The following is a 144,179-nucleotide window of genomic DNA, read 5'->3' as shown; positions in this document are numbered from 1 at the left end:
CAACATAGTGGTCATGTCCAAAAACATAAGCCACTTTCTTCACCTTGAGCTGATTGCTTCTCTGTCAGAAGGTAGGAAAAAAAAATGTTCCCTCATTGGTTCCCTGGAATCATAATCATAGCACTGGTAAGAGTTAAGTCTTACAAAATTGCTTTTCTTTATAATGTTGTTGTCCCTATAAAAATTATTCTCCTGCTTCAGCTCACTCCACTCTGCACCAATTTATATCACTGAGGATTCTCTGAAACTGTCTCTTAATCATTTCATTTCTAGGGTTTTCTTTACTTTTGTGTTTGCATTTCAAAGTTCCTACTCAGGTCTGGTGTTTTCATTAGAAATGATAGTCTTCTATCCCATTAAAGATCCTTTTTCTGCTTGTTGGATTATACTCAGTTTTTTCAGGGTTAATTATGCTTGGTTGTAAGCCAATACCTCTTATCTTTTTAAATATTATATTCCAAGTGAAGATAGGATTCAATATAGCCACTATACCTTTATCCCAGCCATTGATTAAAAACAACATAAGCTCATTATGGCTAGGGACTTTTTTTAAAACTTTGGTCTTTGTATTCTTAGGACCCTAGATTTAGAGCCAGATGGGATCTCGCAGGATGTCTAGTCCAACATTTTTACTTTTTTAACAAGGTGCTGAGGCCCAAAGGTTTAAGTGACTTACAATCATAAAGGTAGCAGAGCCATGATTTGAATAAAGGGCTTCTGATATCAGAGACAGTGTCCTTTCTGCTATGCTATCAACATAGGTGATCAAGAGGTACTTGTTGAATAACTGAATGTTAAATAATACAATCACTGATCCTTGGGATATTCCCCTGAAGACCTCCTGCCAAGTTGACATAGACCTAATTGAGTACTCAGTAATAAAAATGACAACAACAATAACTAGAATTTGTATAGCATTTTAAGGTTTGCAAAGCACTTTACAAATATCTCATTTGAGCCTCACAACCACCCTGGGAGGTAGGTGCTGTTATTATCCTCATTTTACAGATGAGGAAACTGAGGCAGGTAGTAGTTAAGAGACTTGCCTATGTTTACACACTGAATTTCTGAGACTGGATCTGAAGTCAGATTTTCCTGACTCCAGGTCTGGTGCTTTGTATGCTGCCTTACCTAGCTGCCTTTTGAGGCTGGTTATCCAAACAGTTACAAATGTATCAAATTGTATTGTCATCTAGCCCAAATCTCTCCATTTCCATAAGAATGTCATGAAAAATTTGTCAAAAGCTTTACTACCATTTAGGTTAACTGTGTTTGTGGCATTCTGCTTATTCATCAGCTAAATAATTTTTTAAAAGGATATATGGTTAGGCTGCCATGACTTGATTTTGATGAATACTTACTCACTTTTGATGATTAATATTTTCTTTTCTAGATGTTTACTATCTTACTAATGATGCATTCTATAATTTTAAAGGACAATAATTGACTTTCTTCAGTCCTCTGGTTCTTTTCCTATTATCCTTAATCTGTCAAATATCACCTTTTAGGTTTTTATTATTTAAAAAAAAATTTATTAACATTCATTATCTCTTTCTCCTATTGTCCTCTCATTTGAACAAAAAAAAAGGGAAAAAACCTCTTGTCCAACAAAACAAATCTCCATATCTCCATGTGCAAAAATGTATGTCTCATACTGCATTTTAAGTCCATTGCTTCTCTGGTAGGAGGTGGGGAACGATTCCTATTCAGTCTACTGGACTCCTAGTTTATTACATGTATCAGAATTCTAAAGGCTTTCAAATTTTTCTCTCTATAATATTGTTAAATGGTATAAATTGTTCTAGTTCTGCTCTCTTTGCTCTGCATCTTTTAAGTTTCCTCTGAAACTGTCCACTTTGTCATTTCTTATAGCACAATGAAAACAACAATAGTGATAGCTACTAGCATCCCATAACAAAAAAAAAATTACATTCCAAGATCTCCTTTCATTTGAGTAATAGTTGCCAGGTCTTGTGTTATCTTGACTGTGGATCCTTGGAACTTGTGTTACTTGTTTCTTATATATTCACAGTATTTTTTTCTTTGCTGTTAGAGCTCTTGATTTTGGCTATCACATCCTTAAGACTTTACTTTTATTTTTCTTTAGGAGGTGATTAATGTATCCTTTCTATCTTCACTTTGCCCCTTAATTCTAATATATCTGGGCAGGTTTCTTTTATGATTCCTTAAAATATAGTGTATGTGCATAGTTTAAAAATCATGGTTTTTAGGGAGTCCAATGATTCTCAAATTATCTTTCTTTGACATAGTTTCCAGGTTAGCTACTTTTATATCAGACACCTTAGATTTTCTTCCATTTTTTCAATCTTTTGATTTTTTAATAATATTTCTTATTGCCAAATGGAGTCATTGATTTCTGTTTTGTCTATACTATTTTTCAGGGAGTCTGAAAACCTTAGTTGGGAAAGATTTACCACTTTTTCCTCTAAGCTATTTATTCGTCTTATAATTCTTTCTTCCAAAGCTTTTATTTCATTTTTACTTTTTGCTTCTTTTGTAGTAAGTATTCCTATAGCCCTTGTGGAAAAACACATTTTTTTTCCTTTGAGTTTCTGCTTGGCATTGTTTCAGAGTTAATCCCTGCTTCTTTTAGAAAATATCTAGATTTACAATAGCTTTTTATGGTGATTGACTTCTTTTTCCGTTCATTCGTGCCTTCATATTTAGTTCTTGAATTAGGCTTTGTACTGGGGCCAGCTCTTTTCTCTGCTAGGCTTTTGAACTATGGGGTCACTGTTGGTCTTTAAGCAACCTGAGGCTTTCTGAGGAATTGCTCCATTCTTGTTGCTTTCAGACAGAAATCTCTGCATACCACACATTTCTCTGGCCTTCTTTCCTCAGGAAACTCATCATTGGGAAATCTCATTATGCTGCAAGATTGAATCTGCCTGATATTTACATCTCATAGGTACTCCCTTGTCCCTTTGATTGAACCCTGCGTATGGAGGTCAGGGCCATGGGCTCCTGGGCCTCTATTTAAAGTTGGGGCACACACAGCTTTTCTCCCCATTTCTCACCAACTGTGTCGCTCTTGGACTTTTTTGTAATTCTTTATCATACCACTAAGCCAGACAGAAATGTTCTTTCCCCTCAACTTCCATCCCTGATTTTCAGCTTCCTTTTGTGTGTTTTCCTTATTAAATTGTCAACTCTTTGAAGGCAGGGACTGCCTTCAAAGTTTTTATTTGTATTCGTATACCCAGCACTTAGCACAGCGCCAGATACATGAGGCACATAATACATGTATTGACTGACTGACTTAACCTTCTCCACTTGAGCTGGGAAGCTATGAACTTTGCAGGCATCAACTTTAATGGCAGCCCCCCTTTCCATGGCAAGAGTGGGGAATCTGTGGCCTCGAGGCTGCATGTGGCCCTCTAGGTCCTTAAGTGCAGCCCTTTGACTGAATCCAAACTTCACAGAACAAATTCCCTAAATAAAAAGATTTGTTCTGTAAAACTTGGACTCAGTCAAAAGGCCCCACCCAAGGACCTAGGAAGCCATATGTGGCCTTGAGGCTGCAGGTTCCCTACCCCAGGTCCTTGGGATTTTGGGTGACTTTTTCCTTAGGTAAAGAAACTCACTTACTATTAATTTAATCATTGGATTTCTTGATCATTATTCCGTCTGCTGCCAATTTCAAGTTTTTAATGGAGAAGGATATCAGGGAGGGAGGCAGCCATCTTGGTTCCTGATCCCTTGCTAAATGAGAATCCCATATTTTTAGCACTAATATTAAGTTAATCATTCATCTGTTCAGTAAGCATTTATTAAACATTTACTGTTTGCTAGGTTCTGTGTTGAATTCTAGTAATACAAAGAGAAAAACGTACAAATCTCTGTACTCAAGCCAGAAATAACATAGGGTAGTACAGTGGAGGTGAGGGGTGAGAAAGAAGCTAAGTAGGGAGGTAGAGGACCTGAGTTCAGATCCTGGCTCAGGCACTTACTCCTTGTGTAACCGTAGATAAAATACTCAGTCTCTTTAGGCCTCAGTTTCCTTGTCTGCAAAATGAAAAAGTTGGACTAGGTGACTTTCAGGACCCCTTCTGGCTCTAAATCTGATCCCCTGATCCCCTATAGACAGGCCAATACAAATATGTAGATAGGCCAATACAAATATATATGTGCTAAATAAAAAGTAATATTGAGGAGGTCATTAGTAACTAGGAAGATTACTTGGGGTTGACATTTGAGCTGAATAATGAAGCTAAGGTTTCCAAGAGACAGAAATGAAAAAGGAAAACATTCCAGGCATGCGGTACTACAGTCTGTGCAAAGGTGGAGAGGTGGGAGACAGAATTTTAAATAAGGGAAGAGCAAGAAGATCATTTTGGGGGCAGCTAGGTGGCATAGTGGATAGACCACTGGCCCTGATATCAGGAGGACCTGAGTTCAAATCTGACCTCAGACCAAACACTTGACACTTACTAGCTGTGTGACCCTGGGCAAGTCACTTAACCCCAATTGCCGAAAAAAGAAAAGAAGAAGATATTTTGGCTGGAAGATAAAGTATTTGAGGGGTCATACTATACTGCTGTGAATCTTAGAACACCATGATTTCTGAAGAATCAGAATTGCAAGTGAGTCAGTGGGCAACGAAAAGATGCATAGTGGAAGTAGGCAGACTGAAATATATTTGCAAAGAAAAATGGTGTGCAAGAAGTGATATAAAAGACATTGCCAAGGATGTGTCAATGGAAAAGGATTTGATCTGCCCATATAGAAAGAGAAGAAGAAGAATCAATAGAAAACCTGAGGTCTGTTTTGGCATCCACAAAATATTAAGAGTATAATTTTGTTACTACTATAAAAGTGAATGTTGAAAACGAAAAATATATAAATAATTTTTTTTAAATTAAAAAAAACCATTTTCCAGAGCTAGCAAAGGGAAGTGGTCTGCAAATAAAATTAATATGTAGAGGTATAAAATGGAAAGTTTTAAAGTATATTATCTTCAACCTTCAAAAATGACAAAAATAAAATCCTTCAAGTCACTTGAAGGAGGAAAATGGTCATGTATCAAAAAACATTAGTCAGAGCCTCATCAAATTTTTCTCCAAAAAAAAAAAAGAAAAAGGTGAAAGAAAACATATGGAATTTAAAACATGTCCCCCATTACTAGGATCCACAAGAACAATAGATTTTTATTTTTCAATTATTCTGCTAGTTTAAGAGGCATCAGTACTTTGATGTCCACATTCTCCCCATCAGTGCAAATTCGAATATATCCGTGCCTTTTCATCCTGTGTGATTCTGGACCATTTTCTCCCATATGTGCGTGCCATAGAGTATTTAGCCAATGTGCTGAAGTTCTTCCTTTAGGTCTTTTTTTACATTCTATGAGCACCAGTTCAGTACTTGGGCATCTACCTATTTCCCTCATTCTCTCTACACAAGCATCTAAGCTTCTTTCTCATAATTTTCATTATGATGCTCATTTTCCCATTTCTTTTCCCTACCTCTTAAGTGAACACTTTCAAAAACTACCTTGCTTTCAAAGCACCGTTTGGATAAGCATTCAATCAAAAACCATAGCGCATAAGCCCATACCAATGGTTTTTTTTTTTACCAGACCAATTAGGAGGCAACTAATCTAAAGCAAAAATAATTTAATTCCAAAGTACAAGAAAATAAATTATAAGAAAAACTGCCCTGATATACATAAAGATATTCTTTCCCAAAGATGCCCATACCACTGGTGGAAGAGAGAATGTGCCTGAGGAACATATATGGTCAGGAAACAAATGGAAAAGGTTGCATGCATAGTAACATGAATGGTCAGGTGACACATATGGGAGAGATCATACACATTGGGTTGTGTATAAAAAATTGAAGCCAGTCTCAGAGTCAGAAAAACCTGGATTAAAATCCAGATTTTAACACATGCCACTTGCATGACCCTGGGCACTTAACCTCTCAATGCCCGAAGCAAATCTCTACTATAAATTACAGAATAGTTGCTGATCTGCATTGGTTGCAGGCATTTGTTCATTAGCAGTTCCCTACAACATTGAAATTACTGGTCTAGATTGAAAGAAGGGAGTGGGGGAGATGGTTGTTCATAGCAGGTATTTAATATGTATTTGTTGATTAATTTATTCATTGAATTTGACCAAAGCTATCATTTGGAACACAATGAAGACTCACTGGAATCAGAGGGAGATAGAAGTAGAGAACAGAGAAGGTCACAAGAAAGTATTAAGAAGCAATACCACCTAGAAAAGCAGAAGTTGATCTATCAATAAAAATAAAAATACTTATGAAGTGCTTGCAGCATTTAAAAATAAAGTAACACGTGGAATTTATTATCTCCTTTAAAAAAGCAAACAATATAAAATGGAGATCAATGGTTCCATATACAACCTTTTTTATGTGTTTTGCTGTGTATGTAGAAATGGCTCCTTTTTAGTGTTTAAGGTCAGAATAAAAATTATATTTAAGAATGAAGCAACCAGTTATGTTAACCAGTTATGAACCTATTCCAAACAGTGAACCTTGGATGGAGAATAGAAAGATTCTTCTCTAAGACCCTTTGCAGAACTGGTGTTGTCATCTTCCTTACTAAAAAAAGGAAAATGATCTCAATAAAACATAGATATCCCAGATAATTTAGCTCATTATTTCCTTGGTTGAGATATTGTCTTAAAAATAAAACAAGTTGGGACCATGTTCTTCTCTGCATAGTGTAAGCCTTGATATCAAGTGTTTTTATGGACAAAAATTAACCACTTCAACTTTTCCCATTAAGATTGGCAGCAAAACAATCTGAATTGTTTTTGTCAATAATTTGGGTTGTACTAATTGGAAATTTTCACCTATAGTTTACTCCCCTATCCAATATTTTTAGTCTAAGAGGAATCAAACTCAGGATTTACTTTCTTTTTTTTAATTAAAATTTTTTTTTCGATCAGCAAACATCTGCCTTCACTCCCCGCAATTGAGAATGAAGGAAAAACAAAACCCCTGTTTTTGACAAAAACAGTCAAGTTTTTGACTACAAAATAGTCAAGCAAAACGAATTCCTATATTGGCCATCTCCAAAAGAAAAAAATATATGTATGAGTATACACACACAATATATGTATGTATGCATGTATGTATATATATGTATATGCATACACACATATATACACTCGTGTATGTATATGTATGTATATAATGCATATATGTATATATTGCATTATTGTGTTATTTATACATAATACATTTCTAAATACATATATTAGAAATATGTTATAAATTATTGTATTTTATAGTTACACATTGTAATATGAGTTCACATATGTGTGTCTGTGTATGTCTCATTTTACACTCTGAGTCTTTCACCTCTCTATCAGAAGATGAGTAGCATATTTCATCATTAGCACTCTGGAATCATGGTTAGTCATTACGCTGATGAGGAGTTCCTAAGTTTTCCAAAGTTGTTTATTTTTGCCCTATTGTTGTCATTGTGTAAATTTTTCTCTTGTTTCTGTTCACTTCATTCTGCATCAGTGCATTCAGGTCTTCCCAGATTTCTTTAAAACTATCTTCTTAATTTTTTACACATAATAATAGTTTATCACATTTATATACCACAATTTGTTCAGCCATTCCCTAATTGATGGGCACTCCCTCAGATTCTAATTCTTTGTAACCTCAAAAAATGCTACAAATATTTTTATATATCCTTAGTTAGGTTTAATTTTTCTTAGGATTAATCCTTCCTTTACTCTACCTTCCCTCTAATTGTCCCTTCTCCCCCTTCCCTCCTAATTCCCTTGTTGAGTGATACATATTTCTGTTTCCAATTCTATGGATATACTCTTCACGTTAACTAGATGAGTGTGAAATTCAAATTTTAGTCACTCCCTCACCCTTTCCTCTTTGTACAGATTTCTCCTTGTACCCTCTAATTATGTGAAATGTTTTTTCCTAACTTTCGTTTCTCTTTCTCCTCCCAAGTATGTTCTTCTTTCTCTCCCTTTCCATTCTTCTTTTAAAGTCTTCACGACATAACAGGACCACTCCAATCCCTTCTGTCTAATTATACTCCTTTCCATTGCTCCCTCATGATGATAGAGTTCAGAGTGGACATAGGTATCATCTCCTCATCTTAGAATGTAAGCAGTTTTTCCTTTATTTAGTTCTTTATCATTGTTCATTTGTGTTCACCTTTTTGTGTTCTCTGAACTCCTAAGTTTAAACTGCAAATTTTCTACTTAGCTCTGATCTTTTGATCAAGGATACTTGAAATCTTCTATTTCACTAAAGGTAATTTATACTCTAGTAGGATTTTACTCAATTTTTTTCTAGCAAGTAATTCTTATGCATAAGCCTATAACCTTTGCCTTCCGGAATATTGCATTCCAGGCTCTCCCCTCCTTTTCAGTGCTGGCTGCTAAATAATGTGTCATTCGAGCAGTAGCTCCTCAGAGAATGAATTTTTTTTTTAACTTCTGGTGGCATTTTTTTCTTTGACCTGAAAGCTGTGGTTATAATAGGAATTTTCATTTTAGCGTTTCTTTAAAGAAAGAACTAGCAAGTCTTTTCTATTTCCACTTTGTCCCCTGAGTCTAAGAGGTCTGGGCAGTTTTCTTTTAAGATTTCTTGAAATATGATGTCTAGGCTCTTTTTGTTGTTTATGACTTTCAAGTAGGCTAATAATTCCTACATTTTTTTCTCCTCTGTTTTTTAAAGTCAGTTGATTTTACTATGAGATAGTTTAGATTTTCTGCTATTTTTTTTCATTCCTTGACTTTGTTTTAATATTTCTTGTAATCTCATGGAGTCATTAGCTTCTATTTGGCCCATTCTAACTTTCAGGAAGTCTGTTACTTTGGCAGAGTTTTGTACTTCTTGTGCTAAGCTTAATTCCTTTTCTAATTCTTTCTTCCATAGCTCTCATTTCTTTTTCAATTTTTTTCTCTAGCACCTTCTTCGCATTGATAAAAACATTTTTATTTCTTTTGTTTATTTGTTTAACAACTCTGATTCATCTCTTCCAGGAATTCTGGTTCAATACGTGCCTAAGCTTTTTTTTTTTTGGAGGCTTTGCTTCTAGATATTTTGGAGTCATTCTCTTCTTCTGGTTTCTGTCTTGCCCCTGTCATCACAATAGCTTTTTATGGTGGGATTATTTTTATTTGTATGCTCATTCTTCCATCCTACTTTCTGATTTTATGCTAGGTACAGGCTCTGTGCACTTCTGAAGGAAAGGTCTGGGCTCATCTGGTTGCTATTTTCTTGAGGTATTAAGTATTGCATTATTTCAGGCTCTCAGGGACAGCTCAGGCTGGGTACCTACAAACTTTCAGTGCTTTCAAAGTGGTCAAATCCAAGGTTAAGTCTGATCACTGGCCCCCTGGTCTGAGCTCTGAAAGTTTCTGACCTTTGTTTGAGTCTGACTAACTGCTCCCATGACTACTACTGAACTCAGTTTTTATTTTTGCTGTTCGTCTTTCATACTTGAAGAAAACCAATAATTTCACAATGTTGGGGTCAAATTATAGTGTGTTCCACTGTGGCTGATCGGTCCAATATGGTTTTGGAAGGCTCTATGACAAGCTGGGCACAACTCAGACATTATCAGGTTCAGAGTGAAAGAATTGCAAGCTCCACTTTGGGCTCATATTTCTGCCCTGGTTATTTCTCTGCAGCCTTCAAATTGGAGTAGAAGCTGGAATGAGATTCTCACTCCACTCCTGCTGTCTGAACCACAATACTTCTGCTTGCTTCTAAACTGCTTCATTGAGGGGAACTAGGTGGTGCAGTGGATAGAGCACTGGCCCTCAAGTCAGGAGGACCTGAGCTCAAATCCAGCCTCAGACCAAACACTTGACACTTACTAGCTGTGTGACCCTGGGCAAGTCACTTAACCCCAATTGCCTAAAAAATAAATTAAAAAATAAACTATCTCATTGTTTGATACACAGGCAAGGCCCCTAGACCTTTCCTCACCCTCAGAGCAGGTTTCCTCCTCAGTTCACACTGAATCTATTACCCAGAACTGGGCAGTGGGTGACAAAAGCAGCCAATTGGAACCTGCTCCTGAAGCAGTTCTGATGTCCCACATGGGTCTAGAACCTCATCTTGCCCTGAAGCATGGCCCTTAGTCCTCTTTCAGTCCTTGGGTCCTGGAATGCTCTACTCAGTACATTCTTGATGACCAGACCCTGTTCCCAGCATCCATAAATCTGTCTTTCTCTACCCATCTCAGCTGGAAAAATGATTCACTGTGACTTTTTCTAGGATTTTATGATTAAGATTCAGCCTGGTGTATATTCTATATTTGGAGGAGTTTTGGTAGAGGGAAGGGGAGGAGTGATGGTGAGCTTGCTTTACTTCTTCCTTCTGTAGTACCATTTTGGTTTTTCCTAGGATTTGCTTTCCTAGGGTTTGCTACTTGTAACATTTAAGTCAAGTCGACATCACAACAATGTAAATAGATTCAACATAGAGGCAACAGAATTCTGGTCAATTACAAAGATTCTAGTCCTTTTTTAATTTGTAAAGACTGTCCCTTTCCTTCTCCTCTTTTTCCCCTTTCCCTTTCTCTTCCCAGCCTCTCTCTTCCCCAAAATTATGTGAACCTAAGGAACTCTGGTTAGCCTGTACAGTTCCTAGGTAATACTCACACCCAATTTCCTTGGCAATGATACTGAAGATGGGTATGGCTAGATTATATTGGAAAGTGTCCATTGTATCAAGATATCAATAATTTGATTTTTTTAAGGAATATTTTCCCCTAAAGTGAATACTTTTAGATATTGATCAACTTGAAACTCAGTGAATGACAGAATAGATAATTAAAAGTAACTTTTGTTGTAATAAGTTTAAAAATTATCAGGAAAATTACCAAAACAAAACTGCCATATTGCTATTGTCTTCTGTTAGGAATCATCCATATCCTAGCCATTACTTCTAAGATTCTTTATGAAACCTTCTTCACCTTCATATTATGTGAATACTCAGTGGGACTTTTTTTTTTGCACATTTAGAGTAGACGACTTAATTATCATGAATTTTATCTTCAATTTTGCTTTTCACATTTTTAAAAAAACTGTCTGGTAGGTGACAGCTTTAAAGAGCAATCAAATACAAGCCAACTATTATCTGCTGACAGAATGTTTTCCAAAAGCACCATTTCTTGTAAAGGTCAGACAGGGACACTTATTACATATAATCTTATGATAATGGAGAATAAAAGGAAAATCAAACATTTCTCTCTCTTTCCAAGTTCAAAACATTTGTAGAAATAATCCTCTCACGAGCCATCACTGACATGTTTCTGAAGGACAGATAAGACAAAGTGAAACAGCAATAATAACTTACAAGTGGGTAGCACTTTATTCCTTTCCGATACATCATTTTATTAAATCTTCATAACAATACTATGGGGTTGACAGGGCAAGCATGATTGTTTCCATTTTAACTTAAGCTTAAAGTTGATAAAACTTGCCAAAGTCCCCAAACACATTTTGTAATGGGAAAGTCACTGAAAAAAATCCAAGTCTCATAATTCCCAGTCCACTGATCTTTTCATATTGCCTCCAAATATTCAATCAGTCAATCAACAAACATTTATTAAGTACTTACTGTGTTCCAGGTCTTGTGCTAGGCACTGAAGATTCAAAGACATGAACTAAACATACACTAAGTCTATGCAAATGTAAAAAACTATGTGTAAAAATATGTTAGGAAAAGAGAGAATATATTTCAAAGTAGCAGATGCTATAATTTATCCATGCCCCAATTCAACTCAACAAATATTTATTCAGTGTCTGATAGTTGAAAAGCACTGTTGTAAGTGGTGCAGATTCAAAGATAAAAACCGACAGAGTGCTTGAGCATTAAGTCTATTTTTAAACTTTAACTTCTTGCTCACCAAGAACAAGGCCTCAATCTTGGACATCTCTCTGACTTAGGGTTAGAAATCCTTTATACCTCTCATTCAGTTTCCAATGGCTAAACTATATCTACTCAAAATAACTTTTAAAAAAGTTTTTGGGTTTTTTTTTTTGGCAAGGGAATCAGGGTTAAGTGACTTACCCAGGGTCACACAACTATTAAGTGCCAAGTGTCTGAGACCAGATTTGAACTCAGAGCCTTTTGACTCCAGGGCTGGTACCTTATCCACTGCACCACCTAGCTGCCCCTACTCAGGATAACTTTAAGGATTATCCTTTCAGGAGATCACCAAGTCCTGAACAAGAATTCCCTTTGCAATGTACTGGTCAAATGGTTACTCAGCCTGTTCTTAAAGCTCTCCTGTGAAAAAGGATCCATTTCCACTTTGGGGAGGATTCGCCCTACTCTGTGCCAAAATCTTTGTCTTTGCAACTTCCACCCATTCTCCCTAATTCTACCTTCTCAGGCAAGTGGAACAAGTTTGATCCCTTCACAGCCTTTTAAATGTCTAAAGGAAGCTATCATATCTCTCTAAGTTTTCTATTGTCCAGGCTTAACACCCTCAGTTCCTTCAACTCATTCTTTCTGAGTCCCTAACTCTCCCAGGCTAGAATTTCAATGATAACTCATGTGCTTGATTCCACTGCTGCTTAACATGGGAACTTTGACTTGCTCCATTTCTGACCTGGGCTCTTTCACCCTTCCTTAAATAATCTGGTGTACCCCTGTCCCTCTCTAGGGGCTCACCATATTGGTGCTAGACTCAGTGACAACTGATTAGCCTAGTGAACTCCAGGTCAGAACTCCTGAGCTCAAGAGATCTGCCAGCCTCAGCATCCTCCACAGCGGAGATTACAGGGGTGTGCCACCATTCCTGGTTTAACGTATTCATTTATAGCATGAATTCCAGGCCCTCCTCTGGCTACTCATCAGTTAATCAATTTCCTTCTTAAGATGTGTCACCTAGGCCTGAATATAATACTGCTTCTGTGGTTTAACCAACACAGAGTAATGTGGGATTATCCCCTCTCTAGCTGTCAGCAGTGTAGCTCTCATTGTACCCTAAAATTACGTGAACTTGGCTACCGTATCACATTGCTATCTCACCTTAAGCTTACTGTCCACTAAGACACCTAGATATTTTTCAGATGAACTGCTGCTGTCTCACTACATCCCTCCCATCTTTTCCCTGTGAAGTGGATTTCAGAGATCCGAGTTAAGATTTCACATTTATCTCTACTAAATTTTATCTTACTTAATTTTGAGGGGGAAAAATTATGGCCTGACATCATGTCTGGAGAAAAGCTATCAGCTTCTAATTATAAAGAAGAATTGTTGCCTTTGAACAAGCCCTTTCTAGAACGAATATAGAGGATCTCTTGAAAAGATGAGAACTACTCTTCCTTTACACCTAGTTAATTAACAATCCAAATGAGATAGAAGAGTGGGTGACCAGAAAGTACTTGTGCTCCACTGTGTTAAGGATGCAGTCATGCTTTCAATGTTGTTGACAAGTCAAAGGACCCTGATAACAAGAGGAAAGAAGATAATTTTCTGGAAAGCAAGGATACCCTTGGCAGGCAGAAGGCAGTGACTCATATTTTCATGACACAGCAAAAACAACTATAATGAAACATTACTTAAATGCCTGCTACCTTCATGATGATGCGCTAGGTCACGGACTCATTCTGTCACCATAGATGTAGAGCTGGAAGGGACTTCATAGGTCATTTATCCAACCCCTTCATTTTACAGGTGAGGAAACTGAGGCCCAAGAATGTCAAGGGACTTGCCAGGTTAACTCACCTGCCCAAAGTGACAGTATTTTTACCTAGATCCTCTGACTCCAAATTCAATGCTTTTCCCATTGTATTTCTCTGCTTCCTAATCTTTTCATCACAGTCTTGTTACCTAAGCTCAGACAAAATGGCTTCTCAGGCACTGAAAAGTATCAGCGAGAAACACAGCCTCTCGGGGTCACAGATATCACAACTCTCCTGATATCATGCGCTAAGGGAAGGTATATGAAAGGTCTCACATTTGGGGCATGCACAGGGTCTCATGGGTCCCCACTGCTTCACTATGCCTGCAAACCTCCTTCAGCTTCCCTTTAAATCTGTCTTCAAATTCAGATACCCTACAATCCACAGGGGGAAAAAAGCTACATGTTCCCCCAAGCATACACACATATATGCAACCTTCCCTCTGTCTGCTTCACTTAATGATGCTGACTGTAGCCACCCAGGAGAATAGGTAGAGGAAATAAGCCAGGTTTTCAGCAGCCATCCTCAGTAGCTATAGCACTGTCAAGGCATCTTCCAAGAGTAGAAACCTGGGTGCTGTGCACAGCAGGAATTCTCTTCTGCCCCTGCACCCAGTTATACTAATTTCTCCCTTCTCTGCTGACATCAGTTCCAATGTCTGTCTCTACAGCTCCATCTACTGTACAGCACATCATAATAACTGATAATCAGAATGACAACCTTGAGTCATTAACAAAAGTTTAAATCATGTTTAGTGTATTCTAACAAGAGAAGGCAACCTATACACAGTCTGCTAGAAATATTTCTATTACAAACTGGCTAAAATGGGGATGTTCTGATACTCAACCATCAGGGAATTCACCATTCCTGAATCTTGGAATCAGAAGGGATTGTGAAGGTCTTCTTATACTCCGTAGAGATGGAAGCATAGTGGAAGTAACACCTGATTTTGCATCAGAGGATCTGGGTTTGAATCCTAACTTTGCAACTTACCACCTGTGGGGTCTTGGGCAAGTTATAACCTATCTGAGTCTCAATTTTCTCATCTGTAAAATGGGCATAAAAATATCTATAGTATTTACCTCATAGCATTTTTATGGGGATCAAATGAAGTTACATATATAAAGTGTTCTGCCAACCTTAAAGTACATTACTGTTGACTTTTGTGATGATGATGATGATGATGATGATGATGTTACTTAACCACTCAGGGCCTCAATTTTCTTATTTGTAAAAGTGAGACGGTAGAGCTAGATGAATGCTATGCACCTTCTAGCTCTAAATCCTACCATCCTGTAGCACACCTTCTGGGGCGACTCTCCTATCTGGGAATTCAAACTCACAGCTTGGGGTTTCCAGAGGATATTTAACAACTAATACTCTCAGGATTCTAAGAGTAGGTAACCTTGAGGGTCTGTACTTCTGGTACTATAGTTCCGGAGCTCCCACCTCTGTACGCCCCATTAACAATCAGACGGTTGACTCCATTAGCCATCAAAAATGGGATTTATGGAGAAAATATAGCAAAATCATTGGTATAAAGCATTCCTTCAAATACGGAACACATGCTCCCCTTATACACACAAGCTCCTGGGAAGAGAGGACTCAAACTTGGAAAAAACAAGTAGTGAGACACATGGGGGCTGAAGGGTACCTTGTAGCTCCTGGCACTGGGAATCCTTTTCTCCCTTTACAGATTCTTAACTAAGTTCTTATTACCTATAGCTTTCTGATGGGTAGGCATCCCAGCTGGGCTCTTTTAAGGCCCATGCCTCTTTTGAGTCCATCGGAGGCATTTCTTAATGTGTTCTGAGGGGTCCCACTCCTTGAAGCTATCTTCCCTCTGATAACTATTGTTCATTCTACATATTTCCTTGGTATATTTCTGCTCTCAGTTCAGTTCAGATGTCATGGCTACTCCAGTGGACTGAGATGCCATTTAGCTCTGAGAACAGAGCTCTGAAGATCTGCAGGATCTCCCACAGTGTTGCCTGGGCATTTCTATCTCAGAATATTTATTCAACTAAGATCAGAATAGAACAAATACAAGAGAGAAGTGGCCCTCACCTGGGGAAGGGCTTACCTGAAGAACATGTGCTCAAGGCTGCCATTTGGCCAGGTGGGAGCATAGGCAGGCACCCTTCTCCTTACCTGGCTCTCAGGAGGAAATTCAAGAGAGTCTTTCCATTTGAAAGCTAAAAGGGAGTGAGGGAAAAAGAAAGCAATGGCAGGGGAGGGTTTGGGGGGGGAGAGAAAGAGAGAGTGAGTGAGAGAGAAATAAGTGGGCTACTCTTTCTGAGTTCCTCCTCAGCAACCACTGGATCATCAGTTCTACCAATTCTGTAGCTAATTAGAGAATTCTGCATTATATGATATGAACCACTGAGTCATCATGACTAGAAATAAACTCATCCCAAGCTTCCATGTCATCAATAGGACTAGAACCAAGTAGAAAATATCCATGCATGTTCAAAGGACTAGTCCCTCATTGGACAGTCCCCTAATTACAGCCAATAAAGGACTCCCCTCCCCCCACCCATAACATTCCTGATAGATGGTCATTTGAATTTTCTGTGAACAGTTTATTGTCAAGTTCCCAAATCCAGTAAGATGAAATTTAGTAAGAGTACATTTAATAAGGCAAATGCTTCAAATAGATAAGCTTTTCAAGTACACAATGGGAGAAGGTTCCTGTTGACTTAATGCTATCCTTGGTGATATTAGGAGAAGCAATGTTCAGAACATAGGAAGTGATAGTACCGCTATACTCTTGTTCTGGTCAGCTCATAGCAACAATGTTCTGTTCTGTTCTTTGTGCCACATTTTGGAAAGGACATTGACAAGCTGAAAATCATTCATAGGATAGTGGGGAGACTCAAGACTATGCTATACAAATATTAATTAAAAGGACCAAATATGTGTCTAGGCTTAGAGAAGAAAATCATCTGGCAGGTGTCAAGGAAATGAAAGCTGTCTTCAAGTACTTGTGTGGTCTGACTGTCTTATTATGTCAAATTTTATGAAAGACATTCATGAGCTGTAGAATGTCCAGCAAAGGACAACCAAGATGGTGAAGGGTGTTGATTTCATATCATGTGAGGATCAATTGAAGAAAATGAGGAAATTTAGCCTGGAGAAGAGAAGACTTGCTGGTAGAGTTGGAGAACAACATAATTGTCTTCTAACCTCCAATCTCTGCTACCCCTAAAGCATTCTCTGCCTAGCTGCCAAACTGATATTCCCAAAACACAAATCTGATCAAGTCACCCTGTCCTCAAAAAACTTCAATGGGCTTCCTATTGCCTCCAGGATGGTCATAAATTCCTCAGCAGGACACTTAAAGCTTTCCAAGATATGCCTCTCATGTACCTTTCCAGTCTTCTTTTGTATTCCTACCCTTCCCATATTCCCTATTCCAGTCAAACTGACCTATTTATTCTCCTCTTCTGTCTGTGTGCCTCGGCATAAAAGTTTCCTTTTGCCTGAAATTCATTCTCTCCTTATTTCTGCTCTATAGAATCTCTTTAACCCAGGCTCCACTTCCTACATAAAACTTTTCCTTATCCCCTTGTTATTAGCATCCTTAAAATAACTTTTATAATCAACTTAAGGTCAAGGGTTATTTTTTTCTTTCCATCCTTAGCACCTAGCATGATTCCTGGTCCATAAATAATTGACTGTCACGGGCAAGAGGCATTAAGCTTGTTCTGCATGGTGAATAGAGAACAGGACTTAGAGTCATAAAGACATTTGTTCAATCATATCTCATACATTCATTAGCAGTGTGACCCTGGGCAAGTCACTTAAACTCTCTGACACTTATCTTCCTCATGTGTAAACTGGGAATAATAACAGTCCCCATCTGAGAGGATTGTTGTGAAAGTCATATAAGATACTATATGTAAAACTCTTTGTAGAACAACAAAGTGTTGCATAAATCTGAACTAGTGCTATAAAAAATAATGAGCTCGTTGATTGTAGAAAAGCACGGATAGACTTGCACAAAATAATGAAGAGCAAAATTAGCAGAACCAAGAGAACATTGTATATGGTAACAGCAATATTGTTTTTTTAATACTTTATTGTTTTATTTATTATTTTAGTGACTAAGTCATTTTGGCTATTATAAATACCCAAATTAGCCACAAAGGTCCTATGAAGGAAGAATGCTATCTGCATCTAGAAAAACAACTGATAAAGTATGTATAGAATAATTTTACTTTTATGTATCTATGTGTGTGTGTGTGTGTATCTTTGTGTCTGTATATGTGTGCATGCATGTATATATGTGTTTATATATGCATATATATAACTGTATTTTACCACATAATCATCACCAATGCTTAATGACTACACTTTTGTTTTGTTTTGTTTTCAGTCCATAACTTGGTTTGTAACCTTTCATTGCATAATCGTCTCATGACATACTTCTGTTCCTCATGCTGCTCAAAAGGTAGAGTAGCAACGTATTCACCAGTGGCATATGGATACGAATTTATCTCTTGCGCATTGCGAGTTGTGAGCCTAGCATTCTCAGTGCATATGCATTGTCAGCATTCCATTTAATGTATATTCATGAGTATTCCATGCATCCTAATCTTGCACCAAAGACAGTTGAATAATAAATGATTTTTAAGTAATACTGGCACAATTTTTAAAAGCTTTACATAATTGCCACACCCCACTTTTCTGCAAAAATTAGCACAAAATCTGTGATGATTATGTGGTGAAATACGATGTATACAATGCACATACGCACACACATACTTATTTTGTCTAATAGTAGACATCTGGAGGGGAGAAAAAAGGAAAAAAAGAAAGTTACACGATAATTTTATTATATATTTAAAAGGAATAGAAAGTTTTATATAATAGATTTGCAGTTTTATGTGTCATTATCTTTTTTTATTCTACTATGTTATGGAAATGCTTGTGTTATTTCATAAATAAAAAATAAATCTGAATTATTATTATTATTATTATTATTCTGCTTGGCCCTAGAGGGTAGAACCAGGAGCAATGATTAGAGGCTGCAAAGAGTTATATGTTTAGGCTTGTTGTCCAAAATCGTTCCTAACCATTAGAGCTACCCCTAAAAGTAAGAGGGCTGCCTTTGGAGGCAGTAGGGAGGTCCTAAAAGCTGGATAGACAGCTACTTGTGGAAGTGGTGGGGTGAGAGAGAATCTTTATTTAGGTATGGATGGGACTAGATGGACTCTATAATCCATTCAAATCAGAGATTCTGTGAGGGAACACCTCCCCTCCCTGGAGCTCTTTAGGAAGAAGCCAGGTGGCAATTTTGGGGGGATGTTATAGAGGGGGATTCTTGGCCTGATACAAGTTGGACCTGATGGTTTCTGGTGCACCTTCCATCTCTGAGATTCAGAGGTTCTGCGGTTTAAAGATATATGAGGAGAGTGCTCTTTAAACTTTAAAGAACCACATAAATACTTTAATATAAGCATTCCCTCCATTGATGCGCATCACAACTCATCCATGCCTCTGAATCTTGTCCAACTCTGTCCATAAACCCTTAATGGGTGGGGGTGAGAGGGAAAGTCCACCCAGTGTCCTAGGAGCCTTTCCCAATGTTTCTTAAGATTATGCGCTTCTCTCTTGCTCTTATTACATTGTTGGGTGACCTCTTGTGTCATATTTCTCTTTAATTATATATTTCATACTTCTCATTGTGTACTGTTTGTCACTGATAATATGCTGCAGTCTTATTACATCTGTGATCCATATATCCATTGCCCTTTGAGTGACTAGCAATCTTGATTTCTTCAAGATAGTGATTATTTCATGATTTAGAGCCATATGATATCATTAAAAGAGTATTGTTAAAAAGATAGTTTCGTTTCTTTGTATCAAGGAGAAACATGGTACTTACCCTCATTTTTCAATTTTAATAGGTTTGCAGGTCACAAGGCCATGGGTTTATGGATTTAGAGCTGGAAAGGACCTAAGAGGTCATTGAGTCTAACCCTCTCATTTCACAGATAAGGACAATGAAGGCCAGAGAGGTTAAGAGACTTGCCCAAGGTTGCACAGCTGGTAAGTATCTTGAGGTAGGAAATGGACCCATGTCTTCCTGCTTCCAAGTCAGTTCTCTTACCTTCTGCACCATGAATTAAAAAGGAACTTGAGAAGTCATCTGGTTCATTCTTTACCTTCCCAAAGGTGAAACCAACTCTCTTCCTCATTCAGACGGATATGCATTTGGTTAATCCAGACTATGATATATTATTAGGTAGACAGCCCACTGATATGGTTCATCACTACATTTATCTTGGACAACTTTATGAGCTGTCAATCCAACTTCAATGTCATGATAGATAGATATTTGGGTTTGGATGATAGATATTCTTCAACCACTTGGTTTTTCCTATATGGATAGTCAGACCAAATTATTTTCACAAAAATATAGAATCTCACTTAGGAGGATTTGCAGCTTTGTGGAATTTGCTTTAATCAGCACAATGCTGTCTATAACAGGAGTAGGCAGATACAAATATAACTGTAATGACAATTATAATGCTATATACATAGGACATTCATAGAGTATGGATTGGATGTGCCAGAATCATCCTGGGGAATATTTCCATTGGTCTCGTCCCTTTCACTCAGACACACCCAATCAGATACTCTGTGACTGGCTATGGCTATACAAAAAATATGGGCTATTACTAATTATACAGATTTACCTCATCTGGACCCCAAAATTTCCCCAAATGGAATACAGAACTGGATTTTTTCTTGACTCAATTAGGTCATAGGATCATTGAATCAAAGAGTTATAATTAGAAGATGCCTTTTTTATACCACATTTATACCACATTTTATACCTTATTAATTTTTTTGTGAGTCAGTTGGGGTTAAGTGACTTGCCCAGAGTCACACAGCTGGTGAGTAGTGTGTGTCTGAGGCCAGATTTGAACTCAGGTCCTTCTGAATCCAGGGCCAGTGCTCTATCCACTGTACCACCTGGCTGCCCCTATACCACATTAATTTGCAAATAAATTTCTGCCCCTTCCTCTACCCAGCAGTGCTTTCCTTATAACAAAGATTTTAAAAAGAACAAGAATATAAGCTGTTAAGCAAAATCAATTAAAACACCAATGACATCTGACTGTATATGCAGTATTCTGTACCCATCTCCTCTCACCTTTGCACTGAAGGGAGGGAAATGCATTTTCTCCACTTTTCTCCAGGTCCAGATCTAAGTTCAAACTCTATCATAATGCAGTATTTAGTTTAGTTTTATTGCTTTTGCTAGCTACAATGTAGTCTTTGCATATATTATTTTCCTGGTTCTGTTTACTTCATTCTATATCAGTTCCTATAAATCTTCCCAGGAACATGAATTCTTCATATTTGTTGTACTACAGGAATAATCCATTACATATTGTGCCACAATTCTTATAATGCAGTCAAATTCCATCACATGTACGTGCTACTCCCCAATGGATGGGCACCTACTCTATTTCTAGTTCTTTGCTACCACTAAGTGCAGCCATATATCTTATGATACCTTTCTTTGTAGATGAGAAAACTGAGGTAGAAAAGAAGTTATTTGACTCATCTAAGTTTCTGATTTCCTTAGGGCATATGCCTAGCCATGGGGTCTCAGGGTAAAACAGAATGGGAATTTAGTCACTTTTAAAGTGAAATTCCAAATTGGTTCCCAAATACCAATCTCCTAATTTTGCAAATGAGGAAAACTGAAGCCTTTATGGGTTAAGGACAAGCCCAAAGTCACCTAGCTAGTAAGTGTCAAAGGCAATGCCTGAAGTTCAGTCCTCTGCCTCCAAATCAGTGCTTTTCCCCACTACAAATAGTGCACAGAGGGCATGAGCTTGACAACTTCTTCAGCTGTTTGTTTCATTCCAATGCTATGATTCCAAAAAACGAAGAACACCTGCAAACCTCCTAGATGAATAGTCAATAAGGAAACTGTTTGCTTATGCATGAATTTCCAAATCATTCTGGGAGCTCAAATAAAGATGCCAAATCCAATATTCAAGAACTGCGTGAGCATTTTTTACATGCATGGGGAAATCTATAAACCTTTGAATGGGTTAGACAGGTCTTGTCGATACATATTTTGCGCCTGACATAGATTTGATTCGAATAGTAGTTTTAAAAATAAGCATTGTTTGGCATAATCCTATATGCATTACTAGCGACAGAAAGAAGTATTCATTTGATTTTTTTTTCTTCCTCAACAAAGTACAATCCCTCCTGAATGAAAATAATTCACACAAAACACAGGAGATGTGACTGAATTGTCTGGGATTTGCAGCACCCATCATCATCTTGGGTATTAGAAGGCTTGTCACATTTTAGATTTTCCACTGAGACATGTCACAAACAGAAAAGCCGCTTGGAAAAGACCTTTTGCTTTGGGGAAGAATGTGTCCTCCACAGCTCAGCGCTGAAGCCCTGTTATATAGACATGCCAGTTGTGTTTATATTCACAGTTGTTAAAATAAGTATAATAGCTAATTTGGACAGAAATTCATGGGAAAGATGGAGGAGAAATAGTTTCATTTCATTGTCACACAGATATTGCCCAGGCCATTTGGACCCTACAATTTCAGATAAACATGGTTTATTTCAGACAAATAGAAGAAGCTATTTTTAAAAAAAATTCAATACTAATGCCAAATGCTAAGTGACCCAGGTTAATAATTCTGTAGTCAGAATAGAGAAGTAGGAAGAGAAGGAAGGAAAAAAAAACAAGATTCCATACCTTAGAAGTATAGAAATGGTGCATCCTCTTTTTTCCTCATACCTCCTTTTGTATTCTTTATTTGTTCCTTCTTTCATTTTGTATCTTGCTCTTCCTAACCACTTTGGTCACAACTTTGAATTAGCATCTTATGGAGTTTGGGCTATATGTTTATGAGGCATGGATACATATTATAACAAATGTCCACCTTTTCGGAAGAGATGGAAATGATTTTAAGACCTGTAATCACAGCCTGCTTCTTCACAATGAAAAAAAGAAATTAAGTGGAAAAGCTTGGTTTCAGAACACTTGTTAAGGCCGGCCTCTGTCAGCTACTAGTTGTGTGTCCTTGGATAAATCAAATAATAACTTTTTTCTACCTCACTTTCCTCATCTGCAAAATGGTGATATGACCGGCTTCATCTACCTATTACTTAAAGTCAGAAGATTTGGGTTCAAACTTGAGCTGTGATTATTGTTGTTGAGTCGTTCAGTTGTGTCTAACTCTTCGTGAACCCATTTTTGTTTTTGTTTTTGTTTTGTTTGTTTGTTTGTTTGTTTTGGCAAAGATATTGGAATGATTTGCCATTTCCTTCTCCAGCTCATTTTACAGATGAGGAACTAAAGCAAACAGGATTAAGTGACTTGCACAAGGTCACACAGCTAGTATGTGTCTAAGTCCAAATTTGAACTCAGGTCCTCCTGACTCCAGGGCTGGCACTCTTATCTACTGCAACACCTAGCTGCTTCTCCAGCTGCGGTACTTAACTAGCACTGTGACAGTAAGCAAATCATTTAATTTTTCTGGGCCTCAGTTTCCACATCTATAAAATGGGGATAATGATAAATTACTTTCCTCACAGGGTTGTTAAGAAGAAAGCATTTTGTTAGCCTCAAAGTACTACAGAAACAGAAATTATAGGAATTACATCAGATGATATACATAATAATTAACTGTAGATCAGAAGTGTCAAACTCCTGGCCCTTGGGCTGCCTACAAAACTCCCCAGTGTAGTTGAACCAGATTAAAATGTAAATAGGAAGTGGTTAACAAAATAAATAAAAATACAACAGAGATAATGTTAATTTGTGCTTTTCTAAGTCAACTTGGGGCTGATGGCAATCCATTTCTATTTGAGTTTGACACCATGACTGTAGATCACTCTATAAATGTTAAGGATTATTTCTGGAAACTATAATAGGCATAGAAACTTCAGTTATGATAATGATGATCATTCTCATCACATGCAGACAGTAAGAAAAAACCTCTAAGAAAGTGGCAAAGAATTAACTTCATCTCCAACTCAAATGTTTCCTGTTAAACAGCATAGGACCAATCACAGATCCCAGGGGGTACTCCTCTGGTTATCTGAATCATTAACAATTACTCTTTTGAGTCTGGTCATCTAGCCAGGTCTGAATCTATCTTCTCACTTTGTCTTCTCCACAAGAACGGTATGAACTACTTTATCAAGAGCTTTGTTCAAATCTAAGTAAACCATATCCAGAGCATTCTCCTCATCTACTAGTTGAATAATCCTGTCAAAAAAGGAAAAGAGATTGGTCTGGCATGACCTATTTTTGATGTGGCCGTGATGGGAAGGAGGAGAGGGAGAGGGGATAAGTCTTTATTAAGCACCTACTCTGTGCTAGGCACTGGGCTAAGAAAGTAAACTGCCCAAGGCCTTACAGCTAGTGAGTGTCCAACGTCAAATTTCAACTCAGATCATCCTGACTCAAGGCCTAGCACTCTGTGCACTATGAGGCCACCTTGTTGCCCCTACGTAATGGGTTTTGTAACCGCTGCTGCCCTTTCTATATGTTTGTCAAATATCTCCAAATGATTCACTCTCAGATTCTCAGGAATTGAAGTCAAGCCTATAGTTTATGAACTCTCTCCTTTCCCCTTTTTTGAAAACTAAGGCCACATTTGACCTCCATTCTTATTGTACCTCTGCCATTTTCCATGTTTTTTCAAATATCATAGACAAGGTATTACTCAGTAATCACATCTGCCGTTTCTTTCAGAATCTTGAGGATATGGTTTATCTGGATCAGGTATCTTGAATTTATTAAAGGAAGCTAGGTACCTTATTGTTTATCTTAGTACCAATGCTGTTAGTTATTTTTATTCTTTTACACTGTTAAGGGCATCCTCCTTTCCAGTGAAAACAAACAAATAACAATTGAAGAGCCTTGTCTTCTCTCTATTGTAGATGTTATCATCATCCCATCTACCCCAAGCAAAGGTCCTATCCTTTCTTTGATCCTCCTTTTATCTCTTATATAGCTTCTTTTTTTTTTAAGCCTTTTGTTGTCCTTATCTCCCCTTATTAGCACCTGCTCATTTTGAGCTTTAGCATTTCTGACACTATTTTTGCAGGATTGTACCTTTGTATTGTTACCTGGCCCTGCTTCTATTTTCTGCACATTTCTTTTCAAAATCTAAGCTGGTTGTTAAGTTCCCTACACATCAATATTGGTCTCTTCGGACAAACCCCATGTTTCCTCATTGTTTCCCTTTGTGTCTTCAGAATTTCATTCTTGAGCATCTCCCATCCCTCTTGAGCATTATAATTCATGGAATCCTAACCTGTCTTTCCTTTGAAATCTGCTCTCCTAGGGAGTATATCCAATTATACCCAAATTTTCTCTCCTCCATCAAAAAGTCCAGGATAAAGTGGCCAATTCCACCTAAGCTTTTCCTATCATTTCCAACCCAGTAACCAGGATATAAAATTTCCCTTTGTTCATTCTTTCACCTTTGGAAGAATGAAATTATCACAAAGGCAAGAGAAAGCAATATTGATTGCTTTGCTTCATAGAGAGTTCTGGGCATTTCTTTAGATAATTGGTCTTGGGTCATTCCTAGATCATGCTTCTGTGCCAAGCTTGTGATGCTTCCCAAATTCTTCATCTATTTCTTTTTTGCTTCCAAATGCTATGTATTTTACTCCCATGACAACATTTTGCAGATGTTATACAGAAGAGTGTTGAATGTGGAGCCGAGGATTTGGGTCAGAATCCTGGATTTACCGAAGTACCGCAAAGCTTTGGACAAGTTACATTGTTCCTCCAGGTCATCTACAAAATGAAGGCATTGATCTATATTGACTTTAAGACCCTGCCTAGTTCTCAATCTATGATCCCATGATGTATAATGCCTGAGTAAGGCTAACTGGGGGGGCGGAGCCAAGATGGTGGAGTGAAAGAGTGACTTGCTTGAGCTCTCCCCCAAGCCCCTCCAAATACTCATAAAAAATGGCTCTAAACAAATTCTGAAGCAGCAGAACCCACAAAAAGACAGAGTGAAACAAATTTCCAGCCCAAGACAACCTGGATGATTGATCAGAAAGGTATATCACGCTGGGCTGGGAGCACAGCGCAGCGTGGGCAGGGCGCAGCAAACCTGGATGGAGCAGGCCTCAGAGGACTGAATCACGGGCAGCTGTGGAGGTTTCCAGACTCCTCAATCCATGAATGCTAAAGACAACTTAGAAGGTCAGTGGGAAAAGTCTGTTTCTATCGTGCTCAGAGAGGAAGGCGGGGTTTCAGATCCATTCCCCAAGAGCGTGGCCCTGGGGAGGGCAGCTGCTTCCCGAGCTTCCGGACCACAGACTGAGGGGGAATCCAGTGGCTGATCAGAGAGGGACTGCAGGGATCTCTTTGCCAGTACTGAGGCAGGAATCTCTTGCTTTGCCCGCGTGTAGATTTGGGTCACAGTTCTGGGCAGCGGTCCTGGGGTGAGAAGGAGCATTGGCGTGGTGGAGCTTGTAGTGGCTGTGGAGATAAACCCCTCCTCACAGTTACAGGACAGAAAGGAGTACTTGTGGTCATAGGCCAAGAAAGGAGTAAACACCTTGCCCCTTGTCATACCACCTTGGAAGAACTGAAAATTTACAGGTCCCTACAAGTATCTCTGAAAACAGCTGTACAAACCCCTGAAGCTTGGGACAGTACACTCTCCACATTGGAAGCAGACTCTTACCTTAACAAAGAGTTTAAAACTCAAGTAATTGGCTGGGATCATGAGCAAGCAGCACAAAAAGAGTCAGACTGTATTATCTTACTTTGGTGAAAAAGAAGATCAAAATATACAACCAGAAGAAGACAAAGTCAAAGCTCCTACATCCAAAGCCTCCAAGAAAAATATGAATCAGTCCCAGGCCTTGGAAGACCTCAAAAGGGATTTTGAGAAGCAAGTAAGAGAAGTAGAGGAAAAACTGGGGAAGAGAAATGAGAGTGATGCAAGAAAATCATGAAAAACAAATCAACAGCTTGCTGAAGGAGACTTCAAAAAAATACTGAAGAAAATAACACATTAAAAAATAGCCTAACCCAAATGGCAAAAGAGGTCCAAAAAGCCAACGGGGAGAAGAAGGCCCTAAAAAGCAAAATTGGCCAAATGGAAAAGGAAGTCCAGAAGATTACTGAAGAAAATACTTCCTTAAAAATTAGGATTGAGCAACTGAGTAAGGCTAAGTAATTGCTCAATGTCACATTGCTTGTGACAATGTCACATAGCTGTTACATAGCAGAGACAGGATTAAAATAGATTCAAATCCAGTCTCTGCACTGGCTTTGAATGAATTTGAAGACAAGTTTGAGGTTCAACTCTGCCAATTAATCTCTGTGTAACTATTACTCTATAGCACTTCATCTTCTGGGCTCAGTTTTCTAATCTACAAAAAGAGGACCCCTCTTTCATATTTAATATGCCAAAATATAGCAATAATGGAATCCAGAATGAAGGAGGCAGTCATTCCACTGTTCACAGCTCTAGTCAGACCATATCTGGAATATTATACTCAGTTTTGGGCCCCACATTTTAGGACGTGTGTTGATAAGCTTGCCTAGGTCTTGAGGAAAATGACTATATTGGTTAGTAGATTTATAAACTATGTCATGCTAAGAATGAATGGGAAAATCAGGAGGCTCACTCTGGAAAAGAGAAATCTTAAAGACTGCTTACCTTTTTCAAATATTTGAAGGTTTGTCATGCAGAAGAGGGTCCCAGACTTGGTTTTTTTGGGCCAGAAAACAGACCCAGGGGCCAATGGGTAGAACTGAAAACTACTTAATGATTAGAGGTATGAAAAAGAATGGGTTGGCAACTTGACATATAATAAGTTTTATGTCACTGAGTTTTTCAGTTGAACCACTTATCAGGAATACTAAGAAGGGAATTCATGCTTTGAGGTGGTTTAACTTTAATTTTTTTGGAGGCAAGTGGGGTTAAGTGACTTGTTTAGGGTCACACAGCTAGTAAGTGTCTGGGGCAGGATTTGAACTCAGGTCCTCCTGTCTCCAGGGCTCATGCTCTATCCGCTATGCCTCCTACCTGCCCCTTGTAATAAGGATAATTAAGCAGTCAAGGAGCTCTGGATATCAAGGTTCAATGGAGCTGCAAGTGTGAAAAAGGAATCAGTTGAGACAAACATTTGCTTACTTCAGCATCTTACTTAGGGCCAGTCTTGGATCTATCTTACTACAGCTGAAGGAGAAATAATAGAGAAATAATTTCAGAACATCGACAGAGAAGAATTTGAGGGGGAGGGAAATGGGGAAACCATTAAGATACTCTTGGGTTGAGTTGGAGGGATGTCTGTTTCTCTGACTGACTGTATGATTGCAAGACACCTGGGTCCGAGAGCCCCCTCCACCCCTAGTAAGCCAGATTTCCATTCTAGACAGTGACAAGTAACCAGTTTGCTTATATATTGGAATTAATCTTGCATTGCTCATGCTGTACTGACCAGATGCTTTGGCAACACACTGTCTCACAAAACTTTAAGGATTTTCCAACAGAAATAAATAAAAGGAAGCGAACAGAGGAAAAGAAAATATTCAACAGCTACTCATTGCTGACACTCCTAAAACTTTCAGGATGGAGCTTTCATAGGACTTATGGATGAGCTTTTGGGGGGGGGCAGGAAGGGGCGGAAATCAGCCCTGACTTCTTCCAGCAATAAACCAGACTGAGGTCTCACTCAAACCATAGTGTTTGGAACGTGAGAATTCAAATGTATGCCTTCTGCCTAAAGCAAGTCCATTTTCTAAGACTCCTTCCCTTAGGCCTGGGTGATTGTTCAGAAGACTGTTATTCTAGATCAGAGGTTCTTAGCCTTTTTGTATGTGTGACTTGGATCCTTCGGACCTTTTCTTAGAATAATGTGTGTGTTGGGTTTTTTTTTTAATATTTGAAGAAAATGTTAAATTTCAAGTAGAGGTTAATAATAATTATATACACACATGCATATACATATACATATAAGTTTCCCATTTAAGTCCATAGTCCCCATGAAATCTATGCATGGACATTTGAGGGGGAGTCCTAAGTTAAGAACCCCCATTCTAGATGGATACCTGTAATGAACCAGTGCTTCATTAAGCACACATGGGCAGATGGGGTTTTAAAAATGAGCCTGAAAATTCTTCCCTATCTCAAAACTTCTTTGTGGACATACCTATCTAGGCAATGAAAAAAGGGTTTGGGTTTTTTTTTTTTTTGGTGTACTTAACCCCCAGATCTCTTTTAATTTGATAATACAATCTACTCTAGAACAACAGACCAAGAATGGTATGGCTTAGTACATAGGAATTAAACTCAAATAAAAACAATCCCTATGGCCTGCCTATTGACTTAGAAAATAACAAATTAATATTACCTATGTTATATCATATTTTTATTAACTTTGTTAAATATTTTTCTATTACATTTTAGTCTGATTTGGATGACACAGTGAAGATTTTTGAATTTGGCACTACTGATCTAGGATATACATTCTTAACCTCAGTCTATGAACTTTTCAAAAATAAGTTTAATATAATTGGTTTCTGTTGTAATCCTGTGTATTTTACCTCATGCATTTAAAAGCTTTATTCTAAGAGAAGTTTATAGGTTTCGCCAGACTTTGGTGGTGTTCAGCTAGGGCTGCTCATCCACCTTTGGTGTCCCCCTGACACTCAACTCTCATCTATAGGTCCAAGAAACTGTAGCAAGTGCAGTGACCACCCTCCAGTAAAACAGTCTCAGCAGATGAGCTAAACCAAATTAAGAGTAACCAACATGCCTCAAAACCATTAAGGAATTAGGGGGATGTCTACCCCAAGCATGTGAAAACTCCCCCCAGCACAATGGGCATATGAGAACAATTTGTGCCAATGGCCATGAAGGCAGCTGAAGCAGGTTCCATGGAATACTTAGAGCTTGGTCAGTCATCAAAGTCACCAAGGTCATCCACTGCATCCTGGGCCATCACTAGTCTTCCTGACTTTTGTCTTGCCACTGGACTTTGATGATTCTGGAAGAGAGAGTAAGACTGATGACTTTGGCCAACTCATTTACAGCCAATTCATATACAAGTCAAGACATCGCCTGTGATGTCATTGGTCCTTTTTGAAAATGAAGGAGAGGAAGCTAGGTGGTACAGTGGATAGAGCACCAGCCCTGGAGTCCAGAGGACCTGAGTTCAAATCGAGCCTTGGACACATAACACTCACTAGCTGTGTGACTCTGGGGCAAGTCACTTAACCCCCAAATGCCTCACCAAAAAAAAAAGGAAAAAAAAGAAAACGAAGGACAAACAAAATGTGACCAAGGAACATACAGGGCTGGAACAACTCCTCAAGCCAAAATTGTTGTTCTCCCCATACCATAAAAGATTATATGATTTGATTATTTTATGTGTCTCCTGAATAGGAGATTCACGCCCTTTTGGAGATAGGCCAATATTATCATGCTTGGACTCAAAAGAGAATATACTATTATCATTCATTTGAAGGTCTTGTGTGTTAACACATGTACATTTGATACTGTTTTATGCATATTTTGTGAACTTCTGTACTGTGTACATGTGTTCATTGATGAGTTCCTTAATAGTAAGGATTCTTTTTCCTCTTCTAATTCTTTCTCTTCTTCCTTCTTATTTTCCCCTACCCACCCCCATCTATTTCAGTACTTATTAAATTGTTAAATGTAATGATCTTGTTGACAGAATATAATAGAAAATTTGCTGTTTATATTAGCTAAGAGCTTTCAACTTGGGACTTCTGTTAACCTGATTGCTCATCTGTAAAATAAGATAAGGTGGGACAACATGATCTCTAAGGGCTCTTTCTAGTTCTAAAACTTATTGACATGATTTCTCTGTTTGGCTTTTACTATCCTTCACGATCTGGTCCCTTCCTACCTTTCCAGTATTCTTATGCTTGTTCCTCATACACAACACTCCATCTAATTTCTCCTCCGTGCCTTTTTACTGGCTGATCCACATGCCTGGAGTGCTCCCCCTCTTCATCTTTGCCTCCTGGTTTCCCTGGGTCCTTGAACACCCAGCTCAAATCCCATTTCTGCAAGAAATCTTTCCCCTTAATGCTAGATCAAGAACAAAGGAACCACCACCATCACCATCACCACCACCACCACCACCACCACCATCACCATCACCACCACCAACAACAACTTTTTCTCTGAGATTACCCTCAGTTTACCCTGTATATATTTTATGTGTACATAGTTTTTTTGCATATTGTCTCCCTCACTAGAATGTGAGCTTTTTCAGGACAGGGACCTTGTTTTTGCCTTTCTTTATATTCCCAGCTCTTAGTAGAGTGCCTTAGTAGAGCACAGGAAAGGCAATTCATAAATACTTGATTAACTGACTGATGACCCAAACTCAAGTCTTATGACCAAAATAATAGTGTTCTTTTCATTTTGCTTCCTTATGATGAAACATAAAGAATTAAAATTCCATGGAGAAGCTAGAGAGAAAATCAAGGATATTCCTACTTTGATTTTAGGGTCTTCATTTTTTGGTTTTTTATTAACCTCAAATATTACCCCCTAATTTCACATGTAATACTCACATTCCACTTTTAATTGTCTGTACATGTCCTACCCTTAAGCTTATAAGTAGTATAATGATTTTATAATAAATTAAAAATAATTATATTATGAATTTAATAATAATAATCTAATAAGCACCAACAATTAAAGAAACAAAATGAAGAAAAACTCCTTCCCAAATTAGAAAATTTAAACTACTTACATTTTGATCAAAGAAAAGCTAACAATTTGTAACATTTGCTCTTTTAGGTTTATTGATGATATTTTTTTCTATAGTTAGAGTCAATATTTCTGTTTTTTTTCTAGTTCTCACTTTATATTTCTATATTTAGTGTCCATTTCTATATTTATTTTTTCTTTACAGTGGTCATTTTTAATGGCACCATAATATTTCATTATAAGAATATATCCCCAGTCATTCAACACTGAGGTTATTTCCAATTTCACTGTCTTCCAGTCTTATCTCATACTGTTCTTCTTCATGTATTATGTGTTACAGGCAAAGTGAATTACTTTCTTCCAGTGTTCTGGCTCTACTTCCATCTGTCTCTATTTCTTTGTTTATTTGATTCCGCATTCCTGGAATGGACTATCTCATCCTTGTCTATGGAAGTCAGATGTTTGCCGATTGATTGATTGATTCCTTCAAGGAGTAACTCAGAAGCTGCTTCCTTCAAAACAAATCTTTCCCTTTATTTCTTCCTTCCTGACTCCTCCCATCTCCCCCCCTCCCAGGAAAGCAATCTCTCCCTCTACACATTTGTCATAACTCTTTGCATTTGTTTCTCTGTTTCCCTGAATGGTCAGCATTGGGATCTCTTCCTTCTTCTCCTCCCTCTCTTTTTTGCATGATTGAATTTGGGGTCTGGGAAGGCCTCTGGCAGACAAAGAGGGTCATGGGGGAAGACAATCAAGTAGGGTTTTCCTATGAGGAAAATTTCCTCCAATAATTCATATTGTAATCCATACATTCTGTCCACCCTATGAAACTCTTGTCCCTGCCCTTCCATGAATTTGCCACAGGTGGTCCATTTTATGTATTAAGAAGCATCCCAGACTTTATTTTTTTCCCCTTTATTATGAACTTATATCATCAACAAACACAAACATTTCAATATATAAAAGATTAAAAGGGAGGATCATATATAAAATTATGAACTTCTGTTATATAATCTGTTGTAGAAATATGTATGTTTAGAAGAGAAGGCAGACCAGGGGAAGGGGTATTCAGAATGCATGCCATCTTGGGGTGGGGGGAGGGGTGAGAAATTTGGAACTCAAAAACTTGTGGAAGTGAATATTGAAAACTAAAAATAAATAAATTTATGTTAAAAAATTTTTAAAAAAAACAAAAGAAATACGTATGTTAAAGTATCAAGGTAGCAATAAAATTGTCCCCTTCTGAACTTCTTTCTAATTTCTTTTGGGTATTTTAAATGCTTTATTAGTTTTCTTCTTCTTCTTCTTCTTCTTCTTCTTCTTCTTCTTCTTCTTCTTCTTCTTCCTCTTCTTCTTCCTCCTCCTCCTCCTTTTCTTTTTTTTTGGCATTTCTATCATTACTCCATTAACTACCCTTTCTTCCCACTCCCTCCCAACCCAACATGGAGGCCTTCCTTTGTAACAAATAAGGATAGTTAGGCAAAACAAATCCATGAACTGGTAATATCTCATTGTTCTTCATGTCTATGCCATTATCTCTTTGCCAAGACGTAGGAAGCAAGTTTAGTCTCATCCTTAGTCTTCGGAAGTCATGATTGGACACCACATTGATCATAGTTCTGAAGTTTAGAGATCTTCTCTTGCTCTACACTTGACAGAGGCCAGTTGTTCTTCCCAACTTTGAATTCCTTAGCATCATTTCTATTTCCTAGATAAACATATATGGGACTGTGATGCTAAAGACAAAAAATGGTGGCTCTATTGTCTTCAATGGTGAAAAGCATTTATTATAAAAAAATCTTTGCAGGTATTTCCCATGTGTTGTAATGTGGGCCTAACTCAGGCTGGTCCTCTGGTACTGTAAGTCCAATATTTGAACCAGAGAATCATAGGTACAACAGTTAACAAATGCATGTTTACTTATCCTTAACACAAAAAAAGATACTCAACAAAGATACAGCACTTAGCTTGGGTAGACACCAACGTTCTGGTATCCAGACTGAAACACATCTGTTGAGTAGGGTGTGGTGACTTGGGCAGCTTTAGGACATCTGCCTGATCTTAAGGGTCTGTTTCCATGTGGGTGGACCTCTTTTATCCCCTTGTCCAGAAAATCACTCAGTTTGGCCTGAGACCAGGAAGAAGCTACAGGCCAATCAAGACTTTGTGATTCCTCCATTGCCTTTAAAATAAAAAAAAGAACCAGCTTAACTTCCATGGAGTGTGGGGGGGTGGGGGGGCAAGAGGGAGGGATTATATTTCATAACATCTTTCATCTCTTTGTTGTCCTCCTTCAAATTTCATCCTTAAATGTCTGGGATGACTTTGCAAAAGTCTTTAAAATGATTTTCTGCTCCACTGATTCTTGCTGTTTTAGACGCAATATTGCTCATATCTTAAGATTTTAGCTTATATCCTTAACTAGTACTGCTCTAGGCTTCCATATCTATGTCTCTGGAAAATAAGTCAAGTATTGGTGACTAAGACAGTTTTCAGGATCTTTCAGCCTCCTCATTATAGCAATCAATTAACATGGGTTAAATTTCTATAAGAAGTTACTACAATTGTCAATGCCTTTTCCTCTACCCAGTTTCCATTTTTTGGTATCATCAGTTTTTTATAGTAGGTCAGATTGGAATTGTCTTAATTGAATGCCATATCTTTTTCTTACTTTTTTCTTAGTTTTTTTAAATTAATTTTTATCTTTGTTCTACCAAGTCAGTGACCTAACTGATCATAGTCAATTGACTCAGGAACGATTCCCACACCATAATAAGCTATGTTAAATATAATAGATTTCACTTTTTGTATATCATTTGGTATTTATCAGGTCTAATGTCTTGTAATTTGTTTTCTCAAAGTATTCTTGATGTCTAGGTGTAAGATTTTGTATGTAGTCTGCACGTCTTTTACCACTTTACTTTTTGCTTATAATACTTATTTACTTATTTGCTTACAATACTCTAAAGGCCCATTTTCCAACATATTTTTTGCTACCCTTACCCAGTCTCACTTTTGCATTGAAGTCACTGAGTATCAAACTATATACTGGTTTAATTCAAATGGTCTTGCCAAGTTCTACACAGGATTTCTCTTCTTTTTCATCGGCAACAGTAAACTGCAATTATTTTTATGGTTATTTCTTTACAGATACTAAGCCTTGCAGTATAAAATGATAAGATGCCCCAAGAAATGGTGTTTACTGTTGCTTCTACACACACCATAAAACCAACCATGTCAGTATTTTTATTTACCTCTGTAAGGAGAACCTCTGAGCCCTCCTTCTGTTGGGTGTGACTTCTTTCTGACTTCAGTTTCTTTTATAGTGAAAATGTCACTATTAATATAATTCAGTTCCCCCCATAGTACAGTATATCTATTTGGTCATGAAACCAGGATCTTACATTTAAAATAGTAACCTCTAAGTTGATGTTTATAGATGACATAAAACCTAAGTGGTTCTTACCAGTCCTGTAAAATAATGGCTACTCTTTGTTTGGTAGGCCAAGTGACTCATAATTTATTAAAACAGCTGGGAAACAATCATAATTTTCAGAGAATGTCTCTATGGTGGGTCAAAGTGCTAAAAATTTTAATGAGCATAATTAAAAGAACAGGTAAATATCATAATTAGGAACAGTGTTGATGGGTAATATCTTCCTCAGCATAAAAAAATGGGACAATGTATGTTCACTACAGAAAAATGTAGTAGCTGAAACAAGGGAGAAAAACAGGTTTATGTGCTCTTTCATTTCAAGCCCAGTGGAGAATAGTTTACCAAAATGGAGGCATTTAAGCTAAACTGGATTCTAATGCACTTTCTAAAGCAGAAGCAGGGCCATAGAGGATTGAGAGCCATTTTGTATTTTTCTTTGTTTCATAGTTTATGACAGCTAAATAATTCATCGCAAAGTAATCAGCCTATTGGTGATAATCTTCTCTATATTTAGGTAGGCTGGTCTTTGGAAAGAAGATACAGTCTGGGACTGGGATGCTGCTTTGAGCCTTCTCAGTATATTTAGAATTTGTGCTGTAATGCATATCTTCAAAAAACTAGAGTAACCTATACACATGATAAGGAATCAGAGTTGGACTTATGGAGATTCATTTCATGTCTATCAAACTGAATTACTACATAAATGTGTCATTACTAACAACAATAATAAATTCATTTTATCCCAAACTATTATTTATCTTTGTTTGACTTATATTTTCAAAGCAGGGTGCTGAGGTTCTGTATAGAAATTAATTCTTGTTTTTCTTCCTGCAAAATTGAAGTTTTTCTTTATGCATTTAACTGACATTAGCAAGTACTTATATGTTCCAGATTAATATGTTCTCATTTTTAATGGTACTTTTAACTAAGAGATAATTCCCTTGTTTATCTCCTTTACTGCTTTTTGATTTGAACTTGAATCTGTCAAATACCATAAATGCACCTTTAGATCTTTTTTTTTTACTAGCTGTAGCATGATCAATTTTAGTTCATCTTTTCACCATATCTTTCTGTAAATCATTTTGCATTTTATGTGTATCTTGTGCAAAACATATTATTGACTTTGGTTTGTTAATCCATCCTACAACTATTTTTCCTCTCAACGGGACACTTAATCCACTCATGTTCAATGTCACCATTATTGAACTTGAATAACTTTCTACTTTATTAAATTATTGACTTCTACAAAAAGGAATATAGATTCTTACTTTACTATTTCTATTCTTAAGCCAAACTAAACAAAAAGAAGAGCATCAAACAAAATTCTCATGTTTTTTGCTCTTTATTTATGTTTACAACTTAGCCCTTCCTTTCTCTCTTTTGCAAAGAAAGAGGCTTCTTCTTGGGATAGCCATCACTTGCTATTGCTTTTAATTATTTCTGCCTTTTTCTCACTCCTTCCTTCCCCCCACCCCAACTTGCCCTCTTTTTTTGCAAGCCCAGATATACTAATGAGAGTCAGTACGGTCTCATAAAGCATGCTGGATTTTGAGTCAGTGGAAATCTGGGTTCAAAAAATGTCACTGTCATTTATTAATTGTGTGATCTTTCTTGTCTCTGTGTCTCTGTTTTCTTTAAAACTAGAATAAAGATACCTTTAATGCTAACCTCACAAGACATTTTTAAGGATCAAATGAGATAATGTATATAAAGCAATGATTTGCTTGAGCTCTCCCCCAAACCTCTCCAAATACCTGTAAAAAATGGCTCTAAACAAATTCTAGAGCAGCAGAACCACAAAAAAAAAAGATAGAGTGAAACAAATTTCCAGCCCAAACAACCTGGATAGTTGATTGGAAAGGTCTATCGCACCAGGCTGGGAGAGGAACCCTGTTCAGCATGGGTGTGCAGGCAAAGACCAGGCCTCAGAGAACCTGGAGCAGGCCTTAGGGGACTGAATCACAGGCAGCTGTGGTAGTTTCCAGACTTCTCAACCCACAAAAGCCAAAGACAACTTAGAAGGTCAGTAGGAAAGGTTTGTGACCACAGTGAGAAAGAAGCTCAGTCCCAGCCCCAGTCCTGGCGCGGCCCTGGGGTGGCAGCTGCTTCCTGAGCTTCCAGCCCACAGACTGAGGGGGGAATTGAGCAACTGATCAGAGGGTGATTGCAGAGATCTCTTTGCTGATGCTGAGGCAGGAGTCTCTTGCTTTGCCCTTGCTTGGATCTGGGTCACAGCTCTGGGCTGTGGTCCTGAGGCAAGGAGGAGCCCTGGTGTGGTGGAGCTTGTAGTGGTCATAGAGAGAAAATCCTCCTCACAGTTCCAAGGCAAAAAAGAGTGCTTGTGGTCACTCATAGACCAGAGTACAGGCCAGGAAAGGAGTAAACACTTTGCCTCTGATCATACCACCTTGGAAGAACTGCAAATTTACAAGTCCCTAGAAATATCTCTGAAAAAAAGCTACACAAAACCGCTGAAGGTTGGGGCAGTATACTCTCCACACTAAAAGCAGAGCCCTACCTTAACAAAAAGTTTAAAAATCAAGTAATTGGCTGGGAACATGAACAAATAGTACAAAAAAAGTCAGACCATAGAATCTTTCTTTGGTGACAATGATGATCAAAACATATAACCAGAAGACAACAAGCTCCTACATCCAAAGCCTCCAAGAAAAATATGAATCAGTCCAGGCCATGGAAGAGCTCAAAAAGGATTTTGAGAAGCAAGTAAGAGAAGTAGAGGAAAAACTGGGAAGAGAAATGAGAGTGATGCAAGAAAATCATGAAAAACAAGTCAACAACTTGCTAAAGGAAACCCAAAAAAATACTGAAGAAAATAACACCTTAAAAAGTAGCCTAGCCCAAATGGAAAAAGAAGTCTAAAAAGCCAATGAAGAGTGCCAAAAGAAGAATTGGCCAAATGGAAAAGTAAGTCCAAAATCTCACTGAAGAAAATACTTCCTTAAAAATTAGAATGGAGCAATTGGAAGCTAATACCTTTATGCAAACTCAAGATATTGTAAAACAAATCCAAAAGAATGAAAAAATAGAAGACAATGTGAAATATCTCATTGGAAAAACAACTGACCTAGAAAAGAGATCCAGGAGAGATAATTTTAAAATTATTGGACTTCTGAAAGCCATGATCAAAAAAAGAGCCTAGACATCATCTTTCAAGAAATAATCAAGGAAAACTGCCCTGATATTCTAGAATGAGAGGGTGAAATAGAAATGGAAAGAATCTACTAACCATCTCCTGAAAGAGATCCCCAAAGGAAAACTCTTAGGAACATTGTTGCCAAATTCGAGAGTTCCCAGGTCAAGGAGAAAATATTGCAAGCATCCAGAAAGAAACAATTCAAGTATTGTGGAAACACAATCAGGATAACACAGGATTTAACCTCTTTTACATCAAGAAACTGGAGGGCTTGGAATATGATATTCTGGAGGGCAGAGGAGATAGGATTACAGCCAAGAATCACCTCCCCAGCAAAACTGATATAATCCTTCAGGGGAAAAAAATGGCATTCAGTGAAATAGAGGACTTTTAAGCATCCTTGATGAAAAGACCAGAGCTGAATAGAAAATTCAACTTTCAAATACAAGACTCAAGAGAAGCATGAAGAGGTAAACAGGAAAGAGAAATCAGAAGGGACTTATTAAGGTTGAACTGTTTACATTCATGTATGAGAAAATGATATTTGTAACTCATCAGACCTTTGTCGGTATTAGGTTAGTTGGAAGGAAAAAATTATATGGATAGATAGATACATAGATAGAGGGCACAGGGTGAGTTGAAGATGAAGGGATGATATCTGGAGAATAAAATTAAGGGGTGAGAGAGGATTATACTGGGAGAAGGAGAAAGGGAAAGGTAGAATGGGGTAAATCATCTCAAATGAAACAGACAAGAAAAGGCTTTTACAGTGGAGGGGAAATGGGGGAAGGTAAGAGAGAATGAATTAATCTTATTCTCACTGAATTTAGCTTAAGGAAGAAATACCATACATACTCAATTGGGTATGAAAATCTATCTTACCTTACAGGAAAATTGGGGGGAAGGGGATAAGGGGGAGGGATAATAGAAGGGAGGGCAGATTGGGGGAGGAGGTAATCAGAAGAAACACTTCTGAGGAGAGGCAGGGTCGAAAGAGAGAATAGAATAAATGGGGGGCAGGACAGGATGAAGGGAAATATAGTTAGTTTTTCACAACATGACTACTATAGAAGTGTTTTGCATGACTACACATGTATAACCATACAAGTTGCTTGCCTTCTCAATGAGGGTAGGTGAGGAGGGAGGAAGGGAGAAGATCTGGAACCCAAAATTTTAAAAACAAATGTTAAAAATTGTTTTCACATGCAACTGGGAAATAAAACATACAGGTAATGGGGTACAGAAGTCTATCCTGCCCTATAGGAAATTAGAAGGGGAAGGGGATAAGAGAAGGGGGGGAGAGATAGAAGAGAGGGCAGACTAGGGGAAGGCATATTCAGAATACATGCCATCTTGGGGTGGGGGGAGGGGCGAGATGGGGAGAAAATTTGGAACTTAAAATCTTTTGGAAGTGAATGTTGAAAACTAAAAATAAATAAATTAACAAAAAAGATTAGTAGAAAAATACTCAATCTACAATGTAAATCAGGCATGGAGACAGGTATTTATTTCTTACACATAAAAGAAATGCCAAACATAGTACACTCACAAGTGTGTATTTGACAAAAAACAGACTTAAACAAGGGAGACAGCTAGGCGGTTCAACGAATAGAGCTCTGGGCCTGGAGTCAGGAAGACCTGAGTTCAAATCTGGCCTCAGATACTAGCTGTGTGACTCTGGGAAAGTTACTTAATCTCTGCTTTACTCAATCCACTGGAGAAGAAAACGGCAAACCACTCCAGCGTCTTTGCCAAGAAAAGCCCATGGACAATATGGTCCAGAGGGTCATGAAGAGTTGGATGTGACTGACAACAACAAAATTTAAACAAGGGGCAGTAATAACTTCTGTTATATTCTCCATAAAGAGTGATACTTTAACTTCTAAACTAAAGGAATTTTGTGGGATTGCTAAGTAGGCATTTTACATTTCATCACAGCTCTGCCTGCTTCCCTCACAGTCATTATCTTCTGGCATGCCAGGGCTTGGGTTCCCCCTCTTGTTGGTAGTTTTCTGCTCCTGGGGTCTTCTCCCCTAGCTACCAATATGCTCTGGTCAAAAGTCCCAGGAAGACCGAACACCTCATTCTCACAAAATGGGCCCAGTCAAGTCTATCTCATGACTGATATTTGTAATAACAGGAGTGGAGTGAGTGGTCTGCGGTCTATTTCAATTACTCCAAAATGTAACAAGATAAATGAGTTGCTGTAGTGAGATACAGTCCACACTCACAATATCTAGTACTTGGGCACTTTGTGTGTTCTCATCGACGTGTTAGGCACAAATTTTCTTTCTCTGGGTTTGGCTTAATCTGTGTTAATCTTTAAAACTTTGGGTTCCAAATTTTCTCCCTTCCTCCCTCCCACTCACCCTCTAATCTGCTCTCACACAAGAAGATTTCAGTTCCCAGAGACAGATTACTACCACATGGTTATGTTAAAACTCTCTCAGGATCCTAGGGGGTACCCTTTTTAAAAGAAAATGCATTTTCTTTATAAACTACTCTTATTCTTGAGCCCCCATCCAATGTTTTCTATCTATATAACCAACCAGTGGAGCAGTTAGGTCATGCAGTAGATGGTGCCCTGGGCCTGGAGTCAGAAAGATTCTTCTTCATGAGTTCAAGTCTTGCCTCAAACACTTACAGGCTGTGTGACCCTGGGCAAGTAACTTGACCTTGTTTGCCTCAGTTTCCTCATCTATATAATGTGTTAGAGAAGGAAACAGCAAACCACTCCAGTATCTTTGCCAAGAAAACCTTAAATTTGGTTACAAAGAGTTGGATATGACTGAACAACAAACCACTCATAATAATGTCACTTTTGGTTCTTAAACACAATCATTTACTTAATAAGGCAAAGAAGTAATATTAGGAATACTAATTTATTAAATAAATACATAAATATATATGTAGATATGTAGATATATAATTTATATATATCATTATTATATGTATATATACACATGTATCATTGTATATGTACATATATAATATATATGATAAACCTGAAACACACTATCCCATGCATAAATTCAATAGCTAAAGTAAAGAGTTGGCACATACTTATGGAAGCCTGTCATGGTTACATGAAGGATGAAAACTTAAGTGCTTAAGGCACTTACAACTCTAGATTACAGGCTTCAATGTTTCTCTTTCATTCAGCAACACAAAATTGCTTCTCTGCCCACTCTTAGACTATTGATCTTCACCTCTCTTTGGCTGGAGAAATTCTCTTCTCTACTTGAACACAACCTTTATAAACTCTTTCAATTAACCATCACCCTTAAACGTTTAGAAAGTGTTGGCTTTTATTGTGAATGGCAGTTCTATTTCATCTGGAAAACTGCAAAGCCCATCAAACTATCTCGGAGGTGATACAGACCAGCCCAGGCAGTCAGAGTTAAATTACTCATTCACCTGGATGTTGTGCTATCCAATCAGAAGGGAGCTCACTTCAACACAGGTTCTATCCCCTCCTCAAACCAGAGCTGTCAGCAGAGAGCAACATGTCCTAACACAAAGCTTCGTGTTTCTCCAACTCTAGGTGCTGCTGAAAGGCAATAGTTGTTAATGGAGCTCTAAGCCAATGACATTGATTCTTTCTGACCAATCTGGAATCATTGAGCCAAAAAGGCTTGTCTCATATTTTTTTCTGCCCCAGCTCTGACTGAGCAGCTTTTCATACATTGCTCCTTTAATCTGCCCTCAATCACAGGAGGATCTCTCTCTTAGTTATTGCTGGCAAAATTCTTGCCATAGTCCTCCTTTAATAGCATTGATCCTTCACCTGGAAGATGGTTATCAAAGGGAGAGCCAACGTGGCTTCAGAAATGGCAGAGGAATAGTCGATATGGTGTTTGCTGCCTGACAATTCCAGGAGAAATGCCCAGAGCAGAACAGAAGCCAGTACAATTGTTGATATGACCAAAGCCTTTGACACTGTGAGGGCTTGTGGAAAATTATGGTGAAATTTGCCTGCCCAGAGAAGTTTATCAGTATTGTATGTTAGACAGCATGCTTGCACAGGTTCTGGTAATGGACAATGCTTTCTTGCTTTCCCAGCCACCAGTGGAGTAAAGCAGGGCTATGTGCTTGCTCCCATGCTTTTCAGTATGATGTTTTCAGCCATGTTTTCAGGAGATTTCAAGAAGGATGAAAACGGCATCAAGGTCAGCTTATTTAACTTGAAAAGGTTACAAGCCAAGACTAAAGTTGGAGGGAGAGTTGGTACCTGACTTTTTGTTCACAGATGATTGGGCACTCAATACAGCCTCTAAGGCTGAGATTCAACAAAGTGTAGATTGATTTCTCTGCAGCTTGTTCTAATTTTGTCCTGATAATTAACACCAAGAAAACAGAGGTTCTCTTCTAGCCAGTACCATACCCTCCATGGAAGCATTGGAATTGATTGAGACATGGGAGATGCTGGCACAGGACCACCCAGAATGGCATTCCTGGCATCAAAGAAGGTGCTGTGCCCTATGAGCAAAGCATAATTGCAGTAGCTCAAAAGAAATGTGAGAAGTACAAATTTAGAGATGTCTCCATTCCAAATGTTCACATGGACTATTTGTGCCCAACCTGTGGTAGAGCCTTCTGAGCTCATATTGGTCTGATTAGCTACCATCAGACCCCAACATAGTAATGTCATTTTTGCCCTCATCAAGAGTGAAGGATAACCAACCAATCTGCTCCCATATATTTACTCTCCTTCCCCTACTACTGCTATCTTCTTTTACCCCTTTTTCACTGTAGCTCAACGGAGATACAGGATCCAAATCCACTTCCTTTGACTCTGAAGCTATTATTCTTTCCATTGGACCATGCTGTAAGAATTTCAAGAAAATTTTGCTCCTTTTCAAAGTTTCAGTGTTTTTTCCTTTTTTTTTTTTCAATGGGTAGGTGAGTCATAAGGAACCTGGCTACCTGGTAAGCTTTCACTCTGCTATCTTTCTGGAAATTCTCTTATGTTATTTATCCAGCTGTTCTCGTGCAAATGGCCAAGGAGATGGAGATCGTCTTTACTTTGTAATATATGCTCAGTTTGAAAATACATCCAAATCAACACAAAGACTTTGTGATGATTATCATCAGTTTGATTGTGGAATCACTAATTAACCACCTGTAGATTCTCAGTCCCCTAGAACCGCAGCAACTTCAGTCTTGAAGATTTTTTTTTTATTTTTACAGAGAGTTTTCTGAAACATCAAGTATGAGTTCTGCTCTCTGGTGTCTTTGAATGAAAATAAAATCTTAGGCTTTTCTAATTTACAGTCATGTACTGAAATTATCATCTCATTCATCTTTATCCTCAGTTCCTTTGGATGTGAGGACTGGTTGAAACAGTAACTTCAGATATTCCTATAGAGTATTTAGAGATCCCACCACCTGTTCTAAGTTTTGATGAGCCTAGCAGTATGGAGGAGTTTAAAAAAATAATGAGCAACACTTGTTAATGGATTGCTTGGTCATGGGCCCAAAGAAAATTAACAGTTGAGATTGTATATTTAAAAGTAGAAGAATCTTAATCAGCTCCTTTGCCCTATCCCCTTCCAAGAGCAGCACATCTGCTGAAACAAAGAGAAAGAAAGCATCAAGTATCTGTTATTATATCTTTGCCTACTAATCCTAAAAAAAAAAATCCCCCCAAAATCCTATTAGTTGTCCAGACTTTTCAAATTACTAGACAAAATTTCAAAGGTTCTTAGATTTAGAACTGGAAGAAAATTTAGAAATCATCTAATCTAATTTTATTTTCTAGCAGAGGAACTGAGGCCGCCTCCGCAAATCAAGTGACCCCCCCACTCCAGGGAGCACATGAATGAGAACAATGAGTCAGAGAAACGCGAAGTTTCCAAATTGTCCTCCTGCTCTTTGTATCAGGAGGGAGCCTCTAACACTAGGGTTACTACCCATGTACAAACACAATTAGCTCATATTTTCCTCACCATTGTCACCAAGGCAAAGCCTCTGGTTGCTTCCACAATAAGCTTCTTTCCTTTCAAGTCTGCTTTTATAGTCATTTTCACCTGACTTCACATATTAAAAAGTTGAGGGACCAGGTATAGGAGTGCCCAGATTGAGTTTCCTAAGTCTCAACCCCACTACAGCGTGGCTCTGAGTCCTGGATTAACATCATCATCATCATCGACTAGCAATTTTTTGTTCTTTAAGATTTACAAAATGCTTTACAAATATTACCATATTTTACCCTCACAAAAGCCCTGGGAGGTAGGTGCTGTAGCTAATAAGTGTTTAAGGCTGGATTTGAACTCAAGTCCAGCACTCTATCCATTACATCAACTAGTTGCCTCTATTTGTTGGTCAATCATTTCAGTAGTGTCCAACTCTTTGTGATCCCATTTGGGGTTTTTCTTGGCAAAGATACTTGAATGGTTTGCCATTTCCTTCTCCAACTCATTTTGCAGATGAGGTAACTGAGGCAAACAGAGTGAAGTGACTTGCTCAAGGTCGCACAGCTAGTAAGTGTCTGAGACCAGATTTGAACTCAGGAAGATGAGTCTTCCTGACTCCAGGCCAGACGCTCTGTGTACTATGCCACTATACATTATCCAACAATTTGTACCCCTTGATATCCCACATATATATATGAATATATGTGTGTGTATATATATATATATATATACACACACATATACACGTATATATGTGTATATACATATATATGTGTATATATATATATATATATATATATATATACATATATATATATGATAGACAAGGAAAGGGAAAGAGAGGGGTGAAACATGGAAGTGAAAATAGTTAATCTGGCTGATTTTAATTTGGTAGAGGGGAGTGAGTTGGGGATGGGGGAAGAGAAATGTTATGTCTATTGGTTAAATAGAGCTGGCTAAAGCCAATGAGTAGATTTGTACTAGCCATAGATTTTCATGAACTGTTAAAATGATATTATTAAGCAAACTCTTTATTGTACAACCATAAGCAATACATGGTGTTATCTCAGTCTTTTAGGTTAGGGAGGCATCATCTTGCTCTAGAGACTCTCATATTTTTCTTTAGACTACTGTTCAAGATCATTATAGATAGTGTCTACAAGCCACAAGAATTACATTTTAATTAAAATTTCTAACAGTATTTATAAAGATTGACTGACAGCACAGTTTTAAGTCTGCAGGAGGGTAGCTTGTAAAGTGCATTAATTATATTCCTAGGGAAGGCTCATTGATAGATAGGGAGTGGGAAGGGGAATATAGAGAAAAGACTGTGATATGAAAACAAAAGATATCAATCAAACCTAATAAAGAGAATCAACCCCTGCCCAAAGAACAAAAACAAGACCTTCTCATCATTCTGTCCTTCTGTCTATCCATTATAGGGAAGATAGAGAAGGATGAGAAACAGTTTACAAAAATGTCCTACTCAGCCAGGTCCTCATTCTCCCTCGAAATTGAAGAAAGTCCGAGGGAAGAGGAATAAGACCTCCTGTGGATGCAACCTACCAGATTTACATTTACAATCTGCTTTGTGCAAGAGCTTCCTGCAAGAGAAATATCTGCACATGCTGAAAGACAAACCACTGGTATTAGTAAGAAACCAAATTAGACTTCTGGCAAAACTCCACCAATCAGCTTTTGTTTCCATCAAGCTAACTGTTCCCGGATGTTTGCTTGGAATGTTGGGTTTCTTTTTCCTTTTTTTTTAAACACACATTATTCTGTCGCTATCGAAACATTTTAAAGATTTAATAATAGAAACCTGATGCTGCTCTTTTTAAATGCTGGCTTTTAACTGCAGTCTTTCTCACGGTGACCTTTCTGTGGAATAAGTGACCTGAACTTTTATTGTATGCTGACTTTGAAATCCATTTGCATTATTCAACTTGGACTAATTTGTCTTCCAGATGCCTAAGCCTAAATCAGGGGACTTTGCTTACAGAATCTTGACTGTTCATTCAACAGAAGGAAAGGCATCTTAGTTCTGGCTTCTTTGTTTTTATTTTCAGTCTTATTACAAATTTTACCTTCTCAGAACACTGACCATTCACTATCATCCTTCAAGTGCCTTAATCAGTTTTTGCACAAGAGCTTTTTCAAAAAGTTGGCTATGGTTCATTCCAATGTTCTTTAGAAGAGAATCATCCTATAACCTCCCAGCAGAAATGTTGCAGAATCTGAGATCTAGAGGGCCATTTGTAAGAAAAAATAACATGGAGAGATTTTCTATCTTGCACTAATTGGCATATTGTTAAATCTACAACACTGCCTCTCCATACCCTTTTTCACTCCTGCAATTCTCCCACAGTCTGGCCCTGGAATCACTTGTTTGTTTGTTTTTCATTTTAACAATATTTTATTTTTTCTAATTACATGTTAAAAACCTTTTTTAACATTCATTTTTTAAAAATTGAATTCCAAATTCTCTCCCTTCTTTCTTTCCTCTCCTCCTCCCTCCCTGAAAAGGCAAGCAGTTTTATCTAGGTTATACATGTGCAGTCATGCAAAACATATTTCCATATTAGTCATGTTGTGAAAGAAAACAGACAAAAACACACACACACACAAATGTATGCTGCGGTCTACCTTCAGAATCCATCCTTTCTTTTTCTGGGGAGGGATAGCATTTTTCATCATAAATCCTTCAGAATAGTCTAGGATCTTTGTATTGCTCACATAGCTTGTTGATTATTGTTACAATATTGCTATTACTGGGTACAATGTTCTCCTGGTTTTGCTCATTTCACTTTGCATCTTTTCATGTAGGTCTTTTCTGAAATAAGTTGTTACCTTTTAAAAGCTCACTATGAAGGTTCTTGGCAATCAATTATACAAATCATGGCTAACCATGCTCCCCAACCCCCCAGTGCAATACTCTAATCAGACAATGCATGCCACAAATTCAAAGCACAGCATTTAATTAAGACATAAAATAATATAAAGAAGGGAGGAATAATTGGATAGTTGGGTAAATCTCAGCTCCATCCCTCCCAAACTCAACTAAAAATCTTTACCACTTTCTAAAATAATGGATGGGGGCAAAAATCTCCTGGGGAAAGCTGATTCAGGGGAGGGAAAACTATACTTCTTGCATATGGATGGATGATGTTAGGGATCAGTCTTCTCCGCCTTCTTTTAGCATGCTCTTTATATCCCACACAGGGATCACTATAGCCCACTGGGGCTAGATTTGCCTCAATTTTGATTCTGGGATGCTAGGAGTTAGCCTCCTGGGTTCCTATTCTTTCAGAGTCTAAGGCCCAAATGTGCCAAGGAGACGATATTTTATGGCATCAGGGGACTCCAGTTCAGCTCTCCATCCTTGGCAGTTCCTTAGAAAGACATTCAATAGGTTCTCTACAGTCTACTTATATTTCCAGCCTTATTCCCTTTCATGTACTCTATAGTCTAGCTGGACTATACCTGTTCCTCAAACTCAACACTCCATCTCCCACATTCATACATTTCACACAAGCCATCACATATCTGGAAAGCACTGCCTCTTCATCTCAGCCTTTCTTCAAGGCTTGGCTCAGGTACAATATCCTCCACATAGGTTTCTATGATCCCTTAGTTGTTAATGATGTCTTCCTCCTCAGATTACCTTGTATAATGTCTGTATACATGCTACATCTCCCCCACATTAAATCTAAGTTCCTTGAGTGTTGAGATCACATTTTTTTCCCTTCTTGTATTTATAGCACCTGCCACTGGGGCTTGCAAAGAGTAGGCACATAAATGACTCAATTAAATTGAAATTAGCAAAAAAATCTCTTTTGGGGGGCATTATTGTTGTTTCACCTTCGTGATGTCATTGGTCCTCTTCCAAACAACAATAACAACAACAACAGTTGTGTTAACGTACGCTAAGATCAAACTTGCTTCTTTTTTGTCTATCAGATTATACTGTTGAACTTTTAGGGTTGTAAACTCCCCAAAGCTTTTTTTAAAATTTATTTTTTATTAAATTATTTGAGTTATCAACAATCACTTCTATAAGCTTTTGAGTTTTAAATTTTTCTCCCCCTTTCTCCCCACCTCCCTCCCCAAGATAGCACACAATCTGATATAGGCTGTACATATACATTCCTATTAAACATATTTTCGTGTTGTAAGGAAGAATTAGAACCAGTAGGAGGAACCACAAGAAAGAGGAAACAAAACAAAACAGAAAAAAAGAAGAAAGAGCAAATAGTATGCTTCAATCTGCATTCAAACTCCATAGTTCTTTCTTTGGATATGGATAGCATTTTCCATCATGAAACTTTTGGAGATGTCTTAGATCCTTGCATTGCTGAGAAGGGCTAAGTCTATCAACGTTAGTCATCGCACAACGTGGATGTTACTGTGTACAATGTTTTCCTGGTTCTGCTCACTTCATTCAGCATCAGTTCACACAAGTCTTTACAGGTTTTTCTAAAGGCTGCCTGCTCATCATTTCTTATAGTACAATAGTATTCCATTACATTCATATACCACAACTTGTTCAGCCATTCCCCAATTGATAGGCATCCTCTCAATTTCCAATTCTTTGCCACCACAAAAAGAGCTGCTATAAATATTTTTGTACATATGGGTCCTTTTTCCATTTGTATGATCTCTTTGGGATGCAGCCCTAGAAGTGCTATTGCTGGGTCAAAGGATATGCACATTTTTATAGCCTTTTGGGCATAGTTCCAAATTGCTCTCCAAAATGGTTGGATCATTTCACAACTCCACCAACAATGCAGTAGTGTTCCAGTTTTCCCACATCTTCTCCAACATTTATCATTTTCCTGTTTTGTCATGTTGGCCAATCTGATAGGTGTAATGTGGTACCTCTGAGTTGTTTGCATTGCTCTAATCAATAGTGCTTTAGAGCATTTTTTCCTATGACTATAGATGGCTTTAATTTCTTCTTTTGAGAACTGCTTGTTCATATCCTTTGACCATTTATCAATTGGGGAATGACTTGTATTCTTATAAATTTGACTTAATTCTCCATCTATTTTAGAAATGAAGCCCTTATCAGAGAGACTGGTTGTAAAAATTCTTTTCCAGTTTTCTGCTTCCCTCCTGTAATCGAAAGAATTACGTACTGAGCAGATTCAATTTAGGTTCGATCTCAAGATATGATGACAAGTACTCAGGATAAACTTAACAAATAATCACATTTATTTACAGTGATTAATAATGATTAAAAACTATATAAGCAATAAAGATGAGAATAACATTCAATGCAATAAGTAATAATCAACATAAAGGAAAGTAGGAATAAGAAAAGAAAGGATACACACTCACTGACCAGGTGAGCTCAAATACCTAATAGACCAGGGAGACTGGAGAATGGTCAAGAGGTCTGGTCAGAGAGGCCAACAGGGAGCGTCCTACCCCGAAACACAATGAAGTCCATGCACGGGATCTGCCTCTGGCAAAGAATCAGCGTCCCTATCTCTGCAAACAAACTCTCCAAAATCTTCCTTTCCAATGACCCTTTTTATATCCATGTAAACCAGGGAAAAACAATCTTGATATTTTGTTTTGTGTATGTCTCCTTGGTGAGTACTCAGATCCAGGGTACGTACACATTCTAACAATGTTTGGAACTTGATCAGAGCTCCAACTACCTGTTTATTGTACAATTGTCCAAGGAGTGATCAATTCCTTGGACAATTACATGCTTTTCTCAAGAAAAATGTTCCTTGAGATAGATTGTTTTTTCAGGTAGCATTATTTAGTTGTTGCTTAACGTTCCAGTCTCCTTGATCCTGGCCACGCTTTGATGACTCCATTTTATCTTTATGTCAGGTCACGCGGGCAGTTACACCGTTAGGTCATAAGACGGTTACACAGGGGGCTGGGGAGGATCTATCCTCCTCAGTTTCCCTTACGTCTCCTAATCTTGGTGGCATTGGCTTGGTTTGTGCAAAAACTTTTCAATTTAATGTAATCAAAGTTATGCACTTGCATTTCATAATGTTCTCTGTCTTCTGTTTGGTCATAAATTCTTCTGCTCTCCACAAATCTGATAGGTAAATTATTCCTTGCTCTCCCAGTTTGCTTATAGTATCAGTCTTTATATCTAAATCATGAACCCATTTTGACTTTATTTTGGTATATGGTGTGAGATTTTGGTCTATGTCTAGTTTGTGCCATACTCTTTTCTAGTTTTCCCAGCAGTTTTTGTCAAATAATGAGTTCTTATCCCAGAAACTGGGGTCTTTGGGTTTATCAAATAGCAGATTACTATAGTCATTGACTACTGTGTCTTGCATACCTAAGCTATTCCACTGATCCACCACTCTATTTCTTAGCCAGTAGCAAGCAGTTTTGATGATTGCTGCTTTATAATACAATTTAAGATCTGAAATGGCTAGGCCACCTTCCCCTGCATTTCTTTTCATTTGTTCCCTTGATATTCTGGACCTTTTGTTATTTCAAATGAATCTTGTTATTATTTTTTCTAACTCTACAAAATAGTTTTTTGGTAGTTTGATTGGTATGGCACTGAATAAGTAAATTGATTTAGGTAGAATTGTCATTTTTATTATATCAGCTCAGCTTACCCATGAGCAATTGATGTTTTTCTAATTATTTAGATCTGACTTTATTTGTGTGAAAAGTGTTTTGTAATTGTGTTCATAAAGTTCCTGGATTTGTTTCGGCAAGTAGAATCCTATATAGTTCATAATGTCTACAGTCACTTTAAATGGAATTTCTCTTTCTATCTTTTGCTGTTGGGCTTTGTTGGTAATATATAGAAATGCCTATGATTTATGTGGGTTTATTTTATAGCCTGCAACTTTACTAAAGTTGTTCATTATTTATTTATTTATTGGCAGGCAATGGGGTTAAGTGACTTACCCAGGGTCATATAGCTAGTAAGTGTTCTATGTCTAAGGCCAGATTTGAACTCAGGTCCTCCTGACTCAAGGGCTGGCGCTTTATCTATCCATTGCACCACCTAGCTGACCCTAAAGTTGTTTATTATTTCAAATAGTTTTTTACTTGATTCTCTAGGATTCTCTAAGTATATCATCATATCATCTGCAAAGAATGATAACTTTGTTTCTTCTTTGCCTATTCTAATACCTTCAATTTCTTTTTCTTCTCTTATTGCTAAAGCTAACATTTGAATAATAGTGGTGATAATGGACATCCTTGTTTCACCCTTCCCAAAGCTTTTTCTTTTTTTTTGGTTAGGCAATGGGGTTAAGTGACTTGCCCAGGGTCACACGGCTAGTAAGTGTTATGTGTCTGAGGTCAGATTTGAACTCAGATCCTTCTGAATCCAGGGCCGGTGCTCTATCCACTGCTCAACCTAGCTGCCCCTCCCAAAGCTTTTTCAAATGAATTTCAGTCTAAGCATCCCTGGTGCTCAACTTGTATTTGGTTTTAAAATTCTCCTTGTAAATGCTTTGAATTTCGCAAACATCAATAAATATGAACATTTCCCTATTCAAAGAAAAAGATTAACTGTATATGACACTGAATCTCCAGGTCATAGGGCTTGTTTAAAAAAAAAATTCAAAAAAATCATATAATAAAAATGACAATTCTACCTAAGCTAATTTACTTATTCAGGGCCATACCAATCAAACTACCAAAAATTATTTATAGAGTTAGAAAAAATAATAACAAGATTCATTTGAAATAACAAAAGGTCCAGAATATCAATGAAAAGAAATGCAGGGGAAAGTGGGCTTGCAATTCCATATCTTAAATTGTATTATAAAGCAGCAATCATCAAAACTGCTTGGTACTGGCTGAGAAATAGAGTGGTGGATCAGAGGGATAGGTTAGGTATGCAAGACATGGTAGTCAATGAATATAGTAATCTGCCATTTGATAAACCCAAAGACCCCAGTTTCTGGGATAAGAACTCATTATTTGACAAAAACTGCTGGGAAAACTGGAAAAGAGTATAGCAGAAACTAGGCATAGATCAAAATCTCACACCATATAGCAAAATAAAGTCAAAATGGTTCCATAATTTAGATATAAAGACTGATACTATAAGCAAACTGGGAGAGCAAGGAATAGTTTACCTGTCAGATTTATGGAGAACAGAAGAATTTATGACCAAACAGAAGATAGAGAACATTATGAAATGCAAAATGCATAACTTTGATTACATTAAATTGAAAAGTTTTTGCACAAACCAAGCCAATGTAACCAAGATTAGGAGGGAAGCAGAAAACTGGGAAAGAATTTTTACAACCAGTCTCTCTGATAAGGGCTTCATCTCTAAAATATATAGAGAATTAAGTCAAATTTATGAGAATACAAGTCATTCCCCACTTGATAAATGGTCAAAAGATATGAACAGGCAGTTCTCAAAAGAAGAAATTAAAGCCATCTATAGTCATAGGAAAGGTGCTCTAAATCACTATTTATTAGAGCAATGCAAATCAAAACAACTCAGAGGTACCACATTACACCTATCAGATTGGCCAACATGACAAAACAGGAAAATGATAAATGTTGGAGAAGATGTGGGAAAACTGGAACACTACTGCATTGTTGGTGGAGTTGTGAAATGATCCAACCATTTTGGAGAGCAATTTGGAACTATGCCCAAAAGGCTATAAAAATGTGCATATCCTTTGACCCAGCAACAGCACTTCTAGGGCTATATCTCAAAGAGATCATACAAATGGGAGAAGGACCCACATGTACAAAAAATATTTATAGCAGCTCTTTTTGTGGTGGCAAAGAATTGGAAATTGAGAGGATGCCTATCAATTGGGGAATGGCTGAACGAGTTGTGGTATATGAATGTAATGGAATACTATTGTGCTATAAGAAATGATGAACAAGGGGGCAGCTAGGTTGCGTAGTGGATAGAGCACCCGCCCTGGAGTTAGGAGGACCTGAGTTCAAATCCGGCCTCAGACATGTAACATTCACTAGCTGTGTGACCCTGGGCAAGTCACTTAACCCCAATTGCCCTCACCAAAAAAAAAAACAGAAAAAAAAATGATAAACAGGCAGACTTCAGAAAAACCTGGAAAAGACTTGTATGGTCTGATGCTGAGTGAAGTGAGCAGAACCAAGATTACTTTGTACACAATAACAGCCATCTTCTATGATGACTAATATTGACAGATATTCTCAGCAATACAAGGCTCTAAGACATCTCCAAAGGCCTCATGATGGAACATGCTATACACATCCAAAGAAAGAACTATGGAGTTTGAATGCAGATCAAAGTGTACTATTTGTTATTTTATTTTCTTCTGTTGTGTTTTATTTCCATTTTCTGGTGGTTCTTCCTATGGTTCTAATTCATACTTACAACATGATTAATGTGAAAATATGTTTAATAGGAAAGTATATGTATAGCCTATATCAGATTGTGTGCCATCTTGGGGAGGGAGGTGAGTAGAGAGGGGGAGAAAAATTTAAAATTCAAAAGCTTATGGAAGTGATTATTGATAAATTAAAATTAATTAATTTTTAAAAAGTAAGGATAAAAAAAATTCAAAATTAACACAGTAGTTCCTATACTCCCCTGCTTGTCTACATCCCTTTTGAAATTTTCTTATTCTTTCTTGTTAATTTTTTAGTAATTTAATGATGCTCTTTTCTCTCTTTTTTCCCTTTTTTTTAAAAAAGCATCTCTATCACTGTCTCCCATCAACAAAACAAAACAAAACATAAAAGCTCTGCCTTGTAACAAATAAATATAGTTACACAAAATAAATTCCCAGACTGGCTGTGTCTGAAAATCTATGTTTCATTCTGCACCTCTAGTCCATCACTTCTTAGCCAATATGTGGGAAACAAGATCATTCTTCTGGAGTTGTGATTAGTCATTGCATCAATCAGAGTTCTTAAGTCTTTCAAAAGTGTTATACTCAATAGTGTCTTCATCATTATATAAATTGCTCCCTTTAATCTGCTTATTTCATTCAGTATCTCTTTACCCAAGTCCTTCCTGGTTTCTCTGGGTTCATCCTTTTTACCATTTCTTACAGTGTAATAATTACATCATTATTTATAATAATGTATATATGCATATATACATTATATATATTATGTATCTAATATAATAATTACATATTATATACTATATATCAAAGCTTTTTTTTCAGTTCTTTGCTACAAAAAAACAGCTTGTTATAAATATTTGTGTACACATGGATTCTTTCCCTCTTTCTTTGATCTATACCCCATATAGTCTTTGTAGTATTATTGTTGTCGTTCATGCTTCATTCTTGAAAAGGACCAATGACATCATGAGGGTCATGACTTAAGAGTGAATTAGATTTAAGCGAGGCAGAAAGTCATCAGCCTTACCGGAAGTCCAGTGGCAAGGCAAAAGTCAAGATGACTGGCAATGGGCCAGGATGTAGTGGGTGATCTTAGCCTTGGGTCAAAGAGTGTTTATACATAGTTTAGTGACTTTAGGGGATTAGTTCCAAATGACTTTCCAAAATGAGGGATCCATCCCCAGCTCCACCAACATCAGTATGGCCATCCTCTCATACCCATCCCAAAATGGTCATTTTTCTTCTTTGTCATCTTTAAAAATCTGGTGGCTAGAACCTTATAGGTGTTTTAATTTGTCTTATTATTAGTGATTCAGACAATTTTTTAATATGGTCACCAAAAGCTTATTGTTCTTTTTTTTTTTGAGAACTTCCTGTTCATTTCCTTTGACCATCTATTGGGAATGGACATTTGTTCTTTTTCTGTATCAGTTCCTCATATATCTTGGCTATCAAACCTTTATGAGGGAAATTTGCTGCAAAGAATTTTCCCCCAAGTTAACTGTTTCTATTCTAATTCTGTGTGGATTTTGTTTGAACAAATCTTTTCATTTTATAGAATCAAAATTTTCCTTTTTAATTCCTGGGATTTTCACTTTCTCTTGTGTGGTTAGAGACTTTTCTACTATCTGTATTTGTTAAAGATATCTCCTTTCCTGCTCCTCCAATTTATGATGTTACCTTTTATATTTTATTTATAGCATATGGAATGGGGAGAGACATGAGGTAGAAAGACCAACTATTAGGCTATTGCAGTAGTCCAAGTACATGGTTATGAGGATTCCAATAGGATAACATAGTGTCAGTCAGAAGGGGGCGTAGAGATGACACTAATAAGGTCACTGATATAATATTAAATTACTGTTGAAAATTTTAAAGCAGCTTATAATTAAGTAAGCACAGATTCCGGGGGTGTTTCTACTAGAAATCTCTTTATGATTTTAACATGGAACCATTTGTAGAGGGCCGGCTTTGGGGAGTTGGAGGGCTTAGGCCAGCCCGGGTCTTACCTGTAGTTTGTACTAAGCCTGACAGCTGTGAAACTCAGGATGTCGGCTCACCACCCCCCTGTTCGGTCTCTTGAGAACAGGATGCAGGAAGGGAGGAAACCGATGGGGTACAGGACAGGACGCAGGAAAGAATGTAACAGAGAAGGTACAAGGAAGTAAGGAAATCACTTAATTAGATTTGTACTTTTCATGAATAATAATGTTACTATTGCTTGATCCAGCACTATATAAGCCTGTGCCCTCAGATCAATAAACAGTTTGTTCTTCACTGCTCTCACCTGGCCCGTAATTCTTTCTTTCTTCCCACTCTGCCGGCATCAGACCACAGCCAGGGACGCAGGTGCTCCTGGCACCATTAATGACTGTTTTGAGTCCAACATTCAACCAGTTCTGAACTCGCTTCATTTCTTTGACTTTCTCCATCCCCTATATCAGGGGTGTGCTGGTAAATATTTAACAACCAGACTCTCCTGGGGAAAAAAAGGTATATATGAAACATTTTTAAGTTTAATCTTCATTATTAACACTTTCTTAAGTCTAGACAATCAACAAAACAATAAATCAAACCTTAATTTGTAGTATTGATGATTTCTGAGGTGTAAATGCGCACACTGAAAATTTGACAACAGGCTCAAGCCATTAGAAGTAGCTCCAGCATACTCCAGCCCTATACCCATCCTTTCCATTGCTAGTAAATACCTCAGGATGAATGATTTTATCTGTATAGATCAGAGGTTACCAAACTTATTTGGCCTACTGCCCCCTTTAAAAAAAATTACTTAGTGCCCTACTGGAAATCTAGTTTCTTTAACTCTTTAACATTTTTTTTTGAAATTTGCATCATTTCAAAAATATATAATATAACATTTTTAAATGACACATCTTAAATTGAATAATTTATTATAAATTTGTGGGGTTTTCCTGCATTGAAATTTTGATGATGCAATGTTGTGTCATGTAACCATATAGTATTGCATTGTAAACAAGTCATTCCATGTACATATTCCTGCTGATGCATGCTGGACTTTCCTACAATGTGCAAAACGCTCACCTGCCAACACTTGCTTATTAAGACCTGTTGGTGGACTTGACCACTGACCAGTCATAACTTGCATTTTGTGTGTTTATTTGGAAATTAATGTCATCACTACAACTTTAACTCTGTTACACAGCAAATGAAACATGTATGAAAGGTTTTTCAAAATTTTTGTCTCTTCTCTTCTTTCCTTATGCTTCTACCACCCCTTTATGTTTATTCAATGCCCCCCAATTGCACCCGAGGTTACTACTGCCCCCCTCCATCATTCTAGCACCCCTCAGAGGACAGTATCACCTATTTCAGGAACCCATACATCCCTCTGAAATCTCTTTGTATCCTCAGATCCTACACTGTTCTCTGCACAAGTAATGGTACATTACATGGTCAGTGGACATAAGGATAATGCTATTGCTCTCAAATGATAACAGGTAGTAGGCAACATCAATTCTATTATATAAAGGGAAAATAGAATAATATTACTGTATTGCATATATTAATACATAAATACATTATATGTAAGAGAATGAACTCTTATCAAGGATCAGCAAATATGTACTTTAAATTGCTCACTTTAAGTGCAATTGATATGCTGGTTTACAAATATTTAAAGATCTATTTATTAAAATAAGTCTCCTTAGGACCTCTTCTGTATAAACTTTTATTAGTTTATTTATAGTAGTAGACTCTTGAGAGAAATAAAATTATATTCTAAAGAAGGTTCTTTAATTGAATTGTGCCACATTACCTTTGTTCTAAAGGTACCACTCTGCCTTGAACTGTCTTCAACCAAATTCCTGCTTTTCTATGGCTGTTCATCACCTCACAGCTGTCGTTTATTATTGCTATTGCTTGTCCTTCATTCTTGAAGAGGACCATGACATCAGGGAGGTGATGCCATGACATGCAAGTGAATTGGATTTAAGTGAGGGATGGCTGTGCAAAGTCACCAGCCTCACTTTTCCCCCCAGAGCCTTCTGGGTCCAGTGGCCAGGTAAACATCCTAGATGGCCTAGGATGCAGTGGAAGACCTTGGCCTTTTAAAGCTAAGGTCTTTAGCAGATCTCAGTTTGACTGAGACAAAGCCCATTCAGTGATTAAGGCTAATTTTAACTAAATGAACGTGTGTGTATTTATGCATTCACGCATGCATACACACACACACACACACACACACACACACACACACGTATATAAAATTACTACATGAATGACATATACATGTATGTATGTGTGTGTCTATATACAGACATACATATATGTATCATCCATGTAGTAATTTTTTCTACCACTAACTTGATAAGTAACTTTGCTATCACTTTGTCTTCTGCCTAGGAGAGTTGGGATAGCAAGAAGTAAATCAGTGGTGGTTGTTTGCCCTCATTCTAGGACCTTGTTGATGGTGAACTTATCTTGCCAGTTACTACTAATGTTATTGACTTATACTTTCAAATAAATACAAAAAAAAAACCCTTCAAAATGATCTCTTTAATACTAATTCATTGTTGGTGGAATTGTGAACTGATCCAACCATTCTGGAGAGCAATTTTGAACTAGGCCCAAAGGGCTACAAAAGTGGGTATAACATTTCACCCAGTAATACTAACTAACTACTAACTAGGTCTGTACCTCAACGAGATTTTAAAAAGGAGGAAAAGGACCTATGTGTACAAAAATATTCGCAGCAGTTCTTTTTGTGTTGGCAAGTAATTGGAAATTGAGGGGATGTCCATCAATTGGGGAATGGCTGAACACGTTGAATGTGATAGAATACTACTGTGCTATAAGAAATGACAAGTAGGATGCTTTCAGAAAAAACCTGGGAAGACTTACATGAACTGATACAAAGTGAAATGAGAAGAACCAGGAGAACATCTTACACAGTAACAGCAATAATGTATGATGATCTTTATGAATGACTTAGCTATCTCAGCAATACAGTGATCCAAGACAATTCTGAAGGACTTACAATAAAAATGCTCTTCACCTCTATGGAAAGAATTGATGGAGTCTGAATGCAGATGGAAGCATACTTTTTTTTTTTTTTACTTTCTTTATTCTTGTTTTTTTTTTGTCTGCATTTTCTTTTTCAACATGGCTAATATGGAAATGTTTTACATGACTGCTCATGTATGATCTATATCAATTTACTTGCCTTTTCAAGGAGAGAGGAAGAGAAAGGAAAGTAGAGAATATGGAATTTAACATAAAAAAAGAATGTGAAAATTTTTTCTTAACATGTAATTTAGAAAAAAATAATTAAAATTAGATGTTTAAAAAATAATCTCCCTAAAGGGAAGGTTTGACCGTTCCCCTGGCTTTGAAATATTTAATAAACTACAACACTTTAGCCTGTCAGTAAAAGCCCTCTATGATCTTATTCTAACCTGCTTCTTTCATCTTTCTATCATAATACACTCTATGTTCCAGACAAACCAGATTTCCAAACCCAACATGTCTTCTTCCTCAGCATTTGCAGAAATCATCTCTTATACTGGGAGTGTATGCTTCCTCATCTCCACCCTGAAGCCACCTCCTGTGAGAGTTTCTATGGTACCGCACTTTTTCCTGGCACTCAATTTCTAGACTTCTTCTTTGTCCCTGTTATGCCCCGTTCCCTCTACTTTATTACATTTATTTGGTTGTATGTCAAAATTTCCCAGTAGCCTAAAAGCTCCTCAGAGTAGCAGACTCCAGTCTTGCAGGTGAAAAAATAGGTGAAAAACCCCCCAGGGAGTTTTTCTAGAGCTTAGGGTCACTGGCTCTGTCACTTTTTGTAAAACTGCTTCACTTTGTCCCACATTATAAGAGAAAACATTTGGAAAATATGGTATGTGCCAGAGCAGATGGATTCTTTCAACTCCCTTTTGTATTCACAACTAACAACAATAATAAAATAATCAAGTCATTTCCTAATCTTTTCCACTTGGCCCTAATAGAACTCCACCCAATGACAAATGCAGGAATTTCTGAAATGGACTTAAGAACGACCAAAATCTAAAAATTGTAATATTCAAAGTCTCTTCTAAATCTATTCAAATTCATAAAATCATAGAATCAGAATTGGAAAGTACCTCAGAGATCCTCTAGTCCAATCTCTCTCCCAGGGATTTATGGCTTTGTTCTGAATTTAGGTGATAATTGCATTTCTCCCCCCAACTCCAGCTTTCAAGGGAAGAAGAGAAAAGGAATGATATTACTTAGGTTATTGATTCCCAGCCATAATTTAAAAGATCTATGGGAGTGACTCAAATGATTTTCTGGAAGAAACTGAAACAGAGCTGAGCACATCTGGCCAGGGCACTATCCGGGTCATGTACAAGCCAGGAGGAAGCCCCAGTAGCCACTGACCTTTCCTTTTAACTTATCCATCTTGCTTTTCTACTCTTCCCTTGTGTATGAACAAGGAGGGGAACCCAAGACCAAGTTGGGACAGATATGATGGCACCTGAAAATAACTCATTTATTGACGTCATGCCTTACATCTCACTTGATCCTCACAAAATCTCAATGAGGTAGGCATTACAGATACTGTACTTAACTCCCTTATGAAAACTGAGGTTCAGAGAAGTTAAAGGACTTGGTTATAGCTACACAGCTAATGTGATTAATGGGTTTCCAAGCCCCATTTCTCATGAATCTATGTCCAGTACTCTTCATTATGACATGCTAGTTGCCAGTGCACCAAAACCAGAGTGTTGATGAACACTCTACTATCCTCCAGTCACTGAGATTCACTGTCTCAGAACCATCTTTGACTTTTATTCTTTCCCATAGGTAGGAACACAGGAGACACTGACCATGCCAATCGCAAGGTGGGAGGCACCACCGGAGCTTTTGGGCTCCAGCCTCTAGCAGGTTCATTCTTGATATGGGCAGCCAGAGGGACAGGAACAGAGAGAAGATGAGGGGTTAACTAATTTATTTTATTCTTCTCAATGCAGTTGCTGATAATGGGAGCACCAACTCCTAGAGCTTCCCCTCATAACTATTCTGGCTGGCAAGAATGGGTCAACAATCCCCATGTAGGAGCATAACTCCTATCTCATTCCCCCCAAGCCTTGATGGGGGCTGGTCAAGGCACACTCAGCCTCCAGCTGGCACATCCCCCAAATCCCCACTCACTGACCGGTGCTCACTTGATTTATAGGGGAGCACACAAAGAAGGCAATTTGCCAGCGACAGCCTCACAAGTTTACATTAACTCTAGCAATATTATGCTAACTTAGCATTGTACAGATGCAGTAGGTTATTTACAAGTAAACTCAAATGTTCACATTATCTCATCATTATATCTCACAATGCAGTCTCAGTAGAGATTGTTTACAATGTGAAATCCTGGGAACTAGCAGATTGTTATGGCCAACGATCCTGGGAACTAGTATCTAGGATCCTGGGAACTATTATCTAAAAAGGAATAACAAAATGCACCTTACTTACACCATATTTAATTAAGTTTAAGTCAATTCTACGGCCACATCTTTCGCATCTATTTTTTTCTCTCTACTCACAGAAGCATCACCTCTAATAGTCAATAGTTTCGCAATTGATCTCTATGCTTCCAATCTTTTCCTTCTTCTGCCTATTCTCTATACAACTGTCAAATTGATATTCCTATAGGATAGGAACATCACTCCCTTACTCAAAAATCATAAGTAGTTCTCTCTTGCCTCAAAGATGAATGTAAAATTCTCATACCGTCATGGAAAACCCCACATGATCTGCTTCCTGCCCATCTTTCCAGGCTTCCTTCCTATAGCTCCTAGTCACCAAATCTCTTGCAGTCAAATTGGCTCACCAATAGTTCCCCACGAATTCTATCTCCTGCCTCCTTTCCAGGTGACTCCATTTTCTATCAGCAGTTTTGCTTTTGCCTCCACTAAACGAGATGCCGTCACCCAGGATGAGCTGATCACCTGAAATCTCATAATCAAGTTCTTAGACTAAGTGTTTGACCACCAACACCTTCTTAATCCTCAATGGTCTCTTTGCTCTGATTGGAGAACCTGGATGTGGAATGTTAAGCTCTTCCCAAAACCTTCCTTTATTAGAGGGTTTTGAACTTTCAGAAGTTTCTAGATAACTCTCCAAATCAGCAGCTCTACTTTGTTGGACACTTAGATTTTTCCTCCATGCCCCCAGAGCAATTCTCTCTCTCCCTTCCTTTTTCAGCTTCCTTTTCATTTATTTATTTGTTTATTCAGGCAATTTGGGACTAAGTGACTTGCCCAGGGTCACACAGTTAATAAGTGTCAAATGTTTGGTCTGAGGTGGGATTTGAACTCACGTCCTCCTGACTTCAAGGCCAGCGCTTCATCCACCGTGCCAGCTAGCCACCCCTCAGCTTCCTTTTGTGTGCTGTCTGCCCCATTAGATTGTAAGCACCTTGGAGGCAGGAACTTTCTTTTTCTTATTTGTATCCTCAGCACTTAGCATAGTGCCTAGCACATAGCATGTACTTAATAAATGTGTACTGAATTGAACTGAATTCTATGCCTTTGTACAAGCTATGCCCTAAACCTGGAATGTATTTATTCTACACCTAAGCCTGCCCAATTTCAAAGCATAACACAGGTGCCACTTCTCACTAGGCTTTCCTGACTCAGTTACCTCAGCTATAAAATGTGAGGGTTGGATCTGATGGCCTTTATGAATAGATTCTGCAAAATAAAGTCTCAACACTTGATGAGACAGAGGACCCTGTGGAATGTGAGGGAAACATGGACCAAAACATACTGTGTTCTGCAGTGGTTTAAAAGACATATGAGAATTATGAAAGCTGAATTTATGACCCATACAGTAAATAATAATGGGAAGATAAGAAAAACTTGTATGTGTGATGGCAAGTCTTACCCAAGAAATAAAAGAGAAAACAATGAATTGGGAACCTAGATACACAGAAGAGAAGAATAATCTGGAAAAAGAGAAGCAAAAAACCAAGAACATTAAAAGAAAATAAGCCAAACATATTGATCTCAAAGATAAGATGCATCTAGACAATCTAAGGATCATAGGTCTCTCAGAACATTAGACATGAATAATAGAATACTATGATACAGGAAATAATACAAAAGACTTATCAGAACTTCTGAACACAGAAAATGACACACCAATGAAAAAAATTCATTCATCACCTGGGCTTGGGGTGGAGGCTGCAAGACTCCAGGACACAAGTAGTTAAATTCAACAATTCAATTCAGAAATAAATTCTGCAAGAGATTCAGAGCAAGAGCTTCAGGCACAAAGGTTTGTAAATTTGAAAAACAGGAGACCATTTCGCACCCATCAGAAAATGCTGGAGGGAATGGAATAATATGCTCCTAAATGCAATGCAGTTAGGATGCAGCCCAGAGTAACCTCCTCTGCAAATTGGAGTTTAACCATAAACGAAAAAAAGATGGATTTTCAATAACAAAAAGGCATTTAAAACATTCTTAGAGGGAAAACCAGACCTGAAGGGATTATTTGCTTTTCAAACCACCCCAGACAATAGAAATATACGAAGGGAACACAAATGCAGCAGCCAGGGTCAGGAAGACAGGAAGAGAGTGACAGCAGAGAGACCCATAAGAGATTTCTTTCTAAATGTACACAAGGAGATGGGGGAAGGCAAGGTGGAGGTAAAAGTGAAGAGGGTATGAGGAACTCTGGAGGAATCCGGCAACACCCTGCCTATAGGTGAATCAATGGCTTGTGAGGAACTATGTTACAAAATGGAAGATGGTGTGAAAGATAGAGGGAGAGTCTGTGATGTGTCAGGGTCAAATAAAGAGATAGCAATGTGACCCCTGTGATCTCGGGAAGAGAAGGGGGAAAAGAGGGAGGCTTTTGGTGATGAATTTCACTGATGAATTCTCTTAGGGGTGAAGAGAGGTGTATTGTGAAGAGAGATGGGGGAACTTATACTGGATGTGGTCTGGGGGATTTGGTATATTTCACTCCCCAATCATCACACCCTGTGATGTGTGCGTATATGTGTGTGTGTGTGTGTGTGTGTGTGTGTGTGTGTATGTGTATATATATATGTATATATATAAATTTTTTTCAGTCCAAAAATTGGTTTATAACCTTTCACTGTGTAATTGTGGCATGGTATAATTTTGTTCATCATGCTGCCTAAAAGGTAAACAGAGCAGCAATGTATTCACCAGTTGGCATATGGATATGCATTTATCTCTCCTACATTGTGAGCTTCGAGCCTAGAATTCTCAGCCCAAGAGCATTGTTGGTACTCAATTTTAATGTACATTCCTGAGTATTCCATGTATCCTCATCTTGCACAAAAGCCAATTTAGTAATAAATGATTTTTAAGCAATACCAGCACAAATTTTTAAAAACTCTTCATAATGGTTGAGCCCTACTTTTTTTGCAAAAAAAAAAATCTGCAACGATTATGTGGTAAAATACAGTACCTGAAAAGATGTCCTACCTTGGGAGGGGATGGGGACTTAGAACTCCTGGGGAAACTGGTCCCTGGAGGAATGGGAAGGCATGGACCTAGGGAGATTTTGAGGCAAATGGAGGAAAGAAAGTAACCAGGGGGAGGGAATAGATCAGTGATGGGCTGAATAATCAGGATATGAGGGTGTGGAGGGGGTCCTACCATGGGGCAGTGTCCTTTCTGTCACCTGCTGGAATTGATATTGTTCTGGGAGTGAGGCACAAAGAGAATACTGTGGTAAATTCTATAAGGCAGCGGCAGTACCTGCCTGGAGAGGAGAACCAAGAATGGCTATCTCTGACGTTTTGATTCCATGAGGAACACAGAGAATAAAGAGAGATTAGATAATTATAGAGGTCATGAACCAGAGGATTAAGGTCTAGAGTAGAATGAAGAGAGTGAGAAAAACTCTCTCTTGAAAGGAGGGCAAAAAGTGGGGAAAAAGTTAACAAATAGAACTAGTTGAAAGGAAGGAGCTGAAGAAGGAATCTAGGAGAAGAATTAATAACCAGAAAAAGTAGGAAAGAAAAAGGAACTGAAAAGTAAAATCCCAAAGGGAAACAGGTTACAAACAGGAATGGGGTTTAGGGGTGAGGGGAAGAGAGCCAATGGGAGTAGGTCCACCTTTAAAAAAGATTAAACTAGAGTAACTGAAGAAACATTGTACTGTGCTTACAGCAGAGGAAAATAATTATAATGAGGAGAAAAATGATGAAGAAATGTGGGTAGGATGATATTATCAGGTGGATTTGTAACCGGTTAAGACACACAGGGGCAGATAGGCGGCTCAGTGGATAGAGCACTGGGTCTGGACTCGGGAAGACTCATCTTCCTTAGTTTGAATCCAGTCTCGGACACTTACTAGCTGTCTGACCCTGGGCAAATCATTTAATCTTGTTTGCCTCAGTTTCCCCATCTGTAAAATAAGCTGGAGAAGGAAATGGCAAACCACTCCAGTATCTTTGCCAAGAAAACCCTAAATGGGGTCACAGAGAGTTGGACACCACTGAACAAGACAAATATACCTAGACTTGATCAATGGATTGCTGCCGCTGTCTGTCCTTCATTCTTGAAAAGGACCATGACATCAGGGAGGTGATGCCGTGACGTGCAAGTGCATTGATGTAACACGAAAGGGAGATTTCCACTGTGATTTCTTAGAGGGTATTGTCCTTGGCCCTGTTCTGTTCATGAATGTTGAAGATATATGATGTGCTTATTAAAATTTGCCGGTGACGAATCTGGGAAAGCAGATAAACTTATGGGCCAACACAATCAATAGCCAAGAAAATCTTGATGGGTTGGAATAATGAGTCAACCCAAATAAGTGGAAATTTAACAAAGATTAATCAATGTAGGATACAGAAGAGAATAAGCATTTATACTGTGCCTACTCTGTGCTAAGCACTTTGACAAATATTATTTCATTTGATTTGAAAGTACCATATTTAGGTTAAAAAAATCAACCGCAGAAATATAAGTCAAGATAGACATAGCAATGGGGAAAAGACCTGTATAGGATCATAGATTTAAAGGAGGAAGGAATCTGAGAGGACATCTAGTCCTCCACCCCCTATTACAGATGAGAAGACTGAGGCTCACAGTTCTACAGCTATTGTCAGCATCTTATCCATTATACTGAAGAGGTCTAGGGGTTTTGGGGTGCTAGGAACCCAAGATCGCGGTGCCGGGCCCTGCCTGAAAGAATTCAACTCAAATCTTCTTCAGCCAGAGGAAAAGTTTATTAGTGGTAAAACATATAGGCCAGGTGACACCCATAAGGACGAGCAGGCATGAGAGGTTCTCAGCCTTATGGGTCTGAGATTCTTAGCCCCGAATGAGGGCCAGGGTAGATCTTACATACTTTGGGTGACCAGGGAAGGGTCTGGGAAAATGATCTGGGAAAAGGGTCTGGGAAAAAGGTCTGGGTGAGAATTCCCAGAGACTGGAATGTCTAAGAGATTGAATAGACAATGGGAAATAGATAATGGAGGGAACAGGAAGGCAGAAGTTTGAAAGGCATCTACACAAAATCAAGGTGGGGCTAGGACTTTCAAAAGGAGATAAAGGAAGGCCTTTCTGGGGCCTGTAGACAAAAGGGAGCCAGGTTCTTTTAGGGCGCATCTGAATAAGATTAAAAGGTTTCAAAGGGAGATGAGGGTCTGGGGCCTGTGAGTCAGATTCCCTTTGGGGCAAAGGGCAAAGATCTTGGCTTGGGCTCCACCCTCATCAATACCAGTCAACAATGTAATACTACCACCTAAAAAAGCTAATGGAAGCCTGTCCTTTACCCTGGCCATGTCACATCTGGAGAACAACATTCAGTGCTGTGCACTATGAGGCAGCTAGATGTCTCAGTGGATAGAGCGACAGGCCTGGAGTCAGGAAGACCTGAGTTCAAAACTGACCTCAGATGCTTACTAGCTGTGTGGCTCTGGGCAAGTCACTTAATTTATGTTTGCCTCAGTTTCATCAAATGTTAAATGGGGAAAATAATAGCACTTAACCACCTAGGGTTGTGGGGATCAAATGAAATATTTGGAAAATGCTTAGCAGAATACCTGGTACATGGTAGGCACTATATAAATGCTCATTTCCTTCCTTTTCCCTTCCATGTTTTGGGAGGGACACCCACAGGCTGAAGTGTCCAAAGGGAAGTATTGAAAGTTATGCTGATTCAGCGACCCACTGTTCCAAGTCCTACTTGTTTGCTGCTGGTGGTGGTCCTTCGTTTTCAAGGAGGACCAATGATATCATGGATGATATCTTGACTTATGTATGACTTGGATTTAAGTGAGGCAGTTGCACAAAGCTGCCAGCCTCACTCTCTCTTCCTGAATTGTTTGAAGTCCAGTGGCAGGACAAAAGTCAAGATGACTAGAGATGGCCCAGGATGCAGTGGATGACCCTGGCATCCTTGATGTCTGGCCAAGCTTCAAAATGGCCTTTGTGGCCATTGGAACAAATTATTCTCATCTGCCTACTCCTTCAAGGAAAGTCTTCACATGCTTGGGGCAGACATTCCCCTAACTCACCAATAGGTTTGTTTACTCTCACCATCTGCTGAGACAGTTTACCATGGGGTGGAGCATGGAGCTTCTTGGAGCCACAGGTGAGAGCTGACAGAAGCTGACAAAAGGTGGATGAGCAGCCCTGAAAAGGGCTTACTTAGCAAGCTCTCATACCAGAGATGCTGGTCCTCCTGAATATCCCCATATAGTCCTGCTTGTAAATCAGTGTTGGAGGAGGTTTGTTGAAGCAGGCTACATTCCATCTGCAGCCTTTGTATTACTTGCTATACATCACAAAGGAATTATCTGTTAGCCTGTGCTTACTGGGAATTGGGGAGGTGCTGAGATACAATGGCCCATCCCTTTTAACTGGTGTGGACCTATCTGAATTGCCTTTAACTCATTATCAATAAAAGCTAGCTCCATTTTGAATGCCTTGCTGATCTCCAGGGATCAGTCTGTCTACATGTTTCTACCTCAATGTATTTTAATATACTCCTTTTAATTGTCTGTCCTGAGTTTTGCTTCATTAAACCAAGAATTTTCCTATCAACAAAGGCAACCGGAATTATGAAGACCTCCTGCTAATTCACACCAAATGAAGATTAATTGCAAGAATTGTTGACGTTAAGTCTGGTGAAGAGAAGGCTATTGGGGGACTTGATGTATATCTTCCAATATTTGATAGGCTGGAAGAAAAATTGGAATGGTGCTTCACCCCAGCAGGAAGAACTAGAAACAACAGGCAGAAGATACAAGGAGGTTTGATGAGAGGTAAAACTTCCTAACAATTAGGACTACCCAAAAGTGGAATAGGCTGCCTAAGGACATAGTAGGTTACCCGACATTGGTATTCAAGAAAGGCTGGATGACCATTTGTTAGGCATGTTAGGAATTCTTTTCAGGCAAGCATCAGGTGGCCTTTAAAAATATTCTTCCCCACTCAGATTCTTATGTTGCACTTATACTATAGTGTCCAGAGAAAAGAAGGTGATTGCTCTTTAATTACAGGTTGTATCATAGTCAGGTCCTAATCTAGGCATCATATTTTTAAGAGGGATGTTGACAGGTTGTAGTAAATTCAGATTTTAAGGGGGCTTGAAACATAGCATCAGTTAAGTATCTGGAGAGGTTCAGCTTTGAGAAGAGACAATTTAAGTAGGCCGCAATCATTGTCTTAAAAAATCCAAAGGGTTGTCATGTGGAAGAGGGATTGGTTTATTTTGCTTTACCCCAGAGGGAGCTAACTAGTTGATAGGAATGCATTGGACAGATTTTTGATTTCGGCTACATGCTGAGCACTGTGCTAGACATTAGGGGAGACAGACATTAAGATGGACCTGGCCTTTATGTTTCTAATTTAGTATAAGTATAGTACAACACATACATAAATAACTCTGAAATGAAATATCTACATGAGAGGTGCAAGCCGACCACTATATAAGGTTTGGTGGAGGAAGTATTATTGACTGGGTAAAGTGAAAAGGCTTAAAGGAGAGCTATAAAAGGGACCTCAGAGATTCTCATGTAATCTCTCATTTTACAAATGAGGCAAATTAAGCCATAAGAGGTTAAATGATGAGTCTAAAGGCAATGTAAAGGTCATGCAGCAAGTTGGCGGCCAGGACAGGACTAGAGTGAAATCCAAGTTTCCTAATTCCTAGTCCAGTGTTTAGTTCATTATATATCATGCTGCCTCTTCAAAGCATAATTTTTTTGCTTAACTTAAGCCCTTTGCTTAATTTCATCTTGCACTGGACCAAGTGAAATTGAGCAGAGGACCAAGTCTGTCCTTCAGGTCATGGAATGCACTCCAACTTTGTAATAGTATTTTACATTCCCTTCCAAAGTCTTCCATAAGCTTTCCAGACTGTCTTTTTAATGTCAGATAACGTATATATAAAGTTTTATTCCCATTCAATAATTTATTAAGATGTCTGGCCACAAACCTAGTCACCTCTTTGTTTTCTGTATTAACTGAAAGGGAGTCTTTAAATTCAGTAGGACTGTATTAACTCAGAATAAACATTAGTGTTAGTACTTTGCCATTAAATTTTTCAAATGAGCAAAGTATAGATATAAGGAAGTTACTTTGCCTCCTCATCTGAAGAGAAACCTCTACTTGGAGGTGTTTCTGCTATTTCCTCGATTTATTATCCTTTAGAAACTGGAAGATTAGTTTTGGAAATTGAAAAGGCTTTAAGAATCAATTTAGTTCTAAATATTTGCAAATTAAAATCACACAAAAGCATTAAATCTTGCATTGGTCTACGATGCTTCTCTACTGCCCTCTGAAGGTTGTAATTTTTTTTTAAATATGACAAATGGGGAAAAAAAATCCCTTCCCACCCTATTGCCTCCATAATTTTACTCTGATGTGTCATTATAGCATAGAGATCTTGGGTTCTCAAAGGCTATCCCAATGGAGTGGAAGCTTTGGTAGGTTCTACTCTAAGCTGGAAAGGTTTAGAATCTAGGCAGGTGAAAAACTGCATGTTTGTGTCCTGAGGACCAGCCTAGCTAGATGCTTATTACCAGATTGGCTTCAAGGTGACAGATTTTTTGATCACCTGAATACTTGAAGCCTATTAAGATGTAAAGGTTTGCCATTTCTGCATCATTCAAGAGTCACTGATGAAATCACAGATGCTTGAAATCTTTTAAAAAATGTACATAATCTAAAGGTAAAATCCTTAAACTTGCTTATTTTTCATGTTATAAATTTAAATTTTTTAAATCTTCCAAGCACCTATTTCCTTTTTATTATTTCCTTTCTAAGAAAAAACCCCCAGTCTTTTAGTTTAGGAATAATGAAATTGAAAAAAATATGTATAAATAATCAGAAATTAATCTTTTAAGTGATCTTTGTATACAGATGTAGAAGAGTAAAAAAACCTTCAAATTTCTATCCTTGGGCTCTGAGTACTAGTAAAATTGCTAAATTTTAAAGAATTTAACTTTACCACTAAAATCTTTTACATGTTCCTTTGATCTGATGACCTCATCTTTTTCAGATTGCCTCGTAAGACTCCTTCCCCACTCTCTCCTCAATCATCACCCTCTTCCTATCTATGCGTTCCTCTTCTACTGCCTTCAGATATAAATCCATCCTTAAAAAAAAACCAAACCTTCATCATAAAAGGTCAATCCCTCAAATGATCATAGATCTCTCTTCCCTTTCTCAAATTCCAAGACAAAAAAAAACTGTTTACACTTACTGCTTCCCCTTCCTCTCCTTTCATTCATTCAACTCTTTGCAATTTGCCTTTTAACCTCATTAGCAAATGGGAACCACTCTCTCCAAATTTATCAATGATCTCTCCCTCTTCCTCTTCCCTCTCTCTTCTTCCCCCCTTCTATCTAAAAATACAATTTTATTATGCTCTAAATGAAATGGGAATGACAGCAATAAACAAGATTCACCACTGACTATTGTAATGAGACTACAGCAATCTTATATTTGAAACTCAACAGGAAATAATTAGGGTCCCAAGTAAATAGAGGTGCAATAGATGAAATATATATCTATGGGCTAGGCAATTGGGGTTAAGTGACTTGCCCAGGGTAACATAGCTAGTAAGTATCAATTGTCTGATGCTGGATTTGAATTCAGGTCCTCCTGACTCCAGGGCCAGTACTCTATTCACTAAGCCCCCTAGCTGCCCCAGAATTATATATTTTTAAGCTGACAAATGTATTCCAAAGCTCATTTATCCATATCAGTATCCCCTAAATTAAGAATATGTTCTGCTCAGTTACATAGTAAAGTGGCAAGCAAATTATACCATTGACATCATAAGACAGTTGCCTACAGCAGTAGACCTTTGACACTGGGCTCTAGCTTCACTCCCTTATAGAACTTCATCTTTCATCGGGGCCCACAGTTGTCTAAGCAACCTGCACATTCAGGTCATACTGTGCCGCCAGTAGTGGGTCCATGACAACCTCTGGAAAAGCATGAGCAGGCATGGCAACAAACTCTAAATTAGGGGGTCCAATAAGTTTTCTAGCAAGCCAAAAGAAGGTCTTCTCAAAGTTGTAGCTACTCGTTACAAAAATGTCACAATACTGTAGATTATTCTTCCTAGGGAGAACATTGGATTTCACCTTGACTTTTATGTCCTTAATATCCACTTTGTTGTCATAAACTAAAGGGATATTTTCTATATCCTCATACCAGATATCTATGCCATTGAGGTACATGCTTGCAACTGCTACATCAAACATTATATTGGCACGCTGTTTGGCTGTAATAAGCATCTCTCAGATCACCAAATTCCTCTTGGTAGGCCGTATCTCATACCTGAAATTTATTAGGACTCACTTTTGCTAGTAAAGAACACAAGTGATGGACCTTAACCAAGGTGGCTACATACTCTTCTCAAATTCACCAGTCAAATGATGTTTTACGAATGTGTTTTTTATAGTATTTTCATCACCAAGTTTGATACGTCTGAATTGAACTTGAGGTTTTCCTTAGGGGCCATAATGATTGTGGTTCCAGAAGTATCTCTGAGTGAACAATGGAAAGATGGCAGAAACAAAATAATAATGATCTTTTTTTGTTGTTGTTGCTAAGATCTTTATTAATCTAACAGCAACCATTGATGAGACTTTTTCTGTTTTCAAATACCTGTTGGTTTTGAAGAACAATTAAAATAAAAACCAAAGCAAAAAACAAGAAAACACTGCCCCCCCCCCATAAAACCCATGGAAAGATACAGAAGTGCCTAAAGGCCTTGGCTGACAGCCTCTTATTTCCATCCAGAATGATAATGAAAAGGAAGGGAGTAGGAAAGATGAGTGGGTAAGGAGGTGGCCAGGGTCAGGGGAGATAGTCTCAGCACAAATTCTGGCCAGCTATAGCTTTTTGATTCAGAATGGTACTGAAAAGTGGCAAGAAGGAGGTCAGCTGGACTAAGGAAGGGGAATGAACATTTTCTTTATAAAAGATTGTTAAAAAGAAGCTTAAAATGGACACCCGACATGCAAGTGTCCTTTGGGTTCTCCAAGACCCCTTTAAGGCCTACATCACCCTGCTCATGAAGAGGGTGGCTTCACAAAAGTAGAAATAGATGGGATTCTATCTTGAAGTGAAGGAAAGGCACTGGACCACCATGCCCAGTGATCCTAACACAGACATGGGGAAGTTAGTAAGTGGATGGACCATTCATCCTGTTCATCTAATCAGATCTCTATCCTATATAGGATGGGGCTAGTCCCATAGTTTCAAGTAAATTGCCCTTGGCACAGGTGGGTTTGTTTTGTTAAGTTTAGGACTAAAAGGTAGGGAAGGAATGTGGGGGCTACAATGGGCATACCACACTTGCTTGATTCATGGAATCTTCCAAGCCTGGGATGTTGAGTAACTTCAGGTTCGAGAACCAAAGACCTCCAGTACTGAAGAGGAGACTTCTGTTTCAAGAACCCCATTTGGTCAGATGATTAATCAAGCTTCCAAGCATCTCTCCACCTGTTCCAATTGTTACACAGGGAGCAGAGAAAGAGTTTAAACAAGTTAGGGAACTTATTTCATCTCAGTCACATTCCTCAAAGCCTCAGGCTTCCCAGACATGAAATGCAGTCTGCCAGGTCTTCAGAGTTTAAGGAAAGGGGAAGCATGGTAAGATTAACCTGAGAACCAAAAGACCTTTCCCACATTTCAGTTTTAACAAAAAGGATGAGCTTCCAGGAAACAGTGCTTTTAGTTGCCATCTGAAGTCCTCTTCCTTCTTAACCTATCCTCTACATTTAACATTGTTGACCAACCTCTCCTGGATAGTCTTTGCTCTGAGTTTGTCACTTTCCTTTCCTGGTTTTCCTCTTAGTGAGTCACTTCTCAGTCTCCTTTTTTGGTTCATCATTCATATGATGTCCCCTAGCTGTGGGTGCTTCCCAAGGCTCTGTCTTGTGTGATCTTTTCTTCATCTTTTTCTTCTTTTCTACCAGCTTCTGTAGCTTCATCTATGCAGATGACTCATGCACATACATCCAAGTTCCAGTCTCATCTGAGCATTAGTCCCAGGTCAGTACATATTGGACAATTCAAACCAAATCTCCTTGAGGAGATAAGCCAGTTTTGATGAGATCAAGACATGATGTCAAAATCTCAATGAGATTGTTTTCTGGTAAAAATTCTCCTTTATTCTCTTCCTTCAAAGTCCAGGTTAGGTGGTGATGGAGTGATGGGACCTGGACCCCTAAAAGGAAAAGACTGTCTTTGAAAGCAATCTGGTCCCTGAACTTTCCCACATATTTCAGTAGTCTAGATCACTGGCGCCTTTGCCCAAAGCAGGTATCGGGCTCACCCCAGCCCACCTAGATCTTCTAATTAGCTCACTAGACTAATTAGCTCTTGGCCCGTGTCAGGCTACTTGCATATACAGGGTGCTCCCCAATCCCATCTAGATCACCTAATTAGCCTATTTGATAGTGCTTTCACTGTTGCACCTGGCCCACCAGTCCTTAATCTCATCCAGAGCCTTTCACTGTTCTTTTTGCAGCTTCAGTAGGAACCCTGCCAGCTTCTATTGGCATTATAATAAACTGCCCCTGGACTGGAAGATGGTTTGAGTGCATGAATTCATTCCTTGGGTGTGGCCTTTTGACTGCAACCAAGTTTTTACAGAACAAATCCTTTTAAGGGGATTTGTTCTGTGAAGTTTGGATTCAAAGGGTCACACTTGAGCACCTAGAGGGCTGTGGTTGCATCTCACTTACATATGAATTACATTGTATTTAAATGGTACTTATCAATTCCTGCCATTATAAGGGCAAGAAGGTTAGGGCAGTACACACAGTAGGTACTTAAATATTTGATGACTGGTGGATTTCATTTGTGTTAGACCAGGGGATGCACACCACAGGGCAATCAATATGTGAATATTGATCCATTTATGATCTCCCATTTGCTTATGTCACCCACATTGTTAAACAATAAATACTTTACCTACAATCTGTGTAGACTTTCATATCTTCTGCTTAAATGTTTCTGGAAAAAAATAGTAACAAATACCAGCGTTTGCCTCAACCCACATATCCATCCAAGTTCTAGCGTCAATTATCCTTAAAATAAGGGGTTCGTGCTAGGGCCCAAAGTACTAAAGGTCACAGTATCTCATTTATGCTCCTTTCAAGTCCATTTCCTGTTTGACTCTGAAAGCTTTATCTGCTACACAAGCAATATGGTTTTAAATTTTCTTCCAGCACATATTTCCCACTACTGAAAATGGAACTAACTGTAGGTAAATATAGACCTCTTGGAATGACCATGAACAATTTCTGTCAGACGTCATTCTTTCTTGCAATGAACCCCCAACCATTTGGCTACTTGAGAATTGCTGATTGGGCAAACCTTTTGCTTTAATCCACAGAAAAAGACTGTTCTTAAGTTTGAGAATTTGCTTTTATCATGTTCTTCTTTCCAACCCACAAAAAAAGTTCCATAAAGTACACTTTATAGAAAAAGATGTTAGCTAATTCTAGCAGTAATTGGGGATTTTATCATAGGTAGACAAATGGCAGTTTAGCAGCTAATTTGCATATGAAGCCAATTTTTTTCACAATTGCCTTATTTCACTGCTAAAGGTGATTTTACCACCAAATATCCAACTATGTTTTCCGTAACATGAAAAAATCCTAATATAACTGAAACAGTTTACTAGTCTGAATTCAGGGGGCAGCTAAGTGGTGCAGTGGATAGAGGACTGGCCCTGGATTCAGAAAGATCCGAGTTCAAATATGGCCTCAGACACATAACACTTACTAGCTGCATGACCCTGGGAAAGTCACTTAACCCCACTGTCTAGTCAAATACATAAATAAAATGAATTCAGGTAAATTAAAAACTCTTACTTTTAAATAAAGTTGCATATTTCCAAATTCTTTGGGGACCTAAAGATAACAAAAAGAGCCAGGATCCTATCTCTTCATAACTGTTAATACTCCATGGCCCAAGCCTTCTGAGCAAGAGTAAATCATCTCCTATCTTAAATGAGATTATCCTGAACTACTCTGATCTTTTCATGACACCAAATAAAGAAAGCCATGTCTAATTAAAAAATTCATGGAAATATAACTAGCAGATACTTTACGGTTTATAAAGCATTGTATTATCTCATTTATCTTCACAACAATCCTAAAACATTTTAGAATTTAGAAATAATGAAGCGGGGGAAAAAGCCAAGAGTCACAGTTATTAGGTATCCCTTCCACATGGCAGGAGTTAGGGGCAATCCACATAACATTTTTTGGCCCTCCCTTCACAATAGTCTGAATTATGGCATTAGAAGATAAAATGTCAATATTACATAATACTACACATATTTTATGCCTTTTGAGTTTTGAAACCTTTTGTCATCTGTTGGCCTTTGTGTGTTGTCTGCAACTTTTGCAAAACTCCCAAAGAATTCCCATTTAATGTCTTTTGCTGACCCCAGATACATCAAAATCCAGAAGGGCAAAGTCAAAATGTAGAAGGGAGAACTGTAATTATCTAAGGCAGGATTTTAACTTGGCTCATCATCATACTCCTAGCTATCAAAATACTAAGTAAAACACTAACTGAAATGTATAAAAGCACATGAGAAACGAGTACATAGAAATGGAGTCAGGGTACTTTCTACTTTACTAACGCTCAGTTACATGACCTTTGCTAATTCTTCATAAACAAATATTTCAGTTATGTTCAAACTGTCTCTGAATCACAGGAGGGGGCAAGCAATAATTTTTATATGGTCTTTTTGTGATAAATGGCCAGTAACGTAAAAAATGTATCTATCCTCCCAAAACATGCAGAAAGTTTCAGCTTTTAAAGGCACATTTTAATTATGATACTGCAGTGTCTTTTGATATGGGGAAGTTAAGTATACTACGGAGGACCTGGAAGGGTTATCAGTGATTACATTTCTTGAAGGTAGAGTACAGAGAAAAGTGGTTAAAAAAACACACAGAGCTGCTTATAGTTGCCATGAAGAAAAAATGCCTGTCATAGACAATACATATAGACTGAAGTACTGAACACTGTAAAAATTTTATTGGTGAAACCCACTTTTTCATTCAAAGCTATATAAAAACTTTCCAAGAATGCCTCTAGATGAGTTTGTGAGATGTGGAGATTTTCATTACACCAAAGCATCCTAAAGAATGTGTTGGGGATTTTACTTCCAGCAGATTTGGACATCTTATTGCCGAGGGTACGATAAACATTGTTAAATAACACCAAGAAGCAGTATTGTTCCAGAATTCTGTAATTCTTAAACTGAGGATAGAATTCTGCAACATGACCTTGTCATGCCACAAGACACAAAGAAGTCAAGAAATTTATCTGAAAGACAGAGATGAATGTGCTGCAATGGCCTGAGAACAAAATAGACTTGGAAAAATGGACTGCTCAAAGAGATGATAAATATCAAGAAATGAGATAAAAGTATGGTTTCATAATGAATGTCAAAATATTAGTGTAAACAATGTTAAATAACTGTAGCCAAAAGGATATAGAGCACTTAAATGTTTTTAAAGATGTAAAAAGTTGTAAATTATTGTGCAAGTCAATGTTCTTTGTCCCAATTTGCACACTACCCTTACCTACTGATTTCACCTGACATTCAGAATGAGAACCTGAGGACATACTTCAAAGTGTTGTTTTTAGTTGATCAAAGAAAATATTTCAAACATTTAATTATTTGGGGCAGATGTTAAATATCCAGTGTAAGGCCTTCCCATAATTGAACCAAACCCACCACTACTTTTTCTTGGGCTTCACTTTTACTTGGATTGGAGGTTATAGAAGTTTCAAATGACCATTCATGGAATAAGACCTCATTACTGAAGTACTTAAAAAAGCGTATATGTGTGTGTGTGTATATGTATATATATATGGACATGTATATGTATATATTGATATAGCACCTTACACACTGCCACAAACTAAGTGAACACCCAAACACAGTTAACTGATGATAATTCAAAATAATAAAACTAGCTAAGGGTAGAGTGATGTCCTGTGCCCTGTTTGGTTACACCTACTGAAAACCAGATTTTAATAGCTTCTGTGCTCAACTATGCAAATGCTTCAGATAACAACGGGGAGATCTTAAAAATATAACAAGCACTTCAGTACATTTAGAGTTTGTTTTAAGAAAGTGATGCAAATCATTTAATGAAAAATCTTTAATTCTGAAAAGTTAATTTTCTGGTCTAGGCATAAAGTTCATTTTCATATCACGGTTAAGTTTAGTACAAACTATAAAATGTTAACACTGAAGCTTTCAACAGAAATCTCATAAGACCCCTTAGAAAAATTGTATGTTCAAAGAAACAACAGTAAGCCATTTACTGCTACGAGGTTAATAAATACAGAAAGAAAAAACATTCAGACACATGAAATGTTTCGCTGAATTTATCAATTAAATATTTTAGTCATAATATCCCATAATAATGTCAATAGATTGGCAATTTGTGTGGCATTCTAGTAGCTGCAATTTAAAACCAGAATGTTAACCAAATCTTTTAAGTTTGGAATAGGCAATTAATCAGGATAAGCCTAATTAAAACAAATCGTATTTGCTGAGATATGTAAATCTCAAGGGAGTATGTGATCATCAATTATGAAAGTTAACAGTATATCACAGCAATGGCTAATTATTTTAAAATCAGTGGGAAAAGGTAAAAACAAAATGCTTAAAATTTGAATTGCACAAGGCAGATATCACTAGGAAAACAAACAAACAAACATACATACAAGCCAAGCTGTGAAGTAATATCAAGTTATTGTTATATCTTTAAAAAGGATTAAATGAATAAAAGCCACACAGCACTGAATTTGTACACAAGCCTCTTTTGTATTTCAATGTTGTTTATTGAGGAGTGAATGAGAGACTCTGTCAGACATGCCAAAGACACTTCACATTCAAGGGCTGGAAGCTGAATAGCTTCCCACATTGAGTCACTGCACAAGCCTTTTAGGAAAAAAACTCAAAGTGACATCAATATGAGATCTTCATGCTTGATGTTTTTGTCTTCAGTTTTTAACTTTGTGATCTACTGGTGTGCTGGGTAGAAGGATTTCTACCCTACAAAAAGACTCACACTCCAATTAATACAATTAACACGAGATGTATAGAAATGTTTTCTGTTAAAATGCACATCTACTGCTGAATAACTGGTCTTAAAGCTGTTTTTCTTAAATTCATTATGTCTAATGAGAAACTCATTTTTGTTCCCTTACACCTTCCCACAGGTGGCATATACCGATAGAAAAATACTCTTCAGTGCTACGGTAAGGTTTATAGGGAACTTCTTCGGTCTTAAGAAGGGCATCCAGTTAAACACCCTTCTGACACCCAGAACTTCTCTTCGTGGCCGCTTTGCAGAAAAATGGCCTACACGCACTACAGTTCTTTTGTGCTCAAAAACAAAACAAAGAAACCTAAACAAAAGGGTAAACGTTTATTTGGAGTTAGTTTTTCTGGTAGGTGATATTAAGGCCCTTCAAGCAGAATTCAGGAGCTCCTGTATAGCCGCCTGCTGCTCAGCATTAAGCTGTGATATGCATTCAGTCCATAATCCTCCAGAGGTCTGTGGAAGAAAAAAATTTTCATCAGGACTCAGACATGGTAAACATGTAAAATTTCAATAAATATTTTCCAAGTTTATCTGAATTTTTTCTTTTCCAAGGTGAAACTTAAACAGAGTAAGTAATTAACCTTTTACTATGTTGCAAGGATTTTCAGCTAATATTTATAACATATTAAGAAAACAAAGATTACTTTAAGGACTTGGTAGATCTTAAGAGAGGGGATATGCTTAGCAGCTATTTTTGATATTCATAGGATCATAAGGCCAAGGCTCAGAAAGACCTTAGAAGTCATCTAACCTGCACCCTTCCAATTTATAGATGAGGAAACTAAGATGTCAAAAAGTTATAAGGCAAGTTATAAAAAGCTGAGCCAGTATTCAAAGTCAAGTCTTCAGATCCCAAATCTGGCATTCATTACATAATACTATGCAGCCTTACGTGTAAAAATTACGTATTTTATGTAAGATGTACCAGCTTCTTGAGAATTGGGTTTTTGATTATTTTTTTTGTCTTTGTAACTCTTGAACCTGGTTTTACATATAAGTACTTTAAATATATTTCTGAAATTGAAAGCATTCATTTTAAGAATGGAAGAACCCTAAGTCTCGCAGTTTTTTTTAACTTATACATCAATGGTGAAACAAAATGGAACTAATTCATTAAGCAGAACATGAATCATAAAACTGTAATTTAATTCCATTTGAAAATAGTATTCCTTTTCTCTCAACTTAGCACAATTGAGTGTACCTGTACTTGGCGAACAACATTAGCCAGACGTTTGGCACAAGGATCTTCGTGTTTAATAGCCTCATGAATTTCACCATCTGCAATTATACTGAATATTTTGGGCAGATTGGAATTGTTGGGACCAAGAACAATTGGATGATTACTGATGAAAAGAAAAGACATGATCACAGATATGAGTAAAAAGTATTATCTATATATACACAGCAAAAATTTAAAACAATGGATTCCTCTTTCTAAGATCAATGAAAAATTTATAGAAATACCAAATGAAAAAATATGTATTCCTTAAAAAAAAATTAACAGCTTTCTTAAAAAAAAATACACTGTTGCTTTTTAAGAGCAACAGCAAACTAGTAGTAGCAAAGAATTGGAAATTGAGGGGAATGGCTAAACAAGTTGTGGTATGTGATGATTGTGATGCTATAAGAAACAACGAGCAGGATGTTCTCAGAAAAACCTGCAAAGACTTACACGAACTAATGCAAAGTGAAATGAGCAGAACCAGCAGAACACTGTACACAGTTAAGAGCAATAATGTATGATGATCAACTTGTGAATGACTTAGTTATTCTCAGCAATACAATGATCCAAGACTTATGATGAAAAATGTTATCTGCCTTCAGAGAAAGAATTGATGGGAGTCTGAATGCAAATTGAAGCATACTTTTAAAACAAACTTTTTTTCTTCTGTGTTTTCTTTCATAACATGACTAATAAGGAAATATATACTGCATGACTGCACATGTACAACCTATATGAAATTTCCTGCCTTCTCAATAAAGGGGAGAGGGAAAGAACTTGGAACTCAAAATAACACCCAACAAAACTTAATGTTAAAAATTTGTTTTTATATGTAATTGGGGAAAAAATTAAATAAGAGTAAGAACAAAGCTGTAATGCACACACCAGCTTAACTATAGGCCCAATGTACACAGATAACACAGAGGGAGAGGTAACATTCTTTTCATACTCCATTACAGGACTGGAACACAATGCCAACTGAGCAACCTGAATAAATTTTCTCCTTAAACATGGCCCTTCTTTTTTTCCCCCAGTGCATACTCAGATCATTCCCTTTTAGTAGTGTTCTATGTATCAGGACCGAGAGTGAAAAGATGTTTTCCAAACAGGTTGCCTGCTTATTCAGGTGCCATCAGCAGAAAAAAAATCAAAGAGGAGGATTTGACTCTCCAGAAAAGGGATGGACTTAGTATCATCAAGAACAATGGGATGCATAGAACATTCTAATGTTAGCTTAAAGACAATATTTAGTTCTGTATGAATTTGAATTATGCAATTCAAAATAAACATATGTATGTATGGAAACTCATCTATTTAGCCTCATACTTCATGGATATGCTGGTATGGCAAGGTATTAAGTGAAACATAGAACTAGAAGGAATTTTTAATATTATTATCCTTTCCTTATCTTAAAATAAAAGAATTCTGACAGAAGGTATTTTAGGTTGTCTATTCCAAATGCCATTTTATAAACAAGGAAGTTGATCCCCAGAAAGTTGATGGCATATGTTCAAGGCTGTTGGTTGGTAGCAAAGGCAGAAATAGAAATTCAGAACTCTACCATCAAGCAATGCTCGGAAACCAAAGAGTCTATGAACTTGTACAGGGAAAACATCCCATCTTTATTTTCACTAATCTTTAAAGTAAGGTTAGAATTTCCTTCAATTATTTTAAAACACGATTCTGTGAAGAGGACCATAGGTACCACCAGGATTGTCAAAAAGGTCCATGACACAAAAAAGGTTAAGAACACCTCTATTAGGCCGTGCTGCCTAGCCTAGTTTATAACATACATACATACATGCATACATACATACATACATACATACATACATACATACATATGTATATGCATATGTATTTGGGTGAGGCAATTGGGGTTAAGTGACTTATCCAGGGTCACACAGCTGGTAAGTACCTGTGGCAGAATTTGAACTCAGGTCCTCCTGACTTCAGGACCAGTGCTCTATCCACTGCACCACCTAGCTGCCCCTAGCCAATATAGTCTTGCACTAGCAACCAAAGTATCAGAATTTCCATACAGGTTGACAACTGCACTAAAATAATATTTTGATTTCTTTGTAAATAAAAAGCAAAGTGCAAGGGATTCTTATAATTCTATTTTTTTTTTTTGCAAATTTCAAGACAAAGTACATTTTTTCTTATACCAAAAGGATATAATTATAAGATGGCCTTTTAGTATAAACAAAAATAACACAGGAAGGTTATATTTTTAAGGATTCTGAACAGATATGTAGATATATACTTCAGTTAATCCTTTTCAAAATATTCACAAGGAAAAAGAACATATTACAACGAAATGTATGGTTATTTTTTTCTTTGTTAAGAAACAGTATACTTTGATCATACCTTTCAATTAGGTCACATAGATAATTGAAAGTATGAACTGCTTCTTCTTTATCTTCATGAAGTGGAAGCCATGATAACCAGTGTGGTAGGATTTCTTCGACATTAACACAGTCAGGTTTGAACTTCATAATTTTTCCTACTGCAGAGATACAATTCTCAGTTGCATTAACATTTTCTTTGGTTTTAGAATCTGCAGACTGAATCACTCTTACCAACAATGGAAGTGCTTCTAAAAAATAAAAACATTAAAAAATAAAAGACTGATTAAATGTTAATAGTTTCAAAGGGAGAAAACTACGTGTGTACACACATACATATACATATATGCGAATGAGCATTCAAAAACACACATTTATGTGTGGACTATATTAAAAAAACAGGATAATGGGCAAGAAGATATAGTAGGGTGGGGCTAGGATACTTAACTCCACAGGGTTATAGAATTGAGAAAGTCACAGTATTCAGTTTCTACTTTTAGTGTGACAAACCAAGGCTATATAATCTTTATGAAGATACTACTCTGTGTGCTCCTCTGTGCTCAAAGCTTAGACAGCCTCAGGTATGGCTTTTCTTTTATATATGTGTGTGTGTGTGTACACACATACACATACACACACACACACACGTAAGTCTCCACAAAATCTCTGAAGCCCATGAAAGATAAGAAACGACTAATGATTCCACCCTGAGACCTTCATTCCTATGACATGAGTATAAAGGCTGAAGAGAAGTAGGAGAACAGTCAGAGGAGAATTTAAGTGACAGTGAAGTAAAAGCAGATTATCTCTATGACTTAGGATCAGAAAGAAAAGGGATGGAGAGAAAACTGGAATACATAAGGCCTGCCTGTTATGATAGTGACTAACCTTGTCAGAAAGAAAAAGTTACTGAACTAGAAGTACCTGTGCAAAAAGGACGATAATTTTCTCCACCAAATTGTGCCATAACTCCTAGGCCATAAGCAGCAGCTTGCCTGACTTCTGGGCTGTTGTCACATACATACTGTAGCATTGGCCTTAGGAAATATTCTGCATATTTAAAGGAAGATGGACTGCAGTGCTCTATGACATCATCAAAGATGCACAATCCCCACTGTCTGTCTGGCCACGGTCTATGAGGACACTACAAAATAGAAAAAAAAAATTTCCCCAAAACTTTCTGAATAAAGGTCTTTAACAAAAGTGTCACAAAATAAACCTAGACAATTTCTAGTGAATTACAACTATAAGCGGCATATATAATTGCCTCATCCTCTCAAAAATACTTCAAAAATAACCAGATAATCTTCCCAGAGCATAAAAAAATGGTCATGTTGGCATGGCTAAACTAAAATGGTAGATAATTTTGTTTGTCACTGAAATGAATTATTTTTGTAGCCCTTAACCTTCTTAGTTAGGCCAATAATAAAATTTGATACCAATCTGAGAACCCATAGTGGATGGGACTAGTAAAGGAAGGCTGAAAGCACCAACATCCAAGAAAGGGAAAAGGCTGGTGAGCTAAAAATATGCTGGGGACAATCAAAAGGTACATGGAAAGATTTGTGGTTTAGGAGTTTCTTCCATGACCCGAGTTTGCTCATCAGAAAATAAACAGGCTGCTCTAGGTGATCTCTATGTTCCTTTCTACTGCTAACATTCTATGATTTTAGTTGAACATAGCTAACATCAACCTCATGAAACTAAACAGGAAGAAAATACTTACAATTAAATTGACAATTAGTGGAAGCAGCTGTTCAAACCATGGCAGTATCTTTTCCTTGTAGCTACTAAATATTGAATGTAAAATATCTGACACTTTAGTCAGAATATAAACATCACTGTCATCCTAAAAAAAAAATTAAACAACAGTTTAACCTTTACATAATTTTTACAAGGCATACAATATCTCTGTTAATAGCTATACATTTCTACTATTTCAATTTTGTATAATAACCAATTAGGAAAAAAAAATACTAGTTCCGCAATTATATCTTGAGCTTGTTTCATGATTTTATCAATAAAACTAAATAAAAACCCTATTTTAGTCTGGCTGCTTAGATATCATTTAGGAGCTGAAAAGAGATGTCTATCTAAAAGCTTCCTTATGTACACTAACATAACACCACATGGTATAGGTACTCAATTCAAGAAAAAGTTGTTCTAATGCCACATCTAATTTCTATTAAAAGCTTTCCTAATGGAAGTTAAGATTGTAGATAAAAAACAAAACAAAACATTCCTTTACTAGTTCTAAAGTGGGCAATCCAGATGACAAAAAGAAACTGGATATGCAATGTCATTACGGATACGTAAACAAGTCATTTAATCTGTCTAGCCTTCAGGGAATTGGAGTGGACTAAATGACCCCTAAGATCTTTTCTAAGAATGACCCAATTATCCTAGTGAATGTTTGCAGATCTCTATATAACACAGAGTAGCTACCAGTTTTAAAGGTTAGTCAAAGATGGAACAAAAGAAAATTCAATTTTGAGAGAAGGTAAGAAAGTACTGGGGGAAAGCAAAACCACAGTTAATTGGATACTTTTTAGTAATGATCCTCCATCACAAGCCAGTCATTTTTGGCCCTAAAAATGCCCAAATATTTGATGACAAAAATTAGTTTTATAATGGGAGTACAATTACCAAATACATATGATTTCCTTTCAAGTGGCAAGTAAAAAATGAAAAATAATTACCACCATTATTAACTATTGCTACAAAACTCAATCAAATGCACTCCCTTCACTCAATGGCTTAGTAAAAGAAATGATTCAAACTTTTTTTTTGCCAGAGATTTGTACAGTCTGGCTTTACATTCAAATGACTAGTTAAACCTGTATTATATTTCCAATCCAAAAGATCCAAGTTCTGTGAGCACAACCAAGAAAACACTGTACACAGTAACAGCAATAGGGTATGATGATCAACTGTGAATGATTGTGCTATTCTCAGTAGTACAATTCCAAAGGACTCAGGATGAAAAATGCTATCCATCTCCAGAGTAAGAACTGATGGAGCCGAGTCTGAGTGCAGACTGAAGCATACTATTTTTCACTTTTGTTTTTTTTTTGGGGGGGTGGGGAAGTATGTGCAACCTGTGTTTTCCTTCACAATGACTAATATGGAAATGTCTTGCATGACTGCACATGTATAACCTATATCAAATTGCTTACTATTTCAGGGAGAGAGAGAAGAGAAATTGGAACTCAAAATTTTAAAAAACAAATGTTAAGAATTCCTTTTATGTGTAAATTGGGAAAAAATATTATAAAAAAAAATCTAAGTTCTAATAAGGGAATAAGTTACCTCATCCTGTAAGGACTCTTCTACTTGTTCATCATAGTCTTCATCTTGTCTTTTAACTAAAACAATAAACCCAAATAAAATCTTAAATCGAAGCTAAACATTGATAACATAAGCATTTTAGAAACTGGAATCATAGTATTCAATTATTAAAATTGGAAATAAAAATAGCAAGTAACTTACCCTGTCTTAATTCTTGATTTTTAAAGTGTTCTTCAAGTTTGCCTTTCAGTATTCCTCCAAGCTCTTCAAAGTGTTCATTATTAAGGCATCCATCTCCCATTACTTCAATGCACTAAAATATTTTAATGCGAAACACAAAGGTTTATGTTAATTTAATATATTTAAAACAAAACAATCCCCCTTAAAATGGGATTGGGTTTTACTAAAGGCCTGGGAAGTCCAATATTAATTGGCTAATAACATGGTCAATCTATTTCAGTACTGCACTATATATGACTGGAAAGATACACAAAGTCATTCATGCTGTTAGAAACTATGAATAGTTTAATAATGTCACAAACCATTAAAATGAATTACAATTAAAATGCTACTAATTCAAGTCACCTAAGAGTGACTTGACCTCAAGTCACCAAATTACTCTTCGCTCCTGAGTATTAACCAAAGCAGTAGAGTGACCATAAATAAATCTTTCTAAGATTCGATTCTAGTGAATGTGGCAATCTCATTCTGAGATGTACATCAAATCCTAGAATGAGCCTGCTAGTTGGAACAATTAGAATAAGCTACTACTATCCAGATGACAAAAGCCCAAAGACTCCATCTGAGGCTAGCAGTTGTTAGAACTAACTCAATCTCCTCCTTAAGGAAACTGTTACAGACAGGATCATGGGATTAGAAGTTGGATTTGGAAGCCTTCTAGACTCAGATAAGTTTGTGAAGCGCACTCGTCTCTACTCCCACAGCTTTCTGCACTGCAATCAGTATAGACTACCCACATACTCAAGGCAGCATACCTCCACCACACCATTTGTTACACTGTTAGAGTATATAGAAAAGTTTTTTTCCCATCACCTCATTTTTCTAGACTATACACAGTATCAAGTGAAAAAGCAGAGAGCAAAGGAATGAGCCAAACTTAATAAAAATAAGAGCCATTCCCCACTTGATAAGTGGTCAAAGGATATGAACAGGTAGTTTTCAGAAGAAACCAAAGCCATCTATAGTAGTACGAAAAAATTCTCTAATCACTAATAATTGAAGAAATTCAAATCAACTCAACTCTGAGGTACTACTTTACAACTGGCTAACACAAAAGAAAGGGAAAATGACAAATAATAGAGAATGTAAAAAAAACCCCTGATATATTAATAAATGGTTGGTGAAGTTATTCTGGAAAATAAGTTGGAACTTGCCCAAGGGACTATAAAACTGTATACCCCTAGCAATACTACTAGGTCTGTATCCCAAAGACGTCAAAGAAAAGGGAAAAGGACCTGTATGTTACAAAAATATTTACAGCAGCAATTTTTGTGGTGGCAAAGAATTGGAAATTGAGGCGATGTCCATCAATTGGAGAATGGCTGAACAAGTTGTGGTTTATGATTGTGATGAAATACTACTGTGCCATGACAATTGAAGAGTAGGATGGTTTTCAGAAAATCCTGGGAAGTCTTACATGAACTCATGCAAAGTGAAGTGAGCAGAACCAGAACACTGTACACAGAAACAGCAATATTGTAACAATGATAAACTATGAAAGACTTAGCTACTCTGATCAATACAATGATTTAAGATAATTCCAAAGGACCTATGATGAAAAACACAATCTACTTACAAAGAAAGATGAACTTGAAGCATACTTTAAAAAAAAACTTTTTATTTCTTGCTTTTGCTTTTTTTTTTGGCCACATGGTTAGAGGTATATTTTGCATGACTTCACATGTATAACTGATATATTGCCTGCCTTCTCAATAGGAAGGGGAGGGAGAAAATTTGGGACTCAAAATTAAAAAGAAAAAAAAAAAGAATGTTGAAAATAAAAAGGGCAGAAAGCACCTTATTTCCTGTGAGCTAAAAAGAAGACTGTTATCTTGCTAATGAATATGTAGAGGGAAGAACAAGAGCAGGTGCCAAAATGAGATCTAGAATTAACAACCATTGATTTATGCTAGGAACCTGGTTTGCACTCAGAACGAAAAGGAGAAGAATTTGGAAGAATAACACTAAGGCCAGAGATGTATTACAAAACATTAAGAATCAGTATTATAACAGCATCCTGGTCTGAAGTCCTTGGTCTTACTTGAACTAAAAGTGTGTGTGGCATATATTTACTTTATTATATATCTTTTTACTCTGCTGTGGAATTGTCTTTTGTTTGACAATTACTATGAAAGGACTTGAGACAAAGTATTTTCCATGTTAAATCTGTCAGTCTGAACCTCACTTAACCAAAAATGCCTGTGTATTAATAGTTGTCTCTGAAATATTTGGACATTAAAATACAAACAAAAAATCCCTTAAATTGCTCATATTCGACAATGAAAAAGATGAACAAGTACTAACCACACTACAGCTCAACTCAAACCTTTGTTCTAGGTTAGATGTAAAATCTCAGTTTTTTTTTTCATTTTGAGAAAACGTAAACAAATACACAAATTTGCTCCAAGAAAAAACAAACAAAAAAACCACCAAACCAAAAGCGACCAGACCAATTACCTTTGCAAAAGAATGCATGATTTCTGACAGGACATCAGAATCTGGCTCTGTTCCAATAGCCTTGATAAGGGCATCACACATGAAGTGCCACATCTGGGTGAGGTATTCGGGACCACGGACTCTTGCACATTCCAGGAGAAGGGGCATGGATTCAGCAGCTGCCACTCGGACACGTTGCATTATTAAGGAAAGAGTAATTGGAACAAAACAGACTTCCAAGCAGATGTGTTATTTTTCCCCTTATTTCTTAACCACTTTTGTTTATGGTGCGAACTGCAGTACATTATATGGGAGAACAGGTTTATCTAAGTCAAAGGCCAATAAATCTATAGGGGAGAACAATTTTCGTTTTCATCAATCAGTATGAAAAGTAGTAATGTCAAAAGTGAAGAAACAGGCTTTTCCAAGCAATCATGTCCAACTAATAGCAATGTAACTAGGACGAGCTAGACTGTAAACTGAGCTCATCTGCTTTAAGCTTTTGTTTTATGCCACAGAACAAAATCTAATCAACTCCAAAATGATTTTTAAAAGGGCATTTAACTAAACTAAACATAAGTTTGCTCCAGTTACTCATTGTAAACATCCTGAGATATTTTTTAAAACCATATGGAACATTCTTAAATGAATGTCTGCCATTCATTTGTAGTGAAATCTTGGTAGGGGTTCAACTGCCCCATTTCTGTGATATCCCAGAACGAACTCAATTTTCAAAGAAATGGTCTGAATGTGATTACAGAAATCAGCAAACTTTCTCTGTTTTGGTTCCTGTGATTTTCTATACAGAGTTGGCATAGTGTGGGATCTACACCCAAAAGGTAAAAAATTCAAAAATTCAAAACAACCCCCCCCCAAAAAAAAACCAGACATTGAAAATAAATTACTACTTTCAAAGCTTCTGAGTATATGATTTACTATCTTCAATGTATACCATTACATAAGCTTAGGTAATTCTTTGTAAGTCTACAGCTCATGAGAAACGGGTAAACACAGAAACTGTGAATTATTTCACAATTACAAAAATCAGTTAATTTTTATAATCCCTGGGGCAATATAATCCACAGACACTATAGCAACTAGGGAATTATAACTTCAAGCTCCAAGAAGTGTTGATTTTTCAAATAATAAACAAGCCAATGTATTGTTGAGGTTGTATTCACAACTTCTACATAAAGTACTTGTTTTAAAAGAACAAGTTTATCCTGTGGTGATAACAGTGCCACCTTAAACAAGCTATATTTAACTGTAAAAACTTTTCCCATAATTGGAAGTGAATTTTGTGTTTTAAAGGCACAGGATATCATCATGAAAATAGAATTTCAACAAGGGAACCATCAGCTTTACAACTTGTTCAGTATACTCCACAAATCCTTCCTTTAATTCCTTTGCGTAGCAAACCTGAAACACAAACAATGAAATGTCAATATTAATGCTCTGCTTCAGTACTGATACAACAATTCCAACAGAAAATGATAAACAAAGTTCTCAGACCTATCAAGTGATAAACATACAGAAACAATTTTCCTCCGTGTGTTTATATGTGAATATTTTGGATGTCAAAAGAATTTTCATTCACTTCTAAAAGTTGGAGACAAAATGTACTGATATTCAATGCCTTTCCAAAGTTTTCTTAATTTTGATGAAAATATCTGTCTTCTTACTTTTCCCAAGATTTAATTCTTAGGATGAAAAGAACTTTAGAAAACAAATTAGGATGAAAAGAAAGAAAATGAATAAGGACACCTAGAACCTTGCAGTACAATGTTAAGTATGACCTGGCATACAGGAGTCTCAAATCAATCAACCTAAAAAACCTTACAAATTCTCCATGATAGGCCAACTTGAAAAGGCAGAATTGCACACTGGTAAAGGCACTGGACTCAGACAAGAGATGACTAAGGGGGCAGCTCGGTGGTGCAGTGGATAAGGCACTGGCCCTGGAGTCAAGAGAATCTGCCTGAGTTCAAATCCGGCCTCTGACACATAACACACACTAGCTGTGTGACCCTGCTGGTCAAGTCACTTAACCCCACTGCCTAGCCAAAAAAAAAAAAAAAAAGATGACTAGGGTTGCAGTTCCAATGCTCCAAGACATTCGCTCTGACCATAGGAAGTACCATTGAATTTTTCATCCTCCAGTTTCTCCTTTATAAAATAGTTATAATAACACTGCTTCCATTTTCTACCTCCTACAGGCAATTATGCATGCCAAAAGCACTTTGCAAATACATAATTTGCAAGTTTCACTAAAAACAAACCAAAACGGAAACTTAAAACTTAATACTAGCTTATAATTCTGAAGAAAACTTAACTATAGAATTTTACTTCATTCTTTCAGACAATAAACTAGTATTTATGAAGAACCTATTGATTGTCAGGTACCATCCTGGGGAAAATATACCTGTTTACAACAAGCTTACCTTCTAATGATGGAGATGTGTAAATATGAATAGATACAAAGGAGCAGTTTGTGAGGGATCAGGGAATGCTTCATGAAGTTGCTTGAGTTGCATCTTAAAGGAAGAGAGGAACTCTATAAAACAGGTCAAGGAGGGAATGCATTCTAGGCATGGACATGAGGGATGGAGTATCTTACATGAAGAACAGAGAAGGCCAGTCTGGCTGAATCACAGTATATGAATGGGGATTAATGTGCAATGGTGCTAAAAGGATAAGTTGAGGCCAGGTTGTATAAGGCTTTAAAAACTAAAGAAAAGTCATTGGAGTTGGTCGAGACATGAAATAGTTAAGATTCAGCAACTGACTGGATATGTGAGGTTTGGAAAAAAGAGGAATCTGAGATAATACTGTGGTTACAAATCTAGACACTACAAAGATGGTGGTACTTTCAAGTCAATAGTCTCCAATGCAGCACACAGAGTGAAGACTGGGACTGAGAAAAGACTATCATACTTGGTGATTAAGAGATCACTGATAACTTTGGAAAAGCATTTTTCAGTTGAATGATGAGATAAAATGCTAGATGTGGCAAAAAGCTGACTACTGTGGAGAACGGGCAGAGAAAGAGAACATATATGAAACATATTCAAGGAGGTTGGTTGAGAAAGGGAGACGAGATAAAGGATTATAGTTTGAAGGATGGATGTCACTTGGGAATGTCTGAGGGCAACAGGGAAGGAACTAGTCAACAGGAAGAAGCTGACTGAAAGGAGGAGATGTCTGAAGATGTAATCTGCATAAGAATTTGAGAAGGGATAGGATCAAGTGGACACAGTGTTGGAAGGGAAAAGGGTCACCCCTTTCTCAGAGAATGGATAAAAAAGGAGAGTGATCTTGCCAATGGACAGAGGGCTCATGAATGGTCTCATTTCTTTTTCAATATAGTTAAGCGGCTGACAGGAGAAGTGGGAGAGAGAAATGGGAAAGGCTTGAGAACAGCAATAACAGCTAGCATTTATATAGTACTTTTAAGATTTGCAAAATGTTTTACAAATGGTATCTCATTTGATCTTCACAACATCCCTGAGAGTTAGAGGAAACTATAATTATCCTCATTTTACAGTTGAAGAAACTGAGGCAAAGAGGTGCTGTGACTTGTCCAGGGTCTCTCAGGTATAGTTCTCTGACAGAGAACAAGAATGGTAGAGGGAGTAAAGAGATAAATGGCACAACGCAATCAGCATGTAAATAAGACACGGAGAAATATACAGTCCAATTTTCTGTAAGAAAAGTGAAGGCTGTAAATGACAAAAATATCAGAAATGCACAAAGTAGGAAGCAGTAAATAACATGTACACAATGTTAATGTCGATATTTCTTTATTCTAGATAAGTAGTGTCACACTCAAAGATAAACAGATCCCTGTAGGCTGCAAAAAAAAAAAATCAACATATCTGTGTTTCATTGTATTTTTTTTGAAATATAATTTCCCAATTACACCTTAATTTGGTTTGAGCCACGCTTAAGAGTAGGGCACATGTGCCTATGGGCAATGAGGTTGACACTACTGTTCTAAATGACAGACCATCCTACAAACTCTTTTAAAGGAGTAAATTTCTAATTTCTCAAAGTAATTGTAACGGCATCTATGAGATATAATTTCCCAAGATAATACAAGTATATAGGGAGTTCCTATCTCTTACCAACATCTGGCAAGCAGTTGATTTTTCTTCAAGGCCTGCTGTTTTAATTCCAAAACTCTGCTGGTCTCCAAGGTTCACAAATTCCCAGCCATCATCATCACTCATATTTTCCATGTCTTGTGCTATTAAAGGAAGAGAAAGAGATTAGAACAAAGGAATATTAAAATATTAACAAAGAGAGAAAATTTACCACAAACATAATAATATATCAGATTACTTACTGTCTAAGAGAGCCACTTCAGGTTTAATTGATGCCGTCTTCATTAAGGGACCCATAACCACAGGAAGGTACTGTTGAAATTCTTTTCCCAGGATCTTGCACATTCTAGCCCATGCTGAGATCATGTAAGATATCTAAGGGGTTGAAAGAGGAAAAACCTTTCAACAATGATTTAAGTATACATCTAACTAAATGTTAACCATTATGAAAATGATATTCTATGTAACTGATAATCAATCAATCAACATTTACTAAGTGTTTACTACGTACCAGGCAGGGGACTACTGTTCTTGCGAACATAAAGGAAAGAAAAAAAGAAACCGTTCTCCCTTCTTATAAAGAACTTTTATTTGATCAAGGAACACAACATATAACAACTATGTAACAAAATAAAGACGAACTGCTCAACAAAGTGGGACAGCTTTAAGGTGATACATGAAGTGAGACCTAAAGAAAGTGAGCAATTCCATGAAGACGTGGAGAGGGAGAATATTTCAGGCATAAGGGAGAGCTGATGCAAAGACGTGGGAGATGAACAGTCCTGTGTGTGATATGCAAAGTGAAGCAAACATGGCTACACGGCAATGTAGAGAATGGGTAACAGGACAGAATAAGGCTAGAAAAATAGGTTGGAAATAGCTCGTGAAGGGTTATAAAAGTCAAATGTGGGAGTTTATCATTTGGTCCCAAAGGCAACATGATGCCAGTGGAGTTTATTAAACATGGAAGTGACACAGTCAAATCTGTGCTTAAGGAATATCACTTTGGCAGCTCTTTGGAGAACGGAATGACATGGAAAGACTGAGGGAGGTAGATCAATTAGGAAATCAATACAACAGTCTGGAACACAGGTCATGAGGGCCTTAATTAAGGTGGTAATGAGAACAGAACTGCTGCAAGAGATACTGAGGTAGAAATAGAAAGATTTAGTAACTAACTGGATATAAGGAGGAGAATGGGTGGTTTAAAAAATACATACATGCTGTGTTGTTTTGATCCTAATTAAGACCACATATACAAAGTAATCGACCACATATACAAAGTAATCCTAAAATAAGCCTTCTGTGGTCTCCAATCATGGACTTGCTACTAAATATGATGAAATAATAGTAATAGCTAACATAAAATATGTCACGTAGATCACATTTATAAAAACTGGACACATACACAGATGATGCACTTTAAATTGAATATATTACAGAAAATGTTCAACTAAAATATTAGCATACCAAAAATTCCAAATTGGAATACCCTGCAAGGTAGGCAGGATGGGCCCTATTCCCATTTATAGAAGAAAAAAACTAAAGCTTAGTGATTTTGTCCAAGGTTACCTATGGGTTGAAAGTGAAGACTTCACTAACCCAGTAAAACCCTAGCAAAACCTGTACTTAAGGATGGCTCAATTTCTTATGATCAGAGGTATCTTACTAGGTTGAGTGCTATGGGGAACAAGACATTATGAATGTGTGTGTAAAGGATTTTACGATGTATGTAAGAAAGACAATAAAACTGTCAGGAAAACCAATTTGGCCCCTCAATTGTCCTTAAGAAATCTTTCTTAAAGAATCTACTAATTACCCTGGAGGCTCAGTAAAGTTAGCAATGAATGAGATATTAACAACTTGAACATTAATCAAATGAATTCAACAGTTCTAAAATGCTGGTTTGCTGATGTTCAAATGTAGAGATATTTTAAATTATTATCATGACTGCTGGCCTGAAAGTGGTTTAATTAATTGTAGATAAAGTCTATGAGCTGTAATATTATTTTTTAGTCCAAAAAGATTCTCAAAACAGAAGGAAGTCGTTATCCTCTATTACCTGTTTTAAAAAATCCTATATATAAAATATATTAACAAAAATCTCAACCGTAAGCCATTATTTTCTTTAGGAGTAGTAATTCTTTTAGAAAGCAAAACCTTCAAAATTTTTTGTTTTCAGTGATTATTAGAAAAAGCTAAATCTAATAAAAACATTTACATAATTGGGGGAAAAATGGACCAATTAATATCATTATGATTTACCTGTGGGTCATCGTCTTCCAATTCACTAAAGTCTGTCTGTGTCTTCAGCAATAGTTGCATCACATCTGATGCATCTTGCATAAACTAGAAACAAAATATTTTCAAAGATGAAATTGCAAAACATTACTGAAACAAATTAAGAGACAGGAAAGTATTTGCTCTTATATAACTTTTCATGGTTACTTTGAAAAACTGCAACCACAACATACTTATTGGGTCAACACATGCCTCACAATTTTAAGTAATTTTAAGACAAAAAAATTCCAGAATGACAAGAAAATTTAGATTTGTATCCTGGAGTTAACTGTAACCGAACTCTTTATGCACAATGCCTTCATAGATCTTGTGTATGATATACTCTAGTTTGTTTTAAAGTCAGATATTTGGAACTCAATTATAATTTATAATTATCAGCTGAATTACACTACTATTCATAGCCGATTGCCACCAAAGTTCTTTTGAACCTTTAGTGGCTGGGTAAATAGGTCAGAAGAGTTGGCAAGAAGAGTTTAGGAAGCAAGGACTACAGAGAAGGATCCCTTGAAATAGTGGCAGAGCACTAACATGTATGAATTGTTCATAAGTCTTCCTGGATCAAGTGTACATCTCTAAGAATACACAGATTATAATAACAGAAACTCAAAATTTGAGACTAAAAGAAAACAGCAGATTGTGATGACCTTGATAAAACACTGTTCTGAAGCATTTTGCACATGGGCAATATTTTCAGAAGACTGTTGTTAGTTTTTGGCTAAGAAGCAGCAAAAATGTATCATTCTTTCAAATTATTTCAGTTTTAGATCATGTTTTTAGAAAAAGGGCAACTGATACGAGATAAATGAAAATGGAAAATTTACTTAATAGGCACAAAGTCAAGTTATAATAAAGGAATGTATTTCTCTGTCAAATTATTATTCTAAACTATGAAATTATAAATAGTAAATGCAAAATATTTCATAATTCTTACCTTTTCCTTCCCAACAGCAAGACCAATAAGACTAATGCATTCAATAGTTTTTCCTCTCAGAAGTCTGAGTTCTTTCTGAACAGCATTTTCAACTATGTGTTTTAGAGATGGCATAAACAAATCATAATATGGGACAAATTTTTCTTCTGCTGTATCTGCAACTGATGCAATAGAAGTCACAACTTGTTCCAAAACTAATTTGGTGCCTTTCTGAATCAGCTTGGAAAAGAAAAAACATACAGGAAAAAAATTCAAACACAAAAAAAGATAATTTGTGATACATGAATGTAATAGAAAATCACTATGTTATAGAAAATAACAAGTATGATGAATATAGAGATGCACAGGAACATTTTTATGAGGTGATGCAAAGTGAAGTCGAACTGTGAAAATTTACGTGCCTATAACAATTTAAGGGGGAAGATCAACAAAACAATCAAAACTAAAAGATGTGAAAGTATAACTTTGGCCACAAAAGAATAAATATGAGAAGGCATCTTCCTCCCACTTCTTTGCAGAAGCAGGGTACTATGGCTATGGGAAGACTGCACGTTTTTTCCCCGTGTTGATTTTCTCTTTTACATTCTCTGTTAACAGGGATGGCTCTCTGGGAGGTGGAGGATCTAAAATGGGAAATAAGTAATGCAAAGACAAAAAACCACTATGTCAAATAAAAGTGGCAAAACCAGAGAAAAAAAGAAAACCAAAAAGGGAATCAATCTAAGTAATTCAATCTGGTACTATAGCCTCAATTATCAATTCATCCAGAACTTCCCTCCTTTTCCCTCTAACCACAAGGTCAATGAGACATTTTCTTGGACTAATCTGCCAGGCATTAATCTGGGAGGGGAAAGGTATGTTTGAGTATTTGTACCCACACTCAATCATTCTGCCACCTCTCTATACTTGGTACACTGAGATTGTCTCGTACTTTTGCCTACCAAGCTCTGTACTTTTATTTCATTTGCGATATAACACTGTTCAATACTTCCTACCAGGCATCTCCTCCTCAAGACTTTTCCCATCCTGATCCTAATTTTCTAAACCACAAACCTTCTATTTAACTTAATTAAATTTAGCACTGACCTCCTACTAAGAGTCCACTGCTTAGTTAAGTCTTCTGTCTCCCCTCAAGGCCATTCCAGTATAGCCAAGGGGATGTGTACACAAAGAATTGTAACAAAGTAGACTAGACTCAAGTGGATTATGCTTAAAGTAGAAGTCCCTTCCTTCTTCACCCTATTATGTTACAAGGCCAGTTTCCTCATCTGTCCCTCCAGTAGTCTGAGGCCATGTCACCCTCACGGCTCAGTCGGATGGGAAAGCCAGGTTTGTTTTTGTACCTTAGTGTCACCCCTGTGTCACTGATTCTTGAGTGTCACTCTTCAAGTACAGACTTTGTTCTTTCTATGAATCATTCCCCAAATCCTCTATCCATTTCACCTGTCTTGAATACGAATCAGCTTGACAGCTAGATATGAGTCTCTCAAGATTTACCCTCATCACCTTACACCTCATAATCTTCACTAGCTTCAACGTACTGACCCCAAACCTTTGACTGCTTTACTCATTTTTAACTTTAATTACATGAATGGACCACAGACCAGTATTACTGTACCCCCAACACCTCCAATGTGGTGCCATCTCCTCGATCTAATGGAAACTATCATTTAACATTTCTCAGACCTTGCTCTAAACAAGCTCTCCAATAAACTATATTACTTTTTAACCCAGTACAGACCATAGGATTAATTACTTCCACCATGTCTTTGCCATCAACTTAAACTATTCCTTTGCCTCATTATGATTAGCCAAACCAAAATACCATGTAAGAGTAGCTGCTTCCAGACTATGTGTTTTGTTCATATGTTTCTGCTCAGATGTAGAAACAACCCTGGAAAAATATTAGAGGCAAGCAACGTAGTATTTTGGGGCAAAGTACTAGATTTGGAATCAGAAGACCTGAGTTCAAAACCTAGCTGTGTATGACTTTGGGCAAGTCACTTTTACCTTGGTCATAATTTCCTTAAATGTAAAATGAAGGGCCAGACCAGATTACAGGATCTAAGACTGAGACCTCAAAACTTATTTAGTCAAACTGTACCTATCCAAGATTCTTTGAGAATTTTAAGATCTTTTAAAATCACTTCTGTTCTAACTTCTATAAGGCAATGAATCCTAGTTCCAATAAATTCTAGTTGTATATTACTTATTTCTTAATCCCTTCAAGACTCAGCTTTTTCCTATCTGTAAAAATATAATAATTTTAGCATTACTTCAGAGGATTATTTTGAGTACAATACACACTGTAAAATGCAAGGTCCATTATGAATATGAGCTATTAAGAAGCAACATCATGCAAATCTAGCTCACTATGGTATTCCACGTCAATTTGGCCCTTGCTACTGCTCAGTGATACTTTAATAAATCCATAGTAGAACTGAAATTTTAACAATATATAGTATTCAGGATCTATAAATTGAGTCCCACCTAGAGAAGGGAAAAAGGGAAAGGAGGGAGAGAGAAGGTTCAATGAGGATCAATACGAAGGAGAAAGAAGTGCATAATCTCTCCTGGCCCTTGGGTATGCCTACTGCAGGACCACTTGGCAATCAGAGTTTAGAACTAAGGAAACATAGCGAAACTAAGTGAAATATGGTATGAAGAGGTGACTAGACTGTATTCACTGCAGAACTGGTTAAAAAGCCCTAGAGTGGGACATGCCACCTCAGAAGAGGACAGTTATCTAGAGATCCACTTTAACAGAGAGGACAGCTGTGGGCCTCAGAAGTCTTCTCTCATTAAAAGTTTAGAAAGCAGGGATCACAATCTTATGCCACACCTTGTTCCTTGACCACTGCATTCAAGTATGTCTCACCTTGTAATTCTTTTGTGTAACTACCAATAATGGACATAACGAATGAGAAGGTTCACAACAGTAGTGGTGAGGCTACTGGCAACAGCTTACAGAATCAGACGCAGAACTGGAAGGGACAACAGAACTCATCTTGTTTAACATGCCACTTTATACATGAGGAAACCGAGGTCCTGGCACCTTGTTGAGGGAAGGAAAAACTGAAGATCTTTGTTTCCTCTGACATAACATGCCCAAAGATAACACTGGCTTTGCAGTGTACCAGAAAGAAATGGACCAGTCATTAATATCTCAGGCTTGAAGCCCTTTCTTTTTCCATTTTTTAATTCTCAAATTTTTCAGCTCCATACTATAAAATATCATACTATTACCTAGTTGATGGCAACACAACATGTACATTGTTGCTTCAGCCTGAAAATTATACCAGAAGAATGCTGAACTAAATCAAAGGTTATATACACGAACTTTCTCAAGAAGAAAAAAATTAAAGTCAAAATGAAAGTGGTGTTAAAACCCTCCCCAAAACAAATTTAACCTACCTCCTGAAGCTTAATCACCATTATGGAATGAAGATGTTTCACCAAATTGTCCAAATATGGAATAAGCAGCGATTTGGGACAATCTTCAGTAAAATTAATAAGAGCCGCCGCAGCATGTGCTTGGACACGCTGATTACCTTGGTCTTCCATGGTTTGTAAAAGAGCTGCAATCACCTGTACAGAATAAAGACTCTTAGGAAATGGTCATCTTGCAACTTTCTTTTTCTTTTGTATTTGAGGGCTTACTTGCCTTCTCATGGAATTTCTTTTGGAAACCAGGTGCAAAGTCTGTTGCCATTTGTCCAACTGCATTACAGGCAGCATACCTCACTCTTGGATGCTGAAATCATATTTTCACACATGTACATATGTTAATGAATTGTAATCAAAGCTGAAGTGAATTAAAAAAAATTGAAACAAACAGCTAATGGCACTTACAGGATCTTGAAGGAAAAGCAAAACAAAATTAACTATTTCATTTAGAATCCCCTCCATTTGCTGGTGACAACCCTCTCCAATGGCAGACAAAGCCATTAATCCAGCATGTCGGTATTTCCAATCAGCTGCAGAAAAAACATTACAAATAATATCAGACAAATAAAAATAATTATAGAAACAAGGTGGAAAAGATGAGATTTAAGTACTGAAAAACTAAAAATACATGCATAAATTTCAAATGCTTATAAATGTTCTTACTTAAAAAACATATGAAGTTCTACACAAACAATTTCATTTTGTTAACCGTAGTAAATGTTTCATGCAACTGCATGCTAAATTCTCAATTTAAGATCAGATAGAAGGAACAAATAGAAAAAATCAGCATTAATACAAAATAGTTATAAGAATTCACTCTAAATAAAACTATTGACATCTCATTCATCATTATATAAATCTTAACAAGTTTGAAAATAGACAGGTAGTGTGATTTTTATAGATGAGGACACAGAAGCAAAATAAAAAGATAAACTGTGGTAAAATCAGGAAAATAATCCTAAGCTCCAAGAAAATAATAGTTTGGTATAGGATTATTATTATAAGATAAAGGAATGATAGTTGAAATTTTTATAGTATGGGCTTGCTGATTTTTAGAACTATTTAGGAATGTCACAAAATTCATTTCCCTCAAAATTCCTTAAAAGCTCAAATGTCAACAATGCCACTAATGATAAAATTCAAATTTAGTGAAACTTTCATAAAGCATATCCATTTTTGTTTATTAGAATTAGTCAACCACTGTTTTTTTTTTGGCTACATGTGAAAATGAAATGTAAATGCAACAGAACTTTACGGATATAATATTGGGTTGCAATGCAAGACAAATACGACTACACGTGACGTCACATTGGACATCTTTATTATTTTGTGTAATGTAATTTATACCTGAGTCAATGTAAAATTAGCCACTATAATAAGGTTAACAAGGTATTAACCTTTTGAGTAATAACTGCTTTTATCCACATCCAACCATATTTTTACAAATGTTCCTTATTAGTTTCAGTCATTTAACTAACATAAACTTTAACTTTGGTGAAACTGGAAAATGAACACATCAGCATTTGATGTACTTACTTGATCTTTTCCAACTTAATTTTTTAATTTCCAAGAAGGAATACAACTGCCATATCTCATGTGAAATCAACATACCTATGACAATATTTATCATTTAATTGTACCAGCTATAAAATTATTAGCAATTAGATGCAATTTCATTAAGATATAATTTATATGATGGTGAATGAGACATTTGGCAAAACAAACCAAAATAAAGAAGCCGATTCTACTGCCAAATACAGATAGATGGGGGGGGGGGGGAAGGAAGAAACCACAGGAGATCAAAAGGTTTTTTTCTTCCTATTTTAAACTTAACACGCTAGATAATAGGATAACACTAGATAATGTGTCCAATTCTTGATAAATGAATGGACAAAAAGTTTTAGTTTACTTTGAAAAAATCCAAAAGCATTTAAAATTTAGAGATTACTCAAAGGAGAGGGTCATTTAAGGAAGGTCTAATGTATAAACTCACAACCACCACCCTACAAGGCTAGTGTGGAATAGTTATTTGTCCACTGTAACTTTTCCAAGTTCTTTTAGGAACAAATATATACTATAAGGGTAGGAAAAGAGAAGTAGACTACTAATGACAATGATGAATAAGTGGCTTTAAAAATATCTCCACTATATGTTTTACATGATAGCACGTGTATAATCTATATCAAATTGCCTACCATGTTCAGGTGAGGGAAGAAGAAAAATTTGAAACTCGAAATCTTGTAAAATTGAATGCTAAAAACTATTGTCTTGACATGTAATTAGGAAAAAATATTATATATATTAAAAAATAAATTTCTATTACACCACCTGGAATGCCCACTTTGATGACTATCTTTCATTCTAGATTTCTTCTTTCACTTTCTTGACACTATATTATCTCCCTTACACATTTATTCTCATGGTTTCCAGTTCAGATAACACTTTTGAGTCCTAACCATACTTAAAATTCCAAATGCCTCTGTTGGACATTCCCACTTGAATGTCCACGAATACCTGAAGTTTGACATCTCTAAAATAAAACCCACCATTTTTTGTCTTAACTTGAGCCTCCTCTTAATTTCTCTATTTCTGCAGTGGCAGCACTACTATTCTCCGACTTACCCAGGCTTACCACCCACGAATGCAATCAGGCCTACCAACAAAGCCTGATGTTTTTACCCCAAAAATTCATTTCTATTCCCACTGATAATCTTCATCACACCTATATCAATGTAGAAAACTCCTAAACTGACTTTCCTGCCTTTATTTACTTTTTTAAATTTTATTTTAATTTTATTATTACTATTTATTGACTTTTCAAATTCATCTTTTGCAACTACTAGCAAAGAAATCTCCCTTGCTTTAAAAAAAAAGCCTCAGTGGTTGTTCAATCAATCTGACTGAGTCACTTAATCACATTTTAAATTGTATTATAATTATTTGCATATATCTCATTGTCTGTATTAAACTAAAGTTTGCTGAGGCCAAGGGCTATGCTGTTTTATGATGACATCCCGAAATCTAACTGGTATCAAAATTTGGTACTCAGCAAGCAGGAACTTATTAAATGTTTGCTGAGTTGAATTAATTTTTCATATTAGCTGTTTGCTTATCCACCTGCCTGGGTTCACAGAATATACCACATAACAATGGAGAATGGTTGACTCTTAGGCAACTATTCAAGATGTTTCAAAATGATCAAATTCTTATGAATTTGATGAATTTTATGAAATGAAAAGAAACAATGAAAATAAAAGACTAGGTATCCTAAACAAAACCAGCTTTAGAGATATTTAATATGTCTAAGAAATTAAAAGTTAGCAAAGGGGAAGATAATAAGAACAACGAAGATATTAAAGAAAGCACAAAATTATTACTGATTGAAATCATTAGCTAGGGAAAAGGGAAAAGCAAAGGTAAATCTCAAGGTTTACGGTTGTGCAGTATATTCTGAAGCCATAAATTATAAAATTTTCCTAGTGCATAATTTTTATCAATTCAGTGAAAAGGGCACTGAAGTGGTAATGGCAGGTTAAATGCCTATGATGTCTACATACAAGTTTGTCGAAAAGGACAAAAAATTAAATGTAACAAGTTTGTTGAAAAGGACAAAAAATTAAACGTAACATAAATGATGTCATAAAAATGGCTTACGGTTCTGAAGCATCTGCATGATATGTTCCTTGATCATTGGTAAAACAAGTTTTCCACCAAGCCCACATGCCATTCTGTCTAATGCACTCTCACCAGCAACTGCATTGCTAAACATAGAAATGATGCATCGATAAATTTATTAAAATGTCAGAGAAATTTTAAGAGATTGATAAATTAAAAGTTTTAGCCTAATATATTTTTAACATGAAATTTATGATAACTACTATAGGTATTTCAAACAAAGAAATGGTTAATATGGCTAGAACATTAGTGAGAAAACAACTAAAATATTAATGATTTTGGTGATGTTTCAAATACTGGTTTGTAAAATCTTGTTAAACTTTTAAATTTTAAAAACTAACCTCAAGAAAGAGTTCTGGTATAAAACATAATCTAATTAAAGATTTTACTGATAATACTGAATAAGGTGCGTCTGACTATTGGTTTCAAATTAACTATAGAATTCTGTGGCTGGCAAGCATTTGTAAAGTTCTCTCTCTCCCTACTCCACCCCCCAAAAAAACATATATTTGCAATATAGATTTTGTCTTTCAATACTTCTTAGGAAAATTTTCTAATTTCCTCAACAACAAGTTCAAATATTTAACACCATTTTTGGTCTAAAAATTCATATTAGATCTATTCCAGATTTGTAAATGAGTATCAAAAAGGACGTTCTCCCCCACTGCAATGAAAGCAAAATGATACATACTTTGATTCTTCCAACTGAAATGAACTTTGCTCCAAGTAAGCTAATTTCACTATTTCTAAAATAAGCCAAAATACCTAAATCATATGCTGCAGCTAAACCTCATTTCCTCTACCAAGATAAATGTAGTTATCCTTTTTATATTCTAAAAATACCTGTATTCCTTAATCTCTTATTTATCTGTTTTTGTGTACAACAAGCAATAAATAAACATCTCAAATAACAAAGCACTAACTGTTAAAACCATGAGTAGGTGTTAGGAGGAAAAAAAAAAACATAAACCACAGGAGGGAAATGCCAGGTTTCTTTAAAAATGTCAGTATTTTTGATAAAATAATGCATTTAGTTACTTGTGCAAGAAATTATAATCCCCACCTTCCCCTCCTTTGTCTAAAACATGCTTAATTAAATGTAATTATTCATTTATTCCTACAAAATAGTTTCTGAGACAAATGGTGCAAATATCACACCAGGAACCAATAAGTTGAACTGGAATTAGAATTTACAAGCTTTCATTCCCAGTCTTGAGTTTATTGGGCCATGTGTTAAGAGTTTTCTCTGAGCAATTACCTGTCAAAATCATCATCTTCCAGCTCATCAGCATTTGCCCAGTCCTCATCCTCTTCCAAGTCTACCATCATCGCTAACATCTGAGGAACTAAATACAAAGCAATTACTTACTTCCTACCTACAGAAACAGGTTTCTTAATTTGATATCCCCTCTCCAACCAACACGAGAAAGTAAAAAATTTGATAAAACTCAAATATTCCAGTGGGAAGGTGGCATAGTGGAAACACTTCTAGACTTGGATTCAGTAGAGACTTAGTTTTGAATCCTCTTATTTACAAGCTGAGACCAAGTGCCCAAATCACTTATTTTCTTTGAGCCTTAGCAACCTCAGCTTTAATATAAGAAAAATAGGCAGACTATTTTCAAAAGTTGCTGTGATGATCAAATAAGATGCCTGTGAAGTGCTCTGCCAAATAAGATACTCTATAATTCCATTTTATTATTATTGTTAAGAAACATAGAGTAAATTTTTTGGCTACTAAAATGTGTATAAATAAATGAGTATAAATAAGTGTATAACTTGATATATACAATAATGAAAGAGGAAGTAGAGCTGTAAACATCAACTCAAGAAATATATAAGAGTTCAACATTTAAGCACTCAATGGTCCCTACCAGAACATAGTATATAGCACTTCAAACACAACTATTACTGAAAGGCTATGGAGTCAATTTTTAGTTACTGGGGCTTCAAATCTTGTTCTTTAATTGACACAGAGAAAACAGTATGTGAGAAATATGGACCTATCCCACTTAATGTTGTTAATGGTTCTGTAAATACATGACAGTCAACCTCACAGAAAGCAGATAGTTCCTTAGTATCAAAGTATAAATGGGAGGTAGGTTTGTTGACAGAGAAAATCCAGATTCCACTTGGGAAAGAGTGGGGCAAAGGAGGTAAACATCTGGTATCTGGGCTGCTGCCTGGAAGGAAGAAACAAGGCTGCTGACTAACCAAGGGTTGGAAAGGCTTGGCTGCATTTTGGAGGATAGCAGATATGACCCCCTGAATTCACTTTGGCTTTGAGTTGTGAGAGAATTAAACTAGAATTGAGAGCTGGAGAGTTGTAATGGGCCCAAAGCTTCTGAGAATTAAAAGAGAGACTATTATAAAAGGTACTGAAGTGAAGATGGTCACTGTTCTTGTTACCGTCAGGATACAACACAAAGGTATTGAGGGCATACTAATGGGATATCTGTGACAATATCCAGGAAATGGATACTGTAGAGGAATCTTTCTACCAAGAAACTTTCCAAGGATCTCAATATATTGAAAAGCATTAATCCTGTTTTACAACTTTCTTTTGGGAAAATAAATTACCTAATATGCACCCAAACTTAGGTAACAATAGGATATCATGAAATTATGTAGCATTTGGGTAAAGCCTATAAATATTATCATGGCTCAAAGCTTTATTTTTGTCTCAGGGTGGGAACTGTGTAACTACTTCTATCCTTGTATCACCTAACATCATAAACTACATATACCAGAGACTAAAACACTGACAATGAACCTGTATATCATCATTTTATGTTGCCACATGATTAACTTCAAATGAAAAGTAATAAAAAGATATAACAGCACCTACTTGCAAATACTGAGAACAAATAATTCAAGAGGCAAGGTGAGATGAGTAGTTGAGCAGAAAACCCCCCCACTAAACTTCACAAGTCACAATTCCATGACTCTTTACCTCCCTGGGCCTCATCAGGAGATAATTTCCACTCTAGCCTGAGCGTTCTACATCTCTAAAATGTTCCTGTCCTTTTGGTTCACACAAGAAATTCAATGTGCTCCTTTACTTTTGTTTCTAGTGGGTAAGCAAATAAAAAGTTTTGAGGGAGTTTAAAAAAACAAAACAAAACACAACACAAAACTTATTTACAAAGAAAGGCAATTAGTTCATATTTATGTGATGTATGCCTTCAACTTGTCTTTACTGTTTAGCTTACCCAACCAAAAAGACTAAGGGAGTACAACCCTATAGGTTGTTCCTTTCCATCCCTCTATGGGTAGGGCATAAGAAGGGACTCTCAAATTGATCAGAATCCAAAGTAAGTATCAGAAGTCACCTAGTCTCCCTCATTCTACAGATAAGAGGGTACTCAAAGAGCTGGAGTCACCTGTGTAAGTTCACACAAATAGCACAACCAGGATCTGAGCCTAAGTCTTTGACTCTATACCCAATACATTTTTCACTATCTTCATTAAAAGTTTTTTCTTTTAAAAGCAGAACTAGCTGATAAACTCTTTGATTGGTTTGAAAGATATCTTCATTCCTCAAAAACTAGACTAAGTGATGAGGGCAAAGGTTTTCTAGACCTAATTCTTACCAATAAGGAAGAACTGCTGTTTATTAAAATTAAAAAGTCAAGAACCTTGTGAGGACACTCCAGCTTTGATTTCATGAAGATCTGCCATTTGTCTACAACTGACTAGAGTCACTTTCAGGTCATAAAGAATAGATCAAGCTCCACGGCCAAGAATTTTACAGAGTAACTAAATGAAGGAAAGAGTTCATAGATTTAAATCTAGAGGTCAAGATTCTAGCTCCCTAGAGATGAAGAAATCTCAAAGAGATTAAGTGACTTGCTTAAGGCCATTTGGTTAAAGTTTTTAGGTCAGGTTTTAAACCTGTATTCTTCCAAACTCCAAGTCCAACACTCCATCCTTCCTATGACACCTCTGTCAAGAATGAAAATTCTGATGACACAAATGATTCCAGTGAGGAAGAAAAGCCGAAGCTAGATAAATACTTTTAAAGATACATAGGGATTAAGAGATCAGTTAAGGTTTTAAAATGAAGCATATGGAAGATGGAAGTAATAGGTAAATGGAATTGAATATTAAAAAATGGCATGGTCCTTTAAGAAGATTAATGACGCAAATGCTGAGATGAAAATGAATGCAAAGATGAATGGGCTTTTCTTTTTGTTTTTTAAAAAAGCTGTGGTGAGGATGTACAATTGATATCATATTGTTTGCCTCCTCAGTCAGTAAGGTAAGGTAACTAAGCAGAAGGGGAGAAAATTTGAAACTCAAAATAAATTTAAAAAAAAATTTAAAAAAAGAGTTGTGGGGCAGAAAAAAAAGGATCCGATTAATGTTATGGGGAAATAAACAGAATGATAATGCATCGTCAAAAAAAGGACAGACTATGCAACTCTTATCTTCTATTTTGTCTAGCAATAAGAATAACCCTTCAGGTCCAGACTATGTATATGCCAGGGAACTAAAAGTTACATAAACAACCGAATAGGCACCTATCAGTAGATATCAGTGACCTTTTAGAAATTACAGAGTACAAAAAAAGGGGCTTTAGAAAAGAAGACAGGCATATGCAACTCCAATTAATAATAAAAAAAAAAGTGGCAGACAGATTAATCAAACTATGTTCAATAAACTTCACTTTAATTTCTGGCAAAATTCCAACACATGCATAAAATAAAATGTGTGGAATTTCAAAATAAAAAGAATTATATTAAAATATAGCTACCAAAATATGTAAACAAGTTTGTAAATCTGAGGCAAACACTCCTGGCCTAGACAAAAGTTTCAGTGAAAAGGTCCTGCGACTGCAAACTCAATGAGTAAACTATGATGCGGAAAGTAAAAACAATAGATTCTTAGGCTGCATTTAGTAAAAGTAGTCCCACAGTACTCTGCTCTAATCAGACTATCTAGAACACTGTGTTCATTTGTGTATACCACATTTTAGGAAGGATACTGACAAATTGGAGGTCCTAAGTAAGATGAAGGGATAGAAGACAATGTCAAATGAGGCTCTGTTACAGTAGCAGGGTAGTGTGTAAATTAGAGGAGGGAGGGGGAATGTGAGAGCTTTCTTTAGGTAACCGAAGGCTATTATGTGAAAAAGCTTAAGACTATTTCTGACTCTGGAGAGCAGAACTAGTAATGATGGCAACTGAAGTTGCTAATAGGCTGCAAATTTAGGTTTGATGTAAGGAAAAGTTTTATGGTAAGAGCTGTCCAAAAGTAGAATTGGCTGCCTTAGGAGAGACCGTTGAAAAAATTACTAGAGCTCAAGTAAAGACTGGATAATCTTGTCAGGCGTGTTATGGGGGGTTCCTATTCAGATATGAGTTGTAAAAAAGGAGAAAAGTAATATCTACTTGTTCTTCTTAGGGCAGGAAAGAGTACCAACAAATCTGCCTGCTTTCCCAAATACAACAACATAATCTTTAATTCAAGTGTTCCTTTCATATGGATAGTGAGATGAGCCCCTACTTATTAAAAGTATGCAGTATATAAAAACTGACCAAAATTCTAAGTGGCGTTCAAGTGAAGACATCATTCAAGAGCATCAACTTTCTCTTAATTAAGTATCATTTAAACCAAACAAAGTATTTTACAAAGACTTTTTACTTACTAGCCTGTGCAACAATATTTGTATGTTTTCTCAGCATAGCAGCAGCAGTCTCAGACAGGGTCACTATTACTTCAAGGGCAAGCTGACGTTGCATATTATTGAGGCTAGTGTCTGCACATAACTATAAAACAAGAAGATCTAAGTATATTTACAAGGAAAGAATATTTAAGAAAAAATGTTCTTACAGTGATAAAGTTTACCTTTAGACTCAGCTGTAGAGTAGCTTCTAAGTGGGGACGTAAGTACTTTGGAACGGTATCTGCAATCTCAACAAGGGATTTTAGGACTGAGTCATCATTCTGATAACACGAGTCATTTACTGCCTATGAGAGATGGAATGGAAAAACTTATTTATATAGTGTCTTATTTAAAAAAAAAGTCAGGTAAATGGATATAAACACTTACCATGACTAATTTTTTTAGTTTAGACACACAATTATTCATTCAGTAATCATTGTTTTAGAATAATGCTCTATACACTGACGAACAGAAAAAAATTCTAATAGTTTCCAGTGACCAAAATATAAGATTCTAGATTATCTTCTAACCAGCTTTTGACATTTGTGCTTTCCTTTGTGCTATTATAATGGGAAATAAGTATGCTGAGAGACTGTAATGCTGAAGTGGGTTTGCAGTCTTAAGTCATGAATTCTACCAGTTCCTGTGTGTTATCAGGCAGGCCAATTAATCTTTCTGGGCCTTGGCTTCCTTATCTATAAAATGAGAGTACTGGTCTAACAAAATCACTAGGGTCTTTTCTAAGTCTATGCTCTTATGTCAAAACTATAGACTAATCTAAGAATCAAAAGCTACTAGAGTACTTAATAATAGCAAAGTAACATGTTAAATTCATAATAAAAAAGGAATTTAAAAAATTAAACAGCCTGAAATGTGCCGAATGGAATTTGCTTAAAATATATCTAGGCTCTAATAGTTAAACTTCAGGTTTGATTGCTTTAAGAAATTAATATATTTTTATTAAATGAATATATGAAGAATACACATTAATTTCTGAAGTTTTCAGAAGACAGTTGGCATATTATATAAAACATTTTATTTAATAAGCCCAGATTTCCAGATTTTCCTGGTTTCAGGCTTGCCATTTGGCACTTCTATATAGAAATATCCAGTAATGTTGTTCTACTAGAGCTCTGTCCATTAAATTCCCTCCACACACCAAATCTGAATTCAAAATGATTAATTTTTCCTTCTGTGTAAAGACTTTTTGTACATTTCTGATCAAGGACAACCATTATTTAAGCAACAATTCAGCTATCTGCTCAAAAATCTCTAACCTCTATAGAGGCTATAGATGCTGTGCAATGATTCCCCTTAAAGCAAAGTCTAGTATTTTTACTCCACTTGTGCCTATTCATAAGGTCTTCTTAAGCTGCCTCCTTAACAACTGATATTTATATACTGCTCTTAAGACATGCAAGTGCTCTATATATATTATCACAATGGCTTCTCGCAAAAATCCCAAATGTACTATATTGTTATCCCTATTTCATAGATGAGTTAACTGAGGTTCAGGGAGGTTAACTGACTTGTCCATAGTCATACAACTGCTGTTTGAAATGACACATAAAACCAAATCTCTCCAGTCTCCAAACTCTGTTATCTGTAAAACATGAAAGCAAGGTCCAATAAAAATTTCTCATCACTATCAGGACTACCTCTCTTACGTCCAATTCAATAATCACCTGTGCCATACCCATAGACAACCTATAAGGAAGATATACTTTCAGTCATGTTCTGTTTTGTCCACACCCACATGTATACCCATATACACCTTACCAATTCAACATCGCAGGACTTTCTATCAGCTATGATTATCAGCATTATATCTTAAAAGTTGATAATTACTTTAACTGTTCTAGTTTATTAATGTAACTTCAATAGTTTAGTCACCACTGTACACTGTATAATTTTATCTGCAGAACAACTTGGCTGTTACCCACTTTGGGGGGGGGAAGGCTCTTAATAATCACAGTCTACACATCTAATACTTTGTAAAAATCACAAACTCTCAATAACTCTAAATGTAAACTACGAAGATAAAATTCTATAATAATACCCTTTGGTACTTGTTTTTTGGAACTTTACCTTAAGTTGGAAGGATATTATATGACAAATGAAAATATTTTCTGCTAAACTCTGCTGCCAATAATAGCAACAATTTTTTTTCCCCCTATCAGCCAGGGATTTTCAATTCCAACTCTCCAAACCAGTGTTACTTTTGGCTGCCATGTCTTTCCCCTCAGCAAGGAAATGAGGTGGTAACTGGCTTTGAAGCTATGTATTACCTGGTGCGTAGGTTCTTCTGGACATATCCTTGAGGTTAATCAATTAAACTTTCTCAGGAGGTCAATATATGTATCTTGTTTCATTTCCCATTTGCAAACCTCAATAGTTTATTTGAATTTCAAGCTGAATTTTGTGCAGCTGTGTGCAATATATTCTTACTCTAGTCAAAGGTGTGCACATATGGCTTATTCTTTGATTCTTGTTCATTTCATTTCTTGCAGATTTCATGTGGGGTAGGGGAGAGATGCTTGTCCTATTCATCACCTTCTGATTAAATGCTTGTTGACTTAACTGACTCCATAAAATCCTACTATAATATCATCATGTAGAGATGACATGGGATTCTCAAAGGCTATGCCATCAAAAATCTGACAAGTTCTACTACACTTGAAAGAATCTGCATGTGGTATCTTGAAGAACTGGCAATGAAATTTAAAGATTAACCTAGTTAATTCTATGGAGGACAAAGAAATGTTTAAAAACATAGATAACCATGAATAATGTATCATATGTATAAAACTAAATTTAAAATCATGGTCCTATATCCTTAAAAAGCTAAGTAGGGAGAGCACAAATAGGGTTGCCACTATATAATATTCTCTGGCTACAGCAACCTAAAAAAGAAATTTAAAATTTCTTACAGTTCTACTTTGCCTCCCCCCACCTCCCAAACAGTGATGGTAGACTGGCAGTAAAGGAGGCAATAAAAACTAAGAATCACTTTTTAGTGCAATTTGGTACTTTTAATGTAAGCTTTTTGTCCAATGAACTAGTTAAACTGAATTTATTAAATTAATATTACATAAAAAAAAGCTAAAAAAAAGTTTTGAGTAAAATGGTAAGGCTGTTCTGTACTCTTTTTCTTCTCCCCACCTAAAAGAGGAACGAAACTAGTAGTTTGTTTTTATCATGTTCTCCCCCGCTAAGGCCAAAAAGACTTATTTCATGAAACTCTTGATTATCTCAATTTATAGAGCTAATTAAGTGGAAAGACCCTTAATGAGGAAAACAGAAGTGAATGTGTTACATGGTTTTGTGTATGTATGTATGCGCACATCTCTTGGGAGAGGACAGAGATTGAGGAATACTACAAAGAACCTAACCAAGTCCAATGCAGATTTTGATATTTGGTCATTTCAGTGCAAAGCTAGGCACTGGGAAAGGTATAAAAAGATATGGAGATAATATGGCTCAGGTTTAAAAAAACTAAAGCGTCCCAAAGACAATTCAGAAACATCATACTTGTATGAAATGAGTAATTTTTCTCTCTTAATATTGGTTAAAAGGAAAAAATCTTAGGACTAACAGAATTAAATCTAATTAAGATTTACCTATGTACATTTATATGCATATAATATATATATTCTTCCTCTTCGTATAAAGTACCCCGACTAAACCCCAAACTTGGAATATTTAAAACTCCACAAGACACATTTTATAAAGCACAGCGTTGTACATTTAAACAAAAAGAGTGGACAGTAACATCCTTGCTACATTATTTTCTTACCTGTAAGATCCCAGGTAGCAAGTCTGCAAAATGTTTCAGTAATGCAACATTATGCTCATTAGCAAGCACAAATGCAGCTGCAGCTCTTGCAGATAATGTCCTGATCTGAAAAGAGTCAAAACACTGTGGATCAGGGGAAAAAAATTTTTTTTTCTGCTGTGAATTCAAATCCTCCAATGCTGGATACTACTGTGTAAACTTCTTTTTATTGTGCTAATAAATCCCAGTTATTAATCTATTTGGAAGTGAAAATACCATGAAATATTTGCTAAATTCACTTCTTTATTAATAAGTGCATATCTCAAGAAATACACATTTTTATTACCGTTGGATGTTCCTGGTCTTGCATACATTGAACCAACATCCGTTTGATGACATCCAAATAATGTTGTTGTTGATTTCCAAAAATTCCAGGAAAGTTCCTAAAAATGTTACAAAATGCATGAAATAATTAGGTCTTCACGTCAAATGTTCATGTTAAGTTCAAACAATCTCTTAATTACCATTGAATCTTGCCTGCCACTTCCAACAATATAATTTTGGGCTGCAGTAGAAAATGTAAACAAAGGTGATACCGCAAAGGTGGTGCCTTAGACTGGCCCAGGGTCACTTCTTCCTGCTGTTTTTAACCTCTGTCATCGCTTTAGTTTCTAACTGGAAGCTGCTTCTGATTTAAGAGATGAATAGGAAGAGTGCTCAAATGTGAAGCAGGAATGACGACTGGGGGAGGGGCTTTTGAATACTCGGTCCTACTCCCAGCAATCTAGATTATCTGAAATTCTTCTATATTCAAGTCAATGAAAAACTGAATGTATCTACTGATGTTTGAGGTCAGGTGGTTGAGATAACACAAATTAAATTAGAAATATGATAAAACAAAGTGAAAAAATAAAAACAGGCTTATCAGATATCTGTATTTCTCTTCAAGTGCTTAACTGAAAGTAAAGGCATACTTTAGTGAACATAGATTATGTTTCTTGGTGTGTTAATCAAATCATATCTGAATTATAACAAGGGAATCAAAATAACCCCCAAAATAAAATAATTATTGTTGCAATGTAGATAAGTACCCATAATGGATCACTTTCCTAATTTGTATATACATATAAATGTATCACACACAGCAAAAAATATTTTCTTAAATTGGAATACTATGGTTCTTAAAAACCTGGATACAGAAAGACATATAATGGACACTACTTCTTGACACAACTGCCACAGAAGGAAAGAGAAAGACTAATTTGTTATTGTTTGAGCCCCTAATTATAGAGAAAAATTCCATTAGAATTCCGTTTATGATTTTCAGAAGAGGCAGAAGTCTGGTCTACAGAGAAAGCGTTAACATGTATAAATATGACATTACTATTTACCTTTAATACAAAATGCAAGAGCATTTATATGTACATATGTACATAGATATATATACACACTCAAAGGTATTTTAAAGACCATAAAAAGCTGAACAATTTAAGTCCAGAGCTCCTAAACAGGGGCTGAAACAAATATTAAATGTTTTAATTTTCTTCCAAAAATTATATCAATAACTAAATCCATGAATATACCAGAAAATGTGAAGGGCAGCTTCCCGCAGTCCCACATTTTGAGAACTGACTGAATCAAAAAGGAACTTCAGACCTTCTGGCCACTGGTTATTGCCATCCTCATCTGGAAGCAGAGAAATTTAGGCAGTAAATGTATAATTAGACTTAAAAACTGAAGTTTCTTAAAGGGTGACTCCTCATTTAGGAAAAAAAAGTCAATGTAGTTGTATTATAGCTTAATAGTAGTATAATAAATTCAGAAGATTAAGTTTCATTGCCAAAAGAGTCCACCCATGTGTATTCATAATGTTCACTAATATTAAATCTGTAGGTACCAAAACATTGTTCTTAAATGTAACTATTTGCACCTTTTTAAAAATAGCAATCAAACCTAAATAAATTTTAACCTTTAGTATCACTTTCACTTAGACTCAAAACTATTTGGATTTCTCTTTCATATTTTGAAGCAAATTTTATAGTTTCATAGCACAGAGGGAATTTTATTTCTTAGGTTAACTTTTCAACAATCCATACAGTTAAAATCACTACGGCCTCTCACACCTTTCTTACTTTGTAAGATGTTTTCAGTTTAAGGATCCATTGAAGTATACATTTACATACATACACACTCTTCAGTTACTTAAATTCCATGTTGAAATTTGAGGACAATATAGGATGAGAACTACCATTTTGGTGATGGGGACAACGCAGTGGATTCAAATAACTACATTTCAATTAATTAAATCAGCAATGAAGTAGGAAAGTAAGCTGCATCAAGAGAGTTCAATCTTCTCCAAATTACTTTAGACTGATTTTTTGGGGGGAATGAATTACATAAGTGACTTTAATTAATAAATGTATTGACTATCAACTGTGCTTCACAAATATGTTCTCTTTATATTAAATCTTCAAGTCTTTGTGTCTAGGATTCTAAATTCACCTAGATGATACAAATTCTACCAGTCTAAAAAAACCCAAAACACCCAAACCCATGAATTCATTACTATTTAAGTAGACAAGAGGAAACTGCAAAGGTTTAAGAAAAAAGACAGAATTATGTAGCATTGAAAGAATAACAGAATTCTCAACTTATAAATGGGTGCATCCTAAAAGCTCATTTACAAGTGGCGTTCAGAATAAATTTTCCCATAGAAACAAAGTTATGGTAGTTAGTTCCCTAGCTTAATAAGTCTGTTAAAAAAAAAAACAAACAAACCAAAAAACCAAAACACAGTTGAAAAATAGTATGAAACAAGTGTTGTTATGCTTAGGTTATTTATATTTGGTGTACCCTTTTTTAAAAATCACAGAGTAAGTCTCATGGATCCCCATTATAGTTGTACTGCTAAAATTCATCAACTAAAAAAATAAGCAAAAAATGTATTTAGTATACTACAAATTTAATACTGGTACTTCATAAATTATAAAAGCCTCTATATAGGCATTTGAGAAATTGCAATGCATATGTGAAAAACATTCATTATTCAAGATAACTGCTCTTTAAAAAAATTTAATATTGAGTCATACTACTTTCTTTTCCAGATCTAAATAAAGATTAAAATGCACATAATGAATGGCAGTTCCTGAAATAATTTTAGTGCTTCCCAGGGGGTCTTCCACCTAGAGTGCGAACCACTGATCTAGAAGTTGATGGCTATAGTTTATATGTCTGTTTTCTTCTTGGATACAGATATAATCCCTAACACCATTCCTTTGCATTCTGTCCAAGAATAGGACTGTTTTAGACTTATAAATGGAAGGAAGAGGATTGTCCTGGGATAATGAAAGAGACTGCACAAGAAAATATCTATGTGAGAAAGACCATTTACTGTATTAGCTGAGTTGTGAGTAATGTAAAATGGAGAAAAAGAGGCAGTGTCCAGAAAGAGGTGGTAGGGAAGTGATTTAGGGTAAAGCCATGGACCCCAAAATGGGAGAGTAGAACATGTAACTCACCCAGCATTCTTTCCACAACACTACCAGCTGTCTCTCAAGGTAAAACTGACACTGAAGTTATTATCTACTCCCCTCTTTAGAGATGAGGAAACTGAGGTTCAGAAAGGCTCAGTGATGTATCCATACCCATGCTTGCACAGCTAGTGTGCAGAGATGGGATGTGAACTGTTCTTGCCTTACTCCACTTTTTCCACTATACCCTCAGTACCCAAACTAAAATATCAATTGAACTCACTTAAGCTGAGCTTATCAATATTTTAATATGATGGATTTAGAGGGAAATGAAATTGAATTTGTCATGGTAAGCCCTTTAAACCAAAATAAGGAAGATGTAGCTAAACAGTGATTTCTATCAGATGCGATAGCATTTATTTTTATAGTAGAATGAAGGAACTAGGGAAGTTCAGACAGGGAAAGGAAAACAACAACAACAACAAAACAAAGCCAGGCAACTTTCCACTAGTGGCTTCAATTATATCTGCTTTGAATTTTCAGAGAGTAGGCAAACCCATATTCAAATCTAGAAATCTCAAATCAAGCAATTTAAAAAATGAATTGCCATTTTGTATTTCCCACAGCTTCACTGGCATAATTAGCAGATACAGTTTAGAGATAGATTTGCCTGTACTTCTAAATCTTTGCCAAAATGTAAGGGTAAAACATTGACAAGACAGTTTAAATGATTTGTTTCTTAATTACAAGGTGAGTTAAGTGCTAAATGTTCAGGGAGTGGTCTTACAAAAAGAGAGATGTAAACCGATCTCACTAAGCACACCTGCATGTACATTAGCTGATGCATAATTTATTGCCAGTCACACACTGGAAATATGAAATTATAATTATTATATAAGGAGAAACATAATATGTACATTTTAGAGACTATTCAAAACACTTCACAATAATCCCAAGTCTTTAGTCTCATTTGGAAAAGAACAAAGGTCCACATAAGTGAACCACGAACTTCAAAAATACTTAGGGAATAGTATATGTACATTTTCTATTACTGCATTCTCATTTCATACCTACCTATTAAATTCCTGGCCAGCTCAGCAGCAATATCACAGACTTTTTTCCTCATGCTAGACTGTGTTTCCATCTGAATAATTAATAGTAGTTCAGTTTTGATGGCAGTCTGAACATCAGAAGGAAGAGTTGGATAAACTTCCTCAAAAGCAGAGGACAAAAGACGTCGTAGGAGGACAGCAGCCATTTGTCTAGCCTAAAATAGGAAACAAATTGTGTTACCTTGCGTATTACTAGAGAAAAAATTCTAAGTTAATTTCATCCCACTCATTAACATATAAATCTCAATTTTCACTAGATTTCTACAGTTCATCAGAAAATTACTCCTGACACCCCACTGCTCCCTAAAAAGTGAATTTAAGGTATATAAAAGTTTTCCATCAATTTGTCTTTGTTCCCTTAGAGTAAAATTTGAACCAACATTGTCTTTCATCACTATAGAAAACCATTAAATAATGCTCCCTTTAAATTCATCTTTCCGCAATAAACATAGTTCTTCAGCCCTTGCCTGTCATTCTACATGGCTGCCCTTCTACAAAATAGCTTGGGAGAATGCTTTCAAGGTCATTTTAGTCCTTATCTATAATCTACACCAATAAACATAATATGGAAACCCCCTTGGTTTTCCATTTCTAATGTTTCTTCCACTTTGTTGGAATAATTTCTTTCCTTCAAGGACTTGCTCAGGTGTTGCTACTTCCTTTATGAAGTTTCTCTGATATCACTTCTTGTTATTAATAAGCTCTTACTACCAAACTATTCAGACTTTTCTTATGAATTTAAACTTATATTCTAGTTATCAGCGTTATCTATCTTCCCCCCCCACCAAGGTCTGGGATGGTTTGTACCTAGGACAGCATATCCCCAAGTAGTAGGTGCTTAATAATTATTTGTCAAATTCAATTGGGATTATCAGGTCAGCAGTTGGCCAAAATAATAAACTGTTATTTTATGCTATTTTTAAAATCCCTAAAATAAACCTACGACTCTGGATTCCAGAAAATAAGAATTTTCTGTCAGAATATATTTTCTTTATTCACTAACACCTTGAACTTTTAATGACCCTTAAGGCTTAAGTGTCTTAAGACTTAAATTACTTTGAATATGTTGTTAGTGTTTTACTATAGATTTTTTTGAAATTTTATAATCCACACAGGGAAGTAAAATCCTCAAGCTGTTAGTTGGAAGGAGCCAACCTCAGAAATCACATAGTCAATCTTCTTGTTTTATCCCTAAAATGATGTTCTAATTTTCCAAGCTCGACAGATAATGGAACTTTCTACATTAATATTCTATGTATGTTCAATTAAATCATATATTGGTAACCAAAGACCCAATACTACTAATGTTCCATTTTTCCAATGTCTGACACATAGTAAGTGCTTAATAAATTAAATTAATATTAAAATTAATAAAAGTAATAAATGTTTGTTTCTTCCTTCCTTTCTTACCATCAAAAAATTCCAGACCATATAATCATCTATCCTTCCAGATCTGGTGTTCTTCTTGTTCCTATACTATGTTCCTTCTAGTTCTCATCCATGTGGTTATATGGCTGTTGTGAATTAACCTCATTCATCACCGCAGACACCCATATAACCTTAGTAAGTTATGGTCCAACTAGGGTAAAATAAATACCAAACTCTTCATGATACCAAATTTCTCTATCTTAAAAACAAACAACAAACAGACCAAAACCCTTTAAGAATTATTTCATTAAAATTATTTTAAAATTTCATTTAGAATATTATTTTCTCTTTATTTTTATTGACAAAGAAAACTATGAGAAATAGCAAAAAAAAAAGAGAGAAAAGAAAAGAAAAGAAATAGCAGTCAGGTACATAAGAACAACAGTTAACAGGAGAGGAAAGTTTTCAATAAAATTTTACCAAGACATCCGGTTATCTCCTATCAACAAAAGAGGCTCTTAAAAGTTTCAAATACAAATGATGTCAGAGGGATTACTGATGCCAAACACATATATGGTGGCAAAAACCACACTTACAGCCTAGTTTCCAAGTTTTAACTTGTCTTAAAGATTCGTATCAATGGCTTAGCTGTTTTTGAAAAGATTTTCTCCTATGTTTAAGACACTGCTGAAGTGTTCTTGCCACAATTTGTTTGTAGAGAAAACAGCTGTTTTCAACAAGCAAAATGGAAATACTTAAAATTTAGGCGGAATGAAAAACATTCTGCATGTGGCCATGATTGCAATGTTTCATAACAGAATGTATGCCCCCTGAGGGAAGACTCATGTTTTTGTCTTTGTATTCCCCAGGACCTAATACTTTGCCTAGTCTATCAGAAGTGCTTAAAGGCTGTTGAATGATTATATATATGATCATAGGACCAAGAACTTTAAGGTGTCTTAAAAGATGCCCAATCCCCTCACTTTATAAGTGAGGAAACTAAGTCCTAGAGGGCTTAAGTGATTTGTCCAAAGTCTCATTGATAATATGCAGCAGAGGTAAGATTTAAACTCAAACTCATATTATATCACACAATTTCTCTTGTAAAAGCACATACATTGATAATTTATGTAATCATCAGCAAAGATTTAAAAATCAGCCTGAATACTGGTGCTCACAGTACTCTAGAATGTTTATGTGTAATTCTTGCAGGCTGAGGACTATTCTACAAATGTATGCAAAAAGACAACAGATGAACCAGATACTAAGGAACCTAAACTCTCATCATGCACAGGGCAAAGTTATATCGTAAAATCAAAATGTTTTAACGCCCAACTAACCAAAAGTGTCCACTGAACTATGCTATTTAAGAAAGGGAACCCAATGTAATGCTAACAAGGAAGGAGAAAAACAAGAGCACAGTAGAAAGAGTATTGGACTCAGAGTTAGAAAACTTGGCCACAGATGCTAGTGATGCTTTCTAGCTTGTGACCATGAGCAAATCAAACTCTCCAAACCTCACTTTCCTAATTTGTACTCTTTTATCTCTCACACACATCTATTGCTTTTCATGATTTCAGAAGAATACAAACTGCAGGTGATCCAAAGGCCAAAAGGAGAGAGCTGTGGTGGGTTTCAGTATGCTGCAGGCCATAATGATCACTTCAAGCATGAGAAATGCCATAAAAGCATTGTTGTTAAGGCCGTGTATGATCAGAACAAGAGCAGAGACAGTTGTTACACTGTGAAAGGGAAGTATAACAGACAATCATAGTTGTTACCCAGGCATTCATTGATTACAACAGTAGGCCTCCAGTTAATAGGTACTAGGATCCTCTACCAAGCAAGGATTTACAAAGATGGAATATAAGGACATACAAGGTGAGGCATGGATAATCAATACCAGAAGAGGGCAGTATATCACAAATCTATTGAAATGTCACTATAGTCAGTTCCACTATAAGGTGACAGGTACATTCATTCCCTCAAAGTTAAGCAAAATTGTGCAATAAAACCCATAGGAATTATGGGGGAAATAGGGTTGGGGGACAGAGCTCAAAAACTTAGCGACACATGGCCGAAGGTGAAGGGGTGCAGAGGACCAGCCCTTCTTGACTCAGCGTGTACAGCACCAGAAGACACACAATAAATATGGCACTTTACCTAAAACAAAACTTGATGTTTGTTTGAGGAAGTAGGCTGCAGCTTGGGAGTTACTGTGAAGTTCTGTATTATTGCTGCTTCTCAAGGAAGAAATCGAGCAGAAGCAAACTCGAAATTATACTCAGAATATATCATATCTCCAATATATTGGAACTCAGGTTAAAGCAAAAATGACTGTACTTTGATTGATCTGTAATCTCATCAATTGGGGTAGTTATGCCACTGATCTAGGTAATAACCCCTCCATGCCTTCTTATGTGTAAGTTCTTTGTCTTCTTTATAGCTATGAAACATGGACCAAACCAGTGGGTTGTATGTGATATTAATAATTTAAATTATTTAATATCTCTGGGCTCAGTTTCATTTATTTTGTAAAATGATCGGTAAGCAGATGATCTCAAAGCCATTCCAGCTCTAAATTCTATGATTCTGTGAGCACATGTATCACCTTTGATATCTTATCTTGGCATTTTTATCAATGTCATCTGTAAGTTATACTAGATATTGAATAGCAAGTCTAGATCACAAACAGGACAGTTAAGTAGCCAATCCATCAGCAAAGAAAAGAGCCATGTGAGTACCTATTATACGGTAAATCTAAAGGCCAGAGATAAAAATGCACAAAAGAAATTCTATTAGGTCAGTTATGAAATGCTGACAACCCCAATCTGGTGGAAGCAAACAAAAGAGAAGCTTAAACAAGTTAACCTGTAACTTTTGGGGGAAAAGATCAGAAGAGAAAACTTAAGTGGGTAAGGCAAGATAGATCTAACTCTACACTTTGACACTCATATCCACACCTAGCTACTACATTCAATATACTGGGAATAGAGTGTAGGAAAATATAAAGGATATTTTATAATACTTTCTAAAAAGATATTAAATATATGCAATTAGAAGAACAGCCTTTAGATCGTGGTTTGGTAAACTTACAAGACACAAGTACCACCATCTCATTTTTACAGTTCCAACTCTTTATCACTGGGGAGAAGAAAAAGAGGCGGAGGAAACCAATCCGGGATTTCATCAGTGCATGAAGCTGCCAGTGAGGCACTTTCTAATGCAGATCAGCAGCTGCTTTGCAAAATGTGGCTTGCTCAGGGCCAGAGTCAGAGGTCAACCTTAACCCAGGTCTTCCAGACTCCCAGGCCAGCTCTCTATCCATTACACTAATGCCGAATAAAATTCATTACATCTGCCTGTCTCATACAAGAAATGTTAGCTTACTATAAACCTACAAGTACATTTTGGAGCATTAAATAACTGAGACAAATTTAAAATTGATCATCTAAGGCATCACACCTTTATTTCTATTTGTCCTTTTTGGTAGTAAAGAAAATTTTAGCGTTCTTTGTTTACCATTTCAATGTATTAAGTTTTAAGTAAAAGCATCATCATTTTAGTACACTTTAAAAATCTAGTCTGAAAATCTTTTACTCAGCTTTTAAAGCTAACTTTTTGATACAGATTTTTTTCCCCTACTAGATAAACATTGAATTTCTTCTTATTCTTATTTATGACCTCTAAATTGAAGATTTTATTTTTAGATAATTGTTTCCCATAAAGACTCAAACACAGTATATCTGGAAAACACATTCCTTCAAATTGAGTTATGACCTTAAAACTCAAGTAGTAATAATAATAAAAACCAGGAGCCCTCAACATCTCAGTAGCAGAGGTGAGACCTAATTCCACGTTCTTAGACTCCAGGGTTACTGTTTTTATATACAAAACTGTTTGACAACAGCGATTTTTTTGGGGGTTTTCTGATTTGTGGATATATTTTAAAAAATAGTTTTGATAAGTATCACTAACAATGTTTGCTTTTTTACTAGCAAAAACCAAAAACTTACCTTCTGATGGTTTAACAACATGGACATAGGTCTTATTCAAGATTTAATCAATCATTCAATCATATAATCATAATCAGCAGTGTGGGTGATCTCAGTGGATTTTGAAAGAGAGAATATGGATTTCAATTCCCAACTGCTACTTTACCTGGGTAAAGAAGATTCATCCTGGATCTCAGTTTCCTCATTTGTAAACTGAGGGGGTGGACCAGATTCCTAAGGCCTGTCCCAGTTCTATAACCTTTCAGTTTTCTCAGAATATCTAATGAGGGGGTTGAATTATATTCTTCCAGGGCAAATCCAAGCTCTTACTTTAAGCTTTCTACTAACAATAATTCCATTTTAATTATTATAGAGAATGAAGTTATTTTCAGATGCTTTAATACCTCCTCAGCAGCAGTTGTATTTCTGATGGCTTGCAAGAGGAATGTGATCTTAGATTGTCCAGGGATATTTTCATAGGTTTCCTAAGGGGGAAAAAAGTTAATAAGATTTAATATATAAATTAATTGTTCTCATCTAAACCATCCTACTCTTCACCAAGGTTTGCAACCTCAACTCCTCATTATCTCTTGCCCCTCCCTTATTCAATCACTTGCCAAGTCTTGCTGATCTCTCCATTCATACTTCTCTCTACCCACACAGCCAACACATTAGTTCAAGTCTTCGTCAACTATGCTGCCTTGACTATAATAGCCTCCTAATTAATCTTGCAACCCTATCAGTCCTCCAACAGAACTGCCAATGATACTCCTACAGCACAGATTTCACCATGTAACTCCCTATCTAAGAAAGCCCAAGTCAGTGGTTCTTTCTTGACTCTAGGATAAAAAAATGAACTTTTCTGTTTAGCATTTAAAAACTTCCACAATAATCTCACTCTAGCCTGGCTTTCCAGGCTTACCACAACCACATGTCACTTCCCTTCACACTTTTAAGTTTCTAGCCAGAGTTGTCTACTTGTTCTCTGCACACCACATCCTAACTCCCGTATCTGTAACACTGTACAAACTGTCCCAAAGACACGGAAGCTACAACAAGGTGTTTATACCCGTTCCCTCCCAATTGTTAGCATCATCCTCTCTAATACTTTTTAGATTTTGTAGGTATTTTGAATATATTTATCTTTTTACATATCATCATTCTCTTCCCCCTAAAAGAATGTATCTTTTTTGAGGTCAAAGACTGTTTCAATTTTTCTTTACATACCAACAGCTAGCATTTATATAACATCCACTATGTTCCAGTACTGTGTGCTAACTGCTTTGCAAATATATCATTTGATCCTCATAACCACCCTACAAGGTAGTTGCTATTATCACCATTTTGCAATTGGGTAAACTGAGAAAAGCAGAGATTGCAGCTAGTTAAATGTTGGAGGCCAGATTCTTCAGGCATAGCCCAATTCCCAACATCTAGCACAGTTTGAAATTAGCAAATGCTTGCTGAATGATTAAATGAATTATAGGCACATAAAGAATACTATCATAGAAACATATGCCTAGAAAAAAAGAGGCTAGTAATCTAGGTATAGTTAGAGGATATTTACTTAAGCATTTCCTGTGTGTCTCTGAAATCTCTAGATTTAGAGGTCCATAGTACCTTATATAGAGAATTTATAATAGCAAGACATGGTCAAGATTCTCACAAAATGAGGTGTGGGAGAGATCTCTAGAAAAGGCCTAATGACTCAAGAAAATTTAGATATAGAGGTAGGTTATCTGTTATTTCTCAGAGCATGGATATAAGGCTGCACTTAAAAAGAGGATGATATAGAACCAAGGTAGGAAGAGATCAAGGAAGGTTACTGCACCCAGTGCCCCCCAATCCTTTTCAACATGTGACTTGGGACACAACAGCTCGGAATGTATATTAGGAGTATTATTGGTTCAATTTTCTCCCTGCCATCTATCCAACAATCTGTTTTTCCAAATTCTTCCCCATTCCTGCCTCCCCTATCAACTTCTTATACATTAGATAATTATCCTTTTTCAATCCTGGCTGTCACTATTTCTAGCTCCTGTCCTGTACACCCCTCCCACCCCCAGCTCCCCTTTCCTGGTTAGGGAATGAAAAATATAGATTGTAACAATGTTTCAAGTATGAGTTCTCTAGAGCCTAGTGAGGAAACACTGACATAGTTGGGTTGTAACTAACCATTCCCAAGTATTAGGGCAGTTTTAAAAAATTGAGGCCCCCCCCATAATAGTTATACTATTGCTATCTTTTCAGTAGAAAATTTTAAAAATCAGCAATTCTTAAGTGATTCTGTATTTTATTAATTACAACGGCACCAACATAATTTAGCCCACAAAAGAGATGTTGGCTAATTAGAAATTTAGAATTGGACAGGACCTTAGAAATCATCTAGTCCAAAGCTACCACTTTATAAGTAAGGAATCTGTGACTTGCTCAAGGTTGCAGAGAGTACTGGAGCCAAGGTTTTACAAGCATAATACTTAGAACCAACATCTTTCTGTGTATTTTGATTGAATTAGACAAATATCAAAATGATATTCCAAGAAATCTATTTCCAAATACATGTGGATTCTAGGGCCCTTTGCAATAACTCCATGCTCCACAGGTTGGGACCCATTAGTTCATCACTCTCCTCTCTAGGACTAAGCCTCAACAACTTCATGCCAATCTCCTCCCAAGAACAAGGTCATTAACAGAAAAGTTATTTCCTCTGTATTCTCTAGTCCCAAGGATGGGGAATCTGCTACCTCAAGGCCACATGTGGCACTCCTAGGTCCTCAAATGCAGCCCTTTGAATCCAAACTTCATAGAATAAATTTCCCTAATAAAAGGATTTGTTCTGTAAACTTGGACTTAGTTAAAAGGTCACACCACGGATCTAGAAGGCCACATGTGGCCTCGAGGCTTTAGCTTCCCACCCCTGTTCCAGACCAAAGATAACCAACCCAGAATCGGTTTAAATTACTTAAGGCCACTACAGAGCTACATCTGACCTGGAATCAGAAATCAGGGTAGGAAGACAAGACAACCTACCATTTCCCAAGGTACATTTTCCTTATCTTTACCAGAATGAGACTATATCTAAAATATCCTCATATAATCATCTACTAGTCAAAGAGGAATAAGCCTCAAAATCAGAAGACTTAAAACTGATATGGATGCACAGACAGTTCAAAGGCACCTCAATATTTAAAATGACTAAACTTCACAGCACTCTATTTTTTGGGGAGTGAAAGTTATTTTTTCTGGAGATGTCACTCTTTTCCTCTAACTTTAATTACTATCCACTTACTAACCATTAATAGAAGGAAGAATAGGCCAAGGTAAAGTTTGTTGTTTGGCTGATAACTTTATATAATAAGGTTTAGAAAGCACATATATTCTCTGGTGTGATCAAAGCAAGGCAGGTTAAGTATGTCTCCATTTTGAGGCTTAAGAAACCTAGAAGACTTGCCCAGCACAAACAAGTCAAGCTACTGGTACTCAAATGCAATTCTGCCTCCCAGTACAGTACCTCTTTTCTCAAACTTGATAACCTGATTCATCTCTTCCTTATAAGAAATATTCTCACTGCAGGATCACTGTTGCTTGTTGGAGGGAAAAAAAGCTAAATTTGGGAGTAAAGGGGGAGGAGATGTTTTGATAAACTTAAGCCCCTTTTTGGATAACAGGTCAGATCCACAAATTCAAAGTGATACCGATGACCACAGAATTTTATAGAAGCAGGTGAATGCAGTTTGTAAGACTCAAAATTAGCAAAGTCAGGTGTAGATAATTTTAAATTTAAAGTTAGAAATAAAATTTTGAATATTTGGGGCATTTAGATCAGGTGATTTACCTATCTCTACAGATATTATGTCTTGCTCTGGCATGATCCTGAACATTTGTAGCAAACTTGCAGTATAATGATGTGAACTCCTTAGTCTTTAGACTTTTTTGAATCTTTACATTCTCTAGCAATTTACACTCAATATCAGTGAATCCTTACCAGTCCTAAGACTTTAGGCAAGTGACTTAACATCCGAGTCTTAGTTTGCTTTTCTATAAAATTAGGCATGATACAATACTCAGGTGAAAAAGAAAGAACTATGTGAATCTGAATCATGATTATTAGCTAGGCATATTGGTATTTCTTTAAATGATATTAGTTGAAAAGCTATAAATTCTTATACCAGAATGTTTTGAAGAATCTTTGTATAATTTGTCTTTAAGCATAGACAACATAAAAAATGTTATACAGGCTCAGTTCTAGAATAATTATCATTTCCCCCCAAATACTAAGCTATTCTAGAACTAAGCCTACATATTCTATGCTTACTCAAAGAAAATTACAAAAAGATCCTTCAAAACATTCAAGATTCATGTGTTATCATTGATTTCTTTAGCACACATAAATCAAATCTAATTATGAAGATTAGGGTGAAATTCCAGTCAGTAAAGCTTTTTTTTCCTTTAGCCTACCATTCTTTGAAATGCCCAGAAAGTCAACCTCCCTTCACCAGCTTCTAAGCCCCACGGGGGATATTTGCACGGTATATTACACCTATGTTCATCCTAGTAATGGCCTTAAAAATGAAGCTAAAAATACCAAATGATATTCTCTTCCAGATTGGTAGTCAATGGAGTATAGTCTTAGAATACACTCCGAAGTGGGATTATTTTAATTTTCAGTTTGTGATATGTTCTCCACTTTGACTGCCTTGGTGATTATCAAATCAAGTCTGTGAGTAATTCATTATTTCTGGTTGGAACTTTGTTTCTGAGAACAGTTTGGAAATGAAAGCTATTTGTGATTATGGATAATTTCTTATGAAGATAACCAGCTTAAATTTTTAAAAAGCCAGGCTACATTCTAGGGTCCCAAAAAGATGAGCTTAATCTAAACTTGGACGCCAAGAAGGCAAGAGAATTAAAAGATTTACCATCCTGTGAAAAAGAAACACTTGCCTTCAATAAAGAAATATCCACATTCAGTAGATTTCTCTTCTGACCCTTCGAAACATTCCACATGAACAAATTATCTGGGTGCAGTACAAGTTAAAATTTTCAAGTCATAATTGATAGGAATATCACCTGGATCAGCAATTTCATTGGTATAGGGAACTCCTAGGTGAGGAAACTCCCTCTACCATTTCAGGTAGGCATTTTCCCTGCAAACTTGTTTTAGAGAATTGCTGGGGCACTAAGAGGTTAAGTGACTTGCCCAAGGTCACACAGGGGGTATATGTTGGAGGTGGTTCTTGAAACCAGGTCTTCCTGAGTTCTAGTCTAGTTCTCCTTCCATGATACCACAAAGAGGTAAAATTTGTCTGCTTATTACCTTCAACTTCCTATTATGGTTCTTAAAATTCAACGTGTGTGCCAGATATTATCACATATCAGATTCTGGGTTGGTTATCTTTGGTCTAGAACAGGGGTGGGAAGCTAGAGCCTCGAGGCCACATGTGGTAAGAAGGAAGCACAGCACTCTCTAAATTCCCTATCAATAGACTATAACAATACCGATAGAACCCATATCAGTTTTAAGTCTTCTGATTTTGAGGCTTATTCCTCTTTGACTAGTAGATGATTATATGAGGATATTTTAGATATGGTCTCATTCTGGTAAAGATAAGGAAAATGTACCTTGGGAAATGGTAGGTTGTCTTGTCTTCCTACCCTGATTTCTGATTCCAGGTCAGATGTAGCTCTGTAGTGGCCTTAAGTAATTTAAACCGATTCTGGGTTGGTTATCTTTGGTCTAGAACAGGGGTGGGAAGCTAGAGCCTCGAGGCCACATGTGGCCTTCTAGATCCGTGGTGTGACCTTTTAACTAAGTCCAAGATAATAAGATAATATCTGATGATAAGGAAGCACAGCACTCTCTAAATTCCCTGTCAATAGACTATAACAATACCGATAGAATCCAAATTTATTCTAAGAGCATGGTGTAAAGAATTCCAGATTTGGAGACACAAGACCTAAATTTAATTTTCTGGATCTCTGTCACTTTGGGTGAATCACTTCATTTCTTTGGGTCTGAGTTCCCCTATCTTTAAAATCAGGTTGACGGGATGACCTCACAGGTCATTTTCCAGCTCTAGATCTGTGAACCAGGGTAATCCCTTGAAAAGTGATACTACAACAAAGCTTCTAGATGATCTGCTAAGACTAGCTGTGTATTTCAATAATGGAAGGACCTGTGGCTTCTTCCTTGTACACCTATTTCACTGATAAAAATTAGGACCTCTTGAACAACTCAGGAGATGGTGTTTTTTGACTGTCCTGCAGCCAAATTGGTGATGAGTCTTTCTGAACTTAGCCATGTTGGTCTTTGGACAACAGACATAACATAAGCCTATTATTGGAATCCTTTCAGCCCCAGCAGGACCTTCTAGAGCTTGCATTCCTCTGGCACAGACTTCTGGAATTAAGGGTCATCTATCTTACACACTATAAAGAGGTACAGAAGTAGTTCTATATAAAATGCATCATCATTATGCATGTTTGAGGTTGCCATTCAGTAGTACTTCTTCAATAGCAGAAAAAGTAGAAGTACTAGTCTAGGTCATTTACCAGTTCATAAGTGCTGGCAAACAAAATCCACCAATATTTTGGTCACATCCAATTCTGTCACTATTAGGGAGAGTCTTTTTATTCTTTTATTTGTAAGAGATGTTATTAAGTAATATTTAAAATAACTGAGTAGTAAAATGGGGAAAAGCAACTTCTATCAGTTAAGACTATTAAATACATTTCAAGAATCTCTTTTCCTTTCATCCAACTTCCATTGATATTAATGAAGTTTTTTTCTTTCCCCCAGGATCAAAGAGAAACAAACTTTCTGGGGAAAATGAACAGGAATACTAAATCCACTCAGAATAAAAACTTTGACTTTTAAATTATACTAAAAATTCTAGTCATGGGTTTACATAGATCGATTTACTCAACGAATACCCTTTCAATTATTTGTTCTCTTTCATAATTACCATTTCATTGGGAATATTCAATTTCCCCCCAAAACATCTGAAGACTTCGAGAATAAAGTGGGGGGGGGAACCCCAACAACCTTTATTAATTTTTTTTCTCATGTGAAACAAAATTTTGCTTCCAAGAAAATTCATCCCTATATAAGGATTTTATGATACTGCCTCCTTTTCAAAATACAAAGATAGAGGAAAAAGTATTAAGGCCACACAGTATATGTAGGGAACACAAGGAAACAAATAACATATGACCTACGATAAGAATTAACATCTCACCAAATAAAATTTCTAAAACTTGATCACAAAACAAGTTCACTTCTTCAACAGTCTGGCATTCATATGTCAACAAAATACGTTTTATTTAGATAGTATATTAAATGGGCATTTCCCAAATACCAGTTGTAGTTCAAAGAAGATTTGCGAAAATATTTTTTATTTATCATATTAATCTATGGTGGCCAATTATCTTTAGTTTGATTTATTAAAGTGAATAAACTATTTAATTTAAATTTAATTTAATGTAATATTAGCACTTAGCCTTCCTATTACTGAAACTCACACTGATAGCTATTGAATATTACTTTATTGTCACCAATTAAGTCACAAAAATTCAATCTATGACTTACAGCTGACTTACTAAGTGGTAGAATCACCTTTAACTACGTTTCCAGTTAAAAAAAATTATAGACACAAATAAGTGGTTTGAGATAAATATATAATAATCAAGACACACAAGTAAAGAAAAAACACCAAAACACTAAATGCCTGAGTCTTCATTATGAAACTAATGAGAACACTGCTTTTTCCCCAACTGTTTCTTACGAAAGAATGTGCTGAACTCACCAACAAAGTGATGCAAGTGATAAAAGACTGAAGAGAGCCACCAATAGGAATTCATGCTAAACAGACACTGGTATTTTAGTTCAATAGGACAGAGATTCCCCACTAAGCTTGACAATAGAGATTTAAGCAACTGGAGGAAGGAGAATTAACCTAGCTTACTAAAATTATAATACCATTCTTTGCTTTTCAATACACAAAAAGTTCTACTTCAGAGAGTTAGCTGAGATAAAGTGTTTTATTTTGTTTTGAAAAAATAATCAGCTACCAAAAACCACCATGACAAAAGTAGTTTCTTTAAACTATTTCCCCCAAGGACTCAATCTCCAGCACTGAAAATTTTTTTTAAACTTGAAGTCATGCACTTATAATTTCTATTAAAGGCAACTATCCAAATCACTGTGATTTTGAAGAAAATCACTAAATCCTTCAAGGGGAGGGGGCACGAAGAGAGAAGATGGGAAATAAACTTTCTTGGATATAGGTGTATATAAAACAATTCTTTGGCCATGGTAACCCAGAAACAAAACACTTCTTTGCTATGTGATAATATCTGGCACGCAGTACAATAACACAACTCAGAAAAGCTTTTTCTTCATTCCCCAGTTCCAAAAGTTTGGGAAAGAAAGTCCATTCATAGGTAATCAAGATAAAAATTTAGTTCAAATTATATATTGCTGAGGATCGTTTATTTCAGTTCTTCCAGGTAACCAACACGACAAAGCTGTTGACCAAATAGGCAGCAAGTACTTCAATACTAAACTGTCCTTTCTCTGTCCTTTTCAAATTATTAAGAATCTGAGCTTACTGGCCCTAGAATACAGCAAAATCCCCTAAGTTCCCTCATGTGTCACAAAAATGAGAGCACATGGCTCCCTAGAGTCGGAGAAAATTTGCCTCCCCCCCCCATGATACATAAAGCTGGGTAGCTGGCTGCGGACAGTTCTTTAGAAAAGGCAGTCTCTTAAGGAGAATACCAAAGAGAACAAACATCTATTTCTCTCCCCCCCCCCCGCCCCTGGCCTTAGGGAATGGTGAGGACAGGAATAATTAGGAAAATGGGGCTAAAGGAGTCAGAAGAAGAGTGACAGCAGCAGAGAAAGCAAGCCAAGGGGGATGGATAAGGTGCAGAATAAGAGAACAGTAAGTGCCAGGTGGAAAAGAATGAGTGGAAGAGGAGAAATGGGACAGGCAGCAGCTCGGGATTTGGTGGGGGGAGGGGGCAGAGGTGGAGACTAGCCTGGATGGGGGAGGGGAAATCCCATTAGGAGAAAGCGGGAAAGGGGGCATGGGGGGGCATGGGAAAGGTCAAACCGTGCAGGGGGGGAGGGGAAGGGGATGATCCAAGTCGAGTCAGGGTCCAACCTCCCCACCCCCATCGCCAATGGCAGTATTGGGGCTCTCCTCCTGGACTCCACAGACTATGTGCATGCATAACAGCACCCGGGCACCAAGGTGGGGGGCGGGGAGGGGGTAACTGCCAAGGCAGGACAGGACTGGGCAGGGCCGGGGGAGGGGGAAGCCGAGGCCGCCCCATCCCCGGCTGGAAGGGGCAGCGAGGCCGGGATGTAAAGTCCGCGGCGGCCGCGTCGGCTCCAGCTCCCACGTGGGCTGGGCCGGCCCGGCGCTTCTGCTCCGCCTGCCCGGGCCCGGGTCAGGCCGGGCAGGAGGACAGCGGCACTGAGAGGAGCGTGAGATGGAGAAAAGGACCCGGCTGGGGGCCCCCGGGGTGGGGGGCAGCAGCCCGCGGGGCCGGCGATCGGGCCGGGGCTGGGGGCGGGGGGAGCCCGGAAGATCAGGGTCGGGGTGGGGGGGAGGGAGAGGAGAGACTCAGTTACCTCCGCCTGTTTCCGCACCACATTGTCGGGGCTGAGCAGGTTCCCCAGGAGCAGGTAAAACTGTTGCTGCTCGGCCGCCGCCGCCGCTGCCGCCGCCATTGCGCTGAACGTGAGAGAGAGGGAGAGAGGAGGGGGAGAGACACCGAGCCGTGAGGCGGGAGCGCTCGCGGGCGGGGAGGGGGAGGGGACACGAGCTGCCGGCACCGGCACCAGCACCAGCAACAGCAGCAGCAGCAGCCGCGGGAGCGCACCACCAGCACCAGCAGCAGCAGCCGCGGCGGCGCTGGGGCGCGGGAGAGGCGGGGCAAAGGGGGAAGGAGCGGAGGGGCGGGGCCCCGCGACCTCTCACCTCCCGTCCCTCCCACCCCGCGGACACCGCCGCCAGCTTCTCATTGGTCCCGGAGGCTCGAGGCCCAGGCGGCCTTCTTCGCCGGCCCCGCTCTGATTGGCCGCGCATCCTACCGTCCTGCGACGGCGTCACTGGCCGCGCGGGCGGGGCCTAGTCGGGGTGAGGGCTGGGGGCGGGGAGGGAGAGCTTCGCGGTCAGGCGATTGCCTGAGTCGTGCGTCTAGGCATAGCTGGGGCGGCGGAGAGGGGAGTGGGCTCGGTCACTGGTGGCAAGCTCAGGCGCGAGACGCGAAGGAGAAAGGGCGAGCCTCGGCGCCGAGCGCGGTCCACTCATCCCTTCCTCCCTCCTCCCCCACTTCCTCCGGGCCAGGGACTCCCAGGCCTGAGGACCGTAGCGGGTGGAACGTAGCCCTCGACGTGCCCCCTCCTCCGAACCCCGCCCCTAGTTATCCCCTCCTGCGGGAGGTCCCCCAGAGGCTTGCGTGACTCAGGCTCTCCGGACCCAGGAGTGAGTCACGGACTCCCGCCGGGCCTGGCCCGAGATGGCTCCGCGCACCCCCTCCCCTCCGCTTCCTCCTCTCTCCCGCCAAATGTGATCACGTTGCACGCTAGTCCCTCCCCCAGCCCCCCCCGCTGGATCCGCCCCAGGAGCTGCTTTCCACCCTGGCTGATCTATCTGTTCCGGGGATGCTCGGGGACTTCCCCTGCACCTTTCAGTCTAGGGGCGCAGGCCGTGTCAGCCACGGAGTCCCTGGAAAGCTTGAGAACTGCCTCCTTCCTCTAGGGAAAGGGGGGCGGGAGGGGATCCGTTTGCAGGGGCGTGCTAGTGGGGTCCTGGCTAGGCCAGTTATCTGTTAATTTCTGGGACTCCACCCTGTAGGGCGCAGGAAAAGTTGGTGTGTCCTTTCGAAGACCACAGTGGAGAAACTGAGGCAGGAAGAAGTGGACTGAGAGTTATGGGGGATTCAGTACCAAAGGGCCCCGATTTTCATGCCAGTGCTTTGATGCGAGAAAATGTTTCTGCCTTCGCAGGAAACAAGCTGATGAAAAAAGTCGGGGCTGCTTTAAAACAAATTCCCATCAAGAAGGAATGTGATCGAATAAATGAGCCAACATTGATTGAGTGCCTGCCTTATGTGCTGGACTCTGTTGGGGGATAGGGACTGCCCTCGAGGAACTGGAACAATTCAATGGTCATTCAAAAGGAGGGAGGGGATGTAAGTAAAGAGTGATCCCAAATGAAAGGATTTCTCTTAAGACTAATATAATATAATGGCTGCTGGCTTCCTATTTTACTAGGAAGATAAAATGGCTTAAGATGGGAAATTAGGTGAAAGGGTGCGTCTTGGCAGGGATTTGCAGTTGGAAGGCTCGCTTTCCTTTATTTATCATCCCTTAATGATTTTTCTTCTGGAACGGACCTGTGATTCAATGCCATGGGAAATCCCGGTGTGGAAATCCCCTTCACTAGTGGAATTAGGTAGCTCTCTCTAACCTGTTGGTTTTATAATTGTCTGGTGGGGCAATGGGTGGTTTTGTGACTTTTCTCAGGCATATGGGCTTGTATTGATTAGAGTGAACCCTGTCTTCCTGACTCCAAGGTTCGCCCTGTAGACCCACTAGGCTCTTTCATTTCTGTAATCACTAAGCATGTAGAACTAGTTTTAAAGAAATAATTATTGAATACTTTAACTCTTTCTCTTACCCTTTAAGGATTCTGAAAGTTTTATAATCGAATTGTAGAGAAAAACGACCATAGTAAGATTTAACTGCCTGGTGGCGTCCTATCTGCTATGGTGGTTATATAGCCTGAATTTTCCAGGGCACCCCTGATTTCAAGAAAAGTATATTTTAAATCAGATTTTGAAAATGGAATATCATTTGTCAGAATGTACCAATTTTTATTTTGAAAGTTATAGGCATTCTAGAGTGGAACCCTGTACAGGGTCTTGTTTGTGTCTCTGAAAATGTTTATACTTTTTCTTGAGGTGGATAATTATTCCCTTATTGAGTTCATCAAACAATGAGATCCTTTCCATTAATTCTGGCTGTGATTACTTATTTTGTTTACTTGTGAGAGTAGGTAAGGTAGAGTTAGTGTTCTGTGGGGGATTCTGCACTCAAAAATTAACTTTTAAATTCCCTGAAACTTGAAAATCATGTAGTGAAATTTGGGCAGTGAGAAAATGTTGACATTGAATAAAATGAGCTGCTTAGAAAGCTTGCCCAGTTACATAGTGGCGGTTGTGTTGCATTCTAACATCAGTAGGACATTAGTTTTTGAAGTAGAAATGGTGGGAAGATCAGCATTTAGTTTCACTTGCATATGAATTTCAAATATTGTTTAATCATGACCATGAATATTGGCTAATAAACTTGATAAACAATATGTTTATATGTTAAAGAATAAAGACAGTTCCTTTTTCATAATCTGATACAATCATTTAGAATCTTCAAAAAAGAAGAGGGTTTTTTTGTATAAAGGGTGTTTTCATCAACATTTTTTAAAAAATCAATTTTCAGATTAGGCGGTGTCACCTACTGGTAAACTGTGAAATCACAAACTAACCCTATTTAACCCTACTTGGTAAATATTTAACTTAAAACAGCAGGAAAGAAATTTCTTAGATTATAAGTATGAAAGAATGGGATTCCTAAGCATAGTAGAAAATCATGTGACTTTAACAAATGGCAGATTTAGTGAGAGAGAGGGTGACTGACAGGGGAGAGATATCAGGAAAGTCCAGAACACACTCTTCCAATGGGTGTAACAACCCGGCTAATCGTAATATTAATATTTATATAGCCAATTTGCACAGTTATGTTCAAGCACTTTACAATTTATTTAAAATGCTAATGGGCTTAACTGATTTCTTAAATTAATCCTTATCGCACCGAAATTCTCAATTTATTTTATTGGACATTTTCCCCACTTTAGGAGTGCATTACAGATTTTATATAAAGATAGTCAATGGGAAAATAGGCTTCACTTTTATAGAAATTTTTATTTGCAATCAACTATGCAGATAAAAATTTTTAATAAAATAAGGACTACTTGGATTCTTAAAGCAAGTGACTTTGTAAAATACTTTGTTATATGTATCACATATACATATGAATATATATGTATGTCATAGGTACATATGAATACTTGATGAAACCCCCTTGACTCACATGCTAATATTAAACATCAGGCTAGTTTCTATGTAAACTCAAATAAAAGAAAATCTCCCTTCTATGATTTGGAATGTGAAGACTGATTATGGAGGATGTTTTGGGTTACTCTGACTATTTTACAGTCTCTGAGAAGTTTTAGACATTAACCTCTCCTGGGACATTAAGTGTGACAATCATATGCATTTCCACATTTTCCTTCCTTGAATATTCCCCTCCTAACCCCACTCCGCCCCCATTCTGAGTAAGAAAACAGCACACAGAACACAATCAATGCTCACATACAACTGATATTAGGCACTAAAATCTTTGTTGACTATATAAATAAAGGATTCTCCTTCCTTCTGGGCAATAGTTTTGAACTGTTTAAGAGCAGTTTCAAAGATGTGAATTGTACTAAATTAAGGTTTGTTGGAAATAAATGGTAAGTAGTTTGCTAATTACAACTTTTGCAAGTTGAAAAAAAAATCTAACCTGAGGTATAGTTGTGAATGAGACAACCAGGGAACACGCCAACATGGGGGTAAATTTGTGCCCTAAGATTTACTGATGTAAGGGGAAAATTATTTTAATAAATTGATTTATTGCTCTTATGCAACATAGCATGTGACTCAGATTTAACATGATGTATTAAATTCACTCCATAGCTGTAGGTGGTTCTTTATTTTAGAACCCTGTTCTATGGGCTTATAGACTATTTAATACATATCAAGCCTCCAAATGTGGCAGAGTTAATGCTGATTCTGTACATGAGTTTTCCTGTAAGTAGTAATGATATGCCAAACTTATACAAATGATGAAAGAAGGTAAATGAATTTTTTAGGTGTTAGGACCCTTACAGGGCTGTTTTTGTTAATAGATTCTGATAAAGGTGCTTGGAATGCTCTACACCTAAAGATTGTCTCACTGTTAATCTAAATTTAGCATGTTTACTTTTTCCAATGATATAATCCTACATAGTTTGGAATTCTTTACCTTATGGCAGTTTATCCTTATGTTTCCAGTTATGACTTGAATTTCAGGGGATTGGAGACATGGTACTATACTTCCTGAGCTGAGTTCCTTGCTTAGGAATTCCCTCCTCCTGGTTTGACATAGACAGATTTGTTGATCTTTAGAAGACAAGATCCACAGGTTTGACCATGTCAAATAAACTCGTATTGGTTAAATATAATAACTGATAGGGCTGGAGCAGGTCGAAGAATGAGTATCTTTTTATTATTGGATTCTAATGTTGATTTTTTTTTCATTTAAATGTAATAGATCAATTTTAAACCTTTGATTTGTGGCTTCATCTGAAGTAAAAATAACTATATTAAGCAGGGTTCAGATTTGGAAGATTTTTCCCAGAGAAAGAAAGCAGACCCAGTGCTAAATTATGAAATTTTTGTGCTCTTTTCTATATATTTAGGATTATTCAGACTATATAGATAATAGAATTAGGACCCTACTTTTTCTAGGCATTCCTGAGCCAGGATTATTTTTAAAGATTCAGAGATGACTCATTCATCATATTTTTCCTCTTCATTTAGTCAGATTATAGCAGCAACTAGGTTATTGTTTAGATAGTGACACACAAAATTTTTCTCTCTTATGGAGGCATAAAGTATTATTGTGACATCAAGCCTTCCTACACTATTTCCTGTGGTTGGTGTAACAAATATATTACAGGTCCATAGAAAATGAAGACTCAAAATAAGTCATCCTCTTTAATTCCACCCACCCAATGTCTCTTTCTGAGCTAGGGCATTAGTATTCATATTAATGAAGCCACAAAGTGGTGATCCAGTAGTATTGTCTATAGTATAGTATTAAATAAAACTTTAGACATACTCTCTTTCCATTTCTCTTTTGCATCTCTGGATCCAGAGATTTCTTTTTAAAATTCAAAGAATACATTAATGATGAAGTTGATGAACTTTCCCTTATCCAATTGGAAGAACATTGGTATGAAATAATATAAATTAGAAAACAAAATAAATAAAATTGCATTAAGACAGCTGTTGGTACTCTTAAAATTTTGCTTTGTTTTTTAACCAAAGCAGTAAGATCTATTGACTAAGAAAACAATATTAAATTACCTGTTCAGCAACCCATACATACTTGATCTATCTATCTATCTATCTATCTATCTATCTATCTATCTATCTATCTATCTAAAACCCTTACTTACAAATATTATTATGCTACCATGGATTAAAATAATCACTTAAAGGCCTTATCAAAAATGAATATGCAAAAATATTCTCTCAGCTTATGAATATATATGTCTGATTACTTACTTTTGTTCATATTTAATCTTTGTTCTGTTCCCTTCCCCCCTGAGGACTAATCTGAAGAAAGAAGGGCCTATATTGTGCTTAAAATAAGTTAAACTGTGAGGTATCATGGAGTCATTGGATAGGTAGCAAGCTGGTCTTGGAGTCGGCACAGTTCAAATCTTGCTTCCAACACATACTGTGTGATCTTGGGTGACTAATTTAATCTGTCAGTGTCCTAGACAACTTTTTAACACTATAAATTTTAGAGAAGGTGCTGATTTGATTGGTAGACATTTCCCACCAGGGGCTTCCTACAATGATGAATCTATGGATCTGCCTCCCCTACCTCCCCCATCAAATGAAATTTTATTTTTATTATTGATTAGCTTCCTAAGGTGGCAGAGTATCAATCAACATGCTGTCCCCAATACCACATGTAATATCTCTACAAATCATTGGTTAAGAGAAATTTGATCTTTATGTCAACAATTTGAAACATAACTCTTTAGAAAGAGAAGTGTGTAGGAAATCTTGCTTTAAAGTTACTTAGATTTCATGCAATGGGACTGACAATGGCAAGTAGGTCACTTAATTTCTCCGGTCCTTGACCATGCTTGTACAATGAGGATAAATAGTATGTGAGAATAATAGCTCATATTTACATATATTACCTATTTGATCTTCATACAATCACTCTGGGGATGGGTGTTATCTTCCCATTTTAGAGATGAAGAAACCTAGTTCCAGAGACATTAAGTGACTTGGCCCAGAGTTACATAGCTATTCTGAGGCAGAATACGTACACATATATAAATGTATATTCCTAACATGAACTGATCTTCTGATTCAACAAACATTTAAGTGCCATTTACTATGTGGAGAGCACTAGCTATTGGGAGTGATATAAGATTAAAAAATACTTATTCCCTAATGGAATAACATGCTAGAAAACTTCAGTTTTACCACTGACTTTTTTTTTCTTGAACAAGATATTTGATCACTCTATGGCTCTGATTATTCCCCTATAAAATAAAAAAAAATATTTTCCCTCTTACTGACTGCTCTGAAAATTATGAAGATGCTTTTTATGTCCTCTGCAATGCTGGAAAGAAAGGACTACAATTAAGAGTAATTTCTAATAAGAACACTGAGGAGTTCAAAGAGACTATTTTGAAGTACTTCAGGAAATTGAGGCATTTGACCAACAGACTGGCTTTTAAAATGCTTTTTCTTAGGCTTATTTAGAAGTGTGGTCAGAAAATTCAGATGGCTTTGAGCATCTTCTGAATTGTAAATGGAATGGACAAAACTTCGGACCTTCAGACTTGGAACTGACACCCCAGTATTCATCTTGTTCAACTCATTACTGAAAAAGAATTTTCTCTATAGAATGCCTGACAAGTAGCTATGCAGCCTTTGTTTGATAACATCCAACAAAAAAGCACTAGCTTCTAAGGCATTCCATTCCACTTACAGGTAACTATAAGTGTTAGTGAGTTTTCCTTGACAAAAAGCCTAAATTTGCTTTAGCAACTTCCAACTACTTACATTTGCGGGGGGAGGTGAGGCATAGGAATTTTTTGCAATATACATGAGAAATAAAAGAACATCAGTATTACTGAAGGTGTTGAGGAAAGAATTAAACCAAAATCTGACCCTTATTGTCTTACCTGGGTGATTCAAGGATCCTGTTCACGGAAAACAGCTGTGTGCATACATTGGTCCTGGAAAGGTTTTTCACCTGAACCACCTATATGCAAAAACAAACAAACAAAAACAACCCACAAACATTTGTACAAATCATACAATCTATATCTTTTGTTAAATCTCCCAAACATTTTTATCGAAATTCTAATTTTCATGATACTTTCTCCAATGTATTATTAGATTCCTAAGCTCATTTACACAACTTACTGTAAAAGAGAAGTGAAAAATGATGAGTCTTCATTCAAGACTTGTTTTATAGTTAGCAAGTTCACTGAATCAATTCCTTCTCTTCTTCTAAGGTGCCTACAGTATGACTCTTGGGAGGCAAAGTCTGTAAAAATAAAGGACTCTTAAGGGGCAAAAAAGTCTGCTGGATTTCTCATAGGCTTTCCCTCCTATTACTTCCCAACTTTTTATTGGACATGGAGTAAAAACTTACATTCTATTTTGTCTGTAAGTTTTGAAGATTGGACATACTTATAGTAGTCAAAGCTGTTCTCTTCACTGTGGTTGCTCCTGTAATGGTATGTCATTAATCCCACAGTTCCGACCCTCACTAGGTCAGGCAGGTCACCATGGATACGTTTGTCTGCACTTGTGACCCATGACAGATAAAGCAGCAGCTGCTGGACCTCACTCATGGCACATTTCATCCTGTCTACCAATACTACCATACAAGCTGTACTGGCCAAAATCTAAACTGCCCTTGCATAGACATTGTGGCCTCCCAGGTGTCCCAAAGGTTCATGGTAGTGGAAGGAGACCCTTAGATTCAGAATGTGCAACTCTACAGCCCATAAGAGGGGTTGAAACAGAATATAAGTTAAGTTTATGTAATTTCCAAGCACAGTCTAGTCCACTATTATCTTCAATTCTGGGCCTAGCTCATTTGCTCACTTGCAGTGTCTCTCTCTCTCTATATATATATAGCTCACTCGATGGGTTGCTTGTCTAAATGCATTTCATAATCTGGGACATATGTACTCTTCATATGTCTGTTTTTTTCCAGTATGAATCTAGTATTAGTAAGACAAACTCTTTCCAGCCAACTTTTTTTTCTCACTAAAGATGAACCACATGTGTATTGCACCCGCTAGATGCAGTAAGTACAATGTCATCTGCAAACAGCATCTGATGAATCTTACCATCCATAAGAGATCCTTATTCTACTTAAACTCTACAGAACATTCTCCATGATGTTGGAGAACACCTTCGGTGGGTATATATCTCATTGACAAATTAATGATTTGATCTTCAATCAATCTATAAGCATTTGTTAAATTCCTTGAGATGGGGGTGGTGAACCTACAGCCTCGAGGCCACATGTGGCCCTCTAGGTCCTCAAGTGTGGCCCTTTGATTGAATCCAAACTTCACAGACCTTGGGGCCACAGGTCCTCATCTCTGTCATAGCGGCACTGTGCTAGGTGCTAGGGACCCAAAGAAAAACACAAAAACAGTCCATCTCCTCAAAGAGCTTACAGTTTATTAGGGAAGAAAAATATACATATAAGCTACATACAAAAAATACAAGCTGATTTGGAGCGGGGGAAGGCACTAGCAGCTGGGGGATCAGGCATCATGTAAAAGATAGTACTTGAGCTGAGCTTTAAAGGAAGTGATTCTAAGAAGCAGAAGGGAGTTCATGCTAGGGAAGGGGGACATCCAGGGCAAAGGCACAGGGATAGGCGATGGATTGTAGTGTGTGAGGCATTGGAAGAAGACTGGTATGTCTAAACTGAAGAATAGATAAAAGAAAGTAAAACACAATAATCAAAGATCAAGGTGAAGTTGTGAAGATCTTTAAATGCCAAATTGGATCCTAGAGTTTTTAGGGAGCCAGGGAGTTTACTGAATAAGGGAGGGACATGGTTAGACTTGTGCTTTAGAAAAATCACTTTAGTGCTATGGAGGAAGGGTTGGAAAGGGGAGAGAGGAGTCAAGGAGACTAATTAGGAGGCCATGTTGCAATAGTTCAGGTGAGAGGTGATGACAGACAGAATGAAGATGGTGGGTGAAAGGGGATGGGTGGGAGACATGCTATGGAAGTAGAATTGATAAGACTTGTTAATTGATTGGATATGTGGGGATAGGATTACCCTGAGATTAAGAACTTCTGTATATCTAGAAAGAGAAATGGGGAGGGGGGGCAGCTAGGTGGTACAGTGGGTAGAACTCTCTTGGACTCAGGAGGACCTGAGTTCAAATCCAGCCTCAGACACTTGACACCTAGCTGTGTGACCCTGGGCAAGTCACTTAACCCCAATTGCCTACTTAAATTTAAAAAAGCAAAAAACCAAAACAAAACAAAAGAGAAATAGGGAAGTTCAGAAGAAATGGAGTTGGGGCTAGGGATAAGGTAATGATTCTCTTTTAGACACGTTGAGTTTAAAATGCCAACAGAACATGCAGTTTGAAATGTCCACTAAGCAGTTGGCAATGAGGAACTGGAACTCAGAATAGATCCTAGGAGTGAATATATAGATATAGGAGTCATCTTCATAGAGAAGGGAGCTGATGTGGTTAACTCCTTCCCTGCAGGTCTCCCCAGTCCTTAAAAACAAAACAAAATAGGAATGGCTGAACAAGCTGTGGTATATGAATGTAATGGAATACTATTGTTCCATAAGAAATGATGAGCAGGCAGATTTCAGAAAAACCTGGAAAGATTTACATGAACTAATGCTGAGTGAAGTGAGTGGAACCAGGAGACCATTGTACACACTAACAGTAACATTGTGCAATGATCAATCAGCAATATGATTCCAAAAGACTCAGGATGGAAAATGCTATCCACATCCAGAGAAAGAACTATGGAGTCTGAATGCAGATCGAAGCATGCTGTTTTCTCTCTCTTTTTCTTTCGCATGGTTTTCCCCTTTTGTTCTGATTCTTCTTTCACAACATGATTAATGTGGAAATATATTTAATATAATTGTAGATGTACATATGTGTGTATATATATATATCTCAGATTTCATGCTGTCTTGGGGTGGAGAGGGAGGGGGGAAAATTTAGAACTCAAAATCTTATAAAAGTGAATGTTGATAACTAAAAACAAATTAATTAAAATTAAAAAACCTTCACTCAACTTTACTATTCCCTGAAGCTATTCTCTAATGTTTCTCCTCTCTTTTACCATCAAACTCCTAGAAAAAGTGATCTACTCTAGTTGTCTTTACTTCCTCTCCTCTTACTCACTTCTCAACCCTGGTTTATGACCTCATAACAACTGACAGTGTTCTTTCCAAATATAGCAATGATCTTTTAAATGCTAGGTCTGCCATCTTTAACTCTTCCCTCTCCTTCACCCTCTCCCCATATTATTTCAGTTGTCATGTCTTGTTCATTCTACCTACATAGCATTGCTCACATATATCATTTTCTTTCATTGCCTCCATCTTTGTTCAGGCCCTCATCACCTCTCACCTGGACCACTACAATAATCTTTAACTTGGTATCCCTTTCTCTAGCTTTTCCTTTTTCCAATCCATCTTCCACGTGGCTAACACACTGATATTACAAAGTCACAGGTAGGAGAGCATTCTGACTATGCAAGAAGTTCCAGAGGCCTGCTCTTGCCTCTTGAACAAGAGAGAAACTCTTCTCAGCCTTTAAAGTCTTCACAGTCTGGTCCCACTCTACCTTTCCAGCCTTATTGCACTTTTACCCTTTATGATTTCTATGCTCCAGTCAAATGGACTTATTTACTGTTCTCTATACCCGACATTCTATCTCCCATACCAATACTTTTTGGGCAGTCCATGTCTGGAATACATTCCCTTCTCACTTGCCCCTCTTAGAATCTTATTTTCTTCAAGGCTCTTAATTCAAATGCTAGCTTCTATGGGAGGTCTATCCTGATTCCAATATATATTTCAATAGTTAGTGTCTTCCTCCCACCCTTGGGTAATTCCTTTGTATTTAATTTCTATTATCCCTCAGTGTAATTTCAGCTTCTTGAGGGTAAGGACTATTTTTGTATCCTTAGTAGCTATCAAAGAAAAAAAAATAATACTGGACTCTGTAATTTAAAACCAAGTCTGACAGAGACTATTTTATTTAATTGATCATTAATCTATGAAACCATTTCTGTCTTGGAAGATGCCCAAAGTAGATAGTCCTCTGTACTGTCCAACAGAACTCCCTCCCCCAGGAGGAGTTCAGATGATATTTATAGGAAATTTGAAGAACAAGAAAAAATTACAATCTGAGATAACATTTCAGAATTGCCTTCTCTTGAGTACCACTGCCCTCAGTTCTGGAATTGAATATAGCCTCCTCTTCTCATTGAAAATTTTGCTATCTTAATCCTTTCTCAGTGGAGAAGGGTAGGTCCTAGCAGTGACTAGACTAGAATCTAGTCTTAAGGTACTACCCTCAATCCATGGCTCTAAGAAAGGGTTCTACCTATCAAAGGTACTTAATAGCTGCTTGTTAAATAAATGAATGACCTATTACTATTAATGATTCCAATTGCTCGCTGCCATTAAAGCACATCTTTTTGACATCAATATTCTCCCAGTGATATTATGTGGCTATAAATCTTGGAACACCACAATTTCAGAAGAATCACAGTTAAGGGTGACTGACAAGGCAGTGTAAAGTCATTTGATGGGTATGAGTGGGCTTTAACATACCACAAATAATGACTTCTGTGAAAGATGTGGCATAAAGAACTTAAGAGCACATATATCATCAGTAAAGGAAGTAGTGGTATTTACGAAATATGATAATGACTGGCGCTTATGTAGCACTTTACATGTGTGTGTATATATATATATATATATATATATATATATATATATATATATATATATATATATATAATATATATGTTAATTTATTTCTCACAAGAATCCTATGAAGTAGGTGCTCTTATTATCCCTATTTTATAGATGAGGAAAATGAGGTTGAGAGGTTAAGTGATGACCAGAGACAATAGCTAGTAAATGTCTGAGGCAGGATTTGAACACAGGTCTTCCTGGCTCCAAGGCTTGCACTGTGCCAATATTAAAAGATCCAGAGAAAGAGCTCCAGCATTTTAATTAGATCTTCTATGGAGAATATATGGAAAGACATGGGTGAGAATTACACAGTTAAGAAAGCATGTGAAGATCACAGTCTGCATTAGTGAAGAGTATGTGCATCAATGACATTATAAATCTGTGGAATTAGCAAAGTAAATATAATAGGTACCCCCAAAACTTAGAGAGAAGAGAGTGCCAAGGAGGAGAGAGTGATCAATAGTGTCAAAGGCAGCAGAGAGATCAAGGAGAATGAGGACTGAGAAAAGGTCATTGGATTGGAAGCTAAGTTATCATTAGCAACTTTGGAGACAGCAGTTTCAGTGGAATGATAACATCAGAAGCCAGATTGTAAGTGATTAAGAAGAGATTGAGTGAAAAGGGGAGGCACCTATTTTAGACTGCCTTTTTGAGGAATTTAGCTGCAAAGGGCAGAAGAGAAATAGGATGATAATTAGCAAAGGATCAAGTGAGGGTTTTTTTGTTTGTTTGTTTGTTTTCAGGATAGGGATGAGACATGGGCATGTTTGTGAGCAATAGGAAATGAAGTGTAAAGGAGTCATTGAAAATAAGGGAAAGAGTGGATGACAGAGGGAGTAGTCTGGTGCAGGAGATGTTATGGAATGGTATTGATTAAACAAGTAGAGGGGTTAGTCTTGCTAAAGGGTTAGTCTTGCTAAAGAGTAAGGCTACTTAATCATATGAGACGGTGGTGAAGGAGGAAATAGTGGCAGAAGGCATCTAAGGAAATAAGGAAGAGAGGAAAAAAGAAAGTTCATTGTAAATGGC

At 37.1% G+C, this 144,179-nt stretch overlaps 1 protein-coding gene and 1 pseudogene across 3 annotated transcripts; both read right to left on the bottom strand.

Annotated features, from left to right (window-relative positions):
* Positions 1-70,619: 70,619 nt before the first annotated feature.
* Positions 70,620-72,164, bottom strand: LOC110192707 (GTP-binding nuclear protein Ran-like; annotated as a pseudogene).
* Positions 72,165-77,568: 5,404 nt separating this feature from the next.
* IPO5 (importin 5) lies at positions 77,569-138,895 on the bottom strand. 3 transcript variants are annotated; one of them, XM_020964009.2, is made up of 29 exons: positions 138,804-138,890; positions 138,572-138,695; positions 138,328-138,407; positions 130,875-130,977; positions 121,639-121,719; positions 115,834-116,026; positions 112,873-112,975; positions 111,636-111,732; positions 111,311-111,415; positions 107,697-107,819; positions 107,497-107,617; positions 103,105-103,192; positions 101,826-101,932; positions 98,577-98,701; positions 98,389-98,478; positions 98,139-98,312; positions 94,725-94,943; positions 93,758-93,841; positions 91,735-91,867; positions 91,514-91,635; positions 88,712-88,808; positions 87,411-87,583; positions 84,915-85,026; positions 84,735-84,790; positions 83,152-83,274; positions 82,350-82,569; positions 81,448-81,676; positions 79,057-79,198; positions 77,569-78,308 (listed from the first exon to the last, which is right to left on the bottom strand). In XM_020964009.2, exons 4-29 carry the CDS (start codon positions 130,971-130,973, stop codon positions 78,222-78,224), a joined length of 3,303 nt encoding a protein of 1,100 aa, XP_020819668.1. In that variant the 5' UTR covers positions 130,974-130,977; positions 138,328-138,407; positions 138,572-138,695; positions 138,804-138,890; the 3' UTR covers positions 77,569-78,221. The 3 variants fall into 3 exon arrangements, with proteins under 3 accessions (XP_020819668.1, XP_020819669.1, XP_020819671.1); XM_020964010.2 differs by lacking the exon at positions 138,572-138,695 and having other exon boundaries at positions 138,804-138,895; XM_020964012.2 differs by lacking the exons at positions 138,328-138,407; positions 138,572-138,695; positions 138,804-138,890 and having other exon boundaries at positions 130,875-131,067.
* Between the last annotated feature and the right edge of the window lie 5,284 nt (positions 138,896-144,179).

The sequence above is a fragment of the Phascolarctos cinereus genome, unplaced genomic scaffold, assembly GCF_003287225.1.
Source record: "Phascolarctos cinereus isolate Bilbo 61053 unplaced genomic scaffold, phaCin_HiC Scaffold_7;HRSCAF=346, whole genome shotgun sequence".
In the NCBI taxonomy this organism is placed as follows: domain Eukaryota; kingdom Metazoa; phylum Chordata; class Mammalia; order Diprotodontia; family Phascolarctidae; genus Phascolarctos; species Phascolarctos cinereus.
Note: the sequence above shows the minus strand (reverse complement) of the source record. Positions and strands in the feature narration are given on the sequence as shown.

Coding starts and splice junctions, on each gene's coding strand:
- IPO5 (XM_020964010.2), bottom strand. CDS start 130,973: ATGGCGGCGGCAGCGGCGGCGGCGGCCGAGCAGCAACAGTTTTACCTG. Junction 85,027..87,410: donor TCATGCATTCTTTTGCAAAG/GTAATTGGTCTG, acceptor AAAATATTTTAG/TGCATTGAAGTAATGGGAGA. Junction 83,275..84,734: donor AAGAGTCCTTACAGGATGAG/GTAACTTATTCC, acceptor TTTTTTTTTTAG/GATGACAGTGATGTTTATAT.